Source organism: Dromiciops gliroides, chromosome 5 (assembly GCF_019393635.1).
Source record: "Dromiciops gliroides isolate mDroGli1 chromosome 5, mDroGli1.pri, whole genome shotgun sequence".
NCBI classification, from domain to species: Eukaryota; Metazoa; Chordata; class Mammalia; order Microbiotheria; family Microbiotheriidae; genus Dromiciops; species Dromiciops gliroides.
In genome coordinates, this window is record NC_057865.1 from 138,602,798 (window position 1) to 138,746,976 (window position 144,179).

The 144,179-nt window shown below is 36.1% G+C and overlaps 1 protein-coding gene and 1 pseudogene across 1 annotated transcript; both read left to right on the forward strand.

Annotated features, from left to right (window-relative positions):
* The first annotated feature begins 20,833 nt into the window (after positions 1–20,833).
* On the forward strand, positions 20,834–92,268 carry IMMP2L (inner mitochondrial membrane peptidase subunit 2). The gene is made up of 3 exons (XM_043968688.1): positions 20,834–20,873; positions 65,365–65,501; positions 92,161–92,268. The coding sequence occupies exons 1-3, from the start codon at positions 20,849–20,851 to the stop codon at positions 92,266–92,268; spliced, it is 270 nt and encodes an 89-aa protein (XP_043824623.1). The 5' UTR covers positions 20,834–20,848.
* On the forward strand, positions 52,492–53,159 carry LOC122727927 (annotated as a pseudogene).
* Positions 92,269–144,179: the final 51,911 nt, after the last annotated feature.

Here is a 144,179-nt window from a genome sequence, read left to right on the forward strand (position 1 = left end):
TCCCCCCTATATTAATCTAAAAGCAACTGTTCTCAGTATTGTTCTGAAAAGCAAAATTCGAGTCAAGACAAGAAGTATTTATTAAGTTCCAGGAACTGTGATGATCTTGGGGCTAGAAAGAAAGGCTAAAGCAAAGCAAAACAAAATGAAACAAAAAACCCTAGTCCCTACTCTCGGGGAGCTCACAGTCTAATGGAGGAGGCACTATGCAGATAACTGCATATAAAAAAGATAAAGACAAGAAAAATTGGAGAGAATTACAGAGAAACAGGGCTAAGATTAAGGAGGTTGGTTAGAAGCTTCTTATAGGAGATGGAACTTTATCTGAGAATTGAAGGAAGCCAGGGAAAGCAAAGGGGAGGAGGCAGAGAGTTCCAGGGATGTGATAATGCCCAGAGTCAGTAGATGGAGGGTCCTGTGTGAGGAACAGCAAGAAAAAGTACTCAGTGCAAATTCTTAGGCCTCTTACAAAGTAGTTTCTTAGGTACTATTACTTTCAGTGTCAGTGGAAGATTATCAAAAGTACATTATAAAGATAATGGTGTTTTCCAAGCACTATTTATACCCAAAGAGGATAGGTTCCTTGGTGTGTTTCCACTTACTAGCTCAGTTCAGCTGCTGCTGTGTAGGGCTAATCTCTGCCCATCATGTTCAATTTGCTTTGCAGCTTTGAGTCTCATCTTAGACTGGGAAGAGTAAAATTAGGCTCCAATATAAACAGCTTTTGATTAATCAGGGACTGATTACTCATTCTCTTAGCTCTCCTTTTTGCTTCTGCTCTTGCTCTTCACCTTTTGTCTATTTGTTCCATGACTTGTTAGGGCTTCTCCAGAAGGCAAGTAGAGAAGAACAAGAAAGATGAAGCTTGAATCAGACAATTTGTTTCTTAAATAATATTTTTAAAAGGCTTTTTGAGGGATTATCTATGATTTTCTTTATCGGAGCTACCTTTGTCTGTCCCAACATTACCGAGGTAGCATTTAAATGGAGCAACTTGTTATTTAAAAAAACAAAAAATGTTTCAATTAATCCACCCACCTCAGCTCGTTTTTGTAGATATGTTTATTACATGCTATTGTCTGTTAACAAAAGCAAATTTATTCAATTAAAATTTTGCTTTTGTTGATACTTCTGTTCTCAGCCTAATAATTTATTTACTTAATTATCCTCATTAGTTACTGTTAACCCATCAAAAGTAAGTTAGAAAAGAATCAATTTATCATCTTGGGACAAACTATAAAAACTGAGGACCAGTAGCAAGAGGATCTATGTTGTAGTCTCAGCTTTTATGCCAACTTGCTGGCTGGCATTAAGAAGGTTACTTTACATCTTTGTGTCTATTTCCTCATCTGTACCATAGGGAAAATGATACCCACTCTATAGAGTCAAGTCAACAAGCATTTATTAGGTGTCTATTATGTGCCAGGCACATAGCATGCATATAGCCTTTTAAGGTATGCAAAGGAATTTACATCATTTGATACTTACCACAACCCTGTGAGGTAGGTGCTATTATTGTTCCGTTTTACACATAAAGAAAATGAGGATAAATCACCCAGCTACATAAATGTCTGAGGCAGGATTTGAACTCATGTCTTCTTGACTCCAAGTCTAACACTCTATTCATGACACCACCTAATTTTTAACAGGCATCATAGGGTTGTTGTGTGTACAAAATTAGATCAGAGATATAAAAGTACTTGGCACGGGGCAGCTAGGGGTGGCGTAGTGGATAAAGCACTGGCCCTGGATTCAGGAGTAGCTGAGTTCAAATCCGGCCTCAGACACTTGACACTTACTAGCTGTGTGACCCTGGGCAAGTCACTTAACCCTCATTGCCCCACCAAAAAAAAAGAAAGAAAGAAAGAAAGAAAGAAAGAAAGAAAGAAAGAAAGAAAGAAAGAAAGAAAGAAAGAAAGAAAAGTACTTGGCAAATCTAAAAGTACTGCTTGAATGTAAAATATTAGTCTTAATAATTTTGTTAGACTTAGCATGCACAGTACTGGTATGCTAACATCCTTGTAGGAGAGAGCAGTCATCAGTAAAATAAATGAAACGTTAATCCCTTCTCCTCCCTGAGCTTTCTGAAGCATCTTAAAGTGCTGAGTACTTCCTCTTTCTTGTTATTCTCTTTCCCCTTGGCATCTATAACACTGAATTCTCATGGTTCTTCTCCTAACCCCTTTGCCCTTTCTTTCATATCCCTTTTGCTGGCTTCTCATTCTCTTCTTGACCCTGACCTTTAGATCAGAACTATGACCAGGGGTATTGACAAAGTTGAGGGCAGAAAGCTGAATGAGTAATTTGGCAATGAACAGGGCTGAGATGGCAGCAGATTTGGGATTTGCTGCGATTGTGGGCATACAGGTATGGATTATAATTGGGGATTCCAGGGGAAGGTTGAATAGTATCGAAATACCTATAAAAATACACTAATTGCTATTATAGAACATTGTTGGAGTTTTGGTTGCTTCCCTAAAGTAACTCGGACCCATGTGACCCTGCAGTGCTCAGAAAGAGTAGGACTTTATTGCTGAGAGATTTCCCTAAAGTGGCTTATTTCTCTGTGTCTCTCCCCTAGAATCCACCTTTTTGGGACCAGAGTCAGAAGAGCCATCTTGTATTCCCTGGCTAGCAATTGGTGGTATGAGGCAAGTTTGTACCATCTGACCTTGTCATCTAAAAATGCTGCTACATTCTCCTGGGGTACTTAAGTTTCTTAGTTCTGAAATTCCTTGTTTGTATCTGGCCCCGATTTTCTCATTGAAATGTAGTCAGAGTGTCAGAGAGAACATTAGCGTGAATATTAAAGTATCATAGGGGGGGCGGCTAGGTGGTGCAGTGGATAAAGCACCGGCCCTGGATTCAGGAGTACCTGAGTTCAAATCTGGCCTCAGACACTTGACACTTATAAGCTGTGTGACCCTGGGCAATTCACTTAACCCCCATTGCCCCGCAAAACAAAACAAAACAACAACAACAACAAAAAAGTATCATAGGATGATGGCAGGGGGTGGTATAGAGACAAAAACTGAAAAAGGTGCTAAGGCCATCTTATTTTTCCAGTCTGCAACTGATTGCTCTATTCTTTGAACACACCAATAGCAGATTAGTGACATAGGACGATGGGATCACAAGTTCAGGGCTGGGAGGATCAAAGGATGATAGGCCTAGATTTAGAAGGGATTTCAAAAGGACATCTAGTGCCAACTCTTCATTTTAGAGATGAGGACATTAAGGGTCAAAGAGGTGAAATGAATTGCTCAACTCACATGGCACATAAGCTTTGGAACTGCCACCCTGTGACTGAGCAGTTCTGATTGGTGATGGGTACAAATATACCCAACCCACTGTATCTAGAAGACTTCATCCCATCCAGTCATCCATAGCTCCTGGGTATCTTACTTTCTGCTCTATTGATGAGCACACAGCTACCTCCTTTTCTCCTCCTTCATGCCTTCTACCTATTACTCTTCGAACAATAATCAAGTACCAGTGACTCTGGAAAGTCACTGGAAATGAAAATTACTTCCACTATTTGTGACAATAATCATTTATGGCTCCGCTGACCATCTCTGTAAGTCCCCCAAACTCCCTTCTCTGGACACCACTGAGTCATCTCTCCTTTTAGAATGTAAAGTCCTTGAGAGGAGGGACTATATTATTTTTATATTTGTATCTGTCTTACCTGGCACCATGCCTGGAACATAGTAGGTATTTAGCAATGCTTTCTCCTTTAATTCATTCATTCACTCATTAATTAATTAATTAATTCATTTGTCACTGCCCCCTTTCTTTGACTGTGACTCTAAATACAGCATTCTTTCCACTGTACTACATTATGATGATAACTCTTACTATCTGTATTGCTCATCATTTTGTTTATTCATAAACACCTTATAGTGTGTGTGTGTGTGTGTGTGTGTGTGTGTGTGTGTGTGTGTGTGTGTGATTTTCCCAGAGACTGCAAACTCTTTGAGGATTTGGATCATCTCCTGGGGAATCTTTCTTTTTTTAAATCATAACTGGCGGGTGTGCTGAGCAAATAGGAGAGAAATAAAGAGTACTTGTTGATATTGTTAAAGGTCAAAGGGACCATAGTAATGTCTTGTGGGGAAAAGATCTTAAGTTGTGGCTCTCTCCTCCACCAGCAAAGGATATAGGGCATAGCAGACCTTCCTCTTGTCATTTGCAAGTTGCTTCTAGTTCCCCAAGGAACCACCTCGATAAGGAGAAAAGATCAATCTATTCTTCCCATCCTCCTGTGGAATGCCTTCTCAGAGACTGGGGAGTTGCCTTCCATTGAGTTAGTGACTCATCTGTTCATTCAACAAGTATTTATTAAGCACTAGGAAATATACTCGATGCCTGCAATAGAAACATAAAAACAAAGACTTCAATGACCTGGTATTTGACTGAGGGAAATACATGAAGACAGAGATGTAAATACAAAATATACACATAGGAAATACAATTGGATATGCATAGGTGAACAATTTATGACCAAACAAGATATAGAGACCAAGGTTAGATACAAAATGGATAATTTTTATTACATTAAATTAAAAGATTTTGTACAAATAAAACAAATGTCGCCAAGAGCAGAAGGAAGGCAGTTGCAAAAGAGATTTGATAGACAGTTTCTCAGATAAAGGTCTCATATTTCAAATATAGAAAGAATTTTGTCAAATCTATAAAGAATACAAGCCATTTCCCAAATGATAAAAGGATATGAGCAGGCAGTTTTCCAATGAAGAAATCAAATCAATTTATAGTAATATGAAAAAATGCTCTAAATCATTATTGATTAGAGAAATGCAAATTAAAACATCCTTGAGATAACATTTTACACATGCCAGATTGACTAGAATGATTGAAGGGGAAAGCAACAAATATTAGAGGGGATGTGGAAAAACTGGAACACTAATTCATTGTTGGTGCAATTGTGAACTAATCCAACCATTTTGGAGAGCAATCTGGAATTATGCCCAAAGAGTTATTAAACTGCCTATATCCTTTTACCCAGAAAACCCACTACTAGGTCTATTCCCAAAGATGATTAGAAAAAAAGGAAAAGAACCTGTATTTTCTAAAATGTTTATATCAGCTCTCTTTGTAGTGGCAAAGAACTGGAAATTATGGGGATGCCCATCGACTGGGGGATGGCAGAACAAGTTGTGGTATATGATTTTGATGGAATACCATTGTGCTATAGGAAATAATTAGCTCGATGATCTTCAAAAAACACGGAAAGATTTGCATGAAATAATGAAGTGCAAAATAAGCAGAACCAGAGGACATTTTATATGCTAACAGCAGCATTATTTTAAGAAGGACTTTGAGAGAACAAGTCATTTTGACTATTGTAAATCTCCAAATTAACCATAAAGGACATATGAAGAAAGATACTATCTGCCTTCAGAGAAAGAACTGATAAACAGGGGTATGTATACAAGAATTTTATTTACATATATACCTATTTCTGTCTAATAGTAGCCATCTCTAGGGTGGGAGGAAGGAAGAAAAGAAGGGGGAAAAAGAAATTTATATGATAACTTTATTATATATTTAAAAGGATAGCAAGTTGTACCTAATAGATTTGCAGTTTCACCTTTTTTTTAAACTTACTATGTTGTGGAAATGTTTGTTTTATTTTATAAATTTTTTAAAAATTGTAAAAAAAGAAAGAAAAAAGAAAAGAAATACAGTTACTATCAGAAGTGTGGACACTAGTGGGTGAATGGATCAGGATTGGACTCTTGTAGGGGATAGTACTTGAGCTTACCTTTGAAGAGAACTAGAGATTCTACCAAGTTTATAGATGAGGAGTGAGAGCATTCAGGAGAATAGGGGAAAGCCTCTGCAAAGTTGAGGAGGCAAAAAAACCCAGGATGTCAGGTATAGGGAGCAGCAAGCTGGCTGGTTTGGATTATGGTAGAATTTTTATTTTGTCTTGGAGGCAATTGGGAGTCCCAGATTTAAACAAAAAACCACAACTTGTTGATAAGGGAGAATGGCATGCACAGACTTGTGCTCTAGTAATACAATTTGGGAGTTATGTGGAGGACTGATAGAAAAAGTCAGAATTTGAAGGTAGGGAGACCAATTAGGAGGCACTTGTATAGTCCAGGCTAGAAGTGATGAAGATCTGCATTTGGATGGTGGTCATGTGAGTGGGAAGAAAAAAATAGATATAAGGGATCATGTAGGGGGAGAGTTGACAAGACTTGGAAATTTAGTGCACGAGGGAAAAGGAAAGATCAAGGATGATTTTGAGGATAAGCTCTACACAAAAAAGAGGTTTTTATACCCCAAAGGAGGGTAGAAAATTATTGTCAGGGCTCTTATAACTCAAATTCTGGATCAGTTGTATACAAGGCCTCTCAGGAAAGCAGGGAGTAGGAGAAACTTGTGATGTGAAAGATGTGACATCTTATTTTTCTGAAGGGTTCATAGGGGCTGAGGACAAATAGTAAGTACTTGGCATACCAAGCATTATGGATTCCGGCCTTTCTAGCAAGTCCAACCATTCTTCTACATGAATGAGTAGCTTTAGTGAGTGTATGTTAAGTTAGCATGTGTGTGATAGATCAATGATGTTTCTTTCTTAATAGACTATTGTTAAGCAACACATTTTTATGTAGTCCTCAAGAACAGTTTGTGACTCAAGTATCTCCAGACTCTTGGCTCCAGTACTAAAGGCACAGACTCCATTTCTCTCTATCTTGAGGGCACTCCTAGATGCTTCTGGCTGAAGACTTCTACTAAGGGCTGAGGCTACGATGCCAAGTACTGAATGCTACCTCTATCTTTAGGATCGTCTTCCCAGGCTCCTGTCCTTTTATTTAAGCTGGGACTTGATTCCCTGCAGAGATTCTAATTTTCACTGTCTCCATGTAGGTCTCAACCTTGTCTTATACCAGAGACTAACTTTTTGGCATCAACCAAAAATCTTCTCTAGCTGTCTTACTACTAGATACATTTTTTTTTGGGGGGGGGGCGAGTCATAAACACCTTTGGCAAGTTAGCGAAATCTAAAGACCCCTTCTTAGAAAAATGTTTTTAAATGCACAAAACCCAATACACAAGATTGCAAATCAAATTATAGTGCAATTCAGATATGAAAATATTTTTAAAAACACGTTCCTGGACTTCAGGTTATGAACGCCTATACTAAAAGAAAAAAGCCTAAATTTGTCTCTTAATGACTTTAACCCATTAGTTCTGGTTCTACCCCCTGAGGCCAACTGGAAGAAATCTAATCTCTTTTCCACACCATGGCCCTTCTAATTGTAATGATTGGAATGATGCCACCTGCTGGAGATTTACTGTACAAAAGCTCCGCCATGAGGTAAAGGTCTCTGAGGGCAAGACCATGCATCTTTTCTTTGGCATCAGGAAATGATGTTTGCTTGTGGGAGGAAGAAGGAGGAGCCTGGTGCTCTGTCTCGCTCTCTTTCCTGTGGACTCTGGTGGGGAGCAGAGCTAGGAATTCTCTCTCCCTTTAATAGATGAATCTAGGCCTTTTCTCTCTCTCTTTACCAAATTCTTATTCTCTTTAATAAATGCTTAGAAGTCTAACTCTTGCTAAAGCTTATAATTTATTGGCGACCACTCATTAGATTTTAGATAGTTTAGCTAGAATTTCAGCCTTTACATAATTTATTTATTTACTTACTTATTCATTCATTCATTCATTCATTCATTCATTTATTTGTTTATTTGTTTGTTTATTTATTTATTTATTTGCAGGGCAATGAGGGTTAAGTGACTTGCCTAGGGTCACACAGCTAGTAAGTGTCAAGTGTCTGAGGTTAGATTTGAACTCAGGTCCTCCTGAATCCAGGGACAGTACTTTATCTACTGTACCACCTAGCTGCCCCCAGCCGTTCTAATTCTTGAAGAGAAGCATCAAGCCTTCTTGAGAATTTCTTTCTTCAGGCTCAAATACCCAGTTCCTTCAACCAATTCTCCTATGGAATGAACTCAAGGCACTTCATCAACCTGCTAACCCTCCTCTGGACATTCTCCAGGTTATCAATGCCCTTAAGTCATGAACTGAACTCTAAGCTAGAATTGAACACAATACTGCTAATGAAATCTGGTGAGGGCAGAGTGCAGGGGAGCTATCACCTTCCTGGTCCTGGAGGCGACCCTCACCCCCTTTCCTCAACATACCTGAAGATTACATAAATTTAGGAACAACGAGTGTTACTTTAGGAGCAATGAATGCTAATAGATTATTCTACTAGATTAAAAAAAAAAAAGAGTCCCTCTACTAGAAGAAGGCAAAACCAAATGTCTTCAGCCATGGAAAGAATTCCCTCAGGAAGGTTCTCTTCCCTGCTTTTGGGGAAAGGCCCCCACATGCCTGCTCTGAACTATGAGATGCCACTGACTTCATTTAAAAATTGTGCTTGTTCTTTTTTGGTAACTTTATGTCATAGCTAATCACACTAACATTCAAAAGTGCTCACACAGTCACTCTCACACATACATACACTCACGCAGAAACCTGCTCGTCCATCCATAATAAAGATATTCATTTATATATTCACACACCTACCTGGCCCCTACTTGACAAATATGTGGGGCACCCAATCTTGTTGACGTGACTGAGAAGTTGAAGATTCTTAAGTAAGCTCTCAGAACTCATGACACAATCACTCAAAAAAACCTCCAAATGAATCCTCTTATTGTTGGATTTTTTTTTCAGGGCAATGGGGGTTAAGTGACTTGCCCAGGGTCAGGCAGCTAGTAAGTATCAAGCATCTGAGTCCAGATTTGAACTCAGGTCCTCCTGAATCCAGGGCCAGTGCTTTATCCACTGCCCCCTGGATGTTTTTTTATACTCAATGATTGGTTATAAAAATGATTTTTTTAGAAGTCCATGTTATGCAAGGAGTAAAATGTTGATTTTAAGTTAAGGTTCTTAGTGTAGAATTAAGCTGTCTTCTCTCCCTCATCACCACACACACACACACACACACACACACACACTTTTTTGACACTCAATACTTTGCACTTTCTAGACCCCCAAATAACTATTGAAATGTCCAAAAGCATTAAGAACATTAAGTTGATGATTTATGATTTGTATAAGGCGTATTAGGATTCACAGTATCATGAGGATGTATGTCATCTACAGGCTCTCATTCACAGCCATATATCCTCCATACTGATGAACTTGGAGAGAATATACAGATCCAAGAATAATAAATTAATACATAGTCAACATAGACAATCATATGTCCATCTTGTGTATAAATAAAGGATCAATGCATATGTGCCACTAGCCTTTCATACTTGAATTTGAGGGAAGCTCTTATTCCTCTTTATCAAATGCAGGAAATCATATACAACAAAAGAAAGAACACCAGCTTTGTGACCAATTGAGCGAGGTTTGCCTCCCACAATTGAAGCTTAGACAATCACATATTAATATTTTCTCATTTATTTATCTATTTATCTATTTATTCTTTTGTTCATTCATTCGTTTGTTTATTTAGATATTTTCCAATTTCACTTTCATCTTGTTCTGATGTCACCCAGAAACATTGTGGTCTAGCGTTTGACATCTCTGTTCTAGGGAAATCTCTAAGACTCTAAAATGCCGGGAAAAGTGCTGACCTGAATTGATAGAGGGATTTTTCTCACCATGGAATTCTCTATACTAGTGAAATACCAGGTTTAATTCTTCTCCCACTGCATATACTACTATGTAACTCACTCTGTCCAACCCAAAACAGAAATGGATGCTGAGGGTAGGGGCTTTCATTCACTGATGATAGCACCTGTTACAGCATAAAGATCTTCTTTGGGAGAGTATATAGGCTGAAGGGGAAGGGGAGAGGGAGAATTTCTCTAAGACACATCTACTGTGGACTTTGGGGTAGCAATTTGGTAAAAACTTTCCTGAGGGACTAATGGTAGGGAAAAGGTGGGGCAGCAGATGTTAGGAGCCTGTTTAGCAAAGGAAGAGAGTGCATAGGAAAGTGGTGGAGGAATAAAGGATGAAGTGTAGATGAGCTTGCAGCAGAAACAAGCCTCACAATTGGCTATTATAGGAAGGGTGGGACTTGACCCATCTTCCTTCCCTCCAACTGGAATCTATGCCATGGACTCCAACTCGAAGACCTAGAGTAGTGGAAGTTTAAGTGACTTGCCCAGGGACTCATAGCCAGAATGGGTCAAAGGGGGACTTGGGCCTAGTACTTCTTGACTCTAAGACCAGCCTACTATTAAGCCAATCTGCTGTCACCCATACATAAGTATGTTAGTATGTAGAAAATAGACACAAGCTAATTTAGAGAGAATACTTGCAGCAGTGGTGGTTGGGGAGAGAATTAGTAAAGGCTTCATATACACAGTGGCATTTGAGCTGAGCTTTGATGGAAATAAGGGACTCTAAGAGGTAGAGTGAGCAGGGCATGCATTTCAGGCTTGAGGCAGATGTGCAAAGGCACATAGATTAGAAATAGAGTATGGTTTGTGATTGTGAGGAGTTGGGCTGGACCTTAGGGTGGATGAAGGGAAGTGCGTGTATTGAGGCTTGGAAGGGAAGTAGGCTTCAGGTTGCAAAGGGTTTTAAGTGCCAAACAGAAGAATTAGTATTTGATTCCAGAAGAGAGACTCACAGAAATCTGTAAGGGAATGACATGGTCATGGCTGTACAGTAGAAGAATTGCTTTGGTAGATGAGTGGAGTTTGTATTAGAGAAGGAGGAAATTTAAGCTTAAGGAGACCATTTAGGAGATTATTGCAATAGTCCAGGAAGCCTAGGTGGCACAGTGGATAAAGCACTGTCCCTGTATTCAGGAGGACCCGAGTTCAAATTTGGCCTCAGATACTTGACACTTAATAGCTGTGTGACCCTAGGCAAGTCACTTAACCTTCATTGCCCCACCAAAAAAATTTTTTTAAATTAAAAAATAAAGAAAAAGAACTGATGAAGGCTTGAAATAGGGTAATGCCTCTGTGAGGTAAGAGATGTAGGAGATATAGAAATGATGAGATTTGGCTTCTTTTAGGCTACGTGAGATAAGGGAGAATGAAGCATTGAGATGGCACTGAGGTTACAAACCTGGGTCATGAAAAATAGTGAAACTCTTTATAGAAATAGGGAAGTTCAGAAGGGAGAGGCTTTGGGGGAACATTCATGAGCTCTATTTTAGAAATGCTAAGTTTGAGATGCCTACAGTACATCCAATTCAAAATACTCAGTAGGCCACTGGTGATGTCGAAACAGAGCTCAGGAAAGAGGTTAGGGCCAGATATAGAGATCTGGGAGCCAACTGAAAAGAGATGGTAATTAGATTCACAGAAAACAATAAGATAACCAAGGAAGAGAATGTAAAGAGAGAAAAGAGTCCAGGCCAGAACCTTAGGGCACATCTATAATTAGGTGCTATGATACGATATAAATATGGATCTAGCAAAGGAGGCTGAGAATGATTCATCAGGCAGATAGGGTATGTAGTTAATAGGAGAACCAATACAGAGCAGGGTCCTGAAAACACAGAGAGGTGAGTAGATCCAGGAGAAGAGTTAGTTAACAGTGTTAATACTTCAGAGGGGATGGAGTTTAAAAAGATTCCATTGTATTTATCAATATAGACAGTTGCATAGATTTTGGTTTTAAGGTTGAATACCAACATGGATATTAACAAGATAATATTAAATTAATTGATTAATAAATATCATATTGGTCTTAATATGGGGACATCTCCCTCCCTGCCCCCCATATCTCACTTGTATTAGCGCTTCTACATTGTGGTCTATATTCAGTGCTACTTTTCAGAATTATACATATATATTTATGTGTATATATACAAACATGTACATATGTGTACATGCATATTTTTTCAAGAAATGTCATTTTAGAGGTACAATATGCCTATACACCTCCTGTCTGAGTTTGTGCCAAGTCCCCTTCTAATACTTTCCTTTGCCTGGAGATCCTATTTAAACTATAACCATCCTATCCCCTAGGCATATGTCTCTTGGCTCTAACAGAAGGCCTAATCAGTATAAAGATGACTTTCAGTCCTGGGCCATTGCATTCCCAGGGCTTGGGAAGAGCTGCTTCAGCTGTTTGGTGTTATTTAGAAGCTGCTAACATCTCTTTCGCTCTATGCATCTTTTAATAGAGCCTAGGCATACAAACTAGCCAGGAGTATGCTTTTTGTGTCAGACCAAGTTATATATTGAATATATTGAATCAAGACAACAGAGCAAACAACATTTTGCCCCATGTGGTAACAGATCAACATCCTAGTCCCTACCTACATGCAGGTTAAGCTAGTTTTCCCATGAAAAGTACTGAAATATTCTTCAGTGCCTGGTTGGCTCAGGGAATTAAGGTAACAAAGTAGTTATGGTGACAAAGCAGTTAAGAGGAGCTAGAGGGGGTACCTGATGCTTGACTAGTGGATCAAGATGAGAGATTTGCTCAGCTTGAGCAACTCAAGGGGTTTCAATGTCTATCCTTGTTGCATATTCTTCTCCTGCATTAACTGAATAAATATCCTTTTGTTAACTATTAAATGACCTATCAGTGTCTCATTTTGTTCTAATATGAATCCTAAACTAGGAGGACTGGCCTGAATCAAGCCCAGTCCAGAAGAGCCTACCATTATGACCATTGGTCATGTACCCTGAGGGGGTAAATAACCCCTTAAGGGTGTGAGGGCCAAAATTTGATATATGGAGCGTTAATTGGGGGACTCTCCTAAATATTGGGTCCTGGAAATATGAGGGACCTTTTAGGTTCACCTTCCCCTCTGAACTTCTCTTCTTAGATATTTCTCCCAGGCCAGTAAGAAAGGAGCCTTACAGTTTTAATTCACAAAAGGATCAGATTTTATTACTTGGGAGTTAATTAAACAACAAAGGTGAAACTAATAAAAGTCAAAGATAAGGAAATAGGAAAAAAAAGAAATACAGATAAATACTCTTAACTCTAAACTTAGCCTATGCAATCCTCAGATCGTTTCTGATTAAGCTAATTCAAAGGAATTTAGGGTTTTCCATAATTAACTCACCAAAATCTGGAAAGTCTTCAGTTGCTCGTGCTACCGGAAGGAACTAGAGGGAGAGCATTCTGGAAGAACCTCCACTTCCCATCAGGGAACGTTCACTCTTTCCTCCCCCGAAAGGGGAGGTCCTTCAAAAACTGCCTATGGAGAGTTCTCCTTCTGACCTCAGTAGCATATGTAACTTCAGGGTGGGCCAGGTGTGGCCCCTCCCAAATGAGTCAGCTAAAACTCCAATAATAATTTTTACCACAAATAATTTTTACCACAAGGGGGATCAAAGACAGAAGGATCCTATATGTACCATATGTGTGTGCATGCATGTATAGTTATAAACATAAGCATACATGTGTATATACATATGTATGCAGTGCATATGCATGTTGTTGTTGTTATATGTTGAGTAGAGCCTTTATGGAGGGTGAATGGGAAGATGTGGACAAGAATGGGATATCAAAGTTGATGAGATCTTAGATCCACTAAACAAAAATAAAAATTATTTTGTAAAGGGTTAGAGCTTGGCATAAGTATTTATTCAGTTATGAGAGAGAATGTATAGATAGAGTAAAGAAAGGTTTCTCTCACTTTTATTCTCAAGGAAGGGTACTTCCCCCAATAAAAAGGGGAATGAAGGAAAATAACGATTCCAATAGAGCAATGGTAAAAGAGGTGTACAAGTCTATTTTGCCTATACATGCCTATTTTGCTTTTGAGTTTGCCAAGGAAAGTAGGTGAAAGAATAGGAGGAAATGAGAAGAGTAAGAGATTCTGTGATGTCGGGATTGGAAAAAGAGGATGAGAATATTGAACATGAATCATCACTAACTTTGAATATTATTGACAGTTTAAAATTTTATCCTTTAAATGTTAACAAATAAATATGACCAAATAATCCCTAGAGTTTTCCTATCTTCACTTACATATAAAGTCTATACATGTAACAGTTATATTTCTCAATTACACCTTAAAATCCATCCTATCTCTGAAATCTAATATTTATATACATTTAGATATAAATAGCAGTTATATCCCTAACTATATCACATATAAAAATCAAATGGAATGTGATTGATTGTTAGCAAATATTTATTTTGGGTTAATTATTATTTTTTTTTTTTGTTTTTCTCCAAGATTACATAGCTATCACTGTGAATGTACTTAAGATTGGGTAACAAATATACAAAAAGTGTCTTATTTTTTCCAGATGGCATGATTTATATTCAACTATTCATAAAACATTTGAAATGAAAGATGGAAGCAGAATTATGAAAGTTTCAGTATCCATTCAAATAAAAATACAAGTTTCACCAGAGTTGCCATAGTAACAGTTTTCCCGAGAAACATTTAAAAATATGCTGGCTCCATAGGGGCCATGGCAAATTTGAGCTTTAACTTGGAAATGGTGAAGGGCTGTAATTTCAGGTATTATACAGGATGCACTGATTACAGAATGCAGGATATGCAAAGGGAGAAATAAAGAGTGAAATGCACTGTCTCCTACCTCTTACTTGAGAGGCAGAGTGGCACAGTAGAGAGAGGGCTGATCTTGGAGTCAAGAAGACTTGGGGTCACCTTATTTCTGACATGTGCTGCCTAGGTAATCATAAGTAAGTCACTTAACCTCTTGGTACCCCCAGATAACTCTCTCTCTCTCTCTCTTTTTTTTTTTTGGGTGGAGCAATGAGGGTTAAGTGACTTGCCCAGGGTCACACAGCTAGTAAGTGTCAAGTGTCTGAGGCCGGATTTGAACTCAGGTACTCCTGAATCCAGGGCCAGTGCTTTATCCACTACGCCACCTAGCTCCCCCCTCCATAACTCTCTAAGACTAAATTATGGACAGGTGCCTGATCTACATCTTTGGAGAGAATTTCTACATAGGGATTGTCACAAAACATTGGTTACAAATACAGATTCCCAATCCTTCCCCCATCCCCCAACCAAAACAAAACAAAACAAAACATCAAAACAAACCTTGCATATTGTAAGTCAGTGTGGATACCTAGAGTGGTGGGTTTAGAATGAGGAAGACCTGAATTCAAATATAGCCTCAAGCACTTACTCACTGTGTGGCCTTGGGCAAATCATTTAACTTCTGTTTGCCTCAGTTTCCTCAACTGTAAAATGGGGAGAATAATAGCACTTACTTTCCAGGGTTGTTGTGAGAATCAAATGAGATATTTGTGAAGTATTTAGCATAGTGCCTGGCACATACTTGATGCTATAAAATACTAACTAAATAAATAAACTGTCATATTTAGTAGTATGAATATATAGACAATTAGTTAATGTTTCATTCAAATTAATTCCTGATTATACTGGAAATGTTTGTGTTGTAGAGTAGTGTGTGATAAGGCTGGATAGCTAGTGTAGCATCAGATTTAAAAAGTTCATGAGGATTTTTGACATGATATAGTAGTAGGAGCCACCTTGGTTTCTTCAGCAAGACAGTTTGTTGAGAAGACAGAAGTAATGCTTTAGTAAGATTATTCTGGCAGGAGTATGGAGAACATATTGAAAAAGAGACTCAAGGGGGTGAGACCATTCAGGAGGTTGTTAGAAAAACTGAGTTGTGAGGAAAGAGGCAAATGGACAACTATACTATTTGTACTAGCATTACAAATGCTAAATTCAAGAAACATTTTGAAGAAAGAGTTGATGTGACATGGTGGTAGTTTGAACATAGTGGATACAAGTATGAGAGAAATTCAAGACATTGTCTCATCTCCCCCTTATTCTTCTCAAAAAAATTTGTGTAGTAAGCCTCAAGAAAGTAGCAGATAGATGCTAGTCTGTACCTGAAGGAGTTCAGACTTGAATGTAAGAGGCATTCCAGGAGGGTATGAAGAGAATAAGTAATTGTTATTCTGGTTCCAAAAATCCAGGGAAATTGGGGTCATTCTGAACCCCTCCTATGGAACATACATTTGTTTCCTAAAATTGTTGATGGTCTTTAGATAATTGAACCACTGGGGACACAGCAATTTCCATTTCTGGAAGACAGAAGTCTAAAACTTTCCAGCACTTAGTAAAGTGCCTAGTAGGTGCTTAATAAATGTTTATTGATTGACTGTTTTGCTAGACAGAAGACGAGTTTTAAGCCAAGAAGATAAAGGTTGAAGTCTTGCCTCTAACATATACTGACTGTGTGATCCTGGGAAAGTAATTTCTTGGTGCTCTAGGCCACTCTCTAAAATGCATCTAACCTGTATCAGCGGAGGGAGTTTCCTCACCTGAGTACCATATATTAATGAAATCACAGATCCAGTCCCCATTCTACTTGTGCTTTTTATTTATTTGTGAGGATTCAATTAAAAAGAATAAACTGTGTAAAATGATTTGCAATTTCTAACTGGAAATATACGTGCCAGCAATTATTATGATATCTATGTGACTTTAGGTAAGTTTCTCCATCCTTCTGAGGCAGCTTCATTTGCAAAAGGATGGTGTTGGTCTAGATTATCTCTAAAACCCTTTACAGGGGGTCCGGAATGAGCCTTCTCCTTCTATACCTTAATAATAATAATGCCAGGCCAGACTCAGGGACAGATTTTAAACTTTAGCTCCATACAGAAGGGGTTCTGAGCCAAGTCTTGGAGGTGTTCGGGGCCTGGTGGGAAGAGAGGTCCGCAGCCGGTGGGCGGGGCTCCCACGCTACGGGGCGGGGCTCCCACGCTACGGGGCGGGGCCTGGAAGGGGCGGGGCTCGGCGACCCCACTCCCGGAGGCTGAGGCGCCGTGTAGGCCGGGAGGTGGATCTCCTTGCCTCTGGGACGGAGCTGAGTTGCGGTGCCCAGGGAAAGAGGGGCAGGCTTGGGGCTCCATTTCTGGCCAGGTCTGAGGGTAGGGTCATAGTCACGGTCAGGTTCAGGCTCCAGGCCTAGGATGGGAATAGGGAGTCGCCGTTACCCTTGGCTGTCCGGGACGGTTGCGGGGGGCTGGGGGGGGGGGCGGGGCGGGAGAAGCGGGGTTGTCAGCGTCGGACGTGGCGGAGGCTGAGACAGGCGGTGCCTGTAGCTGCAACTTCCCTTTTCCTGCCTTGCACGTGTAGGTGTAAGTTAGAGAGAGTTCGACCTCGCCCAGCCTTCCTTCAGTAAACCTTTCCGCTGTCAAGCAAATCCCCCCCTCCCCCCGCGCCCCTCCACCGCTTCCCACCCCACCCTACTCTGCTCCCCTGGAGTGGTGGCGAGGTCTTCTAACTTCTGCAGTTCACGTGGACCTAGGGCAGAGTTCGCTCCTCAGGCCCAGTTTATTCCTCCTAAAGAGACGCCGCCTCCTGGTCTTGGGCTAAGCTTAGTTCCACGAGGCAGGTGAGGTCTTCGTGGGCTTTGGGACTTTTAAGGAGCTGTCTGTATCTTTTTCGCTTTTTAGGGACTTAGGTCACAAAAATAGTCACACCTTCTCACCGAGGAAGAACGAGAGGAAAAGTAAGGAGTTATTGGGCTAGCTCTTTACGAAGAAAGGGAAAGAATAAAGTAGAGAATTTGATTATGTGTGGATGGATTTTGAATTTCCCCTGGGGGAAGCTGGCTTTAGAACCTCAGTTCCCTCTAGAGAAGACCAGGCCCTAGAGATGAGAGAACACCCCCCCCCCCCTTTTTTGTGGGGCAGTGAGGGTTAAGGGATTTGCCCAGGGTCACACATCTAGTAAGTGTTAAGTATCCAAGGCTGGATTTGAACTCAGGTCCTCTTGAATCCAGGGCCAGTGCTTTTATCCACTGTGCCACCTAGCTGCCCCCAGGCTGCCTTTTTAAATAAGTTTTTCAAGATGAGTTTGGTAGCATAGAATGAGGTTGGGATTTGGAGATAGGATCTGGGTTCAAATTGTGTCTCTGCTACATACCTACTGTGCCTTCGGGTAAGTTACCTGGGTAACTTTGGGTTACCCAGATAAGTATCTGGGTATCACTTTCCTCCCCTGTTAAATGAGAAGGGGTTGGATTTAATCTCTAAAGGCCTTTCCAGCTCTAAATCTGAGCCTCATACACAACATTCCATCTTCTTGTCTTTGAATATAGTCTTCCACACACCTGGCAACACTGTAAGCTCTTAATACAGGCATTCACTTTCATTCCTTTGAGCCTTTGAATACATTTCTTTTTCACCTTTGCCTCTTAGAATCACCAGCTCCATTCAATGATCAGTTCAAGTGCCACCCTCTACAATAGGCTTTTCCTGATATTTTCAATATCAAGTACAGTGCCAAAACCATAATAAACCATAATAAAAACTTAATTCTTGTAGATTAAGAATCAAAAAGTGATGCATAACCGATGAAACTTATAAGGGTAATTGAAAATAGCCCTTGAACCTTAGGTAAAATGATAAAATAGAAATTTAACTTCCACAGTATCTTCATTCATTCATTCATTCATGTAGTCTTTTCCCTAGGGGTGGATCTTTTGTTCCACCATCATCTTGTTCCATCATCCAGTGAACAATTTAGTGTTTACTGAGACCACTGAGGCCTTATGATCTTTGGATTTAGAGTTTGAAGGGCTTTGAGTTCACCTCGTCCAAGTCCTTCAATTTAGAAATGAGGACCAAGTGAAGGTAAATGAATTGCTTAAGGTCACACAAGTAATAGGTAGCAGAGCTATAAGTTGAACTGGGGTGAAATAGAAACCTAATTTTCACATACTTCAGTCTAAATGTGGATTATTATTATTAACACCTTACAAATATGTGAGAAAAGACTCTGGGAGGCTAAGTAACTTTCAGAACTATGCAAATCTAAGACTTGTTCTACTTTCTTATTAATACATGAGGGTTAAAATAATGAGTAGCTGATTTTCATCTGAGGTGATTTTCAATTTAAAAGGTTGGTGTTTGTATTCTTATTACATGGGTGTGTGAATCCTCTGTTTTTTTTTTTTAACAACTTAAAAACTCTTGAAGAAACAGCCTTAAGGTCAGAATCAAAAGGGACTATTCATAAATCTGCTACTGCTTCATGGAGAAAAGGCATTTGGTACTGAGGAAGGGTGCCCTACATACAGCCTTTTTATTTTATTTTTTTCTTTCAGACCATCCATTAGCAGCAACCTTGTCTCCCCAGAACCCTACCTGAGAAGTAAATAGGCAAGGACTTGGTATCGATCTTTGAAAGTAGATCTTCAAGGCAGTTGTCACATTATATCTTCCCTCAAAGATTTTTCCAGAATTCTCAATGAGGAAAGAGTATGTAGTTTGTAGTATTGTCTTCTCCCCAGCTTTGCTCAAGGACTTTGCCAGTAGCAACCCCCTTCTCCAACAATCTCCCATTCCATTTCAGTGCTGTGTTGCATGAAACCTTTTTTTTTTTTTTTGGCAGGGCCATGACGCTTAAGTGACTTGCCCAGGGTCACACAGTTAATAACTGTCAAGTGTCTGAGGTCGAATTTGAACTCAGGTCTTTCTGAATCCAGGGCGGGTGCTTTATCACCACCTAGCTGCCCTCTATATGAAAGTTCTTACAGAAAAGTTGGGTGATTCTAATGTGGAGTAATGGGAATTGAGTTTACCTAAGAACAGAAATGTGGCAAACTAGCCTAGAGGTACAGATTATATGGGGAAGATGTAGAGTCTCTCTCTGTGGGAGTCTTAGTCAATTTTTGCTATTGTATTAGATTTGTTATCTAAATAGATTTGCATTACAGTCAGATAATTTCATTCCCCTCCAAGAAAGAACAATAAATGCCCATTGATTAGTTCAACACATTTATTTAGTGCCTAGCCTGCTATTTATAGTGGATAAAGATGAGGTTGGAAAGACCCAGGGTTAGGGATTTGGAACTTTTGGGGGTCTTTCTGGGTATCTTAACAAATGTTAATATAATGGCTTCATAACACTTTTCTTGGTAGAAATAAATGCTATTATGTAACATGCTACTTATAATTTTGGTCATAAACTCTGAGCTACCATAATAAGTTTTTTACTGAAGGGCTTATTGTAAGCTCAAAGGAATACCCAATTAAAAAAAATAGAGAATGTCAAGGAAATATAGACCATATTTGCCCCTCTAATTGCATGGGCTTGTGAACAATGTTTAACTTCTTTCTAACTTCAGGGCTTTAGTAGAGAGTTCTTAAGTTGTAAATATGGAAAATACATGCACACATATATACATATACAAACATGCATATGTATATTTGTATATCTCATATTTATAATATGAAGGTTCACGCAATGAAGTAATTAGTAAAAAATGATTCACAGCTACATGCACAGTATAATCATCAGTTCTCTTCATTTTAACTATTGGCTTTACTTTCCCTCTTCCTACCCTTCTGAAACAAAACACAAAGTTTTTTCTTTCTTTCTTTTTTTTTATTTGTCAGGCAACGAGGATTAAGTGACTTGCCCAGGGTCACACAGCTAGTAACTGTCAAGTGTCTGAGTCTGGATTTGAACTCAGGTCCTCCTGACTCCAGGGTTGGTGCTTTATCCACTACACCACCTAGCTGCTCCCCAGTTTTTTATTTCTTAAAAGGCAGTTGATCCTAGGCTAAATTGCAATTTTACTCTCTAGTTCTCCATCCTCTGCATTTTTCTCTCTCCCCATCTTTGAGGGAGGAAAGCAGTTTAAGACTAATTCACCCTCAAGTGTCAAGGATTTAGTAGATTATAATACCACAAACATTATGTAATAGTTCTATGCAAGGCATTATGTTAAGCCCTAGGGACACAAAGACAGAAATGAAAAACATCCCTTAACCACAAGGAATTTATATTCTGTTGGGGGATACAATATATAAACATAAGCAAATATGACATAATTTGATGGGTGAGGAGAACTGGATCAGAAAGGCTAGGAAGTGAAATGGGCCTGAGGCTTGATGAAATCTATGGAAGAGATGACTGGTGAGTTCATTCTTAAACTGGGGATACTGTCTTTGTAAAGCCACAGTAGAGAGATATAGAACACTGAGTTCCTGAGTTAACAAGTGGCCTGTTGAGCATGAATGTAGCATGAATTCAATATACTGTCAAAAGTGAATTTGTGATTTAATGTATAAATGATAACAATGGTAAGTATAATTTTCAAACCAAGCTATTACTTTTGAAAATATAACTTTTCTTATCCATTACTATGCTTGGAGTTTTAATAATGGCTTTGGGACCACTCATGATTTATTTGGTTATAGGGAATCAACAGGATAGAAATTTTACCATTTCATTTCTTTGGGAGTTTTCAAATGTAAAACTCAAATGGATAGGAATGGTAATAATAGCAACTATACACACACACACACACACACACACATACATACATATATACATATATACATAGGGGAAATAATTATAGGCACCAGTTTTGGATAAGCATATTAATTTATCAATATTATACCAGTGAAGGATTGAGCAGGTATCTCCCTAACTTCTCATAATCTCAGGCCATGTGCTTCAGAAGGCAGAGAGAGGGCTTCAACATGCCAGTTGGCACAAGCAGGAGAAAAGCCCCCAAAAGACCCATGTGGTCTACCAGAGAGACAGCATGTGGTCTCAAGGAGACCTGATTGGAGAGACAGAGACCATGTGGTCCGAGAAAGTTCACACATTATAGAAAAGAGTTCCTAGAGTACTTTAAGGTTTTCAAAGTGCTTTACATAGCTTATTTATTGAACTCACTTAAACAGCACTCCTCCCAGTGGTATTTACATTTTTAAAGATGTGAAAAGGTGCCAGTACTTTTAATTCAGAGCAATAAATCTCTGATAGTATGTTTTCAGGGACTGGGGCACCTGAGTTGGAGCTATAATCAGTCAGCAGAGCTTTATTATGGGATTATTATGTGCCACTATTTACTCCTTACTCAACTAGGCACTATGTGAGAAAATAATTGTTAATAATCACTATCTTGAAGGATCCAGTGATCTCCCCTTCTTTTTTAGTTGCTTTCTCCCCCTCCTCCCCCATCACCCCCAAAAAAGTCCAAGAACTTTAGCAAATCTTGTCAGGGCCAGTCCAAGGCTGCAAAAGAAATGTAGATTGATTCTTGTGTCTAGCTAAATTGAGTTGATGGTATTAAACCACACCTAGACTTTTGCATACTTCCCCATTAAGTCATGTAGAGTTATTTTAATTTGGACCACCCTCAAGGCACATCAGCCAATGGAATTGAATGATGCTAACCAATTAACTTTAATCAATGTATGACCTGCCTCTATCTAAAGAGCCTTAACCACTCAAGGGGTCACCATTTTGGCTCACACTCTGGCGCTTGATTATGCTCTTCCAAGTGGACCTTGAGACCATGTGCTGTCTCTGAGAGACAAATGGGTCTGGGGCTTTTCTCCTGCCTATGCTAACTGCCATGTAGTCAATTCTTTACTGGTATATATGATATGAATTAATAATAAATGCTTACTGCCAGAATGGGTGCAATAGCCATTAATATAGAAGTAGCAATAATTTTAGAAAGGACAGTTTAGCAACAATAATTTAAAAAACACAACTGGGAATAGAAAGAAAGACATAAAACAGCCTCTGCCCTCAAAGAACTTAATTCGTAATACACTTGGCAACATGTAAATAACTAGAAATATATGACTGAATAGATGGAAGGGAATCTGAGAGGGAGTAGGCACAAGAATTAGGTTGGGCAAAGAACAGCTTCCTATAGAAGGTGACATTTGAGCTAGGTATTGAGGAAGCCAGGGAAACTTAAGAGGCAAGATCAGAAGGCAGAACATTTAAGCCACATGGGACAGGTGGTGCAAGGGCACAGACAAGGAGATGGAATGTTGTAACAGGGAGTCCCTAGTGCTCATTGTGGGGAAGGGGGAGTGCTGTGACGTGGTTGGACTTGTTCCGAGCATGCAGCTAGGTGACACAATGGATAGAGCACTTGGCCTGGAGTCTGCAAGACATGAATTCAGTCTGTTTTCAGATACTAGCTGTCCCTAGGCAAGTCACTTAACCTATCTTTGCCCCAGTTTCCTCATAAAATGCGAATTATAATGGCATCTATCTCCTAGGGCTGATGTGCTGATCAAACAAGATAATAATTGTAAAGTGCTTAGCACAGTGCTTGGCACATAGTAAATGCTATATAAATGCTAGTTATCATCATCACCATTATTATTTTTTAGAAAATTCACATTGGCAGCTGAGTGGTAGGTGGATTGAAGTGTGGAGAGATGAGGCTGGGACACTAGCCAGAAAGCCATTGCAATAATTATCTATTACCACACTTTGGAGTTTTAAAAGTGATTTTGAGACCACTATTTTGATTTCATTGGTTATAGGGAACCAGTAGGACAGAAACTTCCTTTTCCATTTGTAGATACTTCTTCAATTCCCAGGCATTGCAAAGGTACATACAAGATGTGTTAAGGGTCTGAACAGGGTGATGAACTGTGTGAAAAGAGGGAAGGGAATATAAATAAGTGAAGTTGTGAAGGTAGAGATAAGATTTGTCAGTGAACTGGATATATGGCATGAGGAAGAGTGAGGACCTGTAGTGTGAGTCTGACTCACAAGTGGTGCTCTTGAAAATAATAGGGAAGTTCAAAAAAGGGAAGGATTTGTGGGGAAAATTATTTCTCTTTTAGACATGTTGAGTTTGAGATAGCTATGGGGCATCCAGTCTTCAGTTTCTAAAAGGCAATTGATTATTTGGTACTATATGCAGTTCAGGGGAGAGACTAGGGCTAGATATATAGATCTCAGAACCCTCTGCATAGAAATGATGATCGAACCATTGAGAGTGAGAAGTCCTCTGAACAAGTACCTATTCAGGTTTGATCTTTAGATGAAATAAAAGCACTGATAGGTCATTCAACAGTTAACAAAAGAATTTTTGTTTAGTTATAGCATAGAAAGGATTATCAATACGTATATTCCAGCTCTTTTCCTTGGGTAGATTCCACTCCCAACCCAGTACCTCCATATATAGAATTGCATCTGGTCTGGGTATTAGGGTCTGATAACTCATGTGGTCTTGGGACATCCTTCAATTCTGAAGGACACTGAGCCCAAAGGGTGGACCTTTTCATGCCCTTAGGTGACCAGGAAATCATATTGATATAACCAGGAAATACCAAGAAGCTGAATCAAGAGGGGCAGCTTGAGACTTGACCTCCTTTCTTCCCCGCAATCAATAGCTGAGGACAGCTGTTGCATGTAAGGGGTGGGGAGTGGGGGAAGGCTAGCCTAATTTGCTACCGGGAAAGATAGGAAGATCAATGGATATTGGTCCCATCACAGCTTCAATTAAAGAAGTGCTTATTTGAGGAGTAGCTTGTGCTCTTGAAAATTCTTGGACACAGCTTCCATATTATCATCGTGATGCTAAGCTGCATGTTCTATTTAATGTGTCTAAGGCTAATGGGTGCTGAAAAAAACAATTCTACAAAATTTCATTTTATTTTAGACATTGTGTTTCACTTCACCAAGTAGTACATATTGATACTAGTTAAATGATTATCAGCTCTCCTACTGTAAATGGTGACATTTCTATAAATTTGGTCTTTTGGGTTTAAGATGATGTTTGACTCAAATGACATCTTATTGAAGTTGAGTACCTGGTCAGACATGCATGTTTCCTGCATGTATCACAAAAATATCATCACTCTTAGTTAACAAGGAAAAGTATTTCTATCTTTAGGACATTTTTTGTTTGTTTGGTAGAATATATGTAGGAATACTTATAGGCAGTTCTCTACTTAGGAATGGGTTATGTTTCAATCATTCGTTTTTGTCAGTTGTTGGGCACTCAAACATTTCCTTATAAAATCACTGTTATAAATGGTGATATGCTTCTAGGCCACAAAAGCCTGCTTGGCCCATAATACACCTGAAGTATAGTACTATAAAACTTAACCACTGTTTATAACATTGTTTCTATGGGAAAATATATTTAAGACTTTCAATTTGTGATGTCAGTAATGTTTCTGTTGCAGCTATAATAACAGGAGTGGTGTTTCCCTCTGTCTCCAACTTCTCTTTTGTCCAATGCTAGGCTTTGGGCAGGAATTATATATTACCTCTAGGCTTTTGGTGGTGCTGGTGTCCATGGCCTTAGGTGCTTCACTCGATTCTCTGGGGTACTTTCACCACTGTGTCCTTGCAGCTTTCTCATCCTGGAAGATTCTTTCACTACCATATCTCAGCAGCTTTCTCACACTGAAAAATCCCTCTGTCTCTGCCTCCCTTTCCTCTAATTGGTCAGTTCTTAATGGAACTCCATTTTAAGGAAGGACCATGTTCACTTCATTTCTCCCTAGCCTCTGCTCCTGACTTGCCAGATTTCTTTCCCCACCATGACCTCTTCTGGGTACTTACTTCCCCATACCCTCCCTGCTGCCCTTTTCTAACTTGCTTTTATGTGTTGTTTTTCCTTATTAGAATGAATGCTCTTTGAAGGAAAAAATTGTCTTTTTTTTCTTTTTCTATAAGTATTCCTAGCATCTAGCACAGTGCTTGGCCCATAGTGAGTACTTACTTGATAAACGCTTGCTGACTTGACTTGATTCAAACAGTATGGAGGTGTTGGGGAGAATATTCGAATGACAGTTGTAGTACTGCAGCCCTGTTAGGATAGGGACTTCTTGGTGGGGCATAAAGTGAGAAGAGGAATTTAGCAGGAGGGATGGATGTCAGGCCTTTTCCTTGCTTCTAGGTCAAAACCCCAGAAAGATCACCTCATGCTTTCTCCTCAGGGCGGAGCTTCCCTACAGGGTCTTTCTCAGCAGGGTGGTGGCTTCTCACAGGTAAAAGTAGTCACTCAAAAGTCCTTAAGGAGGGGTAGCTAGGTGGCACAGTGGATAGAAGGCTGAGTTTGAAGTCAGGAAGACTCATCTTCCTGGGATCAAATCCAACCTCCGACACTTACTAGCTATATGACCCTGGGCAAGTCACTTAGCCTTATCTGCCTCAGTTTCCTGAGGTAAGATCATGGAGTCCAACAGGACTGAAATGACTAAACAACAAGAAGTCCTCAAGAAGCTCACTTTCCAATTCTCATCCATCCCAGTAAAAGAATTAAGAATTTCTAAAACCCTTTTGATTTTGGTCCTTTCTGGGCCCCATAATTAGTTTCTTCTGTTTCATGATTGCTCCTGCTAAGACTGTACCTTGTAAAGTCTGCCATGCCTGATCCTTTGGTTGCCTGCTTTATTTCATCTGGAGTGAGTCTAATAACTTGTCCAAGTAGCTTGTATACTACTGTTGTTTACTATATATAAGGAAGGCAAGAAAGGACTAAAATCCTCACCTGGTTTCCACTATTTCCTTTAGTTTTCCTATCTATTTTTTTTCAGCTTTGCCATTCTGAGAAGTACTAGTTCAGGGCAGTAGCTTGGTGGAGGCAAAGGGGATATGTTTACAAGGTTTGCCATGGACTTTTCCTATCTTCCCCTTTCCTCTTGCTGCCTCAAACTGTTATTCTGACTGGCACTAGAGTTAGGAGTGGCAGTATTTGAGGTTTTCTCTCCCATTCTTTACCTAGAAGCATCTAGGTGGCACAGTGGATAGAGTGCTATGCCTGGAGTCAGGAAAACCTGAATTCACATCCAGCCTCAGATACTTAACAGTTGTGATTAAGTCATTTAACCACAGTCAGCCTCAATTTTCTCAACTGTAAAATGGGGATAAATAATAATGCCTTCCAGGGTATTTTTGAGGATCAGAAGAGACAATATTTGTAAATCACTTAGCAGAGTGCCTGGCACATAGTAGATGCTTAATAAATGCTTGTTTCCTTCCTTTCCAGATACTAGTGAGAACAGTAGTGGTGGGGTGAGGGTAGGTCTCAGGCTATGGCTGTATAACTTCATCTTTTGGTTGTCTATGTGTATCATATCCTTTTACTGCACTGTGAAGTTCTAAGAGGGGTAGGGTAGGATAAACAAGACAAAAATAAATTTTATATCTTCTTCAGTACCTAGTACTGTGCTCTATACACAGTAGGCCAGTAATAAATGGTTACTGAATTGAATTCTGGGAGAAGGAAATCTGTTTGCTTGTGGTGATAAAAGCACTTCCAGAGGAAGTTTAAATTTGCTCTAGGTCTCTCACTGATTCACTACTACCAGTTTAATGTGTAGGGGGAAAACTGTCTACAGTATATAGGTAGAAGTATACTCTTAAAAGAATCTTGGAAAAAAACTTCATGCTGAACCACTTGTCTCATATTGAGTTACTAACCTTCTTTTAGTAATATAAAATACTAGTTTGAAACAGTTTGACAAAATATTTCCTAAATTTAGATGCCTCATTAGGAAGCTAATGTCCATCTAATGTTATATTAGTTATCATATGGAGAAGGACTTGGAAAGTTTCATGATTATGAGCATGGGAATTGTAATATTTTACTGGGACTTAAATGTGATTTAATCAACAGATTTAAAGCAAGAAGCAAAACATTAAAGAGAATATTGACAGTTAGATTTTTAAAAATCTGCTATGTTGGTTACACTTGAGTAAATATTTCATAAATTAATATTGTAAGTAAGGTTTTATAATTGTTGAAATATAAAGTTAAATTCTTTGTGTAAATGTTGAAGATAAAACGTTTCAAAATAAGTTCTTAGCTTTCTTCTTTCCATTTGTCATTTTATAAAATCGAACACTGATTAGAGGAATAAAGTACTTTAATCTCATTCTACAGTTAGTGTTGAGAGGGACAGCTAGGTGGCACAGTGGATAAAGCACCTGACCTGGTTTCAGAAAGACCTGAGTTCAAATGTGACCTCAGACACTTGACACTTACTAGCTGTGTGACTCCGGGCAAGTCACTTAACCCTCATTGCCCAACCCAAAAAAAATAAGGAAAGAAAGAAAAGAGAGAATTCAAGGTAACTGGGGAGTTTGGAAAGTGCTTGTCAGAGTGTATTATTGGAGAGGCAGGACGGTTGGCTAAGGGTTAGACTGCATCATGTTTTTCCCCCAGCTGCTCAGGCAACCAGCTGGCTATTCCTTGTCCATCCTGACAAGGACAGCATGTATTCTGTTAAGAGAAGCCTTAGATGATCTTGTCAGTGGCAGAGGAGGAAGAGGAACAGGATTGGTCCAGCATGAGTATGCCAGCAGATTCATATGTTATCTTTGAGATAGAGGGTGGTAAGAAGAACTTGGAATTGAGGAAGCAGGATGACTCAAAAGGAATAGATATGGTAGGCCTCTGTAAGTTTCGATTCAATTTCACAGACAATTCGCAAGCACCAGTGGCATGGAGAAAGCAATGCATTGGTACTAGATTCAGTTAGGAAGATTTAGTCTGAGGTTGTGCTTCAGACAGTAGTTTTAACTTTGTGACCCAGGGCATATCAGTGAACCTGTCTATACATCAGCTGTCTTCTCTGTGAAATGAGGGTGATCTGGATGTCTTCTAAGATCTCTTCCACCTTTAAATCTATGGTCTTATGAGCAAGACGCAGAAGCAGCAGTTAAGATAGGTGTTTTTTGATGGGAGCTGGATTTGATAGGAGCTGGTTGAGATTTAGTGGCCACAACAGGGCTTTGTTACTGCAAAATATGCTATTCTTCACCTCTCCATTTAATGTAGTCCATCCTTTCATTTGCCTAGATCTAGCAAACTACTATGTACCTCTTAGGATCTCAATGGATGGGAAACTTGGATTCAGTAGCACTGATTTCTGCACCTCATGTTAGCCAGCAGCAGGAGATAGAGGCAGAACCAAGCAGATATGACTGTTTCTCCTGTCTTCTTTGGCTAACTTATTCCTGGGTGTTAGCTTTTTTTCTGTTAAGTAATTGCTATTGAAGATATAAGGTGCCACAATAAAATTTCTAGGCACTGTGACAATTTGGTGCCCAGCATTTGTTGAACCTCAGAACAAGTCATTTACATAGCTCAACTCTTACAAGCTTTCTAATAGAGCACTAGTATGTATAATGGTGGTGGCAGGGAATGGCACTAATATTTTCATGCAAAGAGAAGCCCTGAGGATAAGGATAAACTTTCTATTTTATACTGCATCATATTATTTCTCAATATTAATAACAATAATAACAAGTGCATGAGAAGCTACTCAGAAAGGCATATTAATGGACTGGAGGGTTTCTGGTCAGAATCCATTTGGTTATACTACTTATTTGAATAAGCTCTTCTGTGCTCCAAGAAGATCTTTTCATCACACTATCTAAATGACAGAAGTCTCTAGCTGCCATCCACACGAATCATAAACCTTGAATCTGTGTAGTCTTGTTCAGAAGTTTGTTCTGAGAGAGAGGCCATTGCTATGGCACTTTGACACATGCCGTGTTATATGTTCTCAGTGAAAAATGGTTGTAGCGTTTATAGTCACCTTCTGAAGAATGGTCTTATTTGCTGCAAGTGGCCACATTGAGAATTTGTGACTGAGGCTTATATAATAATTCACATTCATCTACTGGATGGACAGCCTGTTTGCTACACTGGCATCTGGAGAATGTTAAAAGACCTAAAAGAAGACCACCCCCAAACATATTGGGTGGGCTTCTTATGGTCATATAGACTAGAGTCACAAGGTATAGATGAGTTGCATTCTTCACTACTGGAGAGAATAAACACATTGGACATCAAAGATCCATGAAAATATTAAGCTCTACAAAGTTTTTTCCTTGCAACAGCTTTGGGTGGTTCCTAGTATTAGTAGCTCCATTTTGCAGAGTGTAGGAACTTGATAGCAGTTAAATTGACTTGCTCAAAGCCACAGTGCCAGCAAATAGTGAAACTGAGACTCAAACCTGGTTTTCTTATTTCTGAGTCCAGTGTTCTTTCCAGGCTACTTCCATTTAGTAATTAACTCCTGCAAATGGGGAGTTGCTTAGTTAGCTCCTGGCTCATTTTATTCAAGTTGATTCTGATGAGCTTTACAGTGATAGTTTTTTAGCCCTTTCTTTCAAATCTACCGTTAGGAACTTGTAGCCCCTGATTCATTGAGAATAGCATTCAGCTATAGAATACAGGTGTGAAAGCTACTTCTTATTAAAGGTCTTTTATGCCACAAATGCTTTTAAGGCAGTTATATTGAAACTTTCTAAGTACTCCAGGCTTCTAGCTAGGAGGGCCACAGTGGTCTGTGCTAGATAGTAGATAGAAGACCTGAATTCTAATCCTTTTTTATATATGCAACCCGAGCAAGTCACTTAGTCTTTCTTAGACTCAATTTCCTTATCTATATAATTGGGATCATAATGGCACCTTATCTCATAGGTTTGGTGTGTAGATCAAATGAGATGATGTATATAAAGTGCTTTGCAAGTCTCAACAGTTGCCTATTGTTGTTCATTGCATTTTGTAGTTAGCTTTCCAATCCCCCCAAAACTACTAAATTATATTTAGTGCCATGGATATGTTTAAATATTATAGCTCCTAAAACTTTTGTGCCAACAAATCTGATTCTTCCTTCAGTGCCTAGAATGAGACAGAACTAGTGGAAATGCTTTGGAAAACAGAATGAAATAGTTTTGTGCAGATGAATTCTTCAGATGGAGGATATATTATTTTTTTCAGTTCAACTAAAATGTTATTCTAATTTAAAGTGCTTAAATAGAGCTGGGGTTGCCCTAATCAATTAAAATTTTAGAAAAACAGTAAACTTTAATGTTTGGGGAATCTCCAAGGTTCTTAGCTCAAGATAAAAGTGTAATTGGCTACTTTTGTCAATACAGTTGACAGCTGTATTGTAGTTTACTTTCCATATGTTTCTAAGCCATTAGTAATTGGAATGTACTTCTTTTCTATTACTTCCAAAATGTATTATATATCTAAAGGCAAGAAAATGGCATACCTTTATGAGTATGGATGAAAGTGTGTCTATAGTCAAATACCAATACTGGAGGACATCTGGGTAATCACAAAGGAACTGTCAATGCCAAAAAAGAAAAGGAATAAGCAATTTTTTTGCAGATGGGAATTTTTTTTCCTAGGGAGACCAATAATTGAATATCAATTTGTGATATATATTTGAGTTGCTTTCATTTGTAGAAATTAAGGTATATCTTAGTTGAGTTAACAGAATTCGGTGACAGAAGAACTAGCACTTTTGCCCCTAGCTCTATCCATGACTGGTAGGATTACCTGTTAAAAATTAATAAAGCTTTTCCATATTTTATTTTTGCCTCCATGAAATAGTCTTATCCAGATTTTAAAAGGAAGAATAAAGGAATTATAGTGGTTTAGCTAAAGGAAGGGATGTAAGCCCTTCATTTTAGCCAGCTTACGGTTTTTATTTATTCTAATATGAATAAGCTACTACACAAAATATATAAGGAGATGATGAGAGCGCAAGACCCAGATGACCTATTTATCCCAGGGTATTGAACAAATCGGTTGATGTGATGGCTATGATACCGACAGTGGTTTAAAAGAACAACAAAACAGGATAAGGCCTATAGGAGGAGAGATGGATAAAAATGGTTTTTGAAAAAGAGAATAGACAGTGGCTATTGGGACACTATGGGACAATGTGCTTGACTTGGATTCCTAATAAATTTTTAGAATATATTATTAAAGGGATGAATAGTGAAAGTTGGAAAAGGAAGTGGTGATCACTAATGTAACTTCCTTTGTGGGCAAGGATATAGGGGAATGTTATATATATAAGTTTACTTATGTAGCTTCTAATAAAGCTTTTATTAAGATTTATCTTGTGCCAAACACTGTGTTAAGTGAAATACTGCAATTCTGTGTATTTCTTTATGATGAATACTATTCAGAGTTTTAGGAGGAGGTAGAGGGATGGATGAACCACTACTTTTTATTCCCCCCAAGAACTTTTGAAAGGTTAGATTTTTGATCTGGTCAGTGAGGAGATATGGTCATTTGTATTTGGGCTCACTTAGCTAGGTTGATTGTAGAATAAAACAGCTTGTCTGAGGTAAGTTTTTCTACCTTGATGCCATTAATCACATTTCCTATTATCTCATAGATCATGAGTTTTCCCCTAATGTTCTTTGGCCAAAATAAGTCTGAGGGTATGGATATTTTCTGAAACATTAATTTATTAAAATATTGAGAGGAAAGGGAAGGTAAATATGTTTGAAACTTGATTTCAGAATTAGAAGCATGAGATTTCTCAGGAGCACTTCATCTTACTGAATGGCTAATGAATAAATGAGCTAAGTGCATGAAATTTTGATTCTTTACTGGTAAAGTTTGCAATCATATAAAAATTGATTTTAACATCTTACAGTGTCCTATTTTGAAAAAATAAATTAATTCAGATTAATGTAAAGATGTATAACTTTATGATATTTGTAGATTCAGTCTTTTGCAAATTAATATATGGAAAACTAAATATTCTGAAAGCACTGACTCATTCTCCTCTTTAGTTGTATTATATACATCTGATTTGTTTGTCAAGATACTGTGCTAATAATATCAATGTGACTGAAATTCTGGATTCAATTTCACTGTGTTCAAGTTATCTCAAAGACTGGAGATCTATACCTGGCTGGCTGTTTTGTAAGTACATACTGTTGGTCACTAGCTCACAGTTAGAAGGGGACCAGACCTTGAATAAAACTTGATTTTGAGTCTTAGTGGCATTATTTATTGTCACCTTGGGCAAGTCATTTCTGCTTTCTAGGACTGATTTTCCTTAATTGATAAAATACAAGTATTGGAATAAATGATCTCTGAAGTCTTTTCCAGTTTTAATGATCTCTGAATCTAGGTATGGATTAGAGTAAATCCCTCAGTGCTATTGGAAAAAAAAAGTACAACAATGCAACATTTACAAATGTTGAGTGATTCCATGAATGCCAGCATAGTGTAATAGATAGTATACAATATTAGATACTCTAGGATTTGGAGAGAAAGGATTTGGTTTCAAATTTTGATTGCTATCTGTGATTTTGGGCAAGGGACTAAAGATTCAATGTCATTGTCTGTAACACTTGCTCTGTGCTTTTTAAAGTATGAAGCAATATATAAATAAAGATGTTACTAGTAATATAAATATGATTAATGTACAAAATATATGTGTTTATTTTAGCCCTGGTTTTTGGAAAAAATAATTAGCAATAAAATTTTGACTTTCTTTTCATTCTTTCCTTTATAACATCTTTCATATCTTATCTTTCTTATCAGCCTACACAGGCTCTACCTTGTGGTTCAAGTACCCTTTACTCCTTGAGCCTAGACTACTGCAATAACCTCTTAGTAGGTCTTCCTGCTTCCTGCCTTGCCCTTTCAAGTTGATAAAAACAAAATTTGACTACATCAGCCCTCCTCCCCTCATATCTTCAATGTTTTTGGTTTTTTTTTTTATTAATTCCAGGTTAAAATATAAACTCCTTACCTTGGCATTTCAAGCCTTCCACAATCTGGCTTTACCTTATATTTCCAGTCTTATTTCACATTACTCACTTTTCTGTACTCCTTATTTTAAATCAAACTGGTGTGATGGCTGCTTCTTTTAACAAACATTCTATCTCCTGCCTCCTTGTCTTTGAACAAGTGGTCCTCCATATCTAGAATGCATTCCTGTCTAACTTCCACCTGGTAGAATTCTGTTTTATTCACAATAAAACTCGGGTGCCATCTCTTAACAAAAGATTTTTTTCTGATTCCCTCTTCTCCTTTCCCAGTTATTACCTTTCTTAGTCATGAAATTACTTTGTATATACTTTGTATTTATTTTTTTGTGTGTGTATACACACATGTGTATATTTGTAAATACATGTGTATGTAGCCTATATGTATGCACACACACACATATATATGTACAAATATAGATATAGATAGATAGGTAATAAAATGGATATAACACTGATCTTGGAGTCAGGAAGACTCGTGTTCAAATGTGGACTAAGACACTTACTAGCTGTGTGACCTTGGGAAAGTCACTTATCCCTGTTTGCTTCAGTTTCATCAACGATAAAATTTGGGTCATAAAAGTACCTACCTCCCAGGGTTGTTGTTGATCAGATGAGATAATAAGTGTAAAGCCTTTAGCATAGTTCCTGGCCCATAGTAAGTGCTATGTAAGTGTTAGCTATTACATACCACCTTCCCTGCCTCCCCATCATTGTATTTCCTTAGTAGATTGTAAGCTCTTTGAGGGCAAAGCTTGTTTTGTTTTTGTGTTTTGATTCTCATAAGCCATGCACATAGTAGACATTTAAAAAGTTGTTTGTTTTTTGTTTGTTTGTTTGTTTTGGCGGGGGTCACACAGCTAGTAATTGTCAAGTGTCTGAGACCGAATTTGAACTCAGGTCCTCCTGAATCCAAGGCTGGTGCTGTATCCACCGCGCCACCTAGCTGCCCCCCCATTTAATAAGCTTTTGAACTGAATTGATCTGCTTTTGTATTAATTTTTAAGATATATTCTGAGAATATTAAACATGAAAGTTGCAAGATGTAACTATTAGTATTTTTTTCTTGTAAATACTTTTTGACATTGTTGGACTTAGAAGGTTATATTTATTTTCTGGTATATTCAGTTTTACATTTTAGATGTTTTTACTTGAATGAGTATGGCTCTTTGAAGTACTTGCAAATTCAGCTATTAATGTGTGCAAGAAATTGTGCAGTTCTATATTGTTGGGAAATACACTTATCTTTCAGGTTTCTTTTGTTCCAAAAGTGACATTTCACATTAGAAGAGGCGATTGACTTTGCTAAATAGACTGTTCTGCATGAAACAAGGACTTTCAAGACTTATTAAGCCCAGTGACAGTTCTAATTAGATGTCCAAAAACTATATTTCTCTACTAATTGATGTTATTTATAGAAGCTGTGTGTTTTTCTCTCCCCCATTTGAAAATTTAACAGAAGCTAATGAGATTTGAGCATTTGCTTCACATTATCATGGATTAAATTAATCAAAATGTCCAAGTCACTGTTTCCAATTGTGTTACTTTCAATTTCCAGAATAACAACTAATGAAATGATAAGTCATTTCTTATAATATGAACACAGTGAGAATAATAAATAAGTGAAATGATAAAGATAGTTCCTTACATTTGGAACTCTTGATATAGTAATGCAGTTTTTTCCAAATACAGCAGAATTAATGTTCTTGGTGAGACTTTTGTTTCATCAGTTTCTCTAGAAAATTATTTATAGTTTTTCTTTCATTCCCTAAATATAGTTTATTGTGCTGCTGTCATCTTGTAATTGATTAAATGGAGTTATAGATTGGTAGTTTTTTGGAGGAAATTGGGTCAAAACTTTGACTGGTGTGAAGGGGTTACTATCTACTGTATTTTTTTTTTTAAGGTTAACCATTAAATATTACTCTCAGCATAAATTTAGAGTGTATGAAATAGCTTGCTATTTTTGTACTAAATACAGCATCCCAAATATGGTAACATATTGTCATGCTTTTAGCTTAAGAAAAACAAATCCACAAGTGAATCGTAGAAGATTTTGTTAATATTATATGTGTACTTTGAAACTCTCTTTTTCCAATATATTTTTATTTCATTAACTATTTCCCGATTACATGTAATTTTTTTTTTTTTTAGTGAGGCAATTGGGGTTAAGTGACTTGCCCAGGGTCACACAGCTAGTAAGTGTTAAGTGTCTGAGGCCGGATTTGAACTCAGGTACTCCTGACTCCAGGGCCGGTGCTCTATCCACTGCGCCACCTAGCTGCCCCTACATGTAAATTTTTAAAAACATTTATTTAAAAAAATTGAGTTCCAAGTGCTCCCCTTCCTCTTGCCATTGATTACACATGTGAAGTCATGTAAAAACATATTTCCATATTAGCCCTGTTGCAAAAAAAAAGAGACAAAAAACTCTCATGAAAAATAAAGTAAAAAAATATGCTTCAATCTGTATTCAAAATTTATCACTTCTCTCTCTGGAGGTGGATAGCATTTCTCATCTTGGGACCTTTGGGATTGTCTTGATCATTGTCCTGATCAGAGTGTCTAAGTCTTTCACAGTTGATCATCATTATAATATTGCTGTTACTGTGTACAGTGTTCTCCTTGTTCTGCTCACTTCACTTTGCTTCAGTTCATATAAGACTTCTCAGGTTTTTTTTTCTTGAAACCATTGTGCTCAAAATAATGTTCCGTCACAATTATTTACCACAACTTGTTCAATCATTTCACAATTGATGGGCATCCCCTCTATTCCCAATTTCTTACTACCACAAAAACATCTGCTACAAATATTTTTGTACAAATAGGTCCTTTTCTCTTTTCTTTGATCTCTTTGGCATACAGACATGGTAGTTGTATTGCTGGGTCAAAGGGCGTGCACTGTTTTATTGCTCTTTTATAGTTACAAATTGCTCTCTAGAACAGTTGTACTAGTTCTCAACTCCATCAATCATGCATTAGTGTGCCAGTTTTTCTACATGCTCCCCAGCAAGCATTTGTCCTTTTTCTTTTCTGTCATGTTAGCCAATATCGTAAATATAAGATGGTATCTCAGAGTTGTTTTAATTTTTATTTCTTTAATTGGTAGTGATTTTGAGCATTTTTTTTATATGATTATAGAGAATTTTGGTTTCTTTTTGAAGAATGGCTCTTCTTTTTATAAAGTTGTCTCAGTTCTATATATATATATATATATATATATATATATATATATATATATATGAGAGTTGGCTCCAGGCCAAAGACCTGCTGGACGCCCCCAGCTTTACTACAGAGATGTATGCAAGCAAGACTTGAGGGCTCTGAGAATAGACACTGGCAGCTGGGAGGAGATGGCCAAGGACTGCGCACGATGGAGTTTAGTACTCAGGAGCATCTTGCACGTACCTGAGATGGGCCTCCAAGCTCTGGAGGAAGATAAACGAATGAGATGCAGGAACAGACGGGTAACAGAGAGCTCAGTTTTCGGATGTCCTCATTGGGGCAGGAGCTGTGGCTCCCATATCGGACTGCATGGCCACACTGTGTCCTGTGGCTCTTCAAGGTACTGATCCATGGTCATCCGCGACTGGCGGAAGCCTACTATATATATATGAGAAATGAGACCTCTATCAGAAAATTCCATCCCCTGCCCCCTAGTTTCTTGGTTTTGTTTGTACAAAAGCTTTTGAATTTAATGTAATCAAAATGATACATTTTACTTCTTATGATCCTCACTATCTCTTGTTTGGCTATAAATTCTTCTCTTATTGATAGATCTGACAAGTACATTTTTCTATGCTTCCCTAATTTACTTATGATATTATTCTTTATGTCTAAATCATTTATCCATTCTGTCATTATCTTTGTATATGGTGTGAAATGTTGGTGTATGCTAGTTTCTGCCAAAATGCTTTTCAGTTTTTCTCAGCAATTTTTTTCAAATGGTGAGTTCCTATCTCCAAAATTTGCATCTTTGGGTTTATCAAATATTGGATTGCTATGGTCATTTACTATTGCATATTATGTATCTAATCTATTCCACTGATCTACCACTGTATTTCTTTTTTTTTTTCTTTTTTAGGCAATGGGGGTTAAGTGACTTGCCCATGGTCACACAGCTAGTAAGTGTCAAGTGTCTGAGGCCGGATTTGAACTCAGGCACTCCTGAATCCAGGGCCAGTGCTTTAACCACTGCGCCATCTAGCTGCCCCCACTGTATTTCTTAAGCAGCACCAGATTGTTTTGATGATTACCACTTGGTAATAGTTTGAAATCTAGTTCTACTAGGCTGCCTTCCTTAACATCTTTTTCACTAATTCCCTTGATATTCTTGAGTTTTTGTTCTTTCAGATGAATTTTATTATTTTTTCTAGCTCTATAAAATAATTCTTTTTTCCCCTTAAAAGTATTTTTTTCCAGTTCCATGCAAAGATAGTTTTCAACATTTGTTTTTATAAAATTTTGAGTCCTTACCTTCCTCCTCCCCAAGACAGTGAGCGATCTGATATAGGTTATATTTGTACAATCATATTAAACTTATTTCTTCATTAGTCATGTTGTGAAAGAAGAATCAGAACAACCCTCAAGAAAGAAAAAAAAAACAAAAGAAAAAGCAGTATGGTTCAATCTGTATTCATATTCTGCAGTTCTTTTTCTGGATGTGGAGAGCATTTCCCACCATGAGTCCTTTGGAAATGTCATTGTATACCTGAAAAAAGCAAAGTCTATCATAGAGGATCATCACACAATATTGTTGTTACTGTGTACATTGTTCTCCTGGTTCTGCTCACTTCACTCATCATCAGTCTACTTAAGTCTTTCCAGGTTCTTCTGAAATTTGCCTGCTCATCATTTCTTATAGCACAATAGTATTCCATTACATTCATATACCACAACTTGTTCAGCCATTCCCCAATTGATGGGTGTTCTTTCAATTTCCAGTTCTTTGCCACCACAAAGAGAGCTGCTATAAATATTTTTGTACATGTGGGTCCTTTTTCCTTTTTATGATCTCTTTGGGATACAGACCTAGTAGTGGTTTTGCTGGGTCAAAGGATATGAACAGCCCCATAGTACTTTGGGCATAGTTCCATATTGCTTTCCAGAATGGTTAGATCAGTTCACAACTCTATCAGCAATGCATTAGTGTTCCAATTTCCCCTATCCATGAGCAATTGATATCTTTCCAATTATTTAGATCTGATTTGATTTGTGTGAAAAGTGTTTTGTAATTTTATTCATATAGTTCCTGAGTTTGTCTTGGCAGGTAGACTCCCAAATATTTTATATTTTCTACACTTATTTTAAACAGAATTTCTCTTTCTAACTCTTGCTGCTGGTCTTTGTTGGTCATATATAAAAATGCTGATGATTTATGTCGATTTATTTTGTATCTTGCAATTTTGCTAAAGTTGTTAATTGTTTCTAGTTTTTTTTTTTTAGTGAGGCAATTGGGGTTAAGTGACTTGCACTTAACCAGATTTGAACTCAGGTAGTCCTGAATCCAGGGCTGGTGCTCTATCCACTGCGCCACCTAGCTGCCCCACTGTTTCTAGTTTTTAGTTGTTTCTCTAAGATTCTCTAAGTATATCATCATATCATCTGAAAAGAGGTCATAGTATATTATCCTGGTGATAAATTGCTGTAATTTCTTTGCTAATATTTTACTTACAATTTTTGCATTAATATTCATTAGGGAAATTGGTCTGTAATTTTCTTTCTCTGTTTTGGATCTTCCTGGTTTAGGTATCAACACCATATTTGTCATAAAAGGAATTTGATAGAACTCCTTTTTCACCTATTTTTTCCACATTATTTGTATAGTATTGAAATTAATTTAAATGTTTGGTAGAATTCACTTGTAAACCATCTGTCTCTCTGCTGATCTGTGCTGTGGTCAAGAGCCTCCTGCTGACTTTCCCCTCTATGCTGTACTAAGCTGTGTGTGCTCCGCTTTCGCTCAAGTAAGATAGACCTTTCCTGAAGTCTTCTAAATTATCGCAAAGTGGAATATTGTTTTCCTCTGTCTTTTTGTAGATTCTATATCTCCAGAATCCATTTAAAGGCTTGATTTACTGTTGTTTTTGAGGGAAACCGGAGAGCTCAGGCAACTTCCTGGGCTTCTCTCTGCCATCTTGGCCCTGCCTCCTCTAAAAAAGAATTTTTTAGTAGTTTTGTTGTTGTGGCACTGAATAAGCAAATTTGGGTAAAATTGTCATTTTCATTATATTGGCTTGGCCTATGTGAACAATTAGTATTTCTCCAATTGTTTAGATTTATCTTTATTTCTGTGAAAAGTGTTTTGTAATTTTGTTCATAGAGTCCCTGAATTGGTCTGGGCAGGTAGATTCTCAAGTATTTTATATTGTCTAAAGTTATTTTAAATGGAATTTTTCTATCTCTTCCTGCTGTTTTGTTGGTAATATATAGAAATGGTGATTATTTATGTGGGTTTATTTTGTATCCTACAAATTTGCTAAAGTTGTTTATTGTTTGAAATCTTTTTCAAACTAATTCTTTAGGGTCCTCTAATTATACCATCATATCATCTGCAAAGATTGTTTTGCTTCTTCATTGCTTATTTTTATTCCTTCAGTTTCTTTTTTTATCTTACTCCCATAGCTTCCATTTCTAGTATTGAATAATAGTTGTGATAATGGAATCCTTGCAATGCCCCTGATCTTACTGGGAAGGTCTCAAATTTAACTATATTGGAGGTGGCTAGGTGGCACAGTGGATAAAGCACCACCCCTGGATTCAGGAGGACCTGAGTTCAAATTCAGCCTCACATGCTTGACACTTACTAGTTGTGTGACCCTGGGCAAGTCATTTAACCCTCATTGCCCTTCCCCTCCCCCAACTGAACTATATTACAGATAAAGCACGCTTTTGGTTTTAGATAGTTACTACTTATGATTTTAAGCAAGGCTTTATTGATTCCCATGCTTTCTAGTGTTTTTAATAGGAATGGTTATTGTATTTTGTCAAAGGCTTTTTCTACATCTATTGGTATAAATCATATGGTTTTTGTTATTTATATGGTCAATTATGCTGTTAGTTTTCTTAATATTGAACCAGCCCTGCATTCCTAGTACAAATCTCCCCTGGTCATAGTGTATGATCTTTGTGATATATTCCTTTAATCAAATTGCTTGTGTTTTATGTAAAACTTTTTTTCATATTCATTAGGGAAATTGGTCTATAGTTTTCTTTCTGTTTTTGTTCTCCCTGGTTTAGGTATCAAAACCATATTTGTGCCATGAAAGGAATTGGGTAAGCCTTCTTTACCCATTTTTTTTCTTTTTAAAAAATAATAAACATTTTTTATTTAAAGTTTTGAGTTCCAAATTTTATACCTCCTTCCCTCCCCCCTCCTACCCTCTCCCCGAAGTGGTAAGCAATCAGACATAGGTTATACATGTGCAGCTAAGTTTCACCCATTTTTTTCAAATAGTTTGTGTAGCATTGGGATTATTGTTACTTAAATGTTTGGTAGAATTTACTTGTCAATCCTTCCAGTTCATGGAATTTTTTATTAGGGAGTTCATTGGTGGATTGTTTTTTTCTAATACATAGTTATTTAAGTATTCTATTTCCTCTTCTGTTTATGTGTACATTTTATGTTTTTGTAAATATCTGTTTTGCTTAGATTGCTAGTTTTACTGGAATATAACCAATGGCTTATCTATTTTATTATTATTTTTTTTCTTAAAACCAATGCACAATTTTATTAGTTCAATGGTTTGTTATTTTTACTTTCAATTTTATTAATCTCTTCTTTGGTTTTCTGGATATGCATTTTGGTGTTTAACTGGGGATTTTCTAGTTTTTTTTAGTTGTATGCCCAGTTCATCGATCTGTTCTTTTCCTCTTTTATTAATGTATACATATAGAGATATAAATTTCCCTATTGTCTCATTGTCATGAAACTATTGATCATTTCTAGGGTTTGTTCTTTGACCCACTTATTCTTTAGTATTGGGCTATTTAGTTTACAATTAATTTTTGTAATATTTGCTTCCATGGCCCTTTATTGAATGTATTTTTTTCCTGCATTATGGTCTAAAAAAGGTGTGTTTAATATTTCTACTTTTTTGTGTGGAGTTTTTATGTTCTCATATATGTTCAATTTTTGTGAAGGTGCCATGTACATTTTTCTCCAGAGGCCCATCATATCTAACTTTTCTAAAATTCTATCCATCTCATTAACTTCTTTCTTATTTATTTTATTGATAGATTTATCTAGCTCTTAGAGGGGAAAGTTAGTCTCCCACTGTTATAGTTTTATTTTCTATTTCCTCCTAAGATTCATTTAACTTTTCCTTTAAAAATTTAGATGTAATGCTATTTGATGCATAAATGTTTGTGTTGATATTACCTTATTTTCTATGGTGCCTTTTAGAGAGATGTATTTTTCCTATTTATCTCTTTTAATTGTATCTATTTTTTTGCTTTTGCTTTGTCTGAGATCATAATTATTACCCTTGCCTTTTTTTTGCTTCAGCTAAAGCAAAACAGATTCTGCTCCAGGCCTTTATTTTCACTCTCTGTGTGTTTCTCTGTTTCAAGTATGTTTCTTGCAAATAAAATATTGTTGGATTCTGGTTTCTAATCCATTCTGCTGTCTGCTTCCCTATTATGGTAAGTTCATCTCATTCACACTCACAGTTATGATTACTAACTGTGCATGCTCCTCTCTCTATTTTCTTCTGTTTCTTCTCATTCTCTTTTGATCTTTTCCCTCCCCTAAAGTCTGTTTTTCTTTTGACTGCTGCCTTCTTTTATCTGACCTCCCTTTTGTCATCACTCCCTTTCTCTTATCCCCTTACCCTCCTACTTCCCTATTGGGTAAGATAGATATCTAAAACCAATTGAGTATATGTATATATTTTTCCTTCTTTGAACCAATTTAGATGAGAATGAGGTTCAAACATTACCCCTCCACACACATCATTTCTCCCTCCATTGTAAATGCTCTTCTCCCTTTTTTATGTGAAATAGTTTTCTCCATTCTTCCTCTCCCTTTCCCCTTCTCCCAAGGCATCCCTCTTTCTCACCTACCAATTTTTTATTAACATCATTCTAACATCATCGACTCACTTCCATTCCCTCTGTATATGTACAATCTTTCTAACTGCCCTAACAGTGATAAAATTCTTAGAAGTTACATGTATCCCCTTCCCATAGAGAGATGTAAATATTTTTTTTAACACAATTGAGTCTCTTTTGATTTCTCTTTCATATTTACCTTTTTATGTTTCTCTTGAGTCTTGTGTTTTAAAACCAGATTTTCTATTCAGCTCTAGTCTTTTCAATAGGAATGCTTAAAATTTAAGGCCTCTATTTCATTAAATGTCCATTTTCCCTAACAAAGTATTATACTCAGTTTTGTTGTGTAGGTTCTCCTTGGTTGTAATTCCAGTTCTTTTCATCCCCCAAAAGAGAAAAATACCTATATAAACAAAAATATTTATAGTAGTTCTTTTTTTGCGGTGGCTTAGAATTGTAAATCAAGGGAATGTCCATTAATTGGGGAATGTCTAAAAATGCTGTGGTATATGATGGTGATGGAATATTATTGTGCTATAAGAAATGACAAGCAGGATGATTTCAGAAAGGCCTGGAAAGACTTGTATGAACTGATGTATAGTGAAGAGAGTGGAACCAAGAGAACATTGTGTGCACAGAGACAGCAATATTGTTTGATGAAGAACTGTGAATGACTTGACTATTCTCAACAATACAATGATCCAAGATAATCCCAAAGGATTATTGATGAAACATACTGTCCATCTCCAAAGAAAGAACTGATATTGATGGAACACAGACTGAAGCATGCTATTTTTCACTTTCATTTTTTTCTTTTATTCAAGTTTCCACATACAAAATGCCTAATATGGCAATATTTTATATAATCGTACATTTATAACCTATATCTGATTGCTTGCCACCTCAGGGAGTAGGGAGAAGAGGGAGGGAGAGAGGGATAAAAATTATAACCCCAACCTATAAATAAAAATATTTATTACTTTGAAGAAAATTCCAGTTCTTTTGCCTTCCAGAATATCATTTTATAAGTGTTCTGCTCCTTTAATGTGGTAGCTACTAAATCTTGTATGATCCCCACTGTGGCTTCATGGTATTTTAATGATTTCTTTCTGATTATTTGAAGTATTGTCTCTTTGACCTGGAAGCTCTGGATTTTGGCTTGTATTCCTGGGAGTTTTCATTTGGGATCTCTTTCAGGTAGCCGTCTGTGATTTTTTTCAATTTCTATTTACCCTCTGGTTTGAGGATATCAGGGCAGTTTTCCATCATAATTTCTTGAAATATGATGTATATGTTCTTTTTGATTATGGCTTTCATGTATAATAATTTTTAAATGATCTCTCCTCAATCTATTTTCCAAGCCACATTGTTTTCAAAGCTACCCTGCTTTTCTGTGTTTCCTTCTAAGTTTTCTTTTGTTCTCTGCTGTGCACTTTTATTTTTTTTCTACCTCCCTCCCCATGCCGCCCTAGAGAAGAATACTGTTAGACGCAAGTATTTGTATATATGTAAAACCATGCCATACATACTTCTATCTATCGATTCCTTTCAGTGGATGTGGATAGCATCTTCCTTCATAGGTCCTTTGTATGTGATTTGCATCTTTATAATACTGATAAGAACTTTTGTCATTCAAAGTTGTTCTTAGAACAGTATTGAGGTTACTCTATACGATGTCCTGTCGGTCCTGCTCATTTCACTTTTCATTATTCCATGCAAGTCTTTCCATGTTTTTTTTTTAATCAACCAGCTTATCATTTCTTATAGCACAGTAGGATTTAATCACAATCACATATCACAACTTGTTTAGTCATTCCCTAATCGGCGGGCATCACCTCAATTTCCAGTTTTTACCACCACAAAAAGAGTTGCTATAAATATTTTAGAACATATAAATCTCTTTCTTTTTTCCCCTAATCACCTTGGGTAACAGATATAATAGTGATAATACTGGTCAAAGGATATTCACATTTTCATAACTCTTTGGGCATAATTTCACATTATTCTCCAAAATGGTTGGATCAGTTCACAGTTCCATAAACAGTGAATTAATATATCAATTTTTCCCACATTCCTGCCAACATAATAGGAAGTTTTCAAAGGAAGAAGTTCAGGCTATCAATTGCCATATGTAAAATATTCCAGATTACTAAAATTCAGAAAAATGTAATTAAAATAACTCTGAGATTCAACTTCACACCTATAAGATTGACAAAGATGCCAAAAAAGTGGAAAATGACAATTATTAGAGGCATTGTAGAAAGAGAGGCACACTATGCACTGATGGTGCACTTGTGAATTGGTTCCACTTTTCTATATAGTAATTTGCAACTATATTCAAAAAAGTATGAAATTATGCATATCTTTTGGTCTAACTTCAAAGAGATCAAAAGAAGAGAAAAAAGATGCACATGTAAAAATACTTATCTCACTTCTATTCCTTATAAAATCGGTGCCCATCATTTTAAATGGCTGAACAAATTATGGATATAGATTATGATATAGACTATTATTGTTCTGTAAGAAATAGATTTGGAGTGAAGGGAATTAATCCAGAACTATTTATACAATGACAGTGTTGTTTAGGACAATTCCTTAAGACTTAAGACATTTGATCTGTGAAATGAACAGCCATGATTTCAGAGGACCAATGCTACCCACCTACTAAAAGAAAAATGTTCATCTCAAGATACAGAACAAGACATACATATGTGGCCGCTGTGTAGATTTTTTTCCCTTGACCATTGTTGTTGTTTGTCCTTCATTTTCAAAGAGTACCAGTGACATCACTGGGTGATATCTTTACTTATGGGTGAATTGGATTTGAGTAAGTCACTGTTATTTAAAATTGTCAGCTTCACTCTCTCATGCAATGGCATTAAAGTCCAGTGGCAAGCCAAAAATCAGGATGACTGGTGATGCATTGGATGACCTTGGCATCTGTGATGTCTGACTAAGCTTTAAGTGCTCCACAGCGCCTGTTTCAGCCACCTTTATAGCTATTTGAACAAATTGTTCTCATTCGCCCATTCTGCCAGGGAAAGTGTTCTCATGCTTTCCCCCTATCCTTCCAACTCACTGACAGGCTTGAGGTCTGTGGGTTTCTTTCAACCTGTTCTAGTCTAACTGTTGAGACAGTTTACTGAAGTATGGCTGCTGCTCATGTTATCGCTTCTTGGAGCCACAGGTGAGAGTTGAGTGGTAGGTGGACACCAAAGATGGATGATGAGCCTTGAAAAGGGCTCAGCAAGCTCATACCAGAGGTGCTACTCCTCCTTGAACACTCCATACATCCCTCCTTGACCATACCTATTTATTAAAAAATTTTTTCCTTCCCTCTCCCTCGATTGGGGCTGGGGGGTGGGGAAGGAAGTGAGAGGTGTAGCTATAATATTGTTGTGTTTTTTTTAAAGGAGAAGAGAGTTAATTAAGCATTTAAAAATGTACAAAATCAAACAGAAGGAAGTTCCAAAGGATAGAGATGAGTAGGACAACTTTGAAAGTAGCATTGAATTTGTTATCTACTTAAAAGGAAAAGCAAGCTGTATAAAATGGAGATTTGTGGTTTCATGTACAATTCTCATCTGTGTGTAGAAATACTTTATTTGTTTTAAAATTCAGAATAAAAAAAATTAAAAGGGATATGACTTTAGCATCTACATGAAGGCCAAATTGGAGACATGAAAGTCTGGGTGTAGCGAGCCCAATCAGGAGGGTACTGCTATAGTCCAAACGAGAGGCTCAAATTAGGATGGTGGATATCTAAGAAGAAAAGTTTTCTGCATTAAAGGCTGTCTGTTCCCTTCTCATATTTTTATCAAGAATATTGTCTATACATGTGTAGACCATTTTCATAAATATTTTATGGAGATGAGGAAATAGGCATATGGGTCAATAGTTGTTGATATGCTAATGCCTTCTTCCCTGGCTTGTGCCCTCCCCATCTGCTATTTTCTGCATCGTTTTTGGCATCCTTTCTTCTTTGAAAGATCTGGCAAATCACTTTCAATTCTGGCTCCAGCATGGATTTCTTCTGCGTTTATTTTGACTTGTCTAGTCATATACTTACCAATGTCTTTTTATTCTTATTCCTATTTCCATATATATAGCACATTGGGGTATGGGGATGATAAGTTCCAAATGTATATCTAATATTGATAATACTAGATATACAGTAGATCAGTATGGAAACACTAGATAATCCAGTTTGTTTTACTTCTATTTGTTGCCTTCTTTTCAGTTAATCTATAAATGCTATTGAGATGATCTGTCTTTGTTAGCTCACACATGAATCTTCCTGTATATGCATTTTCCTCTCCTCTGCTTTTCACTGTTTTGAGAGAAGATATTCCTTGTCTTCCATCCTCTTTTATAATGTTTTCCCCCTGGGGTAATGAGGGTTAAGGGACTAATCCAGAGTCACACATCTAGTGTCAAGTGTCTGAGGCTGGATTTGAACTCAGGTCCTCCTGAATCTAGGGCCAGTGCTTTATCCACTGTGCCACCTAGCTGCCCCCCTTATTTATAATGTTTTATACATAAGCTTATAAATCATTATTGACTGCAGTGGCTATATCTTTCTAGAGGCTGAAGGGACCCCAGAGGGAATGTAGTCCAGCCTCTTCCTCTTTCATGATTTGTCCAAGATCAAAAAGGTAATAGGTGTCTCCTGGCTGAGGTAATTTCTGGGCTTTTTTGGATTTCTTTATTACAGTGACTACTTTAGGTTAAACTTTGGTGATAGTTGCAGTCAGTGTTTGTTTTTTTTTAATCTTTATTTCCTAGTTTTTTATATTCAAAGAAATTTCATTTGTTTGAATAGATTTATTCAGAGGTATTGTAATCACACAGTATCTTCTCACCTTTATACTTTCTTCTAATTTTATGTTTGCCCCAATTAGTTGATGATTTGAGTAGGCTGAGGCAGCTAATTGTGAAATGACTCCCACGTCAATTACAATTCATTCTCTGTTATGGATTCCACTGACCCTGTTTCCTATGCATATTCAAGCTCATTAAGGGACAAAGAAGAAAGAAGCAGATTCCTTCTTTTTGGGGGGAGTTACATTCTTGCTAATTATCCCACTGTATGTGACCTTGGCAGATCTGATTCTGTCTTTTAGGTATCTGTTTGCTGTAATGATAAATGATGTTTTTTGATTAACTCCTCATTTTTGTTGTACTCTTCACTCCTAGACATAGGTAGAATAAATGTAATTTAGTTAAATGTGTGTTGGCTACACTTTCTACTTTGATATAATTCTCACTTAAAAAAAATCAAAGTATGTGGCAGAGAAATGGGACAGTTATCTATATCATATAGAAAGTTGGTAGTGGCCTTTTTATTTAGTTAGTTAACTCATTCTGGTATTATAGTTCATTGATCTTTTCATATAAAGATCAGGAAACAATTAATTCTACTAGCTTTAGCATGATAAAATGTGGGAAACAACTGCATCTTGGAATGAGCATACTTTTTCCAAAACCTTTTCTGTTTCTTTCCTTGCTCTTTTATGTATTAGAATCACATTTCATATTCTGTTATGAACAATGACATACAACTACATCAGTAATTAATTTATTATCTCCAAGGAATGTGGAAAATATTAGGGTCCAATTCTAAATATATAGGTGAATATTTTTTTTAACTTCAGACATCCTCAGAATAAGGGGTTTAATTTAAAATAAGTTTTTAATAACAAGTTGGGAAATGGTCATGAAAAAATAGTTGAACTTTTCTCTTATTGTACATGTTTATAAATGCTATTGTGATTTACCTCAAAACCAAACAAAATAAAAAAATTTTTACTGAAATTAAATAATTTCCAAAATAAGTAAAGCCACTCATTTTTATAAGAGGGATTTTTATAAGAGGGGAATTCATGTTCTACACAAACAAACTTTGCTCTAAGTAGTTGCTCAGTGAACTTCACTTATTTGATATCTTGATTATCTGGTTCTGTATGAATATGTTGGTTATTTCATCTTTGCATGAATAGAACATTGAGATGTTAATATAGTAAAATAATCAGTCTTTTAGAGAATTGCCTTTTTTTATTAATGAATTCATGATAGTCCGGTCTAATGTTCATCATGTCAGTTGATACCAATCAATTCTCTGTTGCTTTCTGAGTAAGTTAAATGACTGAAAAACCAGCCATACTTTGCAAATTTGTTCAGTGATACTCCTGAGAACTCCAAATTGGTTCTTGTTTCTTTGATAAGGTAATAATATGCTAAAGTTGATTAACCTTGAATTTCCTGATTGCACCTACTGAAATAACTCATTTCTTTTCAAAATTTAATTTCATAAATGTGGAATTACCATAAGGAAAAGGTACCAATTTTTAGTGTTCAGGTGCAGTAAATATTTTTTTTTGAGTACCTAAGATTCTGTGCCACATATTGCTGCAAAAATGAACATTGCAATACCTCTGGTTTCATGGAGTTTATCTTCTATAGGGAGATAAATTATAAATAAAGTGCCAGCTAGACGATGGTAAGGGGATGAAACCTGAGGGGTTGTTGGAAGCCTGAAAAAAAAAAAGTAAAACTCTTTTTTGGGCCTTTGAGGGACAAATAAGATTTAACGTGTAGAGATGGAGTAGGAGGCATTCTTTGTGAAGGGACCAGAGAAGAGTAAATGATTCTCCCAAGTTACTTTAGTGATCCCTAAATTTCCAAATTAAATGTTTTTTTCCTCAATCCTCATCCTTCTTGATCACTCTCAAATTTGACACTATTGGTTGCATTTTCCTGGATACTCTGTCCTCTTTAGTTTCCATGACACTGCTTTTTCTTGGTTCTTCTTCTAGCTATTTGACCATTTTATCATCTTTGCTGGCTATTCATTCTTATTATTCTGTTAACAATGGGAGCCCCCAAGTCTTTGTCCTGGGCTTTCTTTTCTTTTTTTAATATGCTCACTTGGGTTCATTTATCATCTCTAAGTGCTTTCCAAATGTGTGTGTGTGTGTGTGTGTGTGTGTGTGTGTGTGTGTGTGTGTGTATCTCCCAAATCTCTTTCCTGAGCTTCAGTCATGTGTCACTGACTACCTTTTTGGTAGTTGCTCTCTTGAACAAGATATCACATAAGCATTTCAAATTTAACACATCCAAAAGAGAACCCATTATCTTCCTCCTTGAATGACTTTCCCAACTTTCTTAGTATTACTGAGAGCATCAGTGTTCTCCCAGTCACTTAGGCTCATAACCTTGATGTTATCTCCTACTTTTAACTCACTCATCCCTTGAATGCATTTTGTTGCCAAGTCTTATTGTTTCTGTCTTCACATTATTTTTTATATATCCTCTTCTCTTCACTTATACAGCTACCAACTTAGTTGAGGCCATCATTATGTCTTTCCTGGGCTATTGTCTCATCTCTCCCCACTCCAATCCATCCTTCTACTCAACTGCCAAACATATATTCATACAGTGTTGTTGTTGTTGTTGTTGTTGTTGTTGTTGTTTTGTCCTTTGTTTTTGAAGGGGACCATGACAGATTTTATGACTTGCAATGAATTGTATTTAAGTGAGGAAGGGCTGTGCAAAGTCACCAGCCTCATTTTCTCCTCCAGAGCCATCTGGGTCCAGTGGCAAGATATACATCAGGATGACTGGAGATGGCCCTGGATGTTTGAGGCAGAGTTAAGTGCCTTGCCCAGGGTCACACAAGTAGTAAGTGTCAAGTGTTTGAGACCAGATTTGAACTCATGTCCTCCTGACTTCAGGACCAGTGCTCTATCCACTGCAACACCTAGCTACCCTTATACAGTGTAGGTTTGATCATGTCATGCATGTTTCTACTCAGTAAATTCTGGTGATCATACATTGCCTGTAGAATAAAATATTAAGGCCTTTTTTTGGCATTTGAAGCTCCCTTTTCTGCTCCCTTTCTAAATTTCTAGAATTTTAATACTTTTCTTACCTCCATGTACTCTGTAATTCAGTAACACTAACCTACTTTCAGTTCCTTGCACACAAAACCACATCTCTCATCTCTGTGCCTTTGCAATGGCTGTACCGCCCCCCCCCCCCATCCTGGAATGCTCTTGCTCCTCACCTCTACCTCTTAGCTTCTATGACTTCCTTTAAAACCCAGTTTACAGTGAACAAGATAAGGTAAGCAAGATTCATTTTCTTCAGGAAATTTTTCCCAGTTCCCTTAGCTCTGAGATTAATTTCCATTTACTCTCCCATCTTTTTTTGGGGGGAGGCAGGGCAATGAGGGTTAAGTGACTTGCCCAGGTCACACGGCTAGTAAATGTCAAGTGTCTGAGGCCGGATTTAAACTCAGGTCCTCCTGAATCCCGGTCCGGTGCTTTATCCACTGCGCCACCTTGCTGCCCCCATTTAATCTCTTTCTATCTTGTTCATACCTAATGATTTCATGTTCATCTTCTCCATTAGAATGTGACCCCTTTGAAGATGAGGGTGGTATTTTTACCTTTCTTTACATCCTTAGTGATTAGCATTTTCATTCATTTATGAAATTTAGTAAGCACCTAATAAAGTTACCCAGAATTTTTAATTACTCTTTTCTCACCTTCCTTCCATGTCTATTCAGTTGCTGTCTTTTCATTTCTATTTCCCCAAATTCCTTTTTAAAAACTGTTCCCTCCTTTACATTTTTGATACAATCCTAGTTTAAGGATTCATATTTTCCCCATTGGACTACTATCTGTTTCCTTGTTTCTAATTTCTTCCTGTTCCAATTTATCCTCCTGCCTGACTATTCTTCCTAATTCAAAGTTACCATATCATTCAGATATCTAGAATACTTTCTCCTCGGATCATAGATTAGACCTGGAAGGAGCTTTAGAGGCCATTTAGTCTGACTTCCTATTTTACAGATGAGGAAACTGAGTCCCAGAGAAGTTCAGCGATTTGACTAAATTTACATTGGTAGTAAGAATCAGAGGAAAGATTTGAACCCAGTCACTCTGACTCTAGAACCATTATTCTTTCTACTGCTTCACATTGCTTCCTACTAAATAACATGGAATCACCTTAGAACATTCCAAGTTTTCACCTAACTTACTTGCCTTACATGACTTTTCTTCTCATATTTGGTGCTTTGGTACAAATTCACAATTATTCATGAATTTGTTTTTGACATTTTTATCTCTCTGACTTAGGTCGTGCTAGTGCCCAGTTTATGGTGCATCTTCATCTTCTGCTTTTGAAAGAATGCCTGGACAGCTAGCCTAAAGCACTTGGAGGACAGATACTGTCATTGTATCCCACAATACTTTGCATGGCTTTTTGCATAGTACAATAATTATATACAAATCATGTTTAGTGACTGAAATTTGAAAACTTGATAATACAAAGGACATATGACACACTATTATGCCACTGACTGTTACAATGAATATATCATTAAATTATTTGAATTAGAAATATGAAAATGCTTTGGAAAGTGGCTAATAACATATTAAAATTTAGTGTTTATATGAGCAAGTTAAGGGTCTTTCTTTCCTCAACTCCTGTTATTCCTTTAAAATTATACTTCTGGGACCATCCTGTTTTCTTAGAGTAAACTATAAGGTGTTTTTTAAATTGTTTCATATCATACCTTACATTGAATAAGGTTTGATTTGTAAATGTATCATAACTTGAAAGTTTTATTGTTAAATTTTATGGGTAACTCTGGAAACAGTAAGTTGTAATGATCATAAAAATATACAAAAAAAACCCCTTAATGTGTAGAGAGCAAGCTAAATAGTCAACTCTGTTTCTCACATTATAATGTTCACCAGAGGCTCATTATAGTCCTTGACCTTTTTGTTCAGCAGACACTTCAGAGTAGTTAGTGCTGTGCTCCATCTGCTTTAATCTCTCTCTCTCTCTCTCTCTCTCTATTTCTTTTTTGCAAGGCAATTGGGGTTAAGTGATTTGCCCAGGGTCACACAGCTAGTAAGTGTTAAGTGTCTGAGGCCAGATTTGAACTCAGGTATTCCTGAATCCAGGGCCGGTGCTCTATCCACTGTGCCACCTAGCTGCCTCTGCTTTAATCTCTAGACTATATGATATGAACCTATTCTATAGCAACTCTTTTGGCTTTTGATGCTATTCTTGCCTTCATTGTCATTTCAACAAGTTCTCTTATACTAAGGAGGTTCTCTTGTAATGAAGAAGGTTCAGTCTGGAAGAGATGAAGATGCTTCTGGAAGAACCATCACAATGGCTGCCCACGAGAACCACAAGTGCAATTCTAGTTGGTGATGGAGGTACTGGAAAAACCACCTGTGTAAAGTGTCACTTGACTGGTAAATTTGAGAAGAAGTATGTAGCCATCTTGAGTGTTGAGGTCCATTTTTCATGTTCCATACTAACAGAGGTCCTATTAAATTCAATTTATGGGATACAGCTGACCAAGAGAAATCTGTTGTTCTGAGAGATGGTTATTACATCAAAGCTCAGTGTGCCATTATAATGCTTGATGTTACATCAAGAGTTACTCACAAGAATGTGCCTAACTAGCCTAGAGGTCTGGTACGAGTATGTGAAAATATTGATGGTGTTGTGTGGCAACAAAGTGGATATTAAGGACAGAAATGTCAAGGTGAAATCAAGTATCTTCCAAAGGAAGAAGAATCTCCAGTATGTCATAACATTTCAGCCAAAAGTAACTACGACTTTGAGAAGCCCTTCTTCTGACTTGCTAGAAAACTTATTAGAGACCCTAATTTGGAGTTTGTTGCCATGCTTGCTCTTGTACCTCCAGAGGTTGTCATGTACCCAGCACTGGCAGCATGGTGTGAGCAGGACTTACAGATTGCTCAGATAGCTGTGCTCCCCAATGAAGATGATGACCAGTAAAGGGATTGAAACTAGAGCCCAGTGTCAGAGGTCTAGTTTTATAGGGAGCTGTCCTATGATGTCAGTGGTGTATCGTGTTTGCCACTTTATTATATACCTGAACAGAACATGTGCTTAATCTTTGGGATGCTGAAGGAGGTGAATGGGCTTTGGAGTGGATGTGGCAGTTTAAGAAATATAATTCACATTTTGGACCTGCATATTTAACTGTTTTGGACTGCAGTTAAGTCCTTTTTGAGTTTCAAATATAAGACTATTGCAGTCTTATCACAATATTCAGTGGTGAATCTTGTTTGTTACTGTCATTCCCATTCCTTTTTCATTTATATCATAATAAAGTAGTATTTCAAATATCTAAAAAATTTTTTTGTGAAGGATACCACTTATTTACAACTAGTTTTTTTCTTTTTAACTTTAAATGTGCCTAAGTCTTTAATAACAAACTTATTATCATGGTGGACTTTTCCAGCATCTAATCTTGGGCCCACATGCTGCTGCCTCTTTTAAAATAAATATGATATTCCCTTTGATGCTGGGGTAGTCTGCGAACTGTGAGTGGGCTGAAAAAAATTTCATTGAATATATGTTGAATTGATTACATATTTGAATTATTCAGGACTTTAATAAGCCTAATTTACTAGCTGAGAATATATTTTTTTTTCTTTTTGTCCCAGGCCCATTTAAAGAAGAGTGGTAGAGGAAAGATTTGCCCAGGGTCTAATTCTGGGCAAAACTGTGAGCCCTTAATCTCTGCTTTCCATAACTGTTTCTTTTCTTTCTTCATCTCTCCAGCATTCCTTCATCTCTTGATTTCTAGAGTCTTTGTAGTTTCTTCTTTCTCCTCTTCTCCTTTCCGTCGTTCCCCATTTAAAATATTTCAGAAAAGCATCTACCATTAGTACTTTGTATTTTAATAGAAATTTTCAGTTAATATATTTCTTTTTGCAGGAGATATTTTTCATTTTATATCTAATTGTGTTACAAAAGATTTTGTTTCCTCATAAGGGAAGCTATTCAGCAGTGTTTTAGTGGGCTTAGTGAGTCATTTCCAGGCTTCTGAAAGTATAATTCCTTAGCCAGCTACCTATTTAATGTGTATGTATTAAGTCCTACTGAAATAAAGCCTATCTGAGTAAAGCCCTTTTAGAACTTTTAAAACATAATATAAATATCACAGTTTCTGGAAGAAGCAACTAAGATAAATGGACCAAAGCAATGGAAGAATAAAAACATCCCTCCCCACCATTGGCTAGTGTGAGAGACCTCAAGGCAGTTGATGAGTAGCACATCCAGTCTAGATAGTCCTGGACAGGATACAGACTGAAAAAATCTGAAATTTTCATTTAAGTTATTTGTCAACTGATTTTCCCATTACCAGTTGCATTTTCAACTACCCTCTTATATCCCATCTTTTATTTATTTGCATCCCTTCTTTCCTTGTTTCCTAACTGCTGCCATTTTTTTCTTACTTTTCATGGTTCCCCTATTTTTAATGATGATGTTGCTTTTGTTTCTTAAGCATTCTTATATAGTAATTTTAGGGGCTTTTTGGAGGAAAGCTTCTGTCTTTATCAGAAAAAAATTTTTTTGATCTAGACCTGTTAGTTAATAAGTGAAAGAAACTCTCATAATAAGAACTGGCTACATGGATACAGATCAGCTAGTGAGATGTATTTAGACAAGGGAGACTTAACATGGGATTTTTGAATTTAAAAAATACATATTTTGATAACTGTATTTTAATGGGTTTCTGTGTGTACCTATGTATTTTATTTTATACATTTAAAAATATTATTCTGAAAAGGATTCTATAGGTTTTACCAGACTACCAAAAATGTCCATGACACAAAAGATATTAAGAACTCTTGCTTGTGTTGGTGTCTGAGAAGTTAAATTACTTTCCCAGGGTCATATAACTAGTACATGTTAGAGGCAAGACTTGGGCCCAGGTTTCCTTGTCTCTAAAGCTATTTCTCTCTCCAGTTTGCCATGATGCCAATTTTCTTCAGAAGTTATGATCTTTTTTTAAAAAGAGAAATGTCAAGCATTTTAGAACTGTTGAATAGCAATGCATAAATCCAAAACTTTTATTTTAAATTTTAGTAAGTGTGTTTGATAGAGAAAGCAAACTTTTACCAATTGAGAATACCACCATTCTAGAAATAATTTCCATTTCGGTTAAATAGCTCAAATTCCTATAATTACTTTGTATCTGCTCAGTTGATAGTTGCTTGAGGTCATTAACCTTAAATTCATATGTCATCACTTACAGGTAATTTTTTTTATTTTAGTCTGTTAAGTTGGAATAAATATGCATAGATAACAGTATTTGTACATATACTAGGAAATTGTATGTTACTGTGAAAATGACTAGCAAAATGCTACTTGATTATAGTAGATGACTTGGTTGATTACTAAGATGATTAATCTTAGTCCTGAAGAATAAATGATGAAATAATGTTCTTTCCTTTTAATAGTGAAGTGGGGACTGTAGGTACAGAATATTATATATGCTGTCAGGTACAAGTGCCTTGTTGGTCCCTTTTGTTTAACTGTTTTTCTTTATTATAAAAAATTGTTCATTGTTAAGGAGGCATATTATTAAAAGACTGACATGAAAACAAAATATATCAGTAAATGTTAAAAAAAACCCAAGTAAATGAAATAAACAATTTAAAATATCAGAATTCCTCTGATGCTTTTTCCAGAATTTACTATAAAGATCATTTTTCTTTTCATGAGAATAACCAGAACCCATTTGCTATCCTTTTATTTTCTTTCTCTGATTGCTTTATATTTTATTCCAGATTTAAATCAAGTGAACATGCCTTTATCATTTATTAATCATTAATGGTTATTTAATCATTTATTATGTGCCAACTCTTGTGGCAAGTGCTGGTATAGAAAGAAAGACAAAAAAAGCCTACTTTCAGAGTTGGCTTGTTTTTCATGTGTTCCTATTCTTCTATCTAACAGATTACATTTTACCATCGACTCTTCTAGTATTCAGTTTCAGCTCCTCAGCTTTTTTTTTCTCTAGAAAAAAAACAAAACACATTTCTAGTTCAAAATAGAGAGCCCTCATCTTGGTCAGCATTGCCACCACTGACTTTTTGTAATGATTGACTTTTGCTTTAGGACTCTATGTCTGCTGCATTTCCTTTTGCAACAGTTGTGGGCCAATTATTTTTGACCCACTTTTACTCTTCCCATATTTTCTCTTGCCTTCTTGTTCCTCAGGAGACTTTCTTGACAAGAACTGGTAAATCAAGCACATTTTTTTTAAAGTGACATGTTTAGAACTGGAATTACTTTTCACACATTTGCTTAAATCCAAGTACCTGAGTGATTATTTGTAATATAAAAGTAACAGGACAAAATCCTATAATTTTGACATTTTATTTGGTGATGGAGGATTACCTATCCACCCTGTTTTTAGTAGGCCTGAATAAAAACATTCACTTTCATATAAGCACTTCACAATTTCAGAGTGCTTTATTTACATCTTGTTTCATCCTTAAAAGAACTTTGTGAAGTAGGTGGTACAGGTATTTTTATCCCTACTTTAGAGAGCAGAAAACTGAGAACCAGAGAAGTCAGACAGCTAATAAGTGGAAGAGCAGGGATTAAAACCTAGTTCTTTTGATGCCAAGTCCAGTGTTCTTTTCCCTAGATGATGCTGACTCGCCATAGCCAACATTATTGTGATTTGCTGTCTTGTGACCTTTTAGATTCTTTCCAAGTGCCTACCTGTTCCCATGTGTTTAATTAAGGCTGTATTTACAGACCTTCATTCATAGTGAATGCCATTTTACTTATTTGCTATCAGCTACTTGGGCCTTGTGCTAACATCAGTAGCAGATGTAATAATCTGCTTTGCTTCCTGTCCCTGCAGCCTTCTGACCTCCACAGCTGAGGTCACTTTATCCTTACTTATAAGGTTAACCCCACTGTGTCACAGACTTAGTCACCACTGGGCAATTCCCCAGGATATTGAACTTGTTCACTTTTTTATCATCATGGAAAAAAGAACTCTTCAGGTCCTATCATCTCTACTGAGATTCTTTCCCGATTTGATTCCATATCTAGATTTCCATTCAGTACAGGCTGATTGCAACTGACATCACATGAAAGTCTGACTGACTACCCTCCCTGGCGGTACAATAACTAGGGCAACACATGTTAGGAAGTTCAGAGAGGAAAATCCTAGACTCTCCCTAGCTGAATCATTGCAAGTTTCTTGGAATCTTACCAGCAATTCACTTACTTACTCTCTCATACACTGTAATGTCATTTATATGAGAGTTAGGATGACTTGATGAAGTTAAACCATAACTGAAAAACTACAATTTAATCACAGAATTTGAGTTGGAAGGAACCTCCTTGGCCATCTAGTCCAACAATCTATACATAAAAGAATGTTTACTAAAAACTAATTGGCAAGTAGTCAACTATACTTTGTTTGAAGACGTCCAGTGAAGAAATAGATACCAGTACCTCTGGAGCCAGCATACTCCATTTTTGGATCACTGTACTTGAACTGAAACACACATATGTAGGCACATGCACACACAGAAGAGCATTTATAAACATAACATAGAACACAAAAAGATTATATATGATAGTATTTGAATTTTCTAAAAAAAAAGGATATAACAAATTCCACATATTACTTTCAAAACTGTCCTGCCTGTGTATGCTTCCTTTTATTCTCTGTTCTCAAAAAAGTTTCTCTGTCTCTGTCTGTCTCTCTGTCTCTGCCTCTCTGTCTTTCCCTCCCTTCCTACCTCCTTCCCTCCCCCTCCAAGAGAAAAAAATAACAAAACTCCCTTGTAACAAATAAGCATGGTCAACCAAAATGAATATATCCAGTGATCATGTACAAAAATATATGTATCTTTCCAGATCTTGAGACCATCATCTTTCTGTCAGGAAGTAGATAATGTGCTTCATCATTGAACCACTCTAATTGCTAGAAAGTTTTTTCTGACATCATCTAAATTTGTCCCTTTGCAACTTTTACCTATGGCTTTTGGTTATGCCAAACAGAACAAGTATAATCCCTCTTTCATATGAAAGCATTTGAAGTATGTGAATATAGCTTTCATAACACCCACACATGCCTATATACATATACATATATTTAAAGTACACTCAATTTTTTCTTTTTTCCTCAAATACCTTCCTCCCTCCCAAATGTAATAAACAAGGTTTCAAGGAGCATACTTATGAATTGAAAATGTAACATTGATCATTTTCATTAGAACCAATAGCTGAATAACAAAACCCTTATTTTTAGTGATGAATATCTATCAAAGACTTGGATTTTATATATTTTCTTTCTAAAAACACTTTGTCATGCCATTGTATTAGAGTCAAATGTATATTTAGAACAGTTCAGTGGTACTTTTTTATCTAGAGGGGTGGGGAAGCTCAGAGAGTCAGTGTAAATCATTTGGAAAATGCAGAAGTTCTTACTGTCAAATGAAAAATACTTTCCAAGGCTGCTCATCTATATTCGGAGTCTACCTGGCACTCGCCTTTCACCCCTTATTCCAAGAAGCTATAGCATGTACAGTGGCCACACCCCAGTAATCCATCTTTGCAGATGGGCTAAACCAGGTTGAAGGTAATTCATGGGCCTCAAACCCATCTTTGAATTACGGGGGTATCTACTGAAAGCATGTGAAGACATCCCCCATTATAATGGGTGAATGAGAAGAATATGTTCCAATGGCAATGAAAGTCGCTGAAGCAGGCACTGTGGAGTACTTAGGGCTGGGTCAGGCATTGAAGATACCAGGGTCATCTACTGCATTCTGGGATATTGTCAGTTGTCTTGACTTTTGTCTTGCCACTGAACTTTTATGTATCTGGAAGAGAGAGTGAGGCTGATGACTTTGTGTAACTGTTTCACTTAAATCCAATTCACGCACAAGTCAGCTATCACCCCATGATGACATTGGTCCTTTTTGAAAACAAGGGACAAACAACAATAGCAGCATTTTGGTAGTTTAAAACTTGTAAGAGCTCAAGCAATAGAATATTTCCGAATGTTTCTTATTTTTTATTCACATTCATCTACTCAACATTCAGTATCTACTAAGTGCGATGTACTGTGCTCTAATACATAAAAAGAGAAATAAAACTTACTGCCTGCCCTCAAGAAATCCAGTTTGGTAAGTTAGATAAGCACACAGACATGCACAAGTGCACACAGGCAACCAAACTTTAGTGGATTGTGTCCAAGAAGATGATTTTAAAATCTGTGAGGGGAAAATATACACCAAGTTCCTTAGAAAAAATGTCAAGAATGGTAGTTGTGTTCTAAGACCAGTCTATAAAAACCTACTTGATGCCCACTAATAATAGCCTGCATTTATGTAATGCCTTAAGGTTTACAAAACCTCATAACAGTTCTGTGGAATAGCTAGATTAAATGACTTATCCATGGTCACACAGCTAGTATCCAAAGTGGGATTTGAACTCAGGTCTTTGCACTCTGTCCCTGGTGTTGCCTAACTGTACGCCATATGCTCTTAGTACTGTAGGACTTAACCTTCGTGGTCATGCAATTATATTTCTTGTTTGTTTTTTTTTTTGTGGGGCAATGGGGGTTAAGTGACTTGCCCAGGGTCACACAGCTAGTAAGTGTCAAGTGTCTGAGGCCGGATTTGAACTCAGGTACTCCTGAATCCAGGGCCAGTGCTTTATCCACTGCACCACCTAGCTGCCCCGCAATTATATTTCTTTATGGGAAATATTGTTATATATTCAGAACTCTCTTTGGGGATGTCTCCGAGTTGAAGGGAGATTCTTCTAGCTACAGGTCAAAGAAGGGTGGGCTGTGGAAATTTAGGGCAGCTCGAGCTGACTGCAGAGTGGGGACTAAGGGCACCAAAGTGGAATGGGGGAAGGACCTAGGGTAATGGTTTTGAGAAATGCAGCCGGTCAGAAAGTCTTATATTGGAAATCCATATCTGCTCACTTATCTATCTGTCTGTCTATTAGTTCATTTGTTCATTAATTTACTTGGTCATTTATTCATCTAATCATTTATTCATTCATTCATTTATTAGACCTGCCAGCTAAGCTCCTTGGTCACCCCTTTATATATTTTTTTCAGGAGTCCTGGAGATGAGTGTGTTTTATTTGCTTCAAATCAAGGCTTTTCTCCTGAGTTCACCGTGAAAAAGAATGCAATCTTCTTTTTTAGAGGTCCATTTGCTTTGGATGTTTGTAAATAAAGGGAAAGAGGGAGAAATAGAGTCTAAAGTTCACCTTCTATATCTCCCATAACTTTTCACATAAGCAGGGAAAAGCAAAGTCACATGTGATTATCTATGGCGATCCTTTCTATATTGAGCAAGTAAATAAATTCATTATATTTCAGAGGAAAACCAGGCCAAGGCTATCCTGAGAAGTTCATTGTCATAGCTAGGGCTGGGGAGGGTGCTATGGTAGAAAGAACAGTCCTCTTAGATGAAATATAAAGCGAGGTAGAGAGGATGGGGTTGTTAAAAGAAATCTTGGTTTGGCCCCAACTTGGTCAATAAGTTATACTCAGGGAAGGAAAGGTAAAAGTATTTTATTAGCATGCCAAGACAGTAAGTAGTTGGGTGCTGCAGGTGTGGATTTCAAATTATTTGCTGCCTTTATGGATAGGAGTAAATGACTTCCATGTAAGGGCAAAAGTATGTTGATTGGTACATGTATCATGAGGAGATGGGTTAGTTGCTGCCTCAGCTCCTCTCCCATGTGAAAGTACTCACGTGCTGGGTATTTCTGGACCACCATCCTCTGCAGGTTGACTGTCCATGTACCCAAAACCTAAGTAAAGTTTAAACATGAGGTCTCTCAGACTGACTCTGAACAAGTGGCTGACTTTGCACAGGATCAAGCTAGGTCTGGAAGAGTCAACTGTAGAGGAGATAAAGGAAAATAAATCTGGGACCTTGCTGCCCCACCTTCCCTTCTCTCATGCCCCTGCCAGTCCTGTCATCATAGATCTTGACCTTGACCAACTTTGGGTTAAAGTGAAAAAAAATCAACATTATTTTTTCCCCTATTGAGAAGTAGTTACTTGGCTTTGGTGAGTGAAGAAATAGGTATTTTCAAAGCCAATCTAACTGGGACTACCTTAGAAGTTTATGGAGCATATGTAGTTCACAGGCTACTTACATGGAGTACTTAAGGTTGTTGACCATGCCTTAAATTAGGAAGATTCCCACTCAATCCTTTCCCCTTCACCCCAGGAAGGAGTAGAGTTAGAAAGGGCTGGTAAGCATGCGTTTGCCATGACATTTGCCACCACAAATTATTTTTAAATCCAAAATGTTTTCTGATTGCATCTTTAGTGTTACGGATAGCGACATAAAAGAATAGAAAGCACAGTACCCTAGCAGGTTACAAGATAGTTTCACAAAATTACACAATTTCAACATAGGTAGATAACCTCAAAGTTTATATAGTTCAACACCCTTATTTAATATGAAGAAACTGAGGCTCACAGAGGTCAAATGACTTGACTAAGGACATATAGGCAGTAAGCACCAGAGAGAGATTTGAGTCAAGGTACTCAGAGTCTCGAGCCAATGCCTTTCCCTGAACTCAATTTGAAATAGAATTTGATTTACAAAAATATGATTTTCAAGCTCCTTTTTAGGAGCACATTTATCAATTAATTTATGTCTCCACTCCAAGGTGTGGGAAATTTTGTTTTCTGCATATTACTAGACTGCACAATCTGCTTCAGTTGTTTATTTTTTGAAAACATCTTTAAAAGCAACAGAAGGACAATGTTCTTTATATGTGAAGGTCATTGAACTTTTGGATTCAGGCCATCTTTGCCTTGTTGTGAAAATAGTTGAAATAAATTGGAACTGTTTTCATAGAGACCAAGCTAATGAAATCTAAGGCTAGGGAAAATACATCTTTTGAGTCTGAGCAGTACAGATTTAATAAGTATGCTAAATTTGTTCTTCTATTACCAAGGCATGTAGAAAATGATGAATGAGATCCTTATGAAATAATCCATTGAAATGGAATGTTAAATCTCATGTGTAGGTGATGTAAAAAGAATTAGTAAAGGTGTTTTAGATCTCTGGATGAAAGATGTTGTCATTGAAAGTAAATTAGCTTCTTTAAAGTATTCATGTTAAAAATGGTTTATAGGTAATATAGAATTGGGACTTGTCATGTAAGTTTACTGTTTTCTGAATTCAAATGGCTGAAGCTACTCACAATATTGTTTTATTAAAAGCATTTAGAATCTTTGGAAAAACATTCACGTTTTATTGATGTTTTATGTGTCAACCAATAAATAGTCTAATTTTAAAAATTACTATTGCTTATAAAGCTTGAGTCAAATTGCTTACTTTAAAAGCAATGCAATCTAAAACTATTCCAGGTAGACAAATTAGATTACTGGCAATTTAGAGGTCTATATTCTACTTCATGTACACACATCACTGCCATTTATGTCAATGAGAATTACATGTGTGTGCACAAGGGAGAAAAAACTATCTTTTAAAATTTTATCTTTAATTCAAAATGTTTAGAAAGTAATAATCCATAGATTAGCTACCTATTATGTGCTATGCACCAATGCTGGGGAAACAAGGACAAAAACAAAACCAACAAACCAAGTTTTTGCCCTCCAGGAACTTATATTTTATTGTGGGAAACCATGTGTACACATGTACTATTAAGTAGAAAACATATACGAGATTAATCCATAGAAATTTCTAAGGGAGGGGAAGGAGCCAGTGGTGCTTATGAAATTAAGGAATGGTCTTATCTAGAAGGTAACATGAAGTGAGCTTTGAAGCGGATTCTTAAGCAGTGGAGGTAAGGAAGGAGTATATCTAAGTCATTGGTATTAACCTATGTATGTAAAGGCACAGACACAGGAGATAGGATGTCCTATGGGAAGAAAGACAAGTAGAACATTTTTGCTGGAATTAGAGTGTATGAAGGCAATTTATTAATACATAATAAGTAGGAAGTAGGCTAGAATCAGGTTGTAAAGGACTTCCAAAGTCAAATAGAGAAGTTTGTAGTCTATCCTATAGAGAATCATAGATTTTTGAGCAGGGAAATGACATGGGTAGACTTATACTTCAAAAATGTCACTTTGTAAACTGTGTGGAAGATAAATTAAAGGGAGGAATATAGCAGGCAGGGAGACCAATTAAAAGACTTGCAGTAGTGAGAAGTGATAAGGGCCTGATTTCTAGACTGGTGGTTCTATGGAGAACAGATGAAAGAAATGCTTTTTTTTTTTCTTTTTGAAATTTTTTTTGAAAATGTAGAAACTTTCTGCAAGATTTAGCATCTGATTGAAAATATAGGGTAAATGAGAATGAGAAGTTGAAAATAACCCTGAGTTGTTAACTTGGGAGTTTAGAAAAATGGTGGTACCCTTAATATAAATTGGAAGTTTGGAATATAGGTGGGTTTGTGGGAAAAGTTGAGTTCTATTTTGTCCATGTTGAGTAGGAGAAGTTAAGAGGAGAACCAAGAGAGAGCAGTGTCATAAAAATCCACAATAAAGAATACATTAGAAGGGTCAACAAGGTCAAATGCTATGCTATAGAGAGGTCAGGAGAGAGCATCAATTCAGAACAGGAAGATATCTTAGTGACTATCTAATCCAACTCTCACATTTTGCTTCACCAGACACCTGAGGTCCAGAACAGTTAAGAAACCTGCCTATGATGATGGCATTTTAAGTGACAGAGGCATGATTTAAATAAATATGTCATGGTTCCAAAAGTGGTGATCTTTCCATTGTACCACATTCATTGGGACCTTATTTTCTCTCCTATAAAACGAGGACACGTGAACAAATGCTTGTTGACAGCTTGTAAAGTGAAATATGGAGTCATTCAATTAATATGATTTATAGGTATTGCTGATATTGGAGCTATTGATGCATTGTTCAGGTAGCTATACCTATTTATTTATCAAGGATGATTCCTATTTTTTTTTTTACATCAAATGTAATTTTGACATATCACTGGACAGGATCCCATATTCATTGTCAAAAAGAGAACTTGACCATGATGGCATCTCCTACGCAATTATTTTCTTCATTTCTTGCAAACGTTCCTATGTTTCCTAGAATCTCCAGTATGTTTTCATAGTTTCATCTCTATATTGTTCAATTCTATTCTAAAGGGCTAATAGTAATATAGTCTTAACTGGTAGGGTGACCATTTGATTTTTTCCATAAGCCCAAAGGATATTCTATTTTATACTGTTATTACACTTGTATGGAGTCTAAATAGCATACTTGGGCCTGTCCTGAAAAGCACCTGAAGAAATCATTGGTCAAATTGGAATGATTTTGGCTTTGGAAGTACCTAAGGATTAATTTGGCTCTGTACCATCATGGAGCAGGAGAGAGAGAATGAATATGAATTATTTTACTAAGTGAATTTTTTTCACCATTCAGCAGCCCACAGAGGTTGCATAATTAAGATATAATTAAGATATTTATATTACATAATAATAATAATAATAATATGTGGAGGGATTTTTAGTAATTTTTTTTACCCCAACCAAGAAAGTTGTCTTCTGCTGACTTGTATGTAGGTATTTTTGGTCTCAGATTAGTAGCATAGAATGTAACCTGTTTGCCTCATCCTTGAATGGGGATGTTTGAGGAGGTTGTTGATCCCCCAACAACTCTACATTTTGATAAAGCAAGAGCAGTGATCCTTTCCTGGTTAATGCTAGATGGAGGTGAATAACCTCATGTCTACATTTCACTTGTGTATAGTGGAATTTTTCTTAACTGTCATAGATTCCTCACCAGTCTGGAGTATGGAAGAATTTTATTTTGGAGTACTTACTTATTTTATTTAAATTTATCATTCTCTAATTATTTCTGCCTTGTAGTGGGAAGTTTTTCACTGAGGTTACCTAGCTGGACTTCATCTTGATGCATTGCTTTACACAGTTTAGAAAGTTAATGAGTTTGTCATTATGGCTTTAAATCAAAGGTTTACTATTAGTACAAAAGGGTTCAGTGCGAAAATATGTTAGGAGAAGACATTGGCTATACATTATATTATATTTGTTTTAAATGTCTGATATTTTTACTTCTTGTTTAATTCACTTATCCAGTAAAAGACCTCTTTTGAAAATCTCCTGCTTTTCATATAAGTGATTTTTACCTTTTTTCTTCTTCATGTTTTAGGGATGGGGTTGATACCAGCCTTTGGGAGACGATATTTGAAGGCCTTTGTGAGAGGTTTCTTTGTTGCTATGCCTGTAACAGTAACTTTTCTGGATCGAGTGGCCTGTGTTGCAAGAGTGGAAGGTGCTTCAATGCAGGTATAACTCATAAAATCTTTATTTTTGTTGTTTTTTAAAAACATTTTCAACAATACACTTGCTTTTCATTTACAAGGTACTGGAAATGAGAACTAAGTTGCATATTTTCATGATGAAGCCAGCCTTTATACTAAAAGTCATATGCAAGAAGAAAAAGACATATTTTGATGAAACTTTTCTTGACTAAATTGTTAGTATTTTCTGGAATACTATATATTATGTAAAGTAGAGAGACATTGTGGTGTAGAGGATATAGATCTGCCTTGAAGGCCAGTAAGATACAGGATATGTGGACCTGGCTAAGCCATTGAACTGCTCAGAACTCTAGGCAGAGAAAGTACAAACCTATTATTAAGAGGAGTTTCCTTACCAGTAAGTTACCTATACCAATGAAATCATAGGCCTAGTTCTTATAACTATTTAATTATATAATAACCAGAGTAGGATTAAAATTGAATGAGAGGGGCAGCTAGGTGGCGCAGTGGATAGAGCACCGGCCCTGGATTCAGGAGTACCTGAGTTCAAATCTGGCCTCAGACACTTAACACTTACTAGCTGTGTGACCCTGGGCAAGTCACTTAACCCCAATTGCCTCACTAAAAAAGAAATAGTAAAAATAAAATTGAATGAGAAAATTTGTTAGATGACTTTTTGTGTTGATTTTCCTAAGAGAAATAGAAATTCTGGGGAACATTTATCAGAATTATGCAGTTTTCTACAGGAATAATTTACTACTTTGAAATATTTGAATCAAATGTCTATCACTAAAAACAAAATATCTCATGTACTATTATTATTATTGTTATTATTTTGCTTAGCTATATTTATACATTTTGGGGTGGGGGATGTTATAATGGATGAGATATTGGGGGTGATCAGTTATTTTATTATTAATATATTTGTGAACCAGGTAGAAAAGTACTGGTGAAGTAATTTTAGATATTAAAATGTTGACATAAACATGTTGAAGACCAGAAAGATTTTCTTCAGTCATGTTGAAAATCCTCTGGACTAGTATACCTATAAGATATATGGAAATGGTCTTTTTTATGGTCAAGAATTTTTTTCTTAAGTCCCAAAAACAACTCATTATCTTTCTGCCTAAAGCTTTCTCCCCTTCTGTTTTTCTTATTTTTGTTGAGTACAACATTATCCTCCCAGCCTCTCAGGCTTACAACCCAGGAGTTATCTCACCTCCTCACTATCTCTCACTCCACCATATTCAAGCTGTTGCTAAAGCCTGTCACTTTCACTTCTGTAACATTTCTCACATATGTCCCACTCTTTCCTCTGATACTTCTACCACTATAGGGCAGGCCATCATGACCTCATGCCTGGACTATTGCAATAGCCTGCTAGTGGGTATACCTTTCTCAAATCTCTCCCCACTCAAATACATCCTCCATTCATTCATCAAAGTGATTTTCTTAAAGCTCAGCTCTATCCATATCACCTCCCTACTCAATAAACTCTAATGGCTCCCTATCACTTCCAGGATCAAATACAAAATTCTCTGTTTGGCATTCAGAGTTCTTTATAATCTAGTTCCTTCTTATCTTTCCCCATTTCTTACATCTAATTCCCTGCCAGGTACTCTGCAATCCAATGATGGTACTGGATTCCTGGCTATTCCATGAACAATACACTCCATCTCTTGATTCTGGGGATTTTCTCTGGCTTCCCTCTGTTAATTATTTCCAATTTATCTTGTATATACCTTACTTTGTATATATTTATTAGCATATTGCTTCTCTAATTAGATTGAAAACTCCTTGGGGGCAGGGACTGTCTTTTCATTCTTTTTGTATACCTAGCACTTAGCTTAGTGCCTTGCACATAGTAGGAACATAATAAAATTTCATTGACTGATTCTGTTGTTAATGAGAACAAGCCCCCAAATCTGAAATAGTTTTAGAAAGACATGTATTAGGTCATTTGGTATAAAGAGAGAGCTGGACTTCAATGATCCAAGATAATCTCAAAGAACTAATGATGAAGCATAATATCCTCCCTCAATGAAAGAATGGATATTAATTAAATATGGACTGAAGCATTCTATTTCTCAATGACTTTCTTTCATTGTTTTTTTAAAAATTCAAGTCTTTTTGTACAAAATGACTAATGGAGATGTTTTACATAATTGCACAAGTATAACCTATACTGATGCCTTACTGTCTCAGGGAAGAGGGAGGGAGTGGTAGAATTTGAAACTCAAAACTTTAAATACAACTATTAGAAGAAAGAGCTAGAAAAAAAGGGGTGGCTCCCTCTCCAAGTCTTTGTGACATCATATTGAGTTCAGACAAGTACCTAAGGACACTCACTTGATTAGCCTATGCTATAGGGTGTCGCTGAGAGAATTGAAGTTTGAGATGTATACCAGCAGATAAGTCAATCTCTTTTGGGGATCCCAAAACACAAGCTTTGGGTGGACTTATAACAAGGACTGGGTGGGATTTAAATATTCCTTACAACCACTCAGCTTCCCTGGAAACCTCTGAGGTCCGCCTGCCCTCTGTAGTAATCTTTTTGGGTTAGATAATTTTTTAGCTACATAAAGTTAGGTTCAGATCATATTCATAAATGATAAACAATAATGAACAATTCTCAAACTTAAAAGTTGATAAATATTTAGTGTCATCTAAATAAAATTACATTGTCCTAAATTTCATCTCCAGAATTTATCTATGGGTGTATTTTTGCCTTTTAGTGCATGTGCACATACTCCACTCCCCACATATACACACATATATATTCATATAGATTATCTAAATATATCTGTGTGTATATGTCCTTGGTTGACTTTTTCAGTATAAGTAAGATCTACCTTAAAATGAAGTACCTAGGGGGCACAGTGGATAGAGTGTTGAAATTGGAATCAGGAATACCTAAGTTTGGATCATGCCTCAGATATTCATTAGCTGTGTGACCTTGGACCAATAACTTAAACCTCTATGTGCCTCAGTTTCCTGTAAAATGGGATAATAATAGGAAATACCTCACAGAGTTGTTGTGAGGTAATATTTATATATACTTAAATGAGATAAATTTGCTTTATAAACCTTAAATCACAACATCCAATTCAATCCAATAAACATTTAATAAGTGCCTACTGTATGCTAGGCGCTGTACTAAGTATGGGGGATACAACTGACAAAAACATTCTCTACCCTTAAAGAGCTTGCAGTCTAATGCAGGGGAGATGATACACAATAGGTGGCTGGAAAATAGGGATAGGCAGGGAGGAAGGGAGATCCTAGAAACTAGGGGGCATCTTGTTTCATGAAGTTGAAACCAGGAAAAGCAGCAGCTGCAAAGTAGAGTGAACTGAGAGTCTAGTTTTTACTCTTATAAAGAAAGGTGATGAGAAGAATTCATTATGTCATAATTTCCTAAATTCTTCCTTCTTACCCTGTAGTACTGCCCCCCTCCTTTTTCTTCTCTCCAGTTTGAATAAAAGGAATACAAAACTTGATAAAAACAGGCAGAGTCGATCAAAACCACTTTTCATTTCGGCTATATCCAAAATTTAATTTTTTATCTTTTTCTGAACCCTGAATCCTTCACTTCTCTAGTAAGAAATGGGCAGCATATTTCATCATTAGTCCTCTAAAACTGTGGTTGGTCATTGTACGTCTAAGAGTTTAGCACTATAGGATTCTGTAACTTGTTCATCAATTCTCCAATTTATGGATACCCCCTCAGATTCTCATCCTTTGTTACTTCAAAAAGAGCTATATGTATTTTTGTACATCCTTAGAGTTTAAGACTGATCTCTCCCTTAATCTACCCTTCCTCTAATTCCCTCTCCCCCTTCTCCCCTTTTGCTCCTATATCCCTGTTGAGTGAAATACATTTCTTTTTTGAACTCTTTGTATATGTATTCTTTCTTCTTTTGACCAGTTCAGATGAAATTGAGGTTCGAGTGTCAGCCATTCTTCCCACTTTCTCCTCCTTGTTTGTATAGATAACTATTTGTGCGCCCTGATTATGTGAGATATTTTCCCCTAACTTTCATTTCCCTTCTCCCATAGTGTATTCCTCTTCCCTTCTCTTTTCCATTCTTTTTTTCTAAAGATTATTAAGACAACAAAACTACTCTCAGGCTTTGTCTAATTATATTCCCACTGTGACCCCTGATGATATTAGGGTTCTGAGGGAACATGTATCATCTCTTCAAATTTGAATGTTAGTAGTTTATCCTTGTTTAGTTCTTTATCTTTGTTCATTCATGTTTACCTTTTTATGATTCTATTCACTCTTGTGTTTGAACTTTAAAATTTGTTTGGTAGTCCTATTTCATCAAAAGTCCTCCCCCCTCCCTCCCCGCCATAGCACTATACTCATTTTTGATAGGTAAGTTATACTTGGCTGAAGATAATGTTTTTTACACCTTCTAGAATATTGTATTTTGAGTTCTCCACTCCTTTAGAGTGGCAGCTGCTAAATCATGTGTAAACCTGTCTGTGGCTCCTCACTATCTGAAATCTTTCTATATATAAAAAAATTATATATATATATATATATAATTTTTTTATTTTTATTTTTTTATTTTACCTGGAAACTTTGGAGTTTGACTAGAATATTCTTGGGAGTTTCCATTTTCGAGTTTCCTTCAGAAGATGACTGAAAGGTTATTCCTACTTCCTCTTTGCCCTCTGATTCCAAGAGATCTGGGCAGTTTTAAGATTTATTGAAATAGGATTTCTGGGCTTTTTTCCCCACTCATGGCATTCAAGTATTCCCATGATTCCTAAAATTGTTTCTCCTCACAGTTTTTCAGGTCAGTTGCTTTTTGCTATGAAGTATCTTATATTTTTCTTATCTCCCAATATTTTGACATTGTTTTAGTATTTCTTATTGCCTTATGTAGTTATTTGCTTCTATTTTGCATTCTAATTATTTGCTTCTATTTTGAAATAATAATTTTCAAGAAGTTTGTTGCTTGATTAAGGTTTTGTATCCCTTGTACCAAGCTATTAATTCCCTTTCTGATTCTTTCCTCTGCTGCTCTCATTACTTTTCCTTTAGCACTTACATTCCATTTATAAAAACATTTTAAAAACTCTTTAAAAAACTTGCTTAAAAAAAAAACCACAAACTTGCTGGATTTCTTCCAGGTATTCTAGTTGAGAGTGTGACAAAACTATCTTTTTCTCTAAGGCTTGCTTGTAGATGTTTTGAAGGCAATCTCTTCTTCTGATTTTGTGCCTTTAGCTTTCCTGCCACTACAATAATTCTTTATAGTGGGACTATTATTATTATTATTATTATTATTTGCTGATTCTTCCACCTATTTCCTTACTTCAAATTTGATGTTAGGGATGGGCTCTGCAGCATTTCTGGAGAAGTTGTCTGGGCTGGTTCCATTGATGCTTTATTGGGGAACTGAATGTTGTGTCATTCTAGGATTTCAGGGGACAGGCTGAAGACCTTAACATTTCAGTGACCCCAGAGTGGTGTGATCCAGTACAACATTCTATCATTGTCCTTGTCCTTGCCTCCCTTGTCTGACCCGAGTTTGAGTCTGAGTAAAACTGTTAGATTCAGTCCCTATTAGACAACTGAAAAGCTTTTTTGGTTCAGAGTGTCAGAATTATAGGCTCCCCTTTGTGATTTCTGTCCTTATTATTCCTCTTCAGGTTAGGCTTGACAGTACAAATGAGATCCTGCTCTGAGCCTGGAGCCTGAACTAAACCACTGCTGCTAGCTTCTGAATTTCTTCCTTTTTAGATAAACTACATTTCCACATAGGTAATTGACCTGAGTACAAGTCTTCTTAGTCTTCTTGGAGCTGTGATCTAAAACTGAGTAGTGGGTGACAAGCTGTTAGTTATTTTAAATCTGTCCCCATCTAGGGGTGATCTAGTATGGGTCTGGTAACTTTTCTTGCCCTGGTTCAAAGCCTCTCTTTGTGAACTCACATGTGACTGTCTCCTGGCTTGACTCCATCTCCAGTGTCTGCCAATTTCCTTGTCAGTCTCCTTATGCCAAGTTGGACTGGACAAATGGCTCACCATAACTTTTTCTGTATTTTCCCATCAGGATTCAGTCTGATGCACATATTTGATACATCCTGATGTATCAAATGATGTCTAGATGAATTTTGTGGGAAGTTTACTGTTTTGCTACCTATACCACTCAAACCTTGAATTCTAACTTTTGTTCATCTTACATATCCAATCCATTACCAAATCTTCTTCCTTCTATCTTCACAGCATTTCTTGTTAATGTTTCTTTCTCTTTAGTCACAGACACTATCTTGGAATAGACCCTCATCACCTTATACCTTGACCTTTGCAAAAGCCTTCTAGTTGGTTTCCCCACCTCAAATATCACCCTTTACTTTAATTGGCTGCCAAAGTAATTTTCCCAAAGTGCATGTTACTCCTCTATTCAAATAACTCTAGTGGCTATCAATTATCTGTGGGATGCAGTATAAAACCTTTGAACTTTTAAAACCCTTCACAGACTGGCCCCATTCCTACTTTTCCAATTTTCTTACATTTTACTCTCCTCTGTACACTCTAAAATTCTGTGACACTGGCCTTCCTGTTTGTCCAAATAACTTGATTCTATACTTTTATTGTCTGTCTCCCATGCCTGAAATTCTTTTCCTCTTGACTGCTGTCTCTTGGCTTCCCTGGCTTCAATTAAGACTTAGCTCAAATAATACTTTCTGCAGGAGGCCATTACCCTCCTTGTTTTCCCTTCCAGATTAAAAGACCTCCCCACTCTGAGCCTCCCTTCTGTCTTCACTGTATATATCTTGTATGTAAATATTAGTTTGTACCTTGTCTCCCTCATTAGACCGTGAGCTCTTTGAGGGTAGGACATGTGTATTTGCCTTTCTTTGAGTGCTTCCTTGAATATAATAACCACTTAATAAATATTTGTTGATTGAATCACTAATACCATTTTGGCTTCTGTCATAAGCATAACCAGGACTATCATGTTAGAGTATAAGTGTAGTAGATTTATCGTGTTTCTTGGTTAAACAGTTTTTGTAAAAATCTTCACATATCTTTTCTATTGTTTTCGTGTTTGTTGTCCTCTTATTTTCATCTTTACACATCCTTGGGATGGCTTTGCTTAGTTCAGTCTTTTGACAGGCTTTCTTTAGACTGGTTTAACCCTTTATTATTTTTCGTTCTTTTATGAGGCCTACTTTATTCACCACTGTCATTAAGGAGATCCAACACAGCATACTCACTGGGTCTCCAGGCCTAGCTTCTGGATTGCACTGGAGGGGGTGTGGGTGGGGGTTTGGGGGGAAGGTGCTGCTGGCTTGTCCTGGGGGTGAGGCCTTGCTGCTGGCTGGGATGGAGTCTTGCTGCTGGCCAGCTCTGGGTGTGGGCACCTCATTACTGGTCAGCAATGGGGATGGGGTCTCTGATCTCTTGCAAGGGGGAGGGGGTGAAGCCTTACTGTGCTGTTTGGTACTGCTGGCTTGCATAGGGGTAGATTGGTCCAGAGCTAAAAGTCTCTCTGACTGCTACTGCTACTGCTACTTGGGCTCCCTTTCCACTCCAGTGAGACAGACCTTTCCTGCTGTGCTGACAAGTTGCTTTCTTGTTCCTAAATTGGTTCTCAGATGTTTTTCAAGGTTGTTTGGAGGGAAATTTAGGAGGTATCCAGGGAATTCATTCCTTACTCCACCATCTTGGCATCAAAGTGCCAAGTGGCTATATTAAGAGCAAGTGGTGGTCAGCTAGGTGGTGCAGTGGATAAAGCACTGGCCCTGGATTTAGGAGGACCTGAATTCAAATCTGGCCTCAGACACTTGACACTAACTAGCTGTGTGACCCTGGGCAAGTCACTTAACCCTCATTGCCCCACAAACAAAACAAAACAAAAGCAAGTGGCTATATTAAGCCATCATTGAAGCACTTTGGGAGTAGTATCTTCCTTAGTGCTTTCCTTGTCCTTTTCCTTTCAACCTGGTGCCCTGGTGTCTTTTTTCATAGTATATATTGAGATCTGGTATACTGCTATACTCCTTTCATTTCTATTAAAAAAATAAACGAACCTTTCCCCTAGACTTTTTAGGTCTTTGGTTTCTCTAGATGAATTAAAATTAAAATTATTTTGGTTAGTTCTAAAAAATAACTCTTTGAATATGTGATTAATTATGGCCATAAATATGCAAATTAATTTAGGTAGTATTCTCATTTAAATCACATATATATTAGTCATGATATATATTATTTCCTAAGACTTTATTTCTGTAAATATTATTTTACTTTTTACTTATTTAAGTCCCAAATGATAGACAATGATAGACTTATAGAGATTTTTATATATTTTGTGGTTATTCTGAGTAGGATTTCTTTTTCTATATTTTCATGCTACATTTTATTAGTAATATATAGAAAGGCTGATTGATGATTGCTTATAGATTTATTTTATAACATGCTACTTTATTGAAGATATTGTTTGAATTAATTTTAGTTGAATCTTAAGTATTCTCCCAGTAAACTATTGTATCTGTATCAATGACAATTTTGTTTCTTCTTTGCCTATGCTTATTTCTCAATTTTCTTATGTCTTATTGCTATTACTAAAGAAATTTATGGAATCACATTATAGTGGTGACGATGGATAGCCTTGTCTTCACCCATAATTGGAGTATAAAGGCCTCTAGGATTTTTCCAAAAGATGATGCTAGTTCTTGGTTTTAGCTGGATACTATTTACCATTTTGCTCTTTTTGATCCTTTCAACATTATTGGTTATATTATATTTTGCCAAAAGCTTTTTTTGCATTTATTGATATGCTCATGACTTTTAGTCTTTGTTATTAATATGCTTTATTATGTTTATATTTTTCTTAGTGCTAAATTAATACTGAATTGCCAATACAAATCCTACCTTATCATAGCATATATTTTAAAAAATGTTAATCTCTTTACTAATATTTTACTTATCTGTCATGATATTCATTAGAGATAATGATCCATAGTTTACTTTTTTCTGTTTTATTTCTCCCTGGGTAGGTTAATAACATTATATTTTCCCAAGGAAGTTTGGTGTAATGCCATCTTTTTCTTTTAATATTTAAAAGAATTCACATTTAAGTTCATTTTTCCCTATAGTTTTGTCCTTTGCAAGTTCATTTATGGTTTGTCCAATTCATTTTTTCTGAAACTCTTGTAAGTTCTCTTGTTCTTATTCTATCCATTTCAGTATTTTTAATTTCTGTAAGTATTCATTCTTTTATTTGTTACAAATATTGTTGGCATACAATTGGGCAAAATCATGTCTAATCATTTATTTTATTAATTAGTCAATGTTGTAAATTATTATTTTTACTCTTCTTTTTTTTTGCTGAAATTTTTAATTAGTTTCTTTTTAAAAAAGGAACCAGCTTCTAATTATTTATCAGTCTAAGGTGTGTGTGTGTAAGTGTGTGTGTGTGTTAAATTAAGATATCTTCCACTTTTGGGGAATTGATTTTTAAAAATTTGTTATATATCTAATTCATTGTTCTGTTTTTCTCCTTTCTTGATAAAAGTGTTTAGAGATATGTTTTGCACGAAAAAATTCTTTGGGTACATCCCCAAAATTTTGACATGTTCCATGAGTGTCATTTTCTTTGATAAAATTATAGTTTCTATAATTTGTTCTTTGACCAAGCCATTCTTTAGGATTTTATTATTTAGTGTCCACTTAACTTTGAACACATCTTCAAAATGGCCTTATAATTCTAATTTTGTTTTACTGAAGGATATATTAAGTTTTTTCTTTTGTTTTCTCTATTTATTTTGAGTTTTTAATGCCCTAGCACAACTTGGTCTTTTTTTGTTGTTGTTAAGGTGCTACATAAAGCTGAGAAATATGTGTGTGTGTGTGTGTGTGTGCTTAATTTATTCCTTTAAAAACATTTTTTTGCTAGATTTTTCTAACTTTGAAAGGGTTCCATTGACATCCTCAATGATAGTAGTTTTCTTGCTTATCTTTTTAAACCATGTGTACTTTTACTTTTGTCTTTCCTGAGATCCTGCTTGAAGCATAATACATTTTGCTTATCATAGTTTTGTTGAATTAGTGCTGTGTAATATAGTTTGAGATTTGGAAGTAGAATTCCTCCTTCATCCTTATTATTTTGATTTCATTCCATAGCCATATCCTAGAGGATTTAACACTTTCACCTCTAGGCTACTTGCCCTAAGACCTAGCTGTCCTGATTGGCAGTTGCCCCCATTTCTCTGTACTTCTTGGCACATCTCCAGCTATGTCTCTTCACTTTCTTTCCCTGCCATTTTTCTGTAAGTTGGCTTGCCTCTACTCCCTCCATTTACCTACACTTCCAGGTTTTGAACCATAATCAAGTCAATTCTGTCATTGCTCCTGGAAAAGGGCATATTAATCTACTCCTCAATGTCCTATTCATTAACATTTCAAACTAATATGTTCCATTCTGGCCACTAACTTGTATTGTCTTCCTATATTCGAATGTAAGATCTTTGAGGACAGAGACTATCTTCATTTTTTGTGTTTGTATTTCCAGTGTTTAGCACAATGCCTGTTATATATTAAGCACTTAATAAATGCTTTTTCATTAATTTTTCCCCATTATCTTCCTTGAGATTATAGACCTTTTGTCTTTTAAATGATTTTTGCTATTATTTCTAATCCCTTTAATTTCTGAGACAAAATGCTTTCTTGGTTTTGTTCCTGACTCTTTAAATATTCATCTTTTGAATACTTTTGTTCTTCTATAACACTTTCCTTTTCTTAAATACAATTAAGGAGTATAAGGAATAAGGAATGGAAAATACAACTTATGATCTAGGAACCCAAATGGATCTGGCACTTCTGGAGAAGCCCTTGTCAGGACATGAAGACTAAAGGGAATATTTCTTGTAGCCCATTACTTTGTCATATAAACAGGGTTATGAAGAGCATTAATCCCTCCAGGGGAAACCTATTGTGTTTTTGATTTGGGGGTCAGGATACTTGCATTCTGGTTGAATAAACATAAGGGGTGTTAAGGACTTGAGCTAGGGTAGTGGTATAGTTTAGATAGAAGGAAAAAAATATGGGAGATACATTTCTGACCCTGGGCATGTCACTTAATTAACCCTGTATGTCTCAATTTCCTCATCTGTAATATGAGTTGGAGAAGGAAATGGCAAACCATTTCTGTATCATTGCCAAGAAAACCCCAAATGGGGTTGCAAAGAATCAGACACAACTGAACAACAACAACAACATTAGATTAGGAAGACATAAGAGTCAATGATTTCTTCAAGGATTCTATACTGGGTCACTGCCACTAAGAGATTTCTAGAGTATTGTCAGTAGGGGTGTTATCCCTAGACAAGATCTTTACAGAGATCTATGAGTTTTGTCATAAGGTCCAAATTTGAGATTTACAGATTGGATGTATTTATGATAGTAGAGGTGAACAAGCCCTAGTTTCAGCAAATAGGCTATAGGAAATCTTTACTAAGTTTACAAAAAGAAGATTCATAGAATTAGAACATTTTAGATGTGGAACAAACCTTAGAGATCATCATTCTCTCTACTTTATAGATGTGGAGACTGAATCAAGGAGGTTCAGAAATAATTGGTACACATAAGTCATTAGTATATGATTTGGACTCAAACATGGATCTCTTGGCTCCTATTACAGTGTTTCATGTAAGGATCTTTTTTTTTTAAATAGACTACTTCAGAGTGCATTTAAATATTCTTTTATAGTTCATCACTAAGTAATAAGCATAGAGATATGGTTGGGATAGAAAAGAAGAGTGAAAATATAAAGTTCATATGTAGTACATGTATAACCCATATCTGATTGCTTATCACCTCAGGGAAGGGGAAAATGAGGGAGGGAATGAAGGATAAAAATTGGAACCCAAAACTATAAATAAAAATGTTTATTACTTTAAAAAATGAATTTTGAAAATTGTTTCCCTAATTGTAATTAAGAGAAAATAAAACAACTAAATTTAAAAAATGAAGTTTATATGTTAGGAATTGAAACCAATATGAAGATAATAAATCAAATGAAAAAGCATTTTTAAAATTATGGTGTCAGAATTAAGGTGGGATATGGTTTATATAAACAACATATCCACAAAGTTATGAAGACACATATTCTTCATAAATTGAGGTATACATATAGTATCTCATAACATTTTTATAATGTCATGTACCCAGTGGGTGCTGGTGTAAGATGTTGATTGCTATTTACATTTTCTTTTGCCCCCTAAGGTTGAATATAGTATAATCTCTGAATCATTTTACATTGAAAGTCATTACCTTGTTGAAAATTATAGATTTTTTTTCCTTTTTAGAAGTACCACCACAATATTTAATAGCAGTTTAACATAGGATATGAAGAATGGTATGGTATACTTTTGAAACTTCAGAGGAGATTTGGTTGAATTCAACCTTATGACCCAAATTAGAGTTTTGATTGGACATGAGCCTTGTTGTTTGTCTTTCATGCCTGAAGAGGACCAAAATGACATCAGAATGTCAGGGTCAATGTACAGTGTGTCCAGCTGTGGCTGGTGATACCAATATGAGCTTGGAAGGCTCTTTCACAAGTCATACACAAATGGTCTGTGTGACCATTTGGGAGGGAGATGCTTAAATTTGCACATCTCACATTTCTTTTGAGCTAGGGCCATTCTGCTTTGTTCACATAGCATAGTGCTTTCTTTGATGTGGGCACACCATGTTGGAAGATCCTGTGCCAATGTTCTTCAGAGAGATGTTGTATCTCTTCTTCTGACCATTTGATTTGGCTTGGGGCTATATTGGTAAAGAATACCCTAAGACCTTTAACAACTTTAACAACCAAAGTTTTATATTTCCTTTGATTTGAGATGCCTGGTTAGGGCCACTAGCTGAGGATGTAAAAAGATCTATATTTTCTAAATTCAAGACCAGAATCTAAGACTTAAGCAGGTAAATGAAAGGATGTCTTAATACAAATTAAAGAAATACAGATTTGCTATCTGTTGTGCATCAGATGATAGGCATATCATTTGTTATAGTTTTAAATTAAAATTATACAAAATTCATCTTATTTCCTTTTTCTCCATTTAACCAGAGAAGGAAGATAACACTTCAAAATACTACAATACAATGCTTTTTGGTAGACTTCAGAGGTGATTTATGTGGAATACATTACAAAACTATAACATGTGAGGAAAAGTGAAGTTCAACCAGCATGTAACCTTTTATCCATTAATAGCACACATCCATTGGCTTTGTGATCGTCTTTACTTTAAGCTATCTGTGAATGAGTCCCTAAGAACTAGATTTGTAATAAACCTTTAGGCTTCTAGCTGGCTTTTGCACTGATTATCTTCTTTCCTACTGAGTTTGAAATTAAAAATTCTGTCAAAAAAGCAAGCAATAGCCCTGCTTTCTTTTTAAATCTGTGTTTTCATTTTTAAACTCAGAGAGAGTTTAATATTATTCAATAATCATTGTACATTATAACTGTTTTGACTTTCTGGAAAGATGGTTCCTAGAAGACCATCAAGAAAAGAGCTATATTGTGATTTATGCATAGTCACTTAAAACAGAGTTGGGGAATTTCATTGTTACAGCTGATTTTGCATTTTCCTGGGGCTGGGAACCACCTGGTACCTACTCTCATTCTTTGCTGACTCTTCTACATTCTAATTCTCCATGAGTCTGCTGGGATCTGTTTTAAAGGAAGATAGGATTTAATTTTAGGATACTTTATTGGTTTGTGTGTGTTTTCTTCTCAAATTACCTTTTCCTCAAATCCTCCTTTGAGTTTTTTGCCCCTTAGGAAGTTGTAGTTTTTATGTAGTTTTCTAACTTGTTATTAATAGAGAATTAAAATAGATTAGTTCATATTTATTGCACTGAAAGTATGTGAAATTGAAACAGCTGGTGTGTGATAACTTTGTAATGCACCTTTAAGGATTTTCCTTTAATTCCTATGATACCACAGACAGGAGCATGTTTTATGTAGTCTATTATATCTTCAAACACCTTTCTCTCCCATTTGATTCACCATGCTTGTTGTTATAGTTTTCTTTTTCATCAGCAGTATCTGAATATGATTTTTCTTAGCATGTTTTAAAATAGGGATGAATCATTCATGTCCTTGGAGAGAATTTATTTTTCTTGTGATTGATTTGTGGCATGTTCTGGCAAATTGTGAGTTTATTAATTTAATACACATTAATTTAATTTAATTTAATTTAATACACATACTAGGTGCAATGTACTTTAGTACACACTCAGAGAAATTAGAGAATAAATATGATGGGCTCCTTTCTTCTAGGGGCTACACTGAACTTGTTGCTTTACTTAAGGAAGATTTTGTGGAGTAGATGGGTTTTGAGGTAGAGTTTTAAGCATATTAGCAATGATGGGAATTCAACTTTGTTATGAAATAAGTTTAAAAGATGTTTGGTAACATTTAAGAAGTTGTTGGAAAATCCCCGTGTCCTTATTGCAAAATTCAGCTTTGATAATCCTTCAATAAAAGGACTTCAGAAGGAAGGAATGGGATTTATGCTCTTGATGGCTGTGGGATCTATATTGCTAAATCCTGGAGCACTCCTTAAATGATCTACACACATTGGATAGCTCGTGTTTATTGTTGTCTAACTGTTGCATTGCACTTAACTGAAAGTCAAATAATTTTTCATCAATGAACAATCAATAATTAAGTGGGTAAATTTTGGAGGGCTTCTTAAATAGGTTAACATTGAATAGTGATTAAAGTATGGAGGTCAGTTATTCCTTAGCAGGGATAAGTTAGGCCTGAATCCCAAATTCAGGGCCTCTAAAGTCCCCCTAGATTTTCTAAGGAGGTTAGATCTGGTTAAGGCTCAGGTTAATTCAAGCTGATTCTGAAAATGCCTGAACAACTATATTGTTCTAGTCATTCAACTAATCATACCATCAGCACTATTACCAATATATAAGTAGGACTTGGACTGAAGGAGAAAGAATTGTGAAGAAATTTTAATTAGCTTTGGAGTTAGAGTAGAGGGACTATGAATGGATAGATAGGAACTGAATATAACATGTACCTGCAAATACTACACTCTTTCCATCATGCTTTCTATATTTGGAAGGAAACAGAGGTTTCAAATCCTAAAACAGAGCCTGACTTGAATTTCATTAGTAAAACTTGAACTGGTTGTAAGTTTCCTGAGCCCATCCCAGTTCTGAAACCATGCTCTGGGAGAACCTTTGAAATTTACCTGTGGCCCCCCAAAAGTATGTTCTACTTAGTACCCAGTAGTTTTTGGCTCTTTGTTGTAAGCAGAGGATATTGCCTTGGCAATTTTCTTTTACTTGTTGAAAGAATAAAAGCTACAACTCTATGAACTGATGCAAAGTGAAGCAAGAACTGGGAGATCAATTTGCACAGTAACAACAATCTTATAATGATGATCAATTGTGAAAGACTTGGATACTCCAATCAATACAATGACTTAAGACAATTTCAAAGGACTCATGATGAAAAAAATGCTATCCAGGGACAGAATTGATGAACTCCGAGTGCAAGTAGAAGTTTATATTTTTTTTGTGATGTGGCTATATGGAAATGTTTTGCATGATTTCACATGCATAACTGATATTACATTGTTTGCCTTCTCAGTGGGTGGAGGAAGTGTGTGATGGGAGGAGAGATCTAAAACTCAAAATTAAAAAAAGAAAAGAATGTTAAAAGAAGATAATAAAAGACAGAATGAAAGATTGAGATAAAGGGAGTTAAAAATGAATATAATTGTCTACATGAGGAAATATATATTATGTGATGAAGCCTGAATATTTAGAAAAAAAGAATTCAAATTGTTGATTATTTCTGAGATGATGGCATTTGAACCTGTCTTTTTAAAAAAATTGAAGGATAAGTGAATTTTTAGCATTAAACTCATATTAAATAGATTTCCAGTTTTATTTTAGACTAGACAAAGCCAGCATTTCTAATGTTTCAGTAAGCTTTGACAAGTGTTTCCTTTCCTTGTTGGCAGGTACATCACTGAAGTACTTACTGAAAATTGAATTGAATTGTGAAAATAAAATTATATTGTAAATGGTAATACTTCTTCATCATTTTAATCTACTCAACAATGTGATGGAAGATTACAGTCTTATATAGGCAGTCAGTCCACTTTTCTTTTAAAGTATTATTAGAGGGGGAGGCTAGGTGGCGCAGTGGATAAAGCACTCGCCCTGGATTCCAGAGTACCTGAGTTCAAATCCGGCCTCAGACACTTGATACTTACTAGCTGTGTGACCCTGCGCAAGTCACTTAACCCCCATTGCCCCACACAAAAAAAGTATTATTAGAATAAGTTGGTCAGCAAGCATTTATTAACAATAACACAACAATCAAAAACTTCATCATTGACACTTAAAAAAGATAGGAATCTAATAAACATTGTATCAATTTTATGCATGTTAAATGGTTAAGAAATGCATGAATACTACAGTAAAAAGTGGGTATGTCTGCAGCCTTAGGCTGTTGGTTGGTCTGAGTCCTGGTTCTCATAGGGCTCAGGTTGGTAAAGTTGTGTCATTGTGAGCAAGGGAGGGGAATCAATCAATCACAACCCTGGGTAATTCATGGTGGAAAGTGGGCTAAGAGGTTGGGATGCCAGCCTTCTTTATCCCACAGCTCCTACTGCACCAGAAGATAAACAATACACATGGCACTTTATCTCGGAAAAAAACCTTTAAGTTTACTTATAGGAAGTGGGTATCAGGATTGCAGCTTATTAGTTATTGTGAAGTCGTCCAGTTTTCTATGTTTTCTTTCTGTTTCTTACCCACAAAATAAGCAAGCACACAATTCTTGTTATCCTCACATTGTTCCTTAATAGATCAATCACGTTGGAACAAATTTGCATTTTAAAAACAGATTTTTAGCAGAAGATAAAATACAGTTCTTAGCCTCAAGGAGCTTACATTCAAATGGGGAAGAGAATACATAAAAGGAAGCTGAAAAGGGACAGGGGCAGAATGTACCTGGTTTGGGCTTGCTGGAGAAGTGGAAAGGAGTATAGCTTGGTAGGAAATGAAGAGATGACTGGCCAGGGTCTCCTCCTTGTAAATTGAGGTTCTAGGATGAACTGTACGCTATCCAATCAGAAGAAGAAGCTGCAGGGGCAGAGAGTGCTTCCATGATATGAGTTCTGGGGCTGAAATGATCTTCCAGGATCTAGAGCTTTTGGGGTATGTGGGAGAAATCCAGAGGAATGGAGCTTGGCAGGATTTACTTTTATGTGATTTTGCAAAATTTAGTTTTCTATTTCTCCTTAAATGACAAACATACTATCTACCACAGGAAAATAAATATTTTTAAGAATTCAATACAATTTTTATTAAGATCCTAGGTACCATGACAGTTTATGAGTATGTGAAGATGAAAAAAAACCACAAAGAACAGTCTGAATCCTCAGGAAAATTACAGTCTATTGGGAGATGGGACATGTATACAAATCAATATGATATAAAGCTTATCCTTAGAGAAAGATTAACAGAGAAAATGATGAGGGAGTGCACACCAGGCATTGAGGATAAACTGGGCAAATTCACGAAAGCAAGACAAAATATGGAAACAGCTAAAAGTACAGTTTGGCTGGAATATAGAGTACATGAAAGAGAGTAATATGAAATAATCCTGGAAAGGCATGTTGCATTTGATTGTGGAGGTCTTACATGATACATTAAGGATAACAAGGAACCACTGAAAGATTTTTTTTTTTTTGTGGGGCAATAGGGGTTAAGTGACTTGCCCAGGGTCACACAGCTAGTAAATGTCAAGTGTCTGAGGCCGGATTTGAACTCAGGTACTCCTGAATCCAGGGCCGGTGCTTTATCCACTGCGCCACCTAGCCGCCCCCCACTGAAAGATTTTTGACCAGGGAAGTGATGCAATCAGATCTTTGTCTTAGAAATATTATTTTGGCAGCTTTCTGAAAGATGAGCTTGATGTGTTTACTGGAAGCACAGAGAATACTTAAGTTTTCCAGTGTACTTTCTTCACAACAACTCAGTTAAGTAGTGCAAATATTCTTATCCTCGTTTTAGATATGAAGAAACTGAGTCTCTGAGACTTTTTTTAACATAATTAACATTTTTATTTATAGTTTTAGGTTCCAATTTTTATCCTTCCTTCTCTCCCTCCCTTCCCCCTCCATGAGGTGGCAAGCAATCAGATATGGGTTATACATATATGACTATGTAAATCATTACCATATCATTTTGTACAATAAACCTTGAATAAAAGAAAAATGAAAGGAAGTGAAATTCAGTCTGTTCCATCAATATCACTTCTTTGGAGGTGGATAGTATGCTTCAATAGTCCTTTGGGATTATTTTGGATCATTGTATTGTTGAGAATAGTCAAGTCATTCACAGTTCTTCATCAAACAATATTGCTGTCTCTGTGCACAATGTTCTCTTGGTTTTGTTCACTTCACTATACATCAGTTTATCCATATCTTTCTAGGCCATTCTGAAATCATCCTGCTTGTCATTTCTTGTAGCACAGTAATATTCCATCACTGTCATATGCCACAAAAATACAAGTCATTCCTTTGTTTTAATTTGCATTTTTCTGATCAATAGTGATCTTGAGCATTTTTTCATATGATAATAGGCAGTTTTCAAAGAAGTCAAAGCTATCTATAATCATATGAAAAAATGCTCAAGATCACTACTGATCAGAAAAATGCAGATTAAAACAATTCTGAAGTATTACCTCACACGTATCAGAGTGGTTAATATAACAAAAATGGAAAATATTGGATGTTGGAAAACTGGGATGCTAATCCACTGTTGGTAGAATTGTGAAAAGATCCAACCATATAAATTTTCTAAAACAATTGGAGCAAAACATAATGAAAACATCAAAATGTTCCTTGAATTATGTATTATTTTGATTTGAGACTGGTCTATAAAAGTATTGAGAGGGTTTCATGAATCTAATTCCAGATGTAATCCTTACAACAGACTCTTTTTGAGCCCTCTACATATATTCATTCTTTCTTAGAACCTAGTGATAAGAAATTTTATTAGTTATTTTTTTTTCTCACTGGCCCTGCATTTTCTCAGTGGTTGGCTCTTCTTCAGGTTCCTGCCTTTGAACTATGACCATCCCTTAAGGAGATGTTAATAGCTTTCTGTTCTCTCCCAAGTAGAACTTAATTTTATTTGGATGTAACTATCACCTTTATTTTTTTGTCTCCATTTCCCTTTGGACACAGAACACTGAAGACTCTATATATTTTTTTTCTTCTTAGTCTTCTTTTTTTTTTTTTTTTTTTGGTGAGGCAATTGGGGTTAAGTGACTTGCCCAGGGTCACACAGCTAGTAGGTGTCAAGTGTCTGAGGCCGCATTTGAACTCAGGTCCTCCTGAATCCAGGACCGGTGCTCTATCCACTGCGCCACCTAGCTGCCCCGGTTCTATATATTTTTGATTCATTTTTAGATTAGCTCTTGAATTAATCCCCATTATTCTTATCATCAGCATGGTTCAAGCCCTCATAAATCATGCCTGAATTAAAGCAATATGTTTCTAGCTAGTTTCCCTGATTCCAGAGTTTTCTTTTGAAATCTATTTTATACATGAGACTAATTTTACTGAAGACCACATTTTTTTAAAATCATGTTTTGGAAACTCCTCTATTATTTTTAAGACTTTCTAATTTAACTATACCATGCTTACTCATTTTATTTTCTCTTTCCATCATGAACTCAAAGCCATTCTCCATATTATCCCCATATATGCCATGCTCATCATCAATTCTCTTCCCAATTTGATCCATCCTTCAAGGCACATTTCAGATTTTAGCTTCCCCATTACATTTTCCTGAATATTCCAGAATATACTGTTTTTACTCCTCTTTGAATTCTTTTAGTAGCATTTATAGTTAATAGCAGCTGTTTAGCACATGAATGTACACTATTTTGTATTGCTTTTTGCTTGTTTCATATAAATGAATTAATTCAAAAGCATTTATTAAGAGCTTACTCTGCAAAGCATGGTGCTAAGCACTGGGAATACAAATAGAAACATATAACAGTCTCAGCTTTCAAGGAGGTCATGCTTGAATCGGGGAGACAACACGTGTAGGAGGTTTCAGCTGAAGTCCGAGGGAAAAGTCCAATAATTCTTAGGGTACAGTGGCAAAGCAGAAGGTAATGCTTCTTTGTTAATGTCATTTCCACTGACAAAATTACATCAGTTTCTGATGTGAATCATTTGAAAGTGTCAAGGATTTTGGAGGCAAGAACTTTCTTCTCTGGGTCTCTAGTAGTTGTGGCTCCAGGTTGTTTGCCTGTAGTCCTGGGTCTTCCTGCCTTCCAGCTAGCTGTCCCAGGTGAGTTCTAGATGAGCAGGGTCAGGAGGATAGGATGTGGAAAGACCAGTAGATTGTAAGTTCCTTATGGTGCCATGCCCCCATAACACTTAGAACTGTTGTGCAGTTATTCAATAAAGATTAATTGTCTAGTCTAATTATAATTTTATTACAATTGAAAAGACTTTGTTTTTGATGTTCTTTCAGTGCTTCTAACTTGTAGGTTTCTAACTCTATTGCTTAAATATCATAGGCATCTTATCTCCAAATGCATTTCTTCAAGAAACCACACGGGTGGGAAAATGGTTGCTTAGAGGCGATGGAGGAAGTTTTTCAACTGCATAAAAGAATGCTAAAAAAAAAAAGCACAATTTGTTGGCAAAACCATTGGATCTTTCAGTGATACTAAGGATTGTTAATATGCAGATATTTTACATGTGAAGACATTGTTCATATGGCTACTTTATTGTGGCATAAATAGGAACTTTCCTTATATGTATAAAATAGTTAATGGCTTGTTGGATGTTTATATTGAATTATTTATACGTAGATGATTTCTATTATAATTAATTGGAGTTATCTGTCTAGTTCTCAGGCTTACTAGTGAGAAAAAACATTTTATATTTGATAAAAGCATTTTAGTGTCATCATAGCAGATTAGGAAAGCTAAATATTTTTGTCTTTCTATTTAATTTCTATGATTTTAAATTGAAGTTTGCTTAGAGAGGAACAGAACAATAACATTTTAAAATAATATTTTAATAAAGAGCAGCTAGATGGGTTTGTAAACCTCTCTGAAATAGGATAATAAAATCAGGAATTAGGAGGATAAAAAAATGAGTGACTAAGTATAGTTCCAAGCTATGAATAAGCCACTAATATATATATATATATATATATATATATATGTATGTATGTATGTATATATATATATATATATATGATTCTGCTTTACTTTTGTATTGTTTTTGGTTTATATGCTTGTATTTGGTAGAGTAGGGAACTACTAGATAGTGAGGAAATCCCCTCTACTAGGGCACAGCAGGAAGTATTCTGAAACGGATAAGCTTGGGTAGTCTCTTGTTAGTATTGAGAGATTAGGTGATTTGCTTAGTGTCCTACAGCCAGTATGTGTCCGAGTTACCACTTGAACCCAGATCTTCCTGATTATGAAACTATCGCTCTATTATGCCAGACGTTTTAAGGTTTATTAAACCATGAATGTCATGATTCATTTCATGGTATCTGTTTTGTAGTTTCTATGACCCTTTTATTTATAAAAGATGAAATACTTGCTGTTTAAAGTTTAGTAACTGAAAATGCCATCCTCCCCCTTGGGAAAGTAATGGAATTGATATTCCTTGCTAGAAAACATATGCATGCAGAAAATATAACATATTATAATATATGGGTACAAATAAATGTCTGAGGATATGTATATATACATACACGTACATATATACACACATATGTATATATATATATATGTGTATATATATATATATATATATATACATATAAAATATCTACCCATCTTCGTACCTATCTACATTATGAATTAAAGCTTTTCTCTCTTTGTTTGGATATTTTGCATTGGCAATTGATTCCCCCTCTCTTAAAGAACCTGAGTTAGCATTCATATAAAATTCTAAGGGAAATAGCCTTAAGCACCTTCATGATGCATTTGATCATTCCTCTCAAAGAACAATCCAAGACTATTCCTCTGTCACTGGCTAGAAAACAGCTTATTTTTAATATAATTTTTATAATTCTCAACTTAATAAACAAATTAAGAGAATATATATATATATATGTAGAACAGAAAATGAGTGTCCATGAAAATGTGCATCTCCTTCCATTTAAGTACATAATAATTTTAACATATATCTTGTTAACATTTTCTTTTTTGTCATCTTCTGTGCGTAAAAATGCTTCATTGATTCTTTTTCTTTATTTTTTTGGCATCTCTATAACTATTTCTTCCCTTCCTCCCCACACCATCTTCTTCAGTGAAAATAGAAAGAAAGACAAAATCTTTTAAAAACAAATATGTAGGGGCAGCTAGATGGCACAATAGATAAAGCAACGGCCCTGGATTCAGGAGAACCTAAGTTCAAATCTGGCCTCAGACACTTGACACTTACCAGCTGTTTGACCCTGGGCAAGTCACTTAATCCTCATTGTCTCACACAAAAAAAATACATATAGTCAAATAAAGCAAATTCTTACAGTGGCCATGTGTTTTAGACACAGAATTCTCTGAGAAGACCTAAGTCCATACTGTTGCACTACTTTTCTTTATACCTATGCAGTTTTATTTGCTTCTTCCTTTTTTCCCCCCTCTCACTCTTGAAATTGGGCAAGAAGGCCTTCCCATTTTTCCAACTATAATTTCAGGGATGAATGTACACTTGGGGGAAAATAATACTGAGGATCATAGATAGATAAGAGTTTTGAGAAGATTAAATTGATTTTGTGTAATTTTTGGTTTTCCCCTGTAGACTGTAGGTTCCTTGAGAGCAGTTCTTAGCACAGTGTCTGACATATATTAGGCACTTAATAATTTTTTTATTGAATTGAATTGCCAGTCACTATGCTAAACACCTTCCAAATATTTTCTCATTTGATCCTCATGACAAATCTTTTACCCCTGTTTTACCAATGAAGAAACTGAAATACACTGAGGATGAATGACGTCTTTAGAAGACAAACATATTCGAGGCCATTCCATATAGAGCCTTTGAGATCTTATGTCCTCTGATAGCATTTGAGAAGTTGGAGTCAATTTCTTGTAATGATATTAAAATACCTTGAAAAATTATATTGTGCATCTAGTTAAATTAAGGAATTATACCATCCACATAAATAAAAGTCAGTCTTTATTAAAATTAAATGAATATAAAAGGTGAGAGCAAGATATTTTACTTCCCTATGGTATTAAGTTGCTCCAAAATTATAATTCTGTAAGGATCTATAAAGCCAAATTAATTGATATTCTCCAACTTTTTTTTAACAGAATAATGCAATATTAGGTTCCAGTTCTTAAGCTTCAAGAGCAGGGAGTTTTTAGTTTCAGATCCTATACAGAGACCTTTAGTGCTTTTGAGATTAGCTATGTTGACCAAAAACAGAGATGTACTGTGATATTTTAATGAGTGTAAAACTAAGATGAAATTACTGAAGCCATTTCAAAAGCAAAATCCTAGAGTGATTTTTAATAGTCTAGCATTTCTCACTCATTTTTATGGTTATGCTAATGGCATTGGACAAAATGTACAAATCTGATTTTCAGAGAATTATGGAATTTTGGGGTTAGAAGGCATCTCAGTGATCACATGGTCACATTTTTTTTAAAGTGGTGAGAAAAATGAGGTCAAGGGCAGATAGGAAGTGGTCAAGTTACGAGGAGAACACCCTTCCTCCTGTATTATTGTATTGTCAAAATTTTATTTGTGAAAACTTCCAACCTTTTTGAGGGGTGATTTTTTATTTTTTAAAACTCTTTGTTTATGGAGTCATAACCAATCATATGCCAGAATTTTTTCAAATTTGTTTTTCTGAAGTCTAGAACCCATGTCTGTCCATATCTACACCTTTGCCTTAGGTATTGTATTTACTTTCTTTGAAGATTCTCATCACTTCTGCCTGGCTGAATTTTCCCATACTGGTTAAAATCTAGTCCCAAATTGTACTTCCCCTTATTGCTTTATGAGCATGGGAAGGTAAAAATTGATCAATTATTATACTTTTAGTGGGATAATATTGTCCCATGCTTTACCAAACTTATAGTAGAATAAGAGGTGAAATTTCTTTTTTAATAAATATGAAGTCAATGTGGGATAGTAAAAAAAGAGTGACAGGTTTATGTAAAGTTCTGGCTTTGAAATCTGGCTCTGCTTCCCAGTCTTGACCTCTTGGTGATCCAATTAAACTCTACACTCTTCATTATTCTTGAATCCTTTTTTCCTGTCTCAGTGGTATGAGAATTGGAATGATACCCCCTGCTGGGAAGGACATTGTGAGCTCTGGCCTGAAAAGAAACCATGTGACTTTGGTGTCCAGAAGTGCTGTCTGCTGCTGTGGGTCCTGTCAATCAGTGTTACCAGCCAATTAGCTTGGAGTTGTGTATGTGGACAGCCCTGTTTCCAGTTTCACAGGAGGCTTCTGGGAGAAGCTGCTTAGGAGAAAGGCCCTTTTGGTTCTGGACTTGGGCTTGTTAGGAGGACAGATGCTGGGCTCTCTTAGATAGTTAGATGAAGTTTGCTTTTTACCCCCCCCCCTCTCTCTCTCTCTTCACTAACTTCTTTTTTGTGTGTGTGTGAGGCAATTGGGGTAAATAAGTGACTTGCCCAGGGTCACACAGCTAATAAGTGTTAAGTGTCTGAGGGCACATTTGAACTCAGGTCCTCCTGAATACAGGGCTAATGCTCTATCCACTGCAGCACCTAGCTGTCTTCTTCACTAACTTCTAATGTACTTTAATAAATACTTAAAAGGCTAAACTCTTGCTAAAGCTTCTAATTCAAGGCGACTACTCATTAGATTTTAGACAACACAGCTAGAATTTTAGGCCCTTACAGTGGCAAACATGCCATACCTTGCATACCTCAATCCTGGATATCTCCTATCATCTGTCTCCTTCCCTCCTATTTACAATGCTGCTAATTACTTTATGTTGACAATTTTCAGATTTACCTATTCTACCCTAACCTCTGTACTGACCTCCAGTCTCACATCTCCTACTGCCTTTTAGTCATCTCAAGATGTACGTCCAGTAGACGTCTTAAAATCAATATGTCAAAAACTAAATTCATTATCTTCTTCCCTAAATCTTCCCTCTTCCTAACTTCTTTATTACTTTAGAGTACACCATTCCTTAAGACCCTCGGGCTTGTCACCTAGGTGTCATCCTCAACTTCTCAATATTTTTTACCACCAATATCTAGTATATTACCTAGTCTGGTCAACCTCACCTTTGGCACATCTCTTGAATTTAGTCCCTTATCTTCTCTGACAATACCACCACTTTGGTGTAGTCCCTCATTACCTCAAACCTGGATTATTGCAATAGCCTGCTGGTGGTGTCTGGCTCTAGTCTCTCCACATAATCCATTTTTCATTTAGCAACCCAAGTGTGACTTTCCTAAAGGCTTGACCCCCTACCTAGAAACTCCAGTGACCTTATTCTTTACCAATGCTAACTCTTCTACTTGTTCAAGCGATCACATTCCATACCATTTTTATCAACACATTTTCCCCTCTGTCATTCCCACTCTATTAATAATTTTTAATCTCTGTCTACTGGCTCATTCCCTACAAACTCAAGACTCATTGCCTACAAACATGTTTATGTCTTCTCCATCCTAAAAAACACTCTCACTTGGTCCTTGTATCTCTGCTATCATCCTATATCTCTTCTGCCTTTTATAGCTAAACTCAGAAATGCTGTCTACGATAACTACCTCCATTTTATCTCTTCTCACTCTCTTCTCAACCACTTATACTCAAACTTCTGCCTGATTTCATTCTACTGAAACTCCTCTTATCAAAGTTACCAGTGATTTCTTAGTTGCCCGCACCAATTTTTTTTTTCTCTAGCCTCATTCTCTTTGACTTTTCTGCAGCCTTTGGCATGTTTTGACACTCTCCTCCTTGATAATAACTTCTTTCTAGCTTTTCAGGACACTATTCTTTCCTGGTTCTCCTCCTACCTATCTGATTTCTTCTTCTCAGTCTCCATTGCTGGATCTTCATCCATCAGACCCTCTAACCATAGGTGTCCCTTAGAGTTCTGTCCTGAGATCTCTCTTCTTTACCTCTATACTGCTTCACTTACTGATCTCATTAGCTTCCATGGATGTAATTACCATCTCTATGCTGATAATTCTTAAATCTACTTACCCTGCTTCAACCTCTCTCTTGACCCCCACATTCATATCTACAACTGTCTGTCAGGCATTTCAAATTGGATGTTTACTAGACATCTTAAAATAAATTTGTCTTAAAAAGAACTCTTTATCTTTTCCCCTTAAGGCCTTCCCCAGCTCTTACCTGTCCTTTGGGCAATACCATACTTTCAGTCCCTCAGGCTGTATTTAGCCTTTTGAAAAGCTCCATTGTCATTTGGAGTTTTTATAAACCTGGAATTCATTGCAAGTGGCTATATTTGAAAAAGTTATTTTTGTTCACTCTAGTGGAATGTTATCGTTATGAGACATGAAAATATGAATGACATGCACCTATACTAATGGAGGGAATGTCCACATTGGTAATATTGTAGACTTAATGAGGTATTATTGAATAACACACATACTCTCTCATTCTCTTTTAAGCCTTCTTTGAATCCTGGATGGAGCCAGAAATCTGATGTAGTACTTTTGAACCACTGGAAAGTTAGGAATTATGAGGTGCACCGTGGGGATATTGTATCATTGGTGTAAGTAAGAGTGAAACATTTTTATTTCTTCTATTTATAATGAAAGATAATATTTTCTGCTTTCCATATGTAAATCAAGTGTTTATGAGAGATAATTTATTAGCCTGTGGTAAATTATGTTTCTTTAAATATGGAATGTATGCTTTGGTTAGCTTTCAGAAAGTACCAATTTTACCTTTAATTTCTGGAAGAAACACTTATTTTCTTCATAGAAAGAGGAATGCATGCGTTGATTTTTTTTAGTTAATATATATTATTATAGTTAAAAGATGTATTATTAAATTATGGTAATTTACATAATTGGAAATTTTATATATACATTTGATGACCAGATTTTGGTTTATTTTGTTTGCTTTTTTCTCATCTACTCATAATAATACATAGTAGATACATAGTTTTAGCATATTTCTAGATAAATGTAACATGGGATTCTATGACACAATATACACAGTCACATATATGAATCATGTGTTATTTAGAATCATATGAGAAAAATAATAAAGCCTATGTACGTGAAACCAAAAGGTGGCACTGTTTGTCTATTGAAAACCTTTGAGAGTTGTAGAGGACAAAAAACTCAATCCAATTCTAATGCAGAAAGGGGTGTCAAAGTACACATGTCTGACACAGTAGTATAACAAATATCGTAGTATAGTTTGGGATAGTTTAAATTTAAAGTTTTGTCTTTTCAGAAATAAGCTGTACAATAGGTATATTATAATAATACCTGCCTCATTTCTTTTGATTTGGGGAAATTATATGATTTAGTGTAGCTTCCTGTTAGGCTGGCTTCTTTACTGAGGTAGCAATTAATGTAGTGATGCTATTAACATACTATATTAATAGCAATGGCAAAAAAAAATGGTGCTGTTTGTGTGTATATATGTGTACATGACAGAAAACTATTTTTCTTTGTTTCTTGACCTAGAATTTTAATATTTTGTGATGGTGTAAAAATTAGTTAGAGAATAGGTTTCTATTAATTACTCTCCTGTACTTAGGTAATTCCACCAGAACACATTTCCTCACAACTTGGGCTTTTAAAATTTATTTAAAAAGATATTAACTAGAGCTGATAGATTATGAATTATATCGTCAGAGAATGTTTGGGATTTTGAGTAGCAGAAGCCCAGGAATGGCTCTTTATGCATCAGACTGTTTCTTAACACTGACTACATCTGTAGAAGATATTTTTATTTTATCAGTCATAACCCTTGTTACCAGCCCTCAACATGTTGAGTTTCCCTATCCAAGGCTCAGTGTCCTTTTGCCTTTTGTTTGCCAACGTTATCTGTGTACATAGTTGGTGATGGAAAGGATAACCATTCAAGTGGAATAGGTCACACAATGCTCATATACAATTATGGAATATTTTGTTCCCCTCTCTTTTCTTGAACAACATGTTGTCCATACTAAGCAAGCAGAGAAATCCTAAAGAAATTAATATTAGAAGCAAAAATAGAAGTTGATTGTAGAACAATTTAAAGAAAAGATAAAGTTTAGGATGCATAAAATTAATGACTCCTGAAGTCTTCCTTATTTAATTAACCTATAGTTTTTTAATCCCTATGTGATATGTTTTATGAAGTAAAGAATATCTAACCAATATTGTATTTAACTTTACTTTTATTCTCTTGAGACATTTTTTAAAAACTGAATGGACAGTAGTAATCGTTATTCAATTTCACCCAACTTAATCTGGGAACTCCCATATCCCTTATGGCCCATTGCACTTTTTCTCCTTTGTATCTTGGCACAATATAAGCAATCACATATTTATTTAATATACTTGTTCACTTTTCTGTTATAGTTCTTTTGTATTCCTGTCTCCAGGGATGTTTATTTTAAACTTCTATATGTGGAAAATGGGCACTTGATTGATTCGTTTTGATTTATGATGATGGCTAAGAAAGATTTGATACATGTTTTCTTAAAAATAGTTAAATGGGTAACATCAACCTTATATAAAGTGATTCAAGCTCATATCAGATAATCATTACTACTTTAGCCTGTTCAATTATTTTTGTTGTGTTTTTTGTTTGGTTATTTATTATTTATGAATTATTAGACTCTCTTGAATACTTCTGTGGTATGATTAGTACATACTCAGCATCTGAAAACTAGGTAGCTTATGTGTGTCAAAGGAAATAATGGCTTGTTTTAGGAATTCAGAAGTGTACACATTAGAAGACTAATATACTTGGCATTTATAACTAAGTCTACTTTTGGTATTGAATTAGAAGGAACTTGATTATTCAAGAACTACTTGTCTCTTTAAAACCCTAACCAGGATGTCTTATCTACATTTTTATTAAGCTTGCTGTCTATAATTGACCTTATGACTACAGAGTCTACAAGGACAAAGTCCAAAAATGAATATCAAAATTAGTCATTTTCCTATTTTTCAGCAATAGTGATAAAGGCAATGGTAGAAACAAACTATTATTATATTAATTGGAAACTACTTTTAGAATTTATCGGTACTTTCTATGTCTCTCATCAGTCAATAAACATTTATTAAGTATCTACTATATGCCAGGCACTATGCTAATTTCTTGGGATACAAAGAAAGGTGGAAGATAGTCTCGACTCTCATTCCAGGTATGAGTGAGAGCCAGTGAAAATGCCTAGAGATAGGTGATGGTATATCTTGTGTGAGAAATAGCAAGGAGGCAAGTGCCACTAGATTACAGAGTATATGAAGGAAAGAGGGTGTAAGAGAGATGGTATTAAGTATACCCCAAAGACATCATGCTAATATCAATATACGTGCATATAATAATATTAGACCTACACATATATAGTCAATGAATATCTACATGAAGTATTCCTTTGTTTTAATGGTTCTCAGTAAATCTGGAATTTCATATCTAAGATATACATTTACTTGTAGAAATGTGATTTGATTATGAAACTTAAAAAAGATAATATAAATATAAAATTTAGCTTGCCATTTTCTCAAATGTATAAATGAGTAGCTAAAGATACATTTTCAAGTTAAAATATTTTATAACAGACTTGAGTGTTTACATTAAAAATCATATAGACTTTGAAAACACAATAGTGATACCATTTTATATAAAGGAAGATGTTGAAACAACATATTGTTTATGTGTATGTGTGTACCAGGTAAAAAATATGTGGGACAAGAAATCTCTTCATATGCAATTCTCTTCTGAAAGAAAGGAGAGGTGGAACTCTGTTGGTGGAATCATCTTCTTTTTCAGCTTCTTTCCCAGTATATTTTGTTCTGGTGTGTGTGTGTGTGTGTGTGTGTGTAACAACATGAAAATTGGATTTTTGCTTACAGTATCTCAGGAATATCTGTAGTTAGTCAAAGTGGTTTTTTTGTAATTCAATAATACAAATTATTGATTTGCACATCTAGATGGCACAGTGTATAGAGCACTGGGCTTGGAATCAGGAAGAGTCATCTTCATGAGTTCAAATCTAGACTCAGTTATCAGCTGTGTGATGCTGGGCAAGTCACTTACCCTATTTGCCTCACTTCTTTCTCTGTAAAATGAACTGGAGAAAGAAATGGCAAACATTTCAATATCTTTGCCAAGAAAACCCTAAATGAGGTCACAAAGAGTCGGACATGACTGAAAAATGAAAACAATTGGCACAATACTGAATTAGTGGATTTGTATACAATGCAAACCAGTGATGATATGAGTGTACTATGATAATGATTTTTAAAATTATCTTGAGTGATATTCATATTGCAATGGACAATATAAGGTAGAATGATACTTTTATTAATGAACTTTCTGGGTCTGAAGTTTCTTCATAATGAAGTCAGTTCACGTTGTTTATTTTTGATGATTTAAAAAGTCTTCATAATTAGTAGAAACCAGGAAGCCTGAATGCTGAGATTTGGACGTCTAGGTGAAGCATGTAAATTCTGAGTTTTTCCCGGTGGCTACTAAAGAGATATAATGTCTAGTAAAGACCTGGTATCATTAAAAAGGTGAAAAGCAGTGACAGTAAAACTAGAGGAGAATATGGTTTGGGAAGATATAGTTCCCATTCAGCAGGCTTTTTATTTCTCTACTTCTGGTTGCAGGATTTCTGACAACAAAATGTATTGTTCATTTGGGAAAAGATTTCATTATACCTATTATGCATAGAGTAAGAATCAGTTTGGAGTGTATAGGGAGTTGGAATTGTCAGGAAAACCTTGGTTTAAGTCCTAGTCTTGACATATACTGACTGGGTGACTTTGGGAAAATCTCTGAACTTCTTATCACATCATGCAAATCTTTAACATTCTAAGTTGCAGAGCAGATGCAGATCTGTATTGCTAGAGGAATATTACAAATTCTAGGTCTGGTTCTCCCTCCCCCCAAAAAATGAGATTGAGAACTTTGTATGTTATATGGTAGGAAGTGCCAAAACACTAAAAGTCTTTGAGCAGGCAGTGATCTGACATAATCAGACCTAAACATTAGGAAGATCTTTTGGGATGGGAGAGAAGAATGAGAGCATCAGTTAGGATATAGAGAAGTTTAAAAGGATAGAAGAGAAAGGTTGAGGCAGCTCTTATAAGACAGTTTCAGGCCTGTCAATAAAGTACTTTGACATGCAAATTGTTTTGGACAAACAGTAATTTTGATATGGTTTCATTTCGTGATAGCAGTGCTTGAAGAACACCATTCAGTAATAATTAGAAATGTTGCAGTGGTTCTTGGGGTGGGGAAATCAAACATTTCAAGAATTTTTCAAGCCCACAAGAACATATGTACATAGAGGAAGTCCTTCATGGAAGTATGAGTAGAGAATAGGAAGGCTTTTTGTAAACAATATTATCCAGTAGACTAAACTTTTACAGTTGTACAATTGATTGAGGGGTATAGAGAGTACAACATCTCTGTGTTTTTTCTTTTTCTCTTTCTTTGTTTCTTTCGTGGGGCAATGAGGGTTAAATGACTTTCCCAAGGTCACAAGTATCTGAGGTCAGATTTGAACTCAGGTCCTCCTGAATCCAGGGCTGGTGGTTTATCCCCTGTACCATCTAGCTGCCCTCATTTTTTTCTTTATTGACTATTAAAAAAGGTGTTTGGTTTCATTTAAAAGAATGCTACCTTAAAAATTCTTCTCCCACAGTGTTTTCCATGCATATGTCAAAATTGTGCAAATTTCATTAAAAGTATAATAATAGAGATCAATTTGACAGTCCTGATTATTAAGTGAATCATAAAACAGGAAAACATATGCTTTATCAAATGTGTTTATCACCATCATGGATGGTGATCAGTGCAGAGTTCAAATGGAAGGATTCCTTATAGATGGTGATGGAACTCTGGGTCCTACTTTTTGACTTTGACATTGCACTGGTTGCACCAAGCCCCAAAATATTACAGAGCCTCCAAAATTAGGTCCATAATTACTCACAGAAGATTGGATTAATTATCTGCAGAGGAAAACCCAAGAATGAATCATCTTGACTATGATATTCATTTGGACAGATGACTTAAACAATGCTTCCATTGGTTTATATATCTAGACAAGCCACTGAAAATGTACAGTGATCTATGAACAGAATTCAGTAAGATGAAGAGAGAGGGCTGGATCACATTTAGGAAATTGTACAGTTCTTTAAATGATTCCAAGCTTCTCCTTGAAGCAAATGGCTAACTTTTTTGGGGGCGGGGGAGGCAATTGGGGTTAAGTGACTTGTCCAGGGTCACACAGCTAGTAAGTGTCAAGTGTCTGAGCTCAGATTTGAACTCAGGTCCTCCTGACTCCAGGGCCTGTGCTTTATCTACTGCGCCACCTAGCTGCCCCATGGCTAACTTTTTAAAGCTACTAGTTTCCCAGTGATGATATATGGCTACAAATCATGGAATGCTATAGTTACTAAAGAATTGAAGTTGTGAGTCATTCAAAGGTCAGTGTAGAAGATGATGTAAGCAACATATTGCAATAGCAATATTCTGAATTGCAATTGTAGTTCTCCCGAATTGCTCAGGAAAAGCAGCATAAAGGATATCAGCAGCAAAATATATGAATAAAAAATGGGTGAATGAGTGTGCTATATATCTTCCTCAAAGACGAGAAGTTTTAGAGAATGTGCTAATTTGTATTGGTTGATAGAATTTCTTGGTCTGAGAGTTCCCACAGATATAAATGAAATCATAGGTAAAATATCCTATTATTATGACTATTATTTAATAAATAACTATAACTATTGTGAATAATGGTAACCATTTATGCATACAAACAATATACTAATTATTTTAAACATCTCTTTAAAAACGTTTAACCTGTCCCCTGCAATCCTGTTTTCACATTTACTTTCCTGAACAAAACCTTTTTTTTCATAAAACAAACACTTCTACCTAACACTCTTTGACTTATAAATTTGAATTGTGACAATTCAATTTGACAAGCATTTATTGGACACCTATTCTATGCCAGGTACCAAGCTGTGCCCTAAGAATGCAACGATAAAATATGGGAGAGTTCCTTCCCTAATGCTGGTTATATTCTACTTTCTTATGTACACAGATAAGTCAGTAGAAAATTGTATAAAATCAATAGAAAATAATTTGAATGGGTTAGTGTAGAACACTTAAGCTAGATCTCTTGTAGGACATGGCACTTGAGTAGACCTTTAAGTCAACTAGAGGTTGCTAAAGGCAGAGATAAGAGAAAGATCTTTCTAGGCTAGGCTTGAGCAGAGGCCCAAAGAAAGGAGAGGATGGAATGTTTGGGGGAATAGCAAGTAGGACACTTTAGCTTGAATGTAGTGTGATCGAGGGGAACTTGTAGCTAAACAACATGGATAGGCTAGAACCAGTTATTGAAATTTATGTTGATTCACTTCTAGTGACCCCTTTGTTTTCTGTCTTGCTTGTCTTCCAGATACATGTTAATCAGTCTGTTGGGAGAGACACCAGCCAGTCTGAGGCACATACTTTTGCGTCCATCCCTTTGTTGTTTGTAGTACCTGCTAATCAACACTAGACATATATGCTTTCATAACATGTTCTTTACCTCTAATATCATTTTTCTATGATGTGGCAAGGAAGATGGAGCTAAGATGCAATGACCCATCCCCTTATTGAAATGTTTGCCTATCAGGTTTTTCTTATTAGGAAATTTTCTTGGCTCATGGCTTGAATTCTGGGCCAATGCTCTCAACACCTTGGTTCTTTGAGATACATAATAAATTCCTTTAATTTTCTCTACTTGAGTTTGTTTCTTTGTTGAGGGCAAAGGCCTGAACAAAGATTTTCCTTTAATAGACTTTAAATACAAAATAAGAATTTTTATTTTGTACTAGAAGTAATCTAGGGGGCGGCTAGGTGGCGCAGTGGATAAAGCACCGGCCCTGGATTCAGGAGTACCTGAGTTCAAATCTGGCCTCAGACACTTACTAGCTGTGTGACCCTAGGCAAGTCACTTAACCCCCATTGCCCCACAAAAAAAAAAAAAAGAAAAAAAAAAGAAGTAATCTCCATTTGCCCATGTTCTAGTTTAATAGAGAAGATGCAGAGTTCTTAGACTGAATGGAAGGATTAATCAGTGAAGAAACTTAAGAAAAAAAAGACACTGAAACTTCTTGAAAGTTTATCATTATATGGTTATAGTTGACTGTCTGTGCTTTAGGAATATCCATTTGGCACCCATCTTTCCCTAGCCATATCTTCACCATACTTCCTACACTTTGGCCAACATCCTCATCTCTTTGCCTTGTAACTTTGGACTTTGCCCTTGGTTACTGATAGGTGAAATTTTACCTTAATTTGTTTGGAACCAGGCCACCACATTGCTTCTCACCATGTCATTCCCACTCTGGCTACAGCTTCATTTTCCCACATTTTCTTAGTTTCTACTGCTGGTTTGCCCGGAGATCTGAAAGACTCCATACCATTTCTCAACCATCTGCACACTAATTTGCTACTCCATCCCCAAAGCCCCTTACATGTTTTCTTCCTCTATTAGAGTTTAAGTTCCTTGAGGGCAGAGACTGTTTTGCCTGCTTACATTTGTATTCCCAGTGCTTACTTAGCATGGTTCCTATCAGGTGATAAGCTCTAAATAAATGTTTTATGTCTTTATCTTTTGGTGTGATGAATGCTTTGGGGGGGTGAGGGGGGATGGGGGGGCAGTGGGGTTGAGGAGACCAATCAGGAGGCTACTGCAGTAGTTGAGGAAAGATGACCATGGCTTGTGAAGTTAATGGAGAGACAAGTACTGATTTGAGAGGTGTGGATTTAGTGAGATTTTACTTTACCATAATTGCATATCAGATACAAATTTTTCAGTTCCTTAAGTTTACAAATCATCTACTTGCCTCTGAAAATAACAGCTGGAAAAAAGTAAAGTTTCTTATACAGAGTGTTTATGTATAACTGACTTGACTTATATAAAGGTATTTGTCTTATGTGGATTATTTTTTTAAACATGGAAACAAATGTATATGACATTTACAAAAATATAGCTTACTGTACAAGTATTAAATGGTAGATAAAGAGTTGAAAAGTAAAATAGGAAAAGAATTCCTGAATATAGACTTCTGCAGTTTTGTTGAATATTGCTTCTAAATATAGACAAATATCAAAATCATAAAGAATCAAGAAGAAATAAAGATTCAAATAGAAATGTTAATGTCATTCAAATTAGCTGAATTGATAGACCTGTAGTAAGCTTGATAAAATTGTATCATATCAGAAAAATCAAACTGAAGCATCCCTTAGTGGTTTTGTTGAAAGCTCCACATCCAATCTTGAGAGGTATATGTTGTTTCGAACCCTAAAATCATGCAGAAGGATTTTAACCTCCAAAAAATCAAAACAGAAAAGGATAAATTAAATTTGATATTTGTAAGTTTGTTTTTTTTTAAATCTCGTTTTCCAGTCCTTAATATTTTATTATAAGCTACTTTCACATTGCCTTTTCTTGACCTTCTTAGCTCTGCCTATTTTCATTCTATTATTGTTTGTGTTTAAGGCACTGTATACTTTACAGTCATCTCTCTTCTAGGTTGCAGGACACTGTACTAAGGTTGTACTGACATAGAAATTAAATAATTACTTTGCTTTCTGGGCCACAGTGACCTCAAAGGAACTTTATATTCTTTTCATCTTTTGGTTGGAAATATAATTTTAAAATGTTCCCCCTCCCCATCTCCATTACATGAATCAAGTTTTAGAACTATATCTTGTCACCCCTAGTTTAGTGATCATTTAATCCAGGAGTTAGCTAACTAGCCCTCAGCCTGTTTCTCTCTGGCTCTTGATATAAGAATGGTTTTTACATTTCTAAAGTTTTAATGTATTAAAAAATGTAAAAATAATTCTTAGCTCATAGACTATATAATACCAGGCAGCTGTGGACTAGATTTGGCATTCCACTTTACTTTGCAGACCCTCCAATTTAATACATTCCCTTCATTTTTCAAATAAGCAAACCAGTTTAGAATAATTTATTACCTTCATTGTGAAATTAACTCCTTAAAATATTTTTCAAAAAAATGTGAAATTTTTGCCAGATCCATAATTTGTTAGGCCTCTGTTTATATGGGACAAACTTGATTAGAAAAGATCCAAATGGTTAGTAAAGATGTTTGTACTCCTGCAGTAACAATGCCTTATTAGTTCAGAGCCTTTTGGTAATTGTGTATTTCAGACAAGAGCAAGGCTGAAATTGATCTTCATACCCTGAAAATGTGACAATAAAGTAAAGAGAGAGAGATCTCACAAATCATGAAATTTAATTGTTTAATTTCATGTTTAATAAACACAGGGTTGGGGAAGCTAGGTGGCCCAGTGGATAGAGCACCAACCCTGGAGTCAGGAGGACCTGAGTTCAAATTCGGCCTCAGACACTTGACAGGTACTAGCTGTGTAACCCTGGGCAAGTCACCTAACTCTCATTTCCCAGCCCTCCCCCCCCAAACAAAACAAAAAAAAAACCAACACAGGGTTTAACACTTTTGCCAAGCTCATCAGCTTTCATATCTATGCAGATGACTCCCAGATCTGTGTATCCAGCTCTCATCTCTCTCCTGAGCTCTAATCCTCTATCTTCAATTGCCTACCCTCTGTCTTTACCTGGAAATTCCATAGGTGACTTAACATGTCACATGCCAAACTTATTTTCTTTTTTTCCTAAACCTGTCTTCTTAAATTCTCTTTTTGTCAAGGACACTACCATTCTTTTAAAATAAAGTTTAGTTAATTAAAAAATAACCTTAGATAAGGTTTAGTTTATTTTTGTTGTTGTTGTTGTTGCTGAGTCATGTACAACTCTTCATGACCCTGTGGACCATAGCATACCAAAACTATCTTTGGAATTTTCTTGGCAAGGATACTGGAGTGGTTTGCCATTTTCTTCTTCAGAGGATTAAGGCAAACAGAGATTAAGTGATTTGTCAGGGTTACATAGCTAGTTAAGTGTCCCAGGCCAGATTTGAATTCAGGTCTTCTTGATTTCAGGCCCAGCACTTTATCCAGTTAGCCATTTAACTGCCTCAAGAAAAGAATGGGATAGGAATTTATATAGTACCTATTATGTAGTAGGCAGTGTATTAAGTACAATTTAGGTTAAGTGACTTGCTTAGGGGCATCCAGCTAGTAGGTATTTGAGGCCAGATTTGAATTCAAGTCTTCCTTTAGCTTGGTAAATAAAAACAATAGATTGTATAAGATAATATTACATGTTCTCCTTTAATAAATAAATGAAATTTCCTGGGTGTATTTTAAGAAGGTGTGTTTAACTTTTTACTCTGAATCACCCTATTCCTATTCAATAAATTTCCAGATCTTATTGATTTAGCTCCCCATCAAAGTCTCCTCTGTTTATCCCCTTCTCTCAACTCACATTGTACACTTAGTTCAAACCCCATGGCTTCTTGCTTGTGCTAACACATGAGGCTACTTATAGTATTCCTTCATCTAGCCTCATCCCTTTCCAGTTCATTTTTACATACCAAATAGATTTTCCTAAAACACAGATCTGAACATGTCATTCCCCTGTTGAAGAAACTTCAGTAGCTACCCATTTTCTCTATGAAAAAATACAAGCTTCTCTGTTATTTAAAGTCTTTTATAATTTAGTTCTAGTCTGTCTCTCCAAGCTGCTGTACATTACCGCCCCCCCCCCTTACTTACTCTGTATTCTAGCCAAAATGGCCTACTTGTCTTTTCCCATAGATAACCTTCCATGTTTGGAAATACCTTTCTTACATCTGCCTCTTTGAACTCTTAGTTACCTTCAAAGCTTAGCTCAAGTGTTGGTTCAGGTGTTTGAAGAGGGCTTTCCTGGTTCTCCATTTATGAGTGTTCCCCTATGAAACAAATTTGTATTGTGTTTTTTTTCTTGGTAGAAAGCCAGTTTTTATAGCTAATTTATATGTTAATTACAAACCATATCTGTTCATTGACATAAATTTTCATCTTTTATGAAACACTTTGTGTACTTTGCTATGGTAATTAAGTAGATGTAGTATGATGTGGTGGTGGAGAGCATAGGCCTTGGAATCAGAAGTCCTAGGGTTTAGTTATCAGTATGGCACTCATTGATTGCATGGCCTTGATCATGGCTTAATTTGCTTTATATCAATTTTCTCATCAGAAAAAGGAGGGTCCATGGGGTTTTCTTGACTAAGATAGTGTAATGTTTTGCCATTTCCCTTTCTGCTGAATCATTTTTTGTCAGAATCCCCCATTGTTTAAAAAAAAAACACTTTCCACTGCTACCTATATTTCTTCGTTACCCTTGCATGGAAGAAAACAATAGAATGGGAAAGACATGAGAAAATTAGAGACATTAAGGGGATGTTTCATGTCAAAATGGGCCTGATAAAAGACAAACAGAAGCAAAAAAGATTAAGAGGAGGCCGCAGGAATATAAGGATGAACTATACAAAAAGATCTTAATATCACTGATAATCATCATTGTGTGGTTACTGGTCTAGAGTTAGATATCCTGGGGATTAAAGTCAAGTGGGCCTTAAGAAGCATTGCCAACAGTAAGGCTAGTGGAAGTGATAGAATTCCAGCTGAGCTATTTAAAATCCTAAAAGATGATGTTAAAGTTCTGTGCTCAATATGCCAGCAAATCTGGAAAATACAACAGTGGCCACTGGATTAGAAAAGATCAGTTTATGTCCCAGTCCTAAAGAAGGGCAGTGCCAAAGAATGTTCAAATTACTTAACAATTGCACTCATTTCACATGCCATCAAGGTTATGGTTAATATTGTGCAAATTGGCTTCAGCAATACCAGAAAAGGCTGGTTTTCAAAGAAGCTAAGAAACTAGAGACCAAATTGCCAACATTTACTGGATTATGAAGAAAGCAAGGGAGTTTCAGAAAACAACAACAACAACAACAACAACAAAACATCTACTTCTGGTTCATTGACTACACTAAACCTTTGGCTGTGTGGATCACAACAAAATGTGGCAAGTCCTCAAAAAGATGGGAATACCAAACGATCTTACTTTTCTCCTGCGGTGTCTGTATGCAGGTCAAGAAACAATAGTTAGAATCAAATATGGAAAAGCTGATTGGTTTAAGGCTGGAAAAGGAATATGATAAGGCTATATATTGCCAACTTATTTAACAGATATATAGAATATATCTTCTGAAATGCTAGGCTGTATGAATCAAAAGCTTGAATTAAAGTTGCTGGGAGAAATATCAACAATCTCAGAAATGCAAATGATACCACTTTAATGGCAGAAAATGAAAGAAGAATTAAACAGCCTTTTGATGAGGTTGAAAGAGGGGAGTATAAAAGCTTGCTTGAAGCTTAACATAAAAACAGCAGCAACAACAAAAACTTAAAAGATCTTGGCAACTGGTCCCATCACTTCCTGGCAAATAGAGGGAGGAGAAATGGAAGCAGTGTCTGTCTGTCTCCATATCTGTAGCAAGCATGCATTTGCTTACTCTTCCAGAACCAGATTGAATTCCTCCTGAAGGTTCAGGAGACAAATGAAGATGAAATGACTTTCTGAATACTGATGTATGGGCTCAGTAATCAATCATAAAAGCAATATCTATATGAAATAATGATAAAGCAACATATCAGAATATCTGTGATACAGCAAAACAGTACACAGAAGAAAAAAATTATACCTCTAAAAGCATACATTAACAATATAGAAAAAGAGAGGACCTATGACCTTAGTTTAGAATTTTCAAAAGTAGAGATTCAACAAATTGAAACCAAAATAAACATGAAAGAAGGAATAATGAAAATTAAAAATTAATGAAATATAAAAAGAATATGTAAATGGTAAACACTAAAACCTTTTTTTTTTTGGTAAGGCAGTTGGGGTTAAGTGACTTGCCCAGGGTCACACAGGTAGTAAGTGTCAAGTGTCTGAGGCCAAATTTGAATTCAAGTATTCCTGAATCCAGGGGCAGTGCTTTGTCCACTGTGCCACATAGTTGCCCCACTAAAACCATTTCTTAGAGAAGAATAGTAAAATATTTCCTTATCATGATAAAAGGAGCAAAGTTGCCAACATTGAAAACAATTTAGAAGACATCAGAACAAATTAAAGAGGAAATAAAAGGCTATATGAATATACTATGCATAATTATGTACTAGCCAAACTGAAAATTTGTAGGAAAAAGATAATTACCTATAAAATAAAAAATACACAGATACCCCCAAACCCAAATCTGTAAAATAAAAATACCCCCAAATAATTTAAAAAACTTGAAATAGGCATCTTAGCCAAGCCAGTCTCAGAAAATGGAATTGAACAAGCCATAAAAGAACTGCTGAAATGTGTGTTTGTGTGAGGTAGAGAATCTTGTCTAGATGGATTTATAGGTAAAGTCTATCAAGTATTAAAAAGGTAATTAATACATAGGCAACAATTTTTTCTCAAAAACTAAAGTGCACATATTCTTTCAAACTCTTTTTATGAGATGAATGTGATACTAATACTTAATCCAGAGAGGGATAAAGAGAAGAAAGAGAATATACATACACATGCATATACACATATAAGCAATGCATATGTAATAGATGTGATATATGCATAGGTACACATATATGCATACACGTAATCCATGTATACACATAAATAAATGTAACAAATATTTATTAAATAAATATTAAATTTGGATACTAGAGTAGTTCAATATTAAGAGAATAATAAAATTTCACCAAAAGCCCTCATCTCAGATCACATAATTATATAAATAGATATGATAACTTTTGACAAAATTCAATACTGATTTATAATTTTTTTTGCAGGGCAATGAGGGTTAAGTGACTTGCCCAGGGTCACCCAGCTAGTAAGTGTCAAGTGTCTGAGGCTGGATTTAAACTCAGGTCCTCCTGAATCCAGGGTCAGTGCTTCATCCACTGTACCACCTAGCTGCCCTCAGTACTCATTTATCATTAAAAATACCTCTTAATATCACAGGTGTGGAGGAATCATTTTTCATATAAGGCAAAACATAAGACTGAAACCAAAACCTAGTATTTTTTCTAATGGGTAGAAACTAGAACCTTTCCCATTAAATATGGAGGAAAACAAGCACGACTTTTGTCATGATTATTTGACATATTTTTAAAATCCTTGCAGTAGCTGTGATAGGAAAAAGGGAAGTAAATTCATAAACATTAGCAAAGAAGAGACAAAATTATCCTTGTTTACAGATGACACAGTGGTTTATTTACAATAGAAGACCCAAAAGAAAAAATCAGAAAAACAAGTTTAAATTATTAATGGTTAAAGTAAAGCAGTGGGATGCAAAAATAAAACAGTATGAGAGTCTACAAGAGTTGTTAGCATTTCTATATAGCTGTCACTGAAACTAGGAGGAAATAATAAACTCCAAAAAAAAAATTACAAAACATGAAATATCTGAGAATCATTCTACCAAGACACACTCAAAACAAACATGACAAAACACTCCACAAAGAAATAAAGAATTGCCTAAATAATTGGAAGGATATTTATTGCTCATGGTTGGGCCATGCTAAGATAATAAATATAATAAAAACGAAACTACCTAACTTTAGATATTTGGTACTCTTCCAAAGAAACTGCTTTGGGGTGCTTTTTAGAACTGAACAAAACAGTAGAATTCATTTGGAAGAACAGAAGGCCTAGATTTTGTATTTTTTCTTTTTTAAAAAATAAAAGTATTTTATTATTTTTCAGTTACATGTAGAGATAGTTTTCAACATTTGTTTATATAAGATTTCCAATTTCAAATTTTTCTCCCTCCCTCCCCCCACCCTTGACAGCAGGTAATCTGATATAGGTTTTATATATATATATGTATAAATAAACATTAAACATATTTCTGCATTAGTCATGTTATAAGAGAAGAATCAGAGCAAAAAGGAAAAACCTCAAAAAAGAAAAACAACAGCACCAAAATCAAAAGAAATCGTATGGTCCAATCAGCATCCATGTTCCACAGTTCCTTTTGTTTTTTCTGTATTTGGAGAGCCTTTTCCATCATGAGTCCTTTAAAACTTCAGAAATTGTGGAAAGAAATATTCATTAAGGGGTAAATAGCACTTCCAGACCTAAAATCATAGTATAAAGCAGCAATCACCAAAAATAATTTTGTATTGGCTAAAAAATAGAAAAATAGATCAGTAGAGTAACCTAAATAAGCAAGAATCACAGAAATGCTTAAACTAGATATTTGATAAACCTTAGAATATAAACTATTTGGTAAGGAACTCCCTATTTGACAAGAGCTACTTGGAAAAAGAAAGCACCTTGATAAAAATTGGGCTTAGACCAGCAACTTACATAATATCCCATAAGTTCCAAAAAGGCAATTAATTTAGATGTAAAAGGTAATGTGTGTGTGTGTGTGTGTGTGTGTGTGTGTGTGTGTGTGTGTGTGTGTGTATGTGTGTGTGTGTGTGTGTATATATATCAAGGAAAATGGATTAACATAGATATATTTCACCTCTCTGGTCAAAGGAAGACTTCTTATCCAAAAAAGAAAAAGAAATAGGAGATCACAAATGTTTATATATAACCTGAAATTGTAAAACTTGAAAAAAAATAGAGCCTGGTTATTGGAATTTGTTGATTAGGAAAAATATTTGCATTAAATATCCTGAAAAAGTTTTATTATCCAAACTATGTAGTGAATTAAGACAAATACATAAGACCAAGAACTATTCTCTAATATTCAAGTTGTTGTTCAGTCATTTTTCAGTCATGTCTGACTTTTCATGACTCCATTTGGGGTTTTCTTGGCAAAGATAATGGAGTAATTTACCATTTTCCTCTCTAGGTCATTTTACAGACTGGGAATTGACTTGGGTAGGGTCACACAGCTAGGCAGATTTGAACTCAAGAAGATGAGTCTTCCTGACTTCAGGATAAGCACTCTATCCATTTGCCACTTAGCTGCCCAATAGTAAAGTAAGTAATATGATTGGATTGTACACTGCACTGCAAGCTATTAACAATCAAATGGAATATTGCTCCAAATCATCATCAGTAAAAGAAGTACAAAAGAAATGAAGTCTGAAGCATTGCTACATGCCTAGAAAACTCGCAAAGTTGACAAAAGATAAAATAATAAATATTAGAGGGCCTGGAGAAACACAAGCATACTAAAACATTGTTGGTGGAACTGTGACTGATTAATCATTCTGGAAAACTGTTTGGTATTATGCCAAAAAAAATAGCTAAGATGTTCATGACATCTTTCCCCGGGATCTCAATGCAGTGCATATAGTCCAAGCATGTAAAAACAGATTATGTGTATATGTACATGTATGCATATACTTGTACATATACTCCACTTCTCCCCTCTCTAAACATTCACAACAATATTTTTTGTGGTGCAGAAAATTAGAAACAAAGTTGGTGCCCATTGGTATAGGAATAATTAAACAAATTGTGGTACACTAATGTAGAGAATTATTACTGTCTTTTAAAACGGACAAATATTCAAAGAAAAAGGAAGCTTTATAGGAACTATTTCAGAGTGAAAAAAATTGACTAGAGTATACACAATGAATAGGAAAATGTAAATGAAAAGAAAAATCAAATGAAACTAAATGCTGCCTATAATGTCCAAGTTTGTTTGAAGGGAATAGTTGAGAAAATAAATCTCCCTCCCTTTATTGTTGAGGTGGGAGGGGTGGGAGGGGTGGGAGGGGTGGTCCTGTGATTGTGGAATGTTGCATATAATGTAGCATGCAGTTGATGAGTTAGTTGGTTGATTTTGTTGGGCTGTTTTTTCCCTCTTCAATCTTTGTTGCAGGGTAAGGATTACTGATGGGTGTGTGTGAGGGGAAGATATTTGGAAATGAACTTGATATAAGAACACAAAGCTTCATTAAAATAATTTTTAAAATACATAAATTTGTGAAAGTAATTGTAAATTTTAAAACTCCACCTATAACTAAAATTAAGGAAAACTAGAAAGTTAGCTGGTATATATGGAAATGAGAGAAAAATCTTCTTGATTTTAAATAGGAAGGGATTTTTTTTCAGTCTCTCCAAAACATCAAAGTCCAATTGTGAGCTCCATGACAGTAACATCTTGTCTTATTTTTCTTTTGTGTAATCCAAACACAATAATCTGTAAATAATCGGCATCTAATAAGGGTTTACTGAAGTTCAAGTTATATAGGTTCTTTTCCTTCCTCCTTCCAGTTGAAATTCTGTTTCCCACCCGCTGACTTTCTGTATTTTCACTTATATTTTAAAAAGGCAATTAATTTGATATTTTGTAAGATTTTAATTTAAAAATTTAAGCCATTGAAATGTAGAAGGAGAGCTCATTGTACACATAAATTAAGCAGAATTGGGGCAGGTAAGTGGTGCACTGGATAAAGCGCCAGCCTTGGATTCAGGAGAACCTGAGTTCAAATCCGACCTAATACACTTGATGCTTACTAGCTGTGTGACCCTGGGCAAGTCACTTAACCCTCATTGCCCCACAACAACAAAAAAAATCTCAAGAAAAATTAAGCAGAATTAAGAAAGCTTCTAGCTTAGCTCTTTCTCTTTTGCCCCTCCTTATTTTTGGTAAAAAAACAACCAAAAAAAGTTTGTATCTATGTTTATTTGTGAAAAAGTTTATATAAATATGCCTGTGGTTGACAGGAAAGGGTCCAGGTGATAAAAAGCAACAAATACAATCTTCTAGCTTTGTGGAAAATATTTCTTTCTGTGTAGAGAACCAAAATGATATTATTTTCATGAAAGATAATTCCCAAGGACCCATATTATGGGAAGTAACTCTGGGAATTACTATTCTCTTGCATAATCTAATGGTTTGACTTTGGTTTAGAGTTCCCACTGACATTTCTAGAGGGCATGATTGATAGATATTCTATTAAAATTATGTGAATGATGAACTGGTTGAAATAGAAGTTGAATCATTTTGATTTGATGATGGAATAGCATGGTTGCAATATCTTTTTTATGTTTTTATTGGTCATAGATCAGAAGTGTCACAAATGTTTTTATTTGAATTGCATATTCATTTGAAAATTTTTATAGAAGTTGACAGTTGGCCCAGTAATAAAAGGTAGTACCGTAGAAGCATTTCAAAATGCATATATTTTAAGTAAGTTTGTTTTTAGAGTCAAATATGGAACATTAATAAATTTTACATTATTAAAAATTCAGTATTCTACTGGTAGAACTGAAAGAGAAGTAAAAACACAAAGAAATATTACAAGAATTTTAGTAGCAGTGATAATGTGTTAACTGAATTCAAATCAGGTAAGAATATGTTTACAGAATGAAGCCAAATTCAGGGGAAAAGAATTTTAAGAACTCAAGAGAAGAAAATCAATGTATAGAAAAAGATTCATTGCAAATGAGGATAGGAATGAAATGAATGATTCTTCAATGATTTAAGTTCTTGGCTAAATCAGACTTAGAGAAGAAAAAGCAAGCCAATATAGAGAATTAGTCTGATATGCTGTTAGCTTAAAAATAAATAAGAATACTGCCTTGGGACATTATGGGAATGTTAGCTAATGAACTTAACTCAACATTTTGTAATTATTTTTGAAAACTCATGTATGCTGCTCTATTTGGAAAGGGGAAACATGCTGTCCGTAATAATCACAGGTTGCTTTTTTTTTCCTCAGTAAAATTGATCTTCTAAGCTTACTCAAATAATGATGAAAAATCTAGAAGAAAAAGCTTCATATCCTTGGCATAGTTCAACAGAGCAAACTTTTTGTAAGACAAATATATTTTTTAAAATAATTACTCAGATTTCTAAACAGGACCTCTAAATTATTGAAGTGCCTTGCTAGAGAGATACATGTCTCTATCAGAGGGTTAATTGGACCAGGAGCAAGAATCTTCAAGACAGGAAAATGTTGATCTTATGACTGAATTTCAATATAGTGATTTTTAAAACCATTAGAATTTGAGTGTTTCAAGGATATACATTTTCATTGTTTTGGACAATCAATCACCACATCAATCCATATCAACTATGGAAATTTATTTTGATTCGGGGACCCTACATTTGGGCTGAGATTAGAAAACCTTAGGCCCTCAGGGTCTCCTCTGTGTGGGAGGTGCTGGTGCCCCTCCCCCTCCACTTCAGCTGAGCCAAAAAGCCCCATGGGCTGTACAAGATGCCAGGTCAGACAGCTGCGGGGAGGGAGCCCCAGCTCCCTCCACCCTGAGCGGTTCTATCCGAGAGATCCCAGGCTTGTCCAGGCTGGGCTCTGTCATAGCCCATGCAGAGGCCCCTGGGCGCACAGCAGGGGCCCATGCCCCTGGAGCCCTGGGTGTGGTATGCACAGGAGGCTCGAGTGCCACCCCCCCCCCCCACCACCAGTCACAGCCCTGGCTGGAGGATTAGCTTGGTGTGTATGGGGGTGCAAAAAGCCCTGAGATTTGGGTGAAGAGAAGTAAGATATATATATAGACCTGGGAGTTAGACAGCAGGAGGAGGCTGAAGGACAAGATTAAGGAGGACTCCGGAGACTAGAGACAGCAGGGGGACTGACCAGATGAATGGAACAGAGAAGGACACTGGAGCACTGGGAGAACGGAAGGAGAGGTCAGTGAGAGAGAAACACAGGGGTTCAGCAGTGGCAATAAGGAGAGGAAAGTTAGAAGCAAGGGGATAGACAAAGAGAAAGGGGCTTGGAGTTAGAATAAAGGACCTGAGTAATGGAAGTGGAACATACCCTAAGGCAAGAGGCTCAACAGCCCCTATTGTATTAAAAAAGTTCCAGGTGCAAAAGGTGGGAAGAGACCGCACAGTCAGGTTGTACATCTTATTTCCCTGTATTCTTAATTTTAAATTGTATCTCATAACTAAATAATCAAAGCAGACTTTATTTAAGAGGCTTCTTAATCTTTTGCTTATCAATTGGGGAGCAGCATGGAGAAATTTTTAAACGGCCCATATTAAGTTAATAGCAGTCATATAGGGGCAGCTAGGTGGTGCAGTGGATAGAACACTGGCCCAGGATTCAGGAGGACCTGAGTTCAAATCCGACCTCAGACACTTTACACACTTACTATCTGTGTGACCCTGGGCAAGTCACTTAACCCCAATTTCCTCACCAAAAAAAAAAAAAAGCAGTCAAATAGCCAGTCAGTCAAAAGTCCCAGATTAAGTACCCCAATCAGATTAGTCCTCCCCAAATTAGGCTAGTAAGTTAGAGTATTTCCACATTTGAATGGCGACCCAGATGGGACTTACAGCCCAATTATAATTTTTCTTAAATTTATAATTTTCATAAATCCAATTATATATTTTTTCAGATTAGATTAATTATTAATAATTAATTTTTACACAGCTTTCTATGTCTTAGCGATGATCTTCATGCCAAATTATATCCTTGGTAATTAGTTTATCCTAACATATTGGGTGGGTGCTCCCTAGAATATAGTTCTACATATTGTTGATGCCATACTCAGGCCTTTTCCACTTAGAAGGACTTGCTGGAGTTTGTTCTTTGCTGACTTAGCCTTTGAGAACTCAGTGCTATCATGAGGCATTAGAGGAAGACATCAAAAACATCAGAAGATAAAAAATGATATTCTAAAAACTTTGCAAAAGTTTTAAAAACAGGTTTCTCTATTGGTCAGTGAAGTAGATGATTGGCCAATCTTTCAAAGAAACCTTATTCTCTGTGTTGTGGGACATATTTGGGAGGTGTTCCTGTAATCAATGGAAGGTCTAATTTTACATAACCTCTTCATTAATGATCTAGTAGAGGGAACAGATGTTAAGTAATTAAATTCCCAGATGATTCTGAATTCAAAGGTGGAATAAATACCAATTTAGACTAATCTAATTGCCATGATGTTGCATTGAGAGGGAGGTCTATCCAGATGTCTATTTAATCTATCAAAAATAATATCAATAATAATAGTAGCATTTATTTTGTAACATATTATTGTAAGTAGTTTTGATTTTATTTTACCAAGTGAATTATATGTGAATATATTTCACCATTTTTTATTCATCAGTTGGGCAGCTAGATGGCTTAGTATATAGAGCACTGAGCCTAGAGTCAGAAAGACCTGAGTTTAAATCTTGAGTGAGATACTTACTAGCCATGTGAGGCTGGACAAGTCACTTAACCTCTGTTTGCCGGTAATCCACTGGAGAAGGAAATGGTAAACCACTTCAGTGAATTTTCCAAGGAAATCCCATGAAAAGAATGGTTCATGGGATCACTAGGAGTTGGACATGACTGCACAACAACAACAACAATAATTCATTAATTAGTAGAAGCAGTTGAAAAGTTGTTGTTTGTTTTTTTTTGGGGGGGCAATGAGGGTTAAATGACTTGCCTAGGGTCACACAGCTAGTAAGTGTCAAGTGTCTGAGGCTGGATTTGAACTCAGGTCCTCCTAAATCCATGGTCAGTGCTTTATCCACTGCACCACCTAAAGGCCCCATAAAAGTTATTGTTGTTTACTCATTTCAGTCATATCAGACTTTGTGACCCCAATTGAGGTTTTCTTGGCAAAGATACTGGAGTGGTTTGTTGTTTCATTTTTTGGCTCATTTTATGGATCAGGAACTGGGACAAACATGGTTAACTGATTTTCTCAGGGTCACACAGCTAGGAAGTGTTTGAGGGTGAATGAGATGAGATGGGTCTTCCTGATTCCAAGTCCAGTGCTCTATTTACTATATCACTTCTCTCTCACTCTCTCTCCCTCTCCCCCCCCCATGCCCCACACAGATTTCAAGGGGTACCTAATCTTACTAGTCCTGAAATGTTAGAAGATTGCCTTAGAAGCAGTCCCAAGTTAATGACTTTTCTGTGGAAAGTCAATGGGCCTTCTGTATACCTTATGCGTTTCTGTATGTTTATAAGTGCCTGGGAATTCTTTGTGTTTTTTCTCTGCGGAAAATTAGAGGCAGTCCTATACCTGGGCAAAAGAATCAAAGAAAGCCAGATTTTGAAGTGTTTTTAATCCCAAGGCCAAGCCTTGCCAGTCCTATCTATCTCAAAAATACCTCTGATAGCCCACTCTTTCCAGTCACAAAGGCATAGATCAGGTTCTCATTACTTCTTCACTGCACTTATGCAATAGGTTTCTAACTGGTTTCTGAATCCAGAGTTCTCCTCTGGATTTCATACAGATGCTCAATTGATATTTCTAAATCACATTACTGGATATATCACTACCCTGTTCAAGAAGCATAAGTAATTCCCTACTAGTTTTAAGTGATTCTAACTTTGTATGTCTTTTGTCTAAGTACCAGCTGAGTTCCTCATTAATAACTTGGTTGCCTATGAAATGATTAATTTTTTTTGGCCAAAAAGTCATGGACAGTTTGCTAAGACATAGAAGAGTTTGTGATGAGGGAAGTACTTGTATGTAAAATGTACTGTACCAGATGCTGGGGCATATGATAGGAAATTGAATCTAGAACATGCTTTTAAAGAATTTATGATGTAGGATTAATCTGCTAGCTTTAAGGAAAATAAGGCTTTTTTGTAGCTCAATTCTTGGCTTTATGTTTGTGTAAATTTTGTACTATAGTAGTTCTGTGGTGAGCAGAATTAAAACAACATTAAAAAAGGAAGGGCACAAAAGAAATATTTTAAGAATGCACCGATTGGCAAATAGGAAATAATAAGAGCAAATAGATCCAGCACGTTATGTAGCAGTCAAGGAATAATTTGAGTAGCTTTGTGGAGCAACAGATTTTAATTAGATGGGTCTGAAATACAAGAAGCAATAGGCACTAGAAACTCATGCTGTAGTCAAAAATCAAATCATCATTTCTGTTTGTAATAGGTGGACACTAGTAACAATAGTGAATTTCCTGACTCTCATACTGCAACAGCTGTCATTATCAGTTATTGTTAACTCTAAATATTAAGGATGATAATAGAGAACATAAATAAACATGACATGCAATCAAGTGATGTTTATTAATTTTCATCAACACTATATTTTTACAAAATCACAACCCTACAAAGGCAACAACTTAACCATTTTCACTGGTTAACAGCTCATTAAAATGCCTTACAAAATTAATTACCACATAACATTTCAAATAATAGTTTATTTTATTGTTAAAGCCCCAAAAGAGAAATAGCTTTTTAAAGGAAATATCTTTCCTATTTTTCATAAATATGCTGTGGCAGGCTTAGCCAATATAAACATTTTGCTAACAACTTGGAGTATTTAGGAAATTGTGCAAAATCTTTTAATTAGGTTGCAAAATCATCAACAATCCTGAAATGACACAATACAATGGTTGAATACTCTCTGAAGGTCAGATTGTACAAAGGTAGCACATCTTGCTAGAATAAAACATGTCATGTCATTGCTTTTAACATTTATACTTTTCATTAATGATTTTCATTTTGACTTAAAATATTCATAATTTTCATTTCAGGAATAGGATAAATTACAACAATCAACATTATAGTGCCTTAATAAATGACTATCTTTTCCTGTTTGATGGTAATATTAATTGAGAAGTGAGTTCTTTGAACCGTTTCAAGTCTTTTTGTCCACAATTAATTATATATGTCTTTAATAATAGGAATATGAGTTCAGATAATAACTTCATAAAATTATAGTTAAAATGACTTAGGTAAGAATGATTAATGTATACACCTACAATATGGATTGAAATACCATACTTTAAATTATCAGTGCTTATCCAACAAATATAAGGATGCCATATAAATTCATGAGTGCATTTTGAGGATTCATCTAATCTGCTAAAAGCAAGGATTTTTATAGACTACCATGCGAGTACATTATAAGAATTACATTATAATTGCCATGCTATATTAAAATTTCGAGAATGTTGCTTTTTATTTTCATTTAATTTTGTGTATATTATCCATATTTTACTACAAAAAGCAGTATAGTATAGTTCAGAGAACTTTTGACTAGGAATTAGGGGACCTGGCATTGTTGCTGATTAGCCATGGAAAATTTGTTAACATAATCCTTCCTGGGCTTTAATTTTCTTATCTGAAAAGTGAGGGGAGGAGGATTGCTAGCTGATCTCTAAGGTTCTTTCTTGCTATAAAGTTCTCAAAAGCCACATGTGAGTAAGATAATCAGCCAATTCTGTGATAATCATTTCCTAACATATTTGAAATTGTCTGGTACTTAGGATTCTATGAAATTGACCTCAGAGATATTGGCAGATTCTTGAAATTGATTCTGTTGCTTCTTCATGATATAAACATTGAATTCCTTAAAATTACCTTTTGATAGGAGTCTAGCCATTTTTGTTTCCTACACCACATAGATAAAATTATATGTATGCCAAGTTTATATTTGGTACCTCCTTTCCTGTTCTCTCCCCACATAATTTATTTTGACTTCTCAAGTGGTTGTCTTTTTCCCCATGACTTTCCTGCATCACTCTCATTTCTCTTTCCAGTTTTCCCTCTCCCTCTCTTACTTTATTTATTTATTTTTTTATAGTTCAGTATTTTTATTATTTTCCAATTACACATAAGGATAGCTTTCAACATTTGTTTTCATAGGATTTTTAAAATTTTCCTTTTATTGTTTTCCAAACTATATGTAAAAACAAATTTTGACATCAATTATTTAAAACTTTATGTTCCAACTTCTGTTCCTCCCTCCCCTCCCATCCCCCACCCACAAGACTTCAAGTAATTCAAAATAAGTTATACATGAGTAGTCATGGAAAACATTACCACATCTGATAGGTTGTGAGAGAAAACAGTTAAAAAAACAAAACTTCAGATTAAGGAATTGTCAAAGAAAAAAAAATTAAATGTGTTTCCATCTGTTTTCAGATACCATCAATTCTTTCTCTGTAGATGGGTTGCAATTTTCGTAAGTCCTTCAGGGTTATATTGGATCATTGCCTTGCTGAAAATAACCACATGCTTCCCAGGAGATCATTTTACACTATTGCTGTAATTCTGTATACCGTACATTTCACTCTGCTTCAATTCATGTAGGTCTTTCCAGGTTTTTCTGATAGTATCCTGTTCATCATAACCTGTATATGGTACCTTAAACCTGACAAAGAATTTTCTTCACAATAGCCCAGAAAAGTAGGTACCATACATTTTGCCATTATAATCAATCATCATAACTCTTTCCCTCCATCCTATTCCCTTCCCATGATATTTATTTTCTATCTTATTTTACCCTATTCCTCCTCAAAAGTGCTTTACTTCTGACTGTCCCCTCCCCTGCTCTGCACTCCCCTTTTTCACCCTTCCTTCCTTATTCTCTTCCCCTCCTACTTTCCTGTAGGGTTAAATAGATTACTCCTCCCAATTGAGCGTGAATGTTATTCCCTTCTTGAGCCCACTCTGATGAGATTAAGGTCTTTGAGCTAATTCTGTGTTCTAAATTTTTCTTCCTCCCTCCCTCTTTAACCCTCCCAATGAAATCAAGCAATTCAATATGTCATACTTGTGCAGTTATGCAGAACATCTTCACCTTCCTCGAAAGTGTTTTGCTTTTTACTGCTCTCTCCCCAATCTTCTCTTCCCTCCTTCCTCTCTTCTACCCCCCCCACTTTCCCTCAGGGCAAAAATACATTACTATACCTACTTGAGTATGTATGTTATTCCCTCTTTGAGCCAATTCTGATGATATTAAGGTTTACTCACTCCCCCACTCCTTCCCCCTCTTCCCCTCCCCTCCATAAGCTTTTTTCTTATTTCCTTCATGTGAACTACCTCTCCCCAGACTATCTCTCCCCTTCCCTCTCCCCCGATCTATTCCACCTACCCCTCAACTCTATTTTAAAGATGTCATTATGGGTTAGTTAGGTGGCACATTGGAAAAAGCACCAGTCCTGGACCCAGGAGGCCCCAAGCCCAAATCCAGCCCCAGACTTAAGATACCCCACACTGTTTGCCCCATAAAGAACAAAACATAAATGCTTTACAGATATCATCCCTTCATATTCAGTTCAGACCTGTGTCTTCTGTGAAATCCTTACTGAGAAAGTTCTTATGAGTTCAAAGTATTATCTTCCCATGGAGGAATGTAAACAGTTTGATCTTTTAATATCCCTCATAAAGTCTTTTTTCCTGTTTGCCTTTTTATGCTTCTACAGGGTCTTATATTTGAAAATCAAATTTTCTATTCAGCTCAGGTCTTTTTTTATCCCAAATGCCTAAAAGTCCTCTTTTTCATTGAATTCCCATTTTTTTCTCTGAAAGATTATACAAGTTTTGCTGGGTAGGTGATTCTTGGCTGTAGTCCCAGTTCCTTTGCCCTCTGGAATATCATATTCCATGCCCTTTGGTTCTTCAATGTAGATGCTGTTAGATCTTGTTTTATCCTTATTGGAGCTCCACAGTATTTGAATTCCTTTTTTCTAGCTGCTTGCAATATTTTCTACTTGACCTGGGAGCTCTGGAGTTTGACTATAATATTCTTGGAGGTTTTCCTTTTGGTATCTCTTTCAGGAGGTGATTGGTGCATTCTTTCAATTTCTATTTTGCCTTCTGCTTCTAGAATATCAGGGCAATTTTCCCTGACAGGCTCTTGGAAGATGCTCTCTAAACTCTTATTTTGGCCATGGTTTTCAGGTAGTTCAATGATTTTCAAATTTTCTCTCCTGGATCTATTTTCTAGGTCAGTTATTTTTCCAAGGAAATATTTCATATTGCCTTCTATTTTTTTTCATTCATTTGGATTTGCTTTACTGTGTCTTGGTTTCTCATAAAGTCACTAGCTTCCATTTGTTCAATCTTAGTTCTTAGACAATTTTCATCAGACAGCTTTTTTATCTCCTTTTCCATTTTGCTTTTCAAGCTGTTGACTTTTTTCTCATAGCTCTCCTGCATTGCTCTTATTTCTCTTTCCATTCTTTCTTCTACCTCTCTAAATCTTCCTTCTATCTCTCCTACTTTCTCTTCAGAGTCCCTTTTGAGCACTTCCATGGCCTGAGACCAATTGATATTTTTCTTGAGAGCCTTGGATATAGGGACCCTGAAGTTGTTATCCTCTTCTGAGGGTGCACCTCAATCTTCCTTGTTGCTAAAGAAACTTTCAATAATTCTCAACTTTCTTTGCTTGCTCATCTTGCAGTTTTTTGCTTGACTTTTAGCTCCCTCTTACAGTGTGGCCCTACTTCTAAGCTACACTTTGTTAAGCTTTAGAGGGTCCCAGGTGTTTTGGTTTGAGGGAGGGCAGGTTATTCTCTCATCTGGCCTGTTCTCTGGTCTGAAGGTAACTTCAAGCCAACTTGCTACTTAACCAGCCAGCTGAGTGCTGTGGTGGTTTTTAGCTTAGAAGAGCCTGTGCCCCTCCCCGACCTGGGCCTCCCACCACTCAAGATTTCTTCCTGGTTCCCTGCTGGAGTGGGATATCTGAACTCCTCCTCAGGTCCCACAGATACCCCTGTATTCACCCCCCACCCCGGGCCAGCCATTCAGCCCTCTCACCTGATGGTAAGCTTAGTTCCAGAAGATGATGATGGTACTGCAGCTGATTCAGAGGCTGGGGATAAATTCCCCTTCTGGAGCATGTTTGTTGTTGGCATGATCTGGGGGTGGGGGTGGGTTGGATTCTGCTGGCAGTTCAGTACAGATCCTTTTAATCTGGAAAATAATCTTAGCATCTTTTTGTGGGTTTTCCCACTCCAGGGCTTGTTTTATTGCTGTTTTGGGGGTAATTGTGTGAGGAGTCCTGTGTGTTTAATGTCTTTCCTCCACCATCTTGGCTATACCCCCTCTTACTTTATTCTCAAAGTCTGTTTTGAGCATCTCTATGGCCTGAGACCAGTTCATATTTTTCTTACAAGCTTTGGATGTAGGAGCTTTGATTTCGTTATCTTCTTCTGAGGGTCTGTTTTGATCTTGTCACCAAAAAAGCTTTCCAGGGTCAGCATTTTTTTCTGTCTGCTCATTTTCCCAGCCTATTTCTTGACTTTTAACTCCTTCTTAAATTGGGGCACTACTTCTAGGATGCACTGTCCCAGGTGATAGGATTTAAGGAGAAATATCTTCTAACCTCCCCTGGCCTGTGCTCTGGTCTGTAGGTAACCCCAGACCTGTTTGCTCTTTAACCCAGGAACACTGTGGTTGTAAGCTTTGGCATGCCTTGCACCCCTCCACAACCTGGGCTTCCACTCAAGACTGCTTCCTGGTTCTGAGCATGGGCAACACAACAGAGTTCCACCTTAGTGCCAGCTGAGACCCCTGCAATCTCCCCCTGGCCAATCGCTGGACCCCCTCACCAGTCACTGAGCTAAGTTCCAGAAGAAGCCACTGCCGCCACTGATTCTAAGGCTCTGGAGGCCTGTTTCTCTGGGGCGACCTGCTTGGGGCTGGATCTGTGCTGGTGAGGCCTAGGTCTGGGCTCCACTCTCACCCTGGTACAACAGGCCTTTCCTGCCAACCTCCTAAGCCATCTTTGGCTGGAAAATTATCTCTTCCCATCCTTTTGTGGGTTCTCCTGCTCCAGGAATTGTCTTGTGGCTTTATTTGATGGTATTTAGAGCTATCTTGACTTTTCATAGTTGTCAGATAATCCTTGTATTTCCTGTGATATTTGCATTTTTTAAAGCCTAAAGGCTTTTAAGTTCCCAAAGAATGACATTTATAGGAGGTTGGAGGGATGCTTGTAGAATGGCATTGGGGTTCCAATGTTCCTAAGTAGAGCTGCTGATGTTTTCCTGTAAGGCTGGGCAGCCTATGCCCCTCAGTTCATACTGCTACTCTTGCCACTCTATCTATAAAGTAACTGTAATTCCTAGAAGAACTTAATTAAGGCTTTTTTATTAAGTTCTATCAAAAAATTCTTAACTGATACATATTTCATTTCCTGAGCATGATACTTGACAATGGGATAGTTTTTAGGCACCCCTGAGTTACCAATGATTGATATGGACTTGATTTACAATTAGGCTTAGAATTGGTTTCAAAGCAGATAGTGAACTTGCTTAGGCAATAAAGCGTGAACTTCTTAACTGACCAAAAGCCTTTTATAGGAGAATAATATATCCCCTTAGCTTTGACATATTGCAGAATGTAACTTTGGCAGGTAGCAAAGGAGAATTGACTTTTACTTTCTAGAAAATTATTTTTTTAGATGTAGGAGGTCCATGAATGTGGAACAGTACATAATTTTATTTATTGATGTATTGATCAGATTTATTATTATTTTCTCTTCTTTCTCTTTTTTATTTCACTTTATAAATATTCTTTGTTATATGGGACGGCTTTCAGTGAAAAAGGAGAGGGAAGGATACTAGGAGAAATTTAGGTGACAGAAAAATGAAAGATATCAATAATTTTTTTTTTTAAGTAGGTCTTTGCTATCTGGGCCTCTCCTAGAAGTCTAAGAAATCAAGTTGGTATATTTTTAATGTCACATATATCTCAACCCAGTAAAATCTTACTGTAGTTTATTTCATATCCCTTTACTTAGTGACAAACTGTCATTGAGACTTGAGGCCAGCTGAATCATTGAGACCATGAAAAAAATGTAAATATTAATTATAGCATATTACTTCTAGGAGCCATTCAGGAAGTATCAGATATGCTGAGAAAGTGAATTTTGTTTAAATATTAAAAAAAAAATCTTGAAAGAATACCATGGCCCATAAATAACACTGAATACATTGTCAACAGGAATATTTTTGCATATTGTAAGAGACTTGGCTTTATTTTGTTGTTGATAGCCTCTTTTCAGATGGAAAGCAAGGTAATAATAGCAAGCCAGGAAGTTTAAAATGTTAATTAGCCTTATAATCTCTGTATTTTTTAGGCAGATTGCATTATCATTTTATGTAAATAGAACATTCACTGGCTTGTTGTTTTCAATGTAAACACTACTTAACTTTGGAAATTTATTCTTTGTAATGACATGAATTGTGCATAAGTTAGTAGTAGTCTTGTGAGATCCACAGAGAGGCAAGGTAAACATGGTACAATTCAATCTATATATTATAAAATATAATCACCTTCATTCCCCTTGTTCCAGAAGCTTGAACTCTGCCCTTGGAGACATCGAACTCTAATGACTGAGCTTGCCTCATCTTGCCAAGGTTTCCATGCCAGTTCCTGGTCAGTTCTACCTCAGAGTTAACCTCCAAGTCTTATTTATGTGTTACATTCCCCCATTACTTGCCTTTTTGTATTTCTCTCCATTGTGAATTGCACAGTGCCTGATATGTAACAAGTGCCTAATAAATGCTCTAATATTCCATCTATATCTATCTGTCTGTCTCTGCATCTGTCCATTTGTCTGTCCATCTACGTACCTTCATCTCTCTGTCCCTTCTTTCTTATTTTTCAACCTTGCTACATACATAAAAACTAAATATTACATATTAGAAAAAAAGCTTGGGCACACAATTAAAAATTAAAAAAATAATAATGTTTACATGTAGTGTGTGTATATATATATGTATATATATATATATTTTAAATTTTTTGTGTGGGGGGGCAGTGAGGGTTAAGTGACTTGCTCAGGGTCACACAGCTAGTAAGTGTCAAGTGTCTGAGGTCGGATTTGAACTCGGGTCCTCCTGAATCCAGGACTAGCGCTTTATCCACTGTGCTACCTAGCTGCCCCCACACATGTAGCATACATTAATGTTCTTGGTAAAATGAGACTCTCCACTGGGTTTAGCAAAAAGATACATATGTATAAAGCTAAACATAAATATACAGGAATACTGTACTCATTCTATCACATACACGCATATACAGATACACATGTGGAATCCATTTATAATTCATATGATGATTACTTTTTCTCTGTTTAGATTTTCTTTTCATTCAGACTCCATCCAGCAAGGTCAGTTGAGGGCTTTATACAAATTTCTTCCTTGTTTTACATTTTTAAAAGTTGCAGATCCCTTTGGAGATTAAGCAACTGTTCACTTCCTATATATTCTTCACACCCATTTTCCTAAAGTCACCAAGTCTGAGATTCTTTGAGGTCCTACTTGAATTCTGTCAGGGATAAAAGGTTGACTTTTTTTGTTTTTGTTTTTTAACCCCAAGGGCCATTCCCAGGGCTTCATAACCTGGCAGGTGTATGTCTGAATATAGCAGGATAAAGGAAAAGGAAATTGAGAAGAGGAAAAAAAGTAGTTAGTAGAAGTGAGAAAGAAGAAACATGCACATGATAGGGAATGGTGGCATCATCAGTTGTTATTTTGTGTACCATACTATTCATGTTTTTCGGTTACCTACTTCTGTTTGAAATTAAGGTGTTGATAAATCATCATAATTGTCCTGTAAGCTTGACAAGAAGAAATACTTGAATCTTGTTAAAAATATGCACATATGCATGCACATAGTATATGTGTATATACATATATACACATACATATATATATATACATATATATATATACATATATACACACACACACACACACTCACACACCTTTGTATATATACCTGTATATGAATATATGGATAGGGATAGAGATTATGATAGGGACTAGACCTCTGATTTCCTTGATTCAAGGAACTCCTAGATGAGGAACCTCTATTTACAAATGATGATTTGCATTTCCTCCCCACAATTTATAGTCTTACACAGGTCCCTAGGTCAGTGAGAGAGTAAGTGATGCTCTCAGGGTCACACAGCTAATAATGTGTCAGAAGAAGGGCTAGAACCCAGGTCTTCTCAACTTTGACACCAGTTTTCTATTCACTATCAGAGTTGGGGTGGTTGGGTGGATGGCAGTGGGGGTGAGGAGGAAGGGGGTAGAGTAGATTTGTGGTGGTTGGAATGTATATACAATTATCCCCTCTACTTCACGATTTTCCCCATTGTGGTTTTGGTATGTTGTGAATTGGGATAAGAAATTAAGTGTTTTGTTTTTGTTTTTTTGAGAGTTTTGCAGAAGCTGTAGACAATATGCAACGGCCAGCAGGTAACACACACACAAATTTAGAAACTCAGAAATGCATGAAATATATGTATAATATTATATAGTATCAATACAAATTTTACAATTTTCCAAACTTTACAATAAGGTACTGTGAACATGCCATAACAAAAGAAAACAATTCAGACTCCTTCTCTGTGAAAGGAGGGACAAACAATTTTACATTATTTTCTCCATCACTGAGGCACTGTCTCCCTAACCCTCACAATATGGAAGAGATAACTGTAATAAAATAAAAGGACAATTTTATATAGAGTCCTCCTTATTGGTATTTTTTGTTTGTTTTTTGAGCTGTTTATGGGATTTTTTTTTGTGTTTAAGTTCATAGTGAAAAAAAAAACCTAAAAAGAAAATCCTACTCAATGGAAAAATTAGTAGAACTCTTAAGACCAATTTTAGTTGAGAAAAAAGTCCTCCTGAAAAATCAACCAAAGTGTTTTGTGCTTTTTTCCAGTCCAGTAATTTGATGTGTTCATCTAGTTACAGTAGCTATACCTTCATCATTGCTTTCCTGTAGAAAACCAGTGACTTGTACTAATTAGGATCATTTTGGAGTTTGACTTGAATAAGAAATTGGTCTACAGTTAAAAATTTCCAGTAATACCACATGCAATCTTCATAATTATTAGTTTGTTTATGAATTTTTCTATATCATGTGAATGTGACCTATCAATAAACCTAGTCATCACATTAAGGTTATTGTTTGCCTTTGGGATGTGAATAGAAATGATATTTTGAGCAGTTTCCTTTATTTTATACTTTCATAATTATGTAAATTCAGACTAAAGTATCTGGATATTTTTCCTTTTTTCTTTATATTAATGGTTGAAATTATGGTTTAGAAGAATGTGCAGAAATAGCTTGGTGTTTGCATTATGGAGCCCATATTTCACTTCAGAGAATTTAGTATAACTTCTTTTTTGTTTTTTGTTTTTTTTTTAGTGAGGCAATTGGGGTTAAGTGTCACACAGGGTCACACAGCTAGTAAGTGTTAAGTGTCTGAGGCCGGATTTGAACTCAGGTACTCCTGACTCCAGGGCCGGTGCTCTATCCACTGCGCCACCGAGCTGCCCCTTAGTATAACTTCTAAAAATTCTAAATGACTATGTTGTTTATGTATAATCAACTATCATATACAAGTCAACTATTGACTATATATATAAAAAAATCCATCTTAGGGCAGGATCATTATAGATGGAAAGGACTATGGCTTCTACCTCCATTATCAAGGAAGTCTGGATTTTATGATATTTTCTCAGTGAAAGATATCCAGAGACATAATAAAGTTTCATTACAGTTGGAGAAAGTCAGGCTTTACTTTCCAAAGACCCCTTGTTAATTACTGCTAGTATTTTTTGTGTTCTACAAAAATAATGATGGTTTTGAAAATGAAAGTTAACAGATTCATTAGTGGATTCCATATTCTTAGAGGTGATATAACTTTTTCATGCTCTAAAAAATTATGGTTTAAGGAGAATGTGAAGAAATTACTTCTGAAAGTCCTAAATGTCTTTATGGAATTACTATTCTAAAAAAGATCTTAGCATTAAATCTATTATTTCTTCATTGGTAATTTTCTTCCTAACTTTGGTCACCTAAATTTGACTAACCAGTTTTTTTTACCCTATCCCCACTTGATCATTCCCCCCTCTTTATCCACCCCCACCCTGTTTTCTATTTTTATATTAGCAAAATCCCAATAACTGAACTTCAGGGAGTTCCAAAATTATTATATTCCCTGAAACCTTTTTTTAAAAGTCTTGCTAAAATGAGAGAAAAGGTGATTATTTATTTAGTTGTACAGTATAAAGGAAATATTTTATATGCTCTGTCTTTGTATCTAGTGACCAACCATGGAGGTAAATGTGCTGACTTATTTTATCACTTCCAAAACAAAGGAAACTGAATTAGTAAAAAACAAAAACTATCTCCTTCTCTTGAATTATGTTTGAATGTACAGTATTATAACATATAGACAATTCTTGCTTCACATCAGTAGGCCTTTCCACAGACCTTTTAAGTAATGTGAAGGGAGGAAGGGAGGCAGGAAGGAGGCACAGTTTGTGGAGAGAGGGGGCCAGAGTATGGTTCAAGGATACATGGGTGACGGGGACAGAGCAGCTAGAGCAGGAGGAGGAACTTGGTGGGCGGGGCCAGCCAGGGACAGAAGAGGAGCAAACAACAGGAGGTGCCTGAAACAGATATATCATCCTAGAGCATAGAGAGACAGAAGACAGACACATGGAGGAGGGTGGGCTGGACACATGATTCCAGAGGCAACCTTGGTCTCTCTGTGCCTCCCTACTTCTGCTATCACTTGGAGGGATTTTTTTTTTTTGGTGGGGTGGTATGGGGTGCTGCAAGCACAGGTAGGGTAGCACAGGAGTGGAGAGAACACATCACTGTACAATGAAGTTAACATAGCTTTTTTTTTTATTGTGGATTTCTTTCAGAATTCTTTTAAGTAGAGTCAAATTTGCCTAATGCAAATTTGGTATCTATATACAAAATTTTACAATTTAAAAAATAACACCCTTCATGACTGAGCTGCTGTTATAATTAATCTTGGCCTCTTCCTGACTTTTGTATTCAAACATGCACTAGCAGGCTCAGTCAGAGAGGCAGAATGTATGCGGTCTTGGGCAATCAGAAGGTTGGGGGCTTGTGTTTTCATTCTGGCTCCAACAATTTTTAGTTGCATTGAAACTGTGGGGACCAATTTTTAATTGGGGAGTGTTAGCTAAGCGGCACACCGCAATATTGGAGCAAGGAAGGAGACCGGCAGCCTCCCTCAAAACAGAGTAGGATTTATTTAATAAGAACGAACTTAAAAAAAACAACAACACACACACACAAACAGGATCAGTAGGATCAAGGGAAAGGAAATAAAATGGGGAAAAGGGAAATTATACAACCTGAATAACATCACGCCCAGGAATCAGGTGAGAACACACAGCAGCATCCTGTCGCCTTCCAACTTCAAGCTAGAATGGCGAATCTCCTCCCTTCTTCCCAGCAGACCCCAGACAGCCCCCAGGAAATTGGCTGGCCGCTCTGATACTCACATGACTGCCCTCACTAGGCGTCCAGTCATTATAATTTTGCCAGGCCCATGTAGACATTGGCGAGTGGTGATGACTTGAGGTGCCAGCGCCATGGTGATGGCTACAACCAGTGGGTGGAGCACCGTGCTGTTTATGGAGCCCCAGAGGCCAGTGGGTGCGCCGAAGTTTTTTTTTTTTAAATTCTAGCCAAAAGATGGGGTCATAAAAACTTCAAATAACAATTCATTATTTCTTTATGAAACTCTCTGAGCCTCAGTTTCCTGATTTGGACAGTGGAGATAATGATTCTTATACTACTACTCTTTTAGGATTGTGTTTTTGAAAACCTTAAGGTGTTATATAAGTGTGAGTTGTAGTTATGATGAATGGATATAAGGAACCTTCTGAGTCAGTACTCACAACTATTGAACCACTTTCCGGTGAAGGTTTCCTTATTCCCTATTAAATCCATATTGCAGATCTAATGAGTGGGATAATCTTTGCTGCCATCAATTCCTTCCTATCAGATTGTTTCATTTGTGTCACATGTGGACTGGTTCTTGCATATCCTCAGTAAGGAATTAAACTTGCACACGTTCCAATCAGGGATAAAGTAAAAGTTTTTATTTGGCACAAGGAAATGTGGGCAGGAGGAAAAGTTTAATACTTAACCTCTGGAGGAGACATTTAAGACATCTTCCTGTCCTGAATATTTTCCCTATCTTTTTTTGTGTATTAGTCCAGAGAGGCAGCCCGGCAATGTATAGAGATCTGACCTTAGAGCAATGTAGTTCAATTGCCAACTCGGAGTTTATTAGTTGTGTAAGCCTTCGGCCACTAAAGAATTCATAACTATCCCTGGGAACTGAATAGTGACTTAGAAAACCATGTTAACCTTCTGTGTTCTAGGATTTGACACTTCAGCTCTAGACAGTTCTCTAAAACTATACCTTGCAGAGGTTCAAACCATTGTTGGTGGAGCAAGTTTCTTTAACCTAAGACCTTAAATATTTAAAGATTTTTAAAAAATGCCTAAAGATTTTTCATTTAATTTAGTAGCCAATGAAGGATTTTGAGTACTTGAGTGATGTGATGAGATTTGAACATTAGAAAAATTATGTTGAGATCAGTGTAAATGAAGAATTAGGAAGGGGGGGAAATCAAAAAAAAGAGATCAATTAATTGTTAGACTACTCTAATAATATAGGAATCAGGTAATCCTGAACTCACAGGGTGGCAATGAAAATGCAAAGGAGGATATAGACTGTATAGATATTGTTCCTGGATGGGGGGGGCCATCTGCAAGCTGGTGTTCCCCACTGAGTGATCTGTGGAATTTTTCTGAGATTCTTAGATAACGACTATGGAACATCAAGAGGCTCTATTTTTTTGTTCCATAAAATCATAACACCTAACACTGGAAGGAATACGGGACATGATTTAATCAAATCTCTCGATTTTAGACGTGAGATAACTGAGACTTAAGGTGAGGATAAGTGACTTGTAGAAGGTCACATAGGTAGTTTGAGTGGCAGAAGAGGGATTCAGTCCATTTGATGACAAATCCAAGAATTCTTTGTTGTGTCTTGAGAGAAAAACAAAGATGATGCCAAGATTTTGGGTCTGGGTGGCTGGGAAAATGATGGTACTATAAATAGTGGAGTTTAGGTTATGGATAGTTATTGTAACCAGGTTAATGAGTTCAGTTTTAGGTATATAAAATTATTTATGTAGAATATTTTCTATTTAATTAGCAATTTGTGCCAGTATGACTATCAAAAGCAATACTTTTTGGGGGAGATGAAAATGACTCATAAAATAATTTATTATTGTATAGATAAAGTGTCAGAGCTTGTGTTCTACTAAAATAGTCTTTGAAAAACCAGAATCATCTCCATATTCACTAGTATAATGGGTGGATATTGGAATTGGGAGTTTTTCTTGTTTCTCCTCCTCCTCTCTTCCTCCATCACTCTCAATGTCTGAAATGTTTCTCTTTCCACTGATGTATTAGTTTTCCAAATCTAGAACATCATTAAAGGATACCATGGTTTCTTGACTATCTTCATTTTAGGTTTTGTTCTTGCTACCTTCTTTCTTTGGGAATTTACTCTGCAGTTTCCCTCAGATTGCTTTCCTTACTCCTTAACAACTTTTGTGTTCCTGAGCATTTTTCTGACAGTTTCTCTTTGAAGCAGAATTGAATAATGCTGTGACTTCATTGTTTACATTTTGCACATCTTTTGAACTTCTATGAAGATCAGGGAGTGTTTGTTGGTTTACAGAAAGAGGGATTCCCTTAGGAACATTCCAACTCATCCTCAGCAGATACAGATAAAAACTGAGAACTTTCCTTGCCATGTAAACTGCTCTGATTCTGTGGGATGGATTGAACTTCATTCTTAATCCTCTCTTCACAGGGATGTAAGTTAATGAATTTAGGTGAGATATATATATAATTTTTTTTTTTTTTTTTGCGGGGCAATGGGGGTTAAGAGCCCGGGGTCACACAGCTAGTAAGTGTCAAGTGTCTGAGGCTGGATTTGAACTCAGGTACTCCTGAATCCAGGGCTGGTGCTTTATCCACTGCGCCACCTAGCCGCCCCCGAATTTAGGTGATATATTGACAATTAGCAGTTGGTGTTTTTGGTCAGGGCCTTGGAAATACTAGAGCATAGTAGATATTCTGCAACTTGTTCAGGTCTGCTAATGACACGTTTAGAAATCTTTTTTGATTAACTTCATAGTTAGAACTTAGGGCATTTTCAAAAAATATTTTAGTTCACTTTGGCTTACTCTTTTTCCTCATTCTCTGTCTACATTCTGATTGTCTGAGTCCTTTGCTGATGGCATCTGGTGAAAGATAATGTAAGGGGAAGAGGCCTTGGGGTTTTTTCCCTCTCAAGGCTACTGAGTTCAAAGAAATGGGCCTTGGTCCTTGACCTCTACCATTTTCTATTTTATTCTAGGTGAAGGGATTGGAGCCTCCAAACTTGTGACTTTTGAAAGGTCAGGAGAGGGAGCATCTGGGCTTCCCAGAATCCAAGTTTATAGCCAGTTCAGCATTGGTGCCTAGTGAAATAAAAAGTGAACAAGAATGATTCTTTGGGCTTGTCCATTAGAAGCTGTGATAAGAACTCATCCAGCATTCATAATGTATTTAATAGGACCAATGTGATATTGGAATGACTTAAGTTTGGGCCCATTCTTTCTATAAACCAAAGTAGTTTAGGGAAGAGGTTGTCCCTGAGGTGTTGGAGGAGGATACATTGTTGCTATAAAAATTCCTTTCTAAAAGCTATTTGATGTTAAGTGGTTAAATGGAATTGGGATATTAGTTAGTTACCTGATATTGAGTATGTGAGGTATAGACCTGACACTGGGAATCTGTTAGTTCACATTCAGTGTTAGGATGAAATAAGTCACTCTTAAATCATTGAATTGTAAATCTAGGAGGTTTACTTAGCCATAACATGGCAAGGATGTAAAGTAGCACTTAGCTTGTGTAGGCACAAATTCCTTTGTCTCCATATGGAAATATGCCTGGTTATTAGGATAGAGTGTGGTGACTTGTGTGGCATTAAGGCTCTATATGCCTTAAATTCTATATACTCTGAAGGGTACTGACCCTATGTGGGTAGGACTCTTAATGCCTCTAGGTGACCCGACCAGGAAACTACATAAGAACATCTGGAAGCCAAGAGGAAGCTGCATTAAAGGAGGGGAAAAGTTAGCCAAGCCTATGAAAGTATAGATATTGGGGGGGAGAGGAATCCTGGTAGATACTGTTCCTATCATAGAGGACAACATGACTAGTGGAGGCTGAGACTGATGGCATTAAAGTAAAAATATCCCCTTTTCCCCAGGGTACCTCAGAACGCTGAGAGGCAGATATGGCCTGCTTGGCTTTGGGAAAGTGAGCGGGAGCCTATGAGTCTATGATTTCTTTTCAAGGCTACTCTAGTCTGAAAGCAGGCATTAGAATAGGATATTTGTAGATGTAAGAGATTATATATAATCTTAAAATTTAAAGCAATAAGAAATCTAGATAGTATAATTTTTAGGGACTTAGTTACAATATATGTCTTAAAGCAAATAAAGGACATTTGGTGAGCATATTTCATGTGTCATATAACATTTTATATGTTTACTTTAAGGCATAAATTAGTGACATTTGGAGACGGTACGGTAACTGATGTTGGAAGAACTAGGGCAACTGTAATAAGAAAAGTGTGGTTTTACCATACACAAAAACATGTTGTAGGCCAGCAAAAGATAATAACATCCTGTATACCCAGAAGGGCTTCTCTGTCTGCATAGATCTACTTTACCCTCAGAGTTATCTATTTTTTAATTGGTGCTGACTATGACCTTAGTAAGAAGAATACCATAGGAATACATTTAAGTTCCTCATTATGCATTCAGTGCTCTTACTTGGCCACTGAAGACATTAAGAACAGAATTTTCCTTTTCCCTTTTTCTGTTCTTCACTATTTCTGTGATTTTGAACTTTAAAAAAATTGAAAAAACTTATTAACTAAAAAGTAATTTCTAAATTAGGTGAGCCTATTTCCTCAGCTAATAATTCTGATAAAATGCTTGCAAATTTTTAGTCATAGAATATTAGAGTTGGAAAATACCTTAGCAATTAATAGAATTTATTTATGGCACAGATGATAAAATTAAATCCCAGAGAGGTTACATAATTTATTCAAGTTTATATATTGCTTCAACATAAGAGATTAGAACTTGCATCTGCTGTCTCCTAGTCCTAATGTTCTTTCTATTACATTACGTTCTTCTGACTCTTTAAAAGACCCTTTATTCAGTGTTGGAAGTATTGTGGGAAGATGGTATACTAATGGTGGTGGACATGTGAATTGGTCTTCTACTCTGGATGTCAATTTGGAATTATATAAGAAAAGTGACTAAATTGTCTCTACCCTATGTTCTATCAGTCGCACTCTATTGGTTCAACGTATCAGAGACAGAAAGCAGAAAGTAAGGTCCAAAATAGACCAAAATATCCATAGAAGAAATTTTTGTGGTAAGCAAAGTAGGTGTCTTATCATTTGGTGGAATGTCTGGAAAAAAGTCTATGGTATATAAGCATATTGGAATATAATGCTATAAGTAAAGATGAATATGAAAAATTCAGAGAAATATGAGAACATTTGCATGAAGTGAAGAATGAAATAACTAGAACCAAATAATATTATGCACAGTGACCATAACAAGGTAAAAGAAAAGATCATTAAAAGGTAATTGAACTCTGAATTATTGAAAAACTAATTACTGGTCTGGTCAACAAGTAATAAAATAGATACCTCCTCATGACAGGGAAGAGGAGCCAGATAAGTATGGAATTTTATATTCCTTGCTAGATGTAATTACTTTGCAAGGGTTTCTGTTTTGTTTTTATTTATTTATGTATATGGGGTCATTTATCTATTTCTCTATCTGTCTTTTTATTTTAAAATGTAGGGTTCATTCTGGTGTAGAGGAGAAATGATTGTGATGTAATGCCAATTGGCATGAATAAAACTTGTTAATGGTGCTATTAAAATCCTAATGTGACCCAAGGCATAAGGTAACACATTATTCTGTTGTTTTTTAAAATCAAATTACCTAACACTTCTAAGAGAGCCATACCTTCCAGGTATGGGACATAAGATGTGAATATTAATGGGGCAAGGGAAGGGGAAGGCTGGGAGAGAAAAGTATAGAGAGCATGATGAAGACTGGTGTCTTGGGAAGTGTAAAGGCATTGAGAATGTAAAAGAAAGGGAGGAATTTAGGAACATAAAGGGAGATGATTACCTTTTTTTTTTGTGGGGCAATGAGGGTTAAATGACTTGCCCAGGGTCGCACAGCTAGTAAGTGTCAAGTGTCTGAGGCCGGATTTGAACTGAGATGATTTCCTTTTGCCAATTTTTGCAATTTTGTCTAAAACCAGTGCTGTTCTTTACTTACATAGCATGTCTCCCTTTTACCAAAGGGGAGAACATCCTTCACTTAAATTCCACTATACCATATAGAAGTATATTCTTTGATTTATTTTAAAATATTTTAGCATCTGAGGACATTCTCAAATTTGCATGTGGGTTCTGGAGACAAATCTACTTCAGGTTTAACTCACTCTTAGCTTATTGTAATGGGGGGAAATGGGGTATGGGTTTGGGTTAGGGGTTGGGGTTCTTAGGAATTCCTCTTTAAAGAATTACACCCTCTTGCACACAAAAGTAGTTAGAATAAGGTGGTAGTTTATTTAGGAGCAAGGGAAGGGAAGGGTGGGGGGAGGGAAACCATGAAAGAAATCCTTGGACTTCTCATGGAGAGATAGGCATGAAGCACATGGCTCCGAGGTACCAAATCTCCTCGAACAGGAGACTGGAAGGTACTCTTATAGAGGACTGATGGGGGTGGACCATCTGCCCATGAAAAGTTCCTTTAGTGAGAGAGGACCATCCCCCACTGGTGGTAGCTGGGGGAATTGGGTGAGGAGTGGAGGACCATCCCCCACTGGTAGTGACTAGAGGAATTGGGTGAGGGGTGGCTACAGACCTCTCTTCATGACACAAAGGCCGCAGCCACACCCAAATTTATCTCCCCAGGCTAAGGGAGACCAGAATGAAGGGTAGGAATCCGAAGCTAGCTCAGTCCAATTTGGTTCAGCTTATCTCTCTAGGTGTTATCTGTCCTCTGGTTTAGTTTCTCAAGGAGAAGATTCCTCGGTGTGTCCCAGAGAACCCCATGACATTATGAACCTATACTAATATATTTACCTTTACTAGGCAGTTAGAGGCCACAATTCAGATCAAAGACATGTGATGAAATAGGATGCTGAGCAATACAAATATACCTCCCCTCCCCACCAGCATGAGGCATATTGACTCACAAACATATATTCCATCAGTGGGAATGCCCTCAAATACATTTTCAGGAATGATTTGCCAAAGAACAACTCAGTGGGCTTAATGCCTTAGAACAAGGGTTTTTAACCAGAGGATCATAAACATTAAGTTTTTGTTAACCTCATTTAAATTGGTAATCCTATGTGTTGTATTTTATATATTTAGAAACATTATTTTGAGAAGGGGTCCTTAGGCTTCATCAGACTCCTAAGCAGGACACGACCAACCAAAAAACCCCCATAACTTAAAATATTTTTGGTGGCCAAATGTGCACTGTCTCCATTATACAAATGAAACTAAATGAACTCAAAAGCTAAGTCTAAGATTCGTGGTCATTGTTTATCTACTGCTTACAGCCAGTTTGGATTTACAGGTCCATTTGGGCCAGCAATGTTTTCAGAATTTGAGCCTACCCTCATTTAAAAAAAATCATTGATTCATTTTTATACCACATTATTTTATTGATACCCAATTCTGCCAATAAATACTCCCTTGTAACAAAGAAAAATACTAAGATCAAAGAACTTGTCTGTCAAATGAGGTAGTATCTGTAAAAAAAGTGCTTAGTATAGTTCCTAGTGCTTTGCTTAATCAGTATTTATTCCCTATCTCCCTTCCTTGTCAGCATATATAATATTTCACAGGCTATATTGCTATTTGGCATTCAAAACCCTTTGTAACCTGACTCCATCTTTTCTTTGTAGTTTTATTAGGCATCATTTTCCTTCACATCATTCCTCTTTGTTTTTGCTATATTAATGAATTTAAATTAGCACAAAAATTAAGCCCAGGAGGCAAGGAAATTGTCTATCTCCTGAGTCTAGCCAAATTGGCTTTCTTGTTCTTCACATGCAACAAGCCATCTCTCATTTCTCTGGCTTTGCATAGGCTTGGTACATATTCCCTCCCCATCTTTGCATTTTCCTTAGCCCCAGATTGCTTGTGCTTCTCCTTCCCACAACCTCCCTCCCCTCTCTCTCTCTCTCTCTCACTCTCCATATATGTTGTGAGTATGTGTATAATTGATTTTATGTTTATTTATATGTTTCTCTGTATGAAGTCTCTCATATTGTGAGCCCCTTAAAGGCAAGGTTTATTACTTTTTTTCCTTTTCATTTCCAGTGCCTAGCATGTTATCTGGCAAGTAGAAGTGTCTTAAACACTTGTTGATTGATTTATGTTTTATGCTCCAAAAGAATATAGGCTTCTTGAGATAGGGAACTATTTGAACTATTCCTTTTTCTTTTTTTGCCTTTGTATCACCACTCTTGTCATAATGCCCTGCAGATAGTAAGCACTTTAGTAAATGTTTGTTTTTGAATAACTTCATTGTGAATCAATTCATACAGGTCATTAGGGCAATTACTTTTCTTTCCTTCACTTCATTATCTATTTTCCATTTTTGTCTTCTCTAAACTTTTATGCTTTGATTCATGGCCCTTAAATTTATTTAGTCCTCCTTTAATCTCTGTATTTCTGATGGACAAAGCTTTTAAGGTACTTATTTTGGTTTCCCTTTTCTAAGCAGTTTCTATGATTTCCCTGTGATCTTACCTTCTGTATCCCTCCCTCTTTTGTGCCTCAATCTTAGAAATACCAGTTCCTGCAAGAGATAGAGAGGATATTACCTCATTGTAGGAATTTTTCTGTCTCTCTCTATGTGGAATTCTTTATTAACGTTTGCTTCCCCCCTTCCTGCCCCCTCTCATTTCTAATTCTCATTTGCTTTGAGATCTCTTCTGTGTTCTCCCATACTTCTAGCTGTCAGTGACCTCCAGGAGCTCTAATTCCCCTTCTCCAGAGGCAGGATGAGTGGTCTAAGTACCAACTTCCTACAGGTTTTAACCATTGTCAGGTTACTTTTAACTTTATAGAATCTCTCTTCCCTGTGGGAGCATGCATCAGTTCTATTTCCTTCCACCAATAAAACAGTATTTCCCCTATTTCAATCCTTTTCTTTGAGTCATAGCCCATTCTCCTGTAGGTTCTGTTCTTTCTAAAAGTCTATAGGGGTTATTGTAATTCATCATTAATCTTTGACTTGAGGTTGAATTCCTAACACTTTAGCCTCTGTCTTTTTCTTCTGCAACCCCTTTTATGTCCCCCCCCATTCTGTAATTTAATCCCACAAAAAACAATGATTCACCTGTAGGTGTGGTTTAGTGACAGTCTGTGATGTTATAGGCCTGTTTCTCTACCATCATTTCTAATTTCTGCTTTCCCCTTGTCTCCTTGTATACTTTTAGAAAGGAATCTCATTTTTAATTAATTATTTTTTTATTTTCAATATTTAGAATTTTATTTTTCTAAAATACATGTAAAATACAAATTTTGACATCAATCTTTAAAAACTTTGTGTTCCAAATTCTCTTCCTCTCTCCCCACCAATAACTCAAGCAATTCAATATAAACTATGCATGAATCGTCATGCAAAACATTTCCACATTAGTCAGGTTGTCAGAGAAAACAGACAAAAACAAAACTTCAGATGAAGGAACTAACAAAAAAATATGCTTCAATCTTTATTCAGATACCATTAGTTCTCTCTGTAGATGAACAAACATTTCTCAGGAGATTGATGACAGACCTGGGGTCCTCACTCATTATGGGATCTGTCACCTTATGTGATATATATCACCTTATGAATCTTGGGGTTCTATGCATTTCAGAATACATCATTCCAATCGTTTCTGTGGTTTCTGATGAATAAAAAAATTATGTTATTGGAATTTTATTTCCTTTATATCTGAAGGTCTTTCAACTGGTTAGTGAAGAATTTATTGTTTGTCATTGGAATTGTTATATTTATTGACTGTGTTTCTTAGAGTTGACAGAATAAGTTAATTTTTTCCTAAAGGTGATCCGTGGATTCTTTCAAGTAAGATTTATTTTTTGTGTTTTGAGCAATTTTTTTTTGTATTTCTTAAATATGGGGTTCAGGTTTAAAAATTCTGTATGTGTTTTTCTGGGGGAATTATAATCCTTGAGTTTTCCCTATGCATCTTGTCTTTGAGATCATGCTTTATCATGTTTTCTTCTTGACATTACTACTTTTTGCTTCTCTTCTTCCAGATAGTCTTTCTCTTCTGTATATTTGCATTCCCAATTCATTATTTTCTCTTTTGTTTGTTTAATGTTTGTTTAATGTTGCCACCTTAAATGCAAGTTTTCCTATTCTATCAATAATTTAAGCTGTGCAGATCATAAAGGATGCTTTTATAATTCTTATTACTCTTTTAAACCACTCAGGAACATCTTGCTATAGTTCCATGCTTTCTCAGAAATCTACAGGATCCTCTGTGTCTTTACACATTGATTCATTTTCCTTAGGCTTTACAATAATGTTTATTCATAGGTACCTAGAATCATTTGGCTGATCTGGAGACCTTATTCCTTTCTGTTATTAATATTTTCTCTGTTGGTTTATCTTCTTATGCTCCCTAGTTCTCTTCCAGCTGAGATCTTTGATAATTTCATTCCTTTCCCTTATATTTCCCTATCATTTACTTTCTGACTCCTTCTTATTTTTGTAGTTTCCCTCAAAGTTATCTCATCTGACTTCAAAGTTATATTTTCCTCCTCTCACATTGGGAAATTCATATTTCAGCAACCACAATTTCTGCCTCAAATGACTTCAGAGGCACAAAACTGACCTCAGCTGGATGCTGGACTCTTTGCTTCAGGTAGGCCTAGTAGATCCACACACATTCTGGTATCCTGGCTCCAATGTCTTCTGTTTCTCAGTTTTCTAGCTAAGTATTATTTCAACTCAAAGAACTCTAATTCCAGGTAGAGCAAGCTTCTGCTTTTTGAATTCTCTGACACTGAAAGGTAGGGGAAGAAGATGATGATGTTGAGTTCTGTTGCAAGCCTGTGGATCACCTTATACCGCAGGCAAGACATTACTTTTCAAATAAATAAATTGTATTCTCCACTTACAATGGTAGATATCAATTGAGCAGCAAGCATATTTCTATTTTTTTTTTGGCCATTCAACTAAGAATTAGGATCTTCAGTGTATTTTAAATTAGGTTTTGGGGTAGACTTTTTCCACATTCCAGAGTGGCTTAGTTTCATCATCTGGGTTAAACATGGTCTTGGTCAAACAATTTCTATTTTTAAACTTTTTAATTTTTATTTGTAACCACAAACTATGTCTCTTTTTTTTTTAAAGTGAGGCAATTGGGGTTAAGTGACTTGCCCAGGGTCACACAGCTAGTAAGTGTTAAGTGTCTGAGGCCGGATTTGAACTCAGGTACTCCTGACTCCAGGGCCAGTGCTCTATTCACTGCACCACCTAGCTGCCCCATATGTCTCTTTTTATAAATGTATTTAGCCTGGTTGATTTTAAATAGGATTACTTATTAAATTTGTAAATATTATAAGAATTGGTGTGTAAATAGAAGAGTAATTTTCTTTAGAAGACATTTTCATTTAAGAATCATGAAGAAAAAAGGGGCCCTACCATCCATTTAATTCTCTGTCTTTTAGATAGCATATCCTTCATCTAATGCATGAAAGAGCTATCTTATCTTTTTATTTTATATAATTTCTTATCATACCCAAAGGAAGTCCAATTTATATTGCTCAACTATTAACTTATTGTGTTGGTTTTTCATTTTCAATTTTTCAAGAAAATCTTTGTGATGGTAGCATTTTGAGTACAGCCCAGATCCCAAATAGTGTTGTGACCCCCTTTTCCCCCAGTTTATGTTTTAGTAGATATTTTGAAGAGATAAAAGGGGAGTAGCAGAGAAATGGACTGGGGAATACATTTCATTTAAAAATATATTTCTATTAATAAACAGGGATTTAAACAGAAATGTATTGTAGTCCTTGTTTGTTTGTATAATTGAACAGAGGAAATTTAAAAAAATTCTTGACAGTATTCTTTTGATGTGCTCAAAATAAACACCCAGTAAATGTTAATTATCTTAAGTTGTACTTTGGTAGAATTCTTTTTATTTTCATGCCTCTTGCAGTTTTTGAAGGTGATGTGAAAATAAACTAAGTATTCTAATAAGTTACAGTGTATGCATGCTTAAGTATGTAAAACTAAGATTAAAAATTGTTTGGAGGGAGGAGAAAATCTAAATGAATATAAGCAAAAAAACAAACCAACCAGGCATAAATTATTTTAAGATTAACAAAGAAGCAGTATTCTTCTGAGATCTCTGCCCCAAATCTGTATGAAGATATCTAAATCATGGCAGTAGTATTCCAAATATTATGGTATTTAGATAAGCTTTTCAAATAACTAAACAAAAAAGTTTAAAGTAAAAAGACTAGTGTTCTTTTATTTATTCTTCCTCTTCTCATATTGAGGTGGTTTTCTTAATCAGAATACTTTATTGGCTTTGAAAAGATGTTACCTGGTTCAATTGATTTATTTAATTTATTACATTAATCTGATAATATGATAAGAGAGACATATACCCCATCATTTAACATTTTTGGATTAATAATAATTTACTTTTTTATAATATTTAAAATTTTGCCAAGTAATGTATGTGTAAATACTCACATATACATATATATCTTTGGATATACACACATTGTTTCATTTGATCCTTATAATAACTAGAGACATGAGTATTACAGGCCTTTTTATCTCTATAGAAACTGGCACAGAGAGGTTGAATGACTTGCGAATAGATACATATTGAGTAAACATTGGAAACCTTATTCAAACAGTTCTTTCCTGAATCTAGATTCAGAGAGATGTCTTTCTATTACACCATATTACCTTATGTTTGGCTGCTTCTTCTAACAGAGCAGTTGGAATTTTAACTTAGGGGAAACCGGTCAAACTCTGGTACCTTTGAACTATCATGGAGGCCTTGAAGAAAAGAAGAAATTTTGTTTGATTTTGTGACTGTCCCCAGGGGGTGGTGAGCTCATGGCATTGAACTTGAGATACCAAAATGGAATAGTAAGTTTCCTCAAAGCTTTTTTTTTTTAAATCAAAAACAACAACATTAAGGGCCCTAATTGTCTGAGAACTTTTAGAATGCTTGTTTCAGTTCACCTTAATCTACCTCCATCCTTTTAATCACCTTGAGTTGAATTTGAGTGACTAAATAATTTAATATGGATTCTTTCATACAATATGTATATTCATTATTAATGGGTTGATAAATGTTATCTTTATTTTAAGATTGTAAGGTTCCTTCCAGCTCTAAATCTATAATCCTGTGATCAAGAGTTTTAATACCATATGATTCTTACAATTAGTCTGGTCTTACATTTTCTCAAATAGAAACAGGACCAATGCAAACTTTAAAAAATGAATGGAAAATACCAGCAGTATAAAGATCAGCATAAACTAACATATAGTTAAAATTGGAATGTTATATTCACAAAAGCATCAAACATTCCCTGAACCATATACTTCGTGAGACTTTGATGTCCTTAGAATGTGACTGATTTTGTGAACTGTAAATTATTTGGGGAATTCTAAATTTTATCTGCTTTTCAAAATACCAGCATAGTGTCCTTCCTGATAAGAGTACACATCTTGAAAACTTCTTAACAATAATGTAGTTAGTTTTTGCTTTCAATTTCAGATTTGCAGAATGTGTCGTAAAAGTCCCTTGCAGGACTGATGCATATGTTCATGGCTGGAGTGGGTTTTATAAGATCAGTACTGATAACAACCATAAGTTACCTGAAGTAGACTATAAACACACATTATGATTAACTCATGAATAGTGCTAGAAAAAATAGAGTAGTCCCAACCATTCTGTAGATCCTTAACAATTTTTTCCCATGAATATTTAATTATTTATCATATTTTCCAGAAGTACTTCCTTTTTCCCCTCCCTTATTTTGGAGTGCTTAAAGATAAAAAAAAATTAGTAGTTTATTTCCAGTGACCATTATATTATCTATTATCTTTTGCTTCAGCCTTCCTTTTAAAAACACACACATTGATTTCTTGTTGATGTTACCAGTAGATGTACTTCAAAGAATCTGCCTGACCTTTTATTTACAAAGTCTTATGCAGGCAATTTGTTTAGAGAATAAAAATTGTTTGATCACTGATTATTAAGTACCACCTATTATGTGATACTTTTCTTTATTCCCCCACTACTAGTGTCCTTCCTCATTCTTTTGTAGATAATAACCTTATATTTATTTGGTAATTATTCTGTGCACGTACACACACACACACATGCACATTGTTTATCTTTGTTTATGCTGACGTGTATATGTTATCTTCCCCAACAAAATATAAAATTGTTGAGATCAAGGACTATTGTGTTTTTGTTTCTGAATAACAGGGCCTAGTAGGTGCTTAATAAATGCATGTTGATTACTATTAATATTCTTACTTTTTGCTTGTGTATTAATGCTCTTATTCTATTGATTATGTTTGCAATGTATGCATTTGTGTCATTCATTCATGAATTTATACAGTAAGTACTTTTTAAGTGCTGTTGTATATAGAGCACATTAACTAAAATACAGTGTATAAATAAGTACATTGAGTGGAGTGTATATTCTAGTCAACAGATAACTATTATATACTATTATATTTAGTTCCAGAATCAATAGGAAGATACTGGAGTTGATTGAGTAGGGAAGTGACATAGAATCTATGCTTGTGGAAAATTGTTTTTCTAGCTGTACAAAGAACTAACCTGATGAGGCAGGGAGAACAATTATAAGGCTGTTGTAATCATTTAGGTAACACATGATCAGGGCCTGGACTAAGATGAAGTTATTTGAGTATAGAGAAGAATTCAGATGCAAGAGAAGTTGTAAAGGTAGAAATTGCAAGATTTGGTACCTAATTACATATGTGGCATGAGAGAGTGAGGAATCAAGGATAATTTCAAGATTATAATATAAAAACAGTGGTAGGATGGTGGTGCTTTGGACAGAAATTGGGGAGTTTGGAAGAGGGGATGATTTGAAAAGTTTAGTTTTAGACATGTATTTAAGATGTGTGTGGGACATAAATTTTGAAACATCTAATAGGCAGTTGGTGATGGACTCAGGTGAGAGAATAAAGCTGAGAATATAAATTTGGGAGTTATCTTCATAGAGATGATAATTAAACTTATAAAAGTTGATGAGATCATCAAGAGAGTATATAGCAAGAGTTATTTAACTGGGATAAATGTACTGATATGTGGAAAGATTTCAAAGGATCCTTTGGTTTTGGGTAAGAAAAAAATGAATCTTTTTTCCACCCATTTTAACTGAAATTTAGCATTTCTTTCAATTATTAAAAAAAAATATTCTGAGAAGGGGGCTAATAGGGTTCACCAGACTTCCAAAGGGCTGCAGAACATCATCATCACCACCACCACCACCACCATTTAAAAAAATCTCTATGCTTTATTGATTCTTGGTTGGTTTTACATTTCACAATGCATTCTACAAACTGAGTTCAGGTACAGATTAAGCAGCAATTGAATAAATCTTAATTTGTAATTTTTGCATAACAATATTCGATATTTCCGAACAACATTTTTTCAACATTAGATTCAGTTCACAAATCCCAAGTGTGAGATGAAATTAACTACAGTAGATTTGAGAATTGATGTGCATGTTGTAGAGTATCTATGGGCATGCAGTTGTGTTTTATGTTGAAAATGGATGGTAGTGTTCCTAGAAATATAGTTTCTTTTTCTAGCTTATGTGATTTAGAGCTACTCATAGAACCATCAACTCTGAAATATAAAGTACTGTGGGGTAGCTGAAAGGTCTAAGCTTTATGAAACACTCTATGTGTCTATATATGTGTGTGTGTGTGTGTGTGTGTGTGTGTGTGTGTGTACAGGTGATCAGTAAAACAGTAAAATCACAACACAGCTAGACAGAACAAAAAGACAAGCTTTCTCCTTCTTGCTTTAGTGCTTTGATCTCTTCCAAACATTTTATTTTTGAAATCATCATCATCAACAACAGCAATGTTAAGACCTGAGAGAGAAGAGAAGAGGGATAAGATTCAGAACAAAATGTTAGGAAACAGCCACAATTAGGTACCATGATGTTGATGATTGGCTGGCAAAGGAGCCTGGGAAGGAGAAGTTAGACACAGATAACCAGAATCAAGTTGTATCATGAAAACCCCCAAAGCAGAGAGTATGTAAGAGGGAACCACAGTGGTAAATAGTGTTAAAGGCAGCTATCACACCTGGAGTCAGGAAGACTCATCTTGTTGAGTTCAAATTCTACTACAGACAGTTACTTGCTCTGTGACCCTGGGCAAATCACTTAACTCTGTTTGCCTCAGTTTCTTCATCTATAAAATGAGTCAGAGAAGGAAATAGCAAACCACTCCAATATTTTTGCCTAAAATGCTCCTAATGGGGTCACTGAGTCAGAAACTACTGAAAAATGAATGAACAACAACAACAACTTTGGAGAGATCAATTTCAATTTTTAAAGACATTGCAAGCCAGATTGCAAAGAGTTTAGGAGTAAGAGGAGAGAAAGAGGAGGCGGTGATTGTAGGCAATTTTTTTGAGATGTTTAGCTGAGAAATGGAAGATAGATGTGGGATAATGGTTTAAAGGGTCTTGTTAAAAGGATAGGAGAAGGGGGCGGCTAGGTGGCACAGTGGATAAAGCACCGGCCCTGAATTCAGGAGTTCCTGAGTTCAAATCCGGCCTCAGAGACTTGACACTTACTA

Coding starts and splice junctions, on each gene's coding strand:
- IMMP2L (XM_043968688.1), top strand. CDS start 20,849: ATGAAATCTATGGAAGAGATGACTG. Junction 20,874..65,364: donor ATCTATGGAAGAGATGACTG/GTGAGTTCATTC, acceptor TTCATGTTTTAG/GGATGGGGTTGATACCAGCC. Junction 65,502..92,160: donor TGGAAGGTGCTTCAATGCAG/GTATAACTCATA, acceptor TTCTCTTTTAAG/CCTTCTTTGAATCCTGGATG.